The sequence below is a fragment of the Pituophis catenifer genome, unplaced genomic scaffold (assembly GCF_029215685.1).
Source record: "Pituophis catenifer annectens isolate HBS135680 unplaced genomic scaffold, rPitCat1.0.hap2 SCAF_4, whole genome shotgun sequence".
Taxonomy (NCBI): Eukaryota; Metazoa; Chordata; class Lepidosauria; order Squamata; family Colubridae; genus Pituophis; species Pituophis catenifer.
In genome coordinates, this window is record NW_027256884.1 from 1,906,047 (window position 1) to 2,021,778 (window position 115,732).

The 115,732-nt window shown below is 43.1% G+C and overlaps 1 protein-coding gene across 2 annotated transcripts; it reads left to right on the forward strand.

The window, feature by feature from the left end:
- The first annotated feature begins 544 nt into the window (after window positions 1-544).
- On the forward strand, window positions 545-58,371 carry TSC22D1 (TSC22 domain family member 1). Of its 2 annotated transcripts, none has more exons than XM_070942785.1 (3): window positions 545-3,324; window positions 54,443-54,494; window positions 56,799-58,371. In XM_070942785.1, the coding sequence occupies exons 1-3, from the start codon at window positions 737-739 to the stop codon at window positions 57,063-57,065; spliced, it is 2,907 nt and encodes a 968-aa protein (XP_070798886.1). In that variant the 5' UTR covers window positions 545-736; the 3' UTR covers window positions 57,066-58,371. The 2 variants fall into 2 exon arrangements, with proteins under 2 accessions (XP_070798886.1, XP_070798887.1); XM_070942786.1 differs by lacking the exon at window positions 545-3,324 and adding an exon at window positions 54,175-54,302.
- The last annotated feature ends 57,361 nt before the right edge of the window (window positions 58,372-115,732 follow it).

The window sequence follows — 115,732 nt, forward strand, 5'->3', positions numbered from 1 at the left end:
CCGCTCGTCCTGACGGGCCCTCGATGTCTGCGACGGGTGGGGGGGCTGCGACCGCACACCTCCCTCCCCCCTCCCTCCTCCGACTAGCTTCGTCCGTTTCCGCCAGAGTAGCCGAAGCCCTTCGGCCACTTCTCCCTCCCTCCCACCCACCCGTCCCGACGGGCCTTTGATGTCTGCGGCGGGGCGGCGCCTGCGCCATCTTTCGCCCGCCTCCCCCTGCCCTTAAGCCAGCCTCCCCCCGCCCAGCCCAGCCGAAGCGCCGAGCAGGAGGAGGAGCGTCTCTTCAGTCCGGCCGCGCGCGCCTCTCTCTCTCTCTCTCTCCCCCCCCCCCCACTCCCGCCCCCCTCAAGAGCGAGCTCCGGCCTCGCCAAGGCGGCTCCGACGGGGCGGCGGCGGCGTCAGGCTGAGGAGAAGCGGCGCTGGTGCCCCGTGAGGAGGAGCGGCTGGTGCGGCGGCGGCGGCGTCTCTGGATGGGGCCGCGGCCGGCGGGGGCTGCCTCGCGTCCGCGTCGCCAGGGGCGGCTCCTTCCTCCTCCTCCTCTTCCTCCTCCTCCTCCTGAGGGGAACCCGGCCGCTTCGTCTCGCCGCCACCGCTGCTGAGGGAAGCAGGCTCGGGGGCGGCGGCCGCCTCGTCGTCGTCCTCCTCCTCGTCTCCTCCTCCTCCTCCTCCTCAGCCCGGTCGGGGCGGCGCCTGAGGGAGGCAGCGGCGGCGTCGGGCCTTCCTCCCGCCGGCCCCAATGCAGCAGCAGCAGCAGCAGCCTGACTCAGCGGCGGAGGCGCGGGAGAGGAAGAAGATGGCGCAGCCCGCGATGCTGCCTCGGAGGGGCGGCAGCACCAGCAGCAGCGGCGCCGGCTTGGAGGACTTCCCGGCCGGCCTGCTGGTCCAGCCGACGCCGGCGTCCCCTGCCGCATCCTCCGCCTCCGCCGCCGCCTCCTCCGTCTCGGTCTCCGTCTCCCCCTGCCCTCCCGGGGCTCCTCCGCCGCAGAGCCTGGCGCTGCTCTCGCAGGGGGGAGGAGGAGGAGGCGGCGGGCCGGCGGGCGCCCAGTTGAAGAAGAAGAGCGGCTTCCAGATCACCAGCGTGACCCCGGCGCAGATCTCGGCCAGCCTCAGCTCCAACAACAGCATCGCCGAAGACACCGAGAGTTACGACGACCTGGACGAGTCGCACACTGAGGACTTCTCCTCCTCCGAGATCCTGGACGTCTCGCTCTCCCGGGCCACCGACTTGGGGGAGCCCGAGCGCAGCTCCTCCGAGGAGACGCTCAACAACTTCCACGAGGCCGACAGTCCCGGCGCCACTTCCCCCAACCAGCCTCGCCCGGCCCAGCAGCCCCGAGGCCTGACCAACGGCAGCGCCCACCCGCTGCACATGCCCCACTATGCCCAAGGGGGGCACCCCCAGCCTCCCTCCCATGCCGGGGTCCCCCCGCCAATGTCTGGGGGATCTCCATCCAGCCCGTCTTTCCGAAGGCTGCCCGTCGCGGGAAGTTTGGAGAGGCCTGGTCCTGCAGGAGCATCCTCCGTGGCGGCCCTTGCGGGGGCCACCGTAGCTCACTTCCATGCGGGGGCCATTGCTGCCGGGGGAGCCGTGGCCGCTGCAGCAAGTGGCAGGGCCCGCCAGGTGGGCAAGACCCTCACGAACCTTGCCGCTGCGGGCAACGGCATGGCCTTGCCTGGAGGGAGCCACCCTGGGAATGTGGCACTCTCCGGCGGGATTGGCAACGGTACCGGGACCTCCTCAAACACCTCCGGAAGTACTGGTCATACAGCCGCAGGGGCCACGGCAACGGGTCACCTGCAGCCGGCCGGCAGCACCTCCCGTTTCCGTGTGGTGAAATTAGATTCAAGTTCGGAGCCCTTTAAGAAAGGCCGATGGACTTGTACCGAGTTCTACGACAAGGAGAATCCCGGGGCAGTGGCTGAAAGTGCCCCCGTGGCTAAAACCATGGACGCTCTCCTAGACGTGGCCTCCGAAAGAGAAAGCACCAGTGGGAGCTCGGTCAGTAGCACCCTGAGCCACTACACCGAGAGCGTGGGCAGCGGGGAGATGGGGGCGCCTCCTGGGATGCAGCCGCAAGGGTTCCATCCTCAGCAGATGGAGTTCAGCACTGGCTTGCCCTCAGCATCAGCACCGGGGCTCCCCCAGAGTATGTCTCAGTCCCAGCTCTCCCAAGTCCAGTTGCATCCTCAAGAGGTCAGCTACCCTCCGCAGAAGCAAGGGGCGCCCCCTCCTGCCTCAGCCATGCCTCCTCCGTTGACCGTCGTGGGTGGCCATCAACCAACTCTGCCGTTCACCCCACCGCCAACCCAGGCGGTCCCTGCAGTTCCAGTCGCTCCACAGCCCCAGCCGTTATCTTTTGGGCAGGGACAGGCTCAGCACCCCACCGCCTTGCCCCCCATGCCTATGCAGATGGCTCCAGGGCAGCACGTGAAGCCCATCACCCAAACATCATTGCCTGAGTACATCCAGCCCCCGCAGATGCTTCCAGCTCCTTCTTTGCAGCCCGGGACAGCGATCGTTGGAAGCGGTTCAGCCGTGCCCGTCGCTCAGCCTCCAAATATGCAGCTTCCTGTCCAGACACACATCCCAGTGGCACCTTCTCAGTCTGTGGCGCAGGCTCAACCCGCCATCCCAGCCGCGGGGGCTCCCGCTGCCCTGATGAACGTTGGGCAACCAGGAAGTGCCGCTCCCGTAGCCCAGCGGCCCTCCGTCGCAAGTCAGATGGCTCCTTCTGTGTTGGCCCCCAGCGCTGCTGTTCCTGCACCCCCACAAGCAGCCCCAGGATCCCAAAGTGCTCCATCAGGCCTTCCTCAGACTTTGGGCATCCCGCCACCGGGCAACCTGATGCCCATGCAAGCCGCCGATCCTCTGGTTCAAGGAATGGCCCAGTTGCCTCCTGTTAGCCCAGTCCCTTCCGTCAGCGCTGCTGCTCCTGTGCCTGGCCACTCGGCTTCCAGTATGCCCCCTGCGCCTGGGAGCCTGGCGCCTTCCAAGACCCTCGCCCAGCCTTCCAGTATGCAAAATGGGAGCCTGGTCCAAAATGTCTCTCAGCCTGCCTTGCTTTCCACGGGCGTCCATTTGCCGGGAGCCCCCAACTCTTCCCAGTTCTCCTCGCAGTCCCTCGCTCAGTCTATCGCGAGCCGAACTGAAGAGGCCAAGCGCCCTACGACCGAGTCCATCCTGGTTGGCTTAACCCAGCCTTCTGGTGGCGCTGAAAGCAGCAGCATCGGCGCCTCCTTGGCCTTGGCAGATGGGAGCATGGTCTCCTCTCTCTTCCCCCTGAAGGCACTTCCGCTGGCCTCTCTGGATGGTGAGGAAGACAGGTAAGATACTTTCAAAGGGACATGTAAGGTAAGGTGGACTTAGGTGAGGGGCTCAGGCCTGGCCGGAGACCAGCTTTCTAATGAACATCTTGGAAGCTTACAAGAATGAGGTTGGGTCGTAGTAATCAGAGGAATCTCTGCCAAAATCCAGGATGGCCCTTTTTGGGGTGCTTCCAAAAGTGGTCGGTGTCTGGGGGGGGGGTTAGCTGTGGGAAAGATCTGCAAACACGTAAATTTAGGGATGAGACGATCTTTTCTTTGTGCATAAGGTACTTAAGAAGTGCATTGTTGGAAGCACATTGGTCCAAATTAATTCCATATTTATAGAGATTTGGGCTTTTTTCATCAGAGGTGGAAAAGGGAAACAGGAATGAATTTAGAGAGCACCGAGACCTGAACCATCCTTCATTCAGAATTTCCTCCCTCCCCCACCCACTCTATTTAAGGCACCATTGTTAAACCAACCCTAAATATCTGTAAACCGACGTGTATTTCCAGGATCTTGAGATTCTTTTCCAGGGCAAAATTCTGCAGAACTGTAGATTAGAGAAAGAGAGGCTGATTTAATGAAGGGAAGCCTGCACAGTCAGAATCCCCGCCCCACCCCCACAAGGATGAGAGAGCAGATTTGGGGCATGAAGTTGAAGTTGTTGTGTGTTGATTTAAGGTCAGATCCAAAAGAAACCAAGGCAGAAAATGTGGGACCTGGAGGTTATTTCCATCCTTAGGTAAAACATGTATGGGGGGAGGGAGGGAGGGGTTTGGGGGCCAGGGGATCAGCAAGAAGTCGAGAATTAATGGGTGGGCTTGTTCTTTGTGACCTTTGAATTGATTTTATGCAGTCAATTTCCAGTGCTGGTCGATGCTGGGAGTTTTTTGTTCAGTCTATGGAGGCTACAGATATTCTCCTTCTTTTCTCATTGCTTTCTCCCTACCTACCTGCCTACCTACTGTCTCTTTCTCTCTCTATCTAGCCTACTTACTCTCTCATCTGTCTATCTCTCTTGACACACCTCTCTCCGTCCTTTCTTTTCTCTCCCTCCCTCCCTCCCTCTCTCTCCCAAATATATATAGATATATCTATCTCATTTATCTATCATCTCTCTCTATACATACTCACACACACTACCTACCTAATGATCATTTCAGCATTTTTCTTGTGGCAGGTGCATTCAAGATGGGTGGGTCCATTCATTGATGGATCTTCTTGTTCTGTAACATTAGAAAGTTGATTTTTTTTTTTTTTAGTGTTGCTTATTCTCTTCCTTCTGCACAGAAGCCATTGGCCTCGGAGACCTGAAATCTCTTTACTGTATTATTATTATTATTTGTATCACTATTCCACTTTTTCTCTGAGCTCAGATGGAGTTTTTAATCTCCTTTTCATTCTTAAAACAGCCACCCTAATGGTAGGCTGGATCTAGAGACGATGCCTGTTTTTGATACCCTGTGAGAATCTAGGGAACGGTTGGTGTGTAGTAAGTTAGGTATGTGTTGATTTAAGGTTGCACCCAAAAAGAAACCCCTGGCAGAAATGTGGGGCCCCAGTTGCCCCCAAAACCCTGGTCTCCCCACTCCAATTCCAGCATCTTAATGGTGCTGTAACACTAAACCTCTGGTCTTAACCTGATGTCAAACAGGAATGTGCAGCTATTCTGATGGGAAGCAGAAAACGTGCTTGAGAAGGGACATGGGTGTGTTTCCTGCATTGTCCATGTGTCTCAGGCTGAGGATTGTCATCGCAAAGCATCTGGGAAGCCACCAGCTTTGGGTAGGGTTGATTTAAATCTGTACTTTGTGATAGCTGCGCAGATTCATCCAGGCAGAATTCTGGTTCCCAGTGAAGGTACTTCGCAAGATGAAATATCTTTGCAAATTTGCATCGGTGATATCCAAGGCTTTGATTCAGGGTAGGAGCAAAAAGATGAGACAGCATAGCTGGATTGCTACTGCATTATTTTTTCTTTTTCTTTTTTTCTCATCCAGTCAAGTTTTCTTGGCTCGGTGAGATCCTGGAAGTAAAGTGTAGTAAAACAGCTGTTTCACTCTTGGATTTTGTTCATGAAACAGGCAGATTACTCTGTACAGGTAGACCTCGACTTAAATTTGAGCTCCAGATTTCTGTTGCTACATGAGGCAGTTGTTAAGTGAGTTGCACCTCATTTTATGACCTTTTTGCCCAAGTTGTTAAGCGAATCACTGCAGTTGTTAAGGGAAGCCCGTTGTTAAGCGAATCTGATCTCTCTCCCCCCCCCCCAATTGACTTTGCTTGTCAGAAGCCGGCTGGGAAGGATACCAATGGTTGTCACGTGACCCCGGGAAAGTGCAACCATCATAAGTACATGCAAGTTGCCAAGTGTCCAAATTTTGATCACATGACAGTGGAGATGCTCTAACGGTCGTAAGTGTGAAAGTGACTCAGTCGTAAGTGACTATTTTCAGTGTTACTAATAAAGGAGAATATTTGTGGCTCAGGACAAGGACTTCCCTTATTTGCAGTGGCATTGTAACTTTAAATGGTCACTAAATGGTTATAAGTCAAGGACTACCTGTACAAATCTTCAAAACCTCTGTGTTTTTTTGCCCAGGCCTACTAACTGCATCACCTTTTAAAATAGCTTAACCCCAGATTTTAAAACAGCTTGGTAACATTACTTGTGGGGCAGATATTGAGCTCTGATTTCACAGTTCTGTTTCTAATTTCTCTTTCCATCCAAGGAGCTGACCCCCAAATGAATTCAGCCACTTTTCCTCCTGGGTGATATAATATGGTTGAAGTAAGGTTGCACATCTTCTCAATCCCACGTGTATTCTCCCTCTGTATGATTCCAGTTGCAAATGTTCAAGAGAAATGGAAAGTACTGGAGGTTTTCAGAAATACACCGGGCAACCCATATATTTTTTTCGATGACAAAAGAATAGAATTCTTTATTGGCCAAGTATGATTGGACACACAAGGAATTTGTCTTTGGTGCATAAGCTCTCAGTGTACATAAAAAGACAAGATACATTTGTCAGGTACAAATGTACATAAGGTACAACACTTAATGATAGTCAATTTGACCAGGATGGTATAAGATCCATCTGCCTTTAGTAAGGGGGTTGGACTAGAAGACCTCTGAGGTCCCTAGGATTCCATGTTCTACCTTGGAAGAGGCTGGAGTGTCATTTGGACAAATATTTTGACCCCTTTTCAAACTAATCATACTTGAGGGAAGTATGGATTCTAGGTGTTTTGCTGAGCAATCTGGTTCTTTTTCTACTTTCCAATAGAATAATATAATAATACAATCTGTGTTTGACATAGGCAAATAAATACTTAATACTTCTGTAACATCTTTGCAAGAAATTTAGAAGAGTACTGGGCTGTTTAAGCAACTGTAAATTGGAACATATTTTGTGCAAGATAATCTACCATAGCTCTCTGCTGACTTAAACTGGATTTTTCTGACATTCTGAGATTCTCTTATCTCTGGAAGCTTTTAGAAGAAGCTGGATGGTTCACTCTGTTTTCCTTCATGTTGCAAAGGGCCGGATGAGCTTCTATTGAGGTCCTTTCCAATTCTACAATTCTCCCTCCGCCTTAGCTGAGCAGGGTCATGCGGCTTGATTTTAAATTACTTGTGATTTTCTACTTCTGAAGTATTGCAGAGAAACCAGTTTAGTTGGCAATTCCACTTTGGAGAGGAAAAAAAGGAAACTGAATTATTTTTAGGAGTGTTGGTGCATGATTACATTCACCTAAATATGCTTGGAGAATAATTGGACTTAATTAAAAATGCAACCTTTTTGTAGTGGTTTGTATTCGTTGATTAGATTCTTCCCTAAGTAAGATTGAAAAGTATGTAATCTGAAAGTTTTGATTACTTTTTTAGGTCAGTGATACAAAGAATTTGTATCCAGTCTTTGCAAACAATTATCAAGTATCAAACTTTGTAGCCAGGTTTCAGACAAACTGTAAAGAGTTTTGAACAAACTTCTGTAACATAGTTTTCCACACAAATTTTGTAACAAATTCCCTTTTTGATACAACAATGATGGATATGAAAGATTATGGTCCCTTTTCAATTGGCAGAATCCAGAACACTGCTGATCTGTTTTACAAAATTAGAATTTTCAGATACATCTCAAGGTTCTGTTTTCATTTTACTGAGCAAATGAATAGTAGCTGAATCCTTTTTTGGCATACCACTTCATATTTAATGAACATGCTTAAATAAATTGTTGAATAAACTACAATTGATGAGCTTCATGTCACTTTGGTAAATTTGTGCTCACAGAACTGTGAATATCTATCTATCTACCTAATCTATCATCTGTCTGTCTATCAATCTATCTATCTATCTATCTATCTATCTATCTATCTATCTATCTATCTATCTAATCTATCATCTGTCTATCAATCTAGCTATCTATCTGTCCATCCATCCATCCAACCTGCCATCCACATACACACACATGTATGTATATTTATATGTATTATATTTTATTTTCTAGTATATTTTATTTTTGTATATTCAATATTCTATTCTATATTTATATTCTATTACATCATATATATATATATATATGTGTGTGTGTGTTATATATTATATAATATATTTAACTGGGATTTTAAATTTTATGGATTTGGGGTTTTAAATTGGGTAGCCAGTGATTTAATTCTTTTAATTATCTTAACTTTTGCATTTGTATGTTTTTTAATTTTGGCTGTTCACCGCCCTGAGTCCCTTCTGGGAGAAGGGCGGTATACAAATTAAATTAATAAATAAAAATAAATAAATAAAATATTTATTATATTATATTTATTATATTTATTATTACATCCTTTTATATTCTGGGTTGGTCTATATACCACTTAGTATGTTTTTAAAACTAGGTAAAAGTCACCTTGTTTTTTGGTGGTATAATTATTTTTTTTACTTGTTAATTCTCTATCCATAATACAAAACTAGTCACCCCATCAGGTGCCCTAGGTTAAGGAAATAAGGGAAAAACCATATTATTATTTTTTCCCATATACACTGCATTAACTGAGTCCAGTTCACTTTTTGGCCTTGAAACCCTGTTACCTGGCCTGATTCACTGGAGCATAAAGACCGGTGAATGTTTTTATTTCTGTTTCTTTCACTTCCTGCAATACCTTTTCAATATTTATAAGGAGCTGCCTTTAGACATAGTGGCAAAATAGGAAAGGCCATATAGACTCTTTTTCTGTTCAGCCTTCAAGCCAGTCTGAGGCACAGACGTACCGATTTATAGTTCATAGACTTTTTGGTCTTAATTGGTTATTTTCCACGGTGCCCTTGATAGTCAGGTGTTCTGAGCAACTCTCTTTTTTTCTCTCCTGACTCATCCTTTAGAAGCATGTGGGCAGGAGATATTTTATTTCTGTTTTCACTTATCTTTTCAATTGCTTTTAGTTTTCAAAACTGAATCACCACAAGCAGCTTTAAAAACAGCAACAACAACATAAAAAATTGTTCATGCTGGGGAAAAAAAAAACCCTGAAAACAATGAATTGAGGGAGAATAACCAGGCTTCCCAAACTTAAGAATTTTACAAATGTCAACAGCATGTACTTTACTATATACCCTAAGGATTATACGAGCCAGCCAGCTCTTTGGGGTATGAATAATTAAGTTGTGGCTCAAATTCGTGGGACAGAAACCTCTGCAACTGAGGACATGTATCAGCAGTGGGTGTGACCTTGCTTTAAATAGACAAAAGGATATAAAAGTCCTGAAGTGTGAAAATGTTGATTTGGCTTTTGAAACAAATTCATATTTTGTGCCTTAACAGCCAGATGGCAGCTCCCTATCAGAGGTGGTTCTCCTTGTTACCGAGGGCGGTCACAGTATGAGAGATCCCTGATCTATCTGAATTATTCAGAAATGCCTCTCTGGCAATGGAGCCTTTTGTAAAACGTTCTGCAGCATTAAGTCAGCAGGTGCAGAAGGAGGGAAGGTGAGGGTGGGGGGGGGAAAGAATGTTCACACTTTCTGGATTAGTTTCATGTTGAAGGAGGCAGAATAACAAGAGTCGGAAGGGACCTTGGAGGTCTTCTAGTCCAACCCCCTTCTCAGGCAGGAGACCCTATATCATTCATGCCAATCTCTTCTTGAAAACCTCCAGTGATGGAGCACTCACAACTTCTGGAGGCAAGTCATTCCACTGGTTAATTTTGTGAAGAATGAACAGAGTTGGAAGGGAAATTTGTTTAAGTGAGTTTTGCCCCATTTTACGACTTTTCCTGCCCACAGTTGTTAAGCGAATCATTGCACTTGATCAGTTAGTAACCTGGTTGTTAAGTGAATCTGGCTTCCCCATTGATTTGGCTTGTCAGAAGCTCGCAAAAGGGGATCATGTGACCCTGGGATACTGCAACTGTCATAAGTACATGCCAGTTGCCAAGCCTCTGGATTTTGATCACGTGACTATGGGGAATGCCACAACGGTCGTTAAGTGTGAAAAACGGTCACAAGTCCCCTTTTTCAGTGCTGTTGTAACTTCGAATGGTCACTAAACAAACTTTTGTAAATCAAGGACTAGCTGTACTTGGATAATGGATTTTTCCATCCCTTTTTGCTATAAATTCTGAAATGGACTGAATTCACGATGTCGTAAGCTGCAGTCACATTTTTATTAATTCACGACTGCGATGAGACCATTAGTCCCTTTTTAAAGTGCGGTGGTAACTTCGAATGGCCACTAAATGAACTGTTGTAAGTCAAGGACTACCTGGAATTTGTTTTTGGTATTGTTTTTTTCCCCCCTACCCCTTTCCCAGCTCTCTTTTTTGAGATACAGGTAATTCTCTATTTGCAAGCGTTTAGCAACGGTTCAAAATTCCGACAGACCTATCGAAGAGGCAGGGGGTTATTTATGATCTGGATTCAAAGTTTCGATGGTCGGGAGACGCCACCCTCAGTCACATGACCATCCTTCGGTCACTCGGCAGCCAGGCCACCTTTGCAGCACCCTGTAGTCTCACGACTCTTGTTTTATGACGGTTTTGCCAAACTCTGCATTTACGCCCAACTTCCGAGAAAAACCATGCCCCTAGCAAACCATGATTCACTTAATAACTGTGCCTAGTGACCAACCTCTAAAAAGGGTCTTAAAATGGAGTCACTATGTAAGTGACCTCCTTTGCAACAATCTCAAGTTATGTCCGTGATGGGCAGGCTCCATTATAACCGTAACTCGAAGATTTGCCTATAATGATCAAAACTCTCTTTCAAACTTATGCTATGTACTTACTTGGGTAATGCTATTTATTTCCCACATCCCTTTTTGTTATAATTCCTAATACTGAATTCATGATGATGATGATGACATACGCTGCAGTCATGTTTTTATTGGTTCACCAAAGTGTGATGAGTGTCAGGTTTCGAGGTCGTCTCAAATAAATTGCATTTCAAACAAAGTCTTTAAAGGAAAACTCCTATTTATTAAGCACGACATTCTAAATCGGATTCCATCGAAGCCAACACTGACTTCCAGACCCAAAACCCTCCCTTTCCGTTCCCCACTCCCCTGCACTCATTGGTCATCTTCCAAGTCATTCTACCCCTAATCTACTGCTCCAGCTCAAAGGAATTTCCCCCCTCCCATCCCATCTCCTAGGAGATATTATCTCCAGGGAAAATAAGTAGGTGAAAAGTCAAACGTCCCTTTCCAGACGCCTCCGCTTCTCCTTCTTATGTCAGCACTAGAGTAAATGCAGCTTGAAGTGCTGACATCGAGACTATATAAGAATTTAGGATGAGGGAAGCAATAATGCACTTCATTGTTCTGACCAAGCTCCCCAAACACGACAAACCCTCTGAAGTGAACTCAAAGATTCCTTTAATTAGGAGCGCCAGCAGCCCCGGCAAAAAGTTTCTCTCTCACCGCAGGCTAACAAGTCCATCTGTCTGGAAGATGAATAGTTGTCTGCCACACCAATTTGTTTCCGCCCTTTGTCTTTTATCCCCAGAGTTACGGTGGGGCTTTGCTAGCAGCAATGGCTCTTCTGTCCCAAGGACCGGCCCATAGATTTCCACTGCTCTCCTCTCCTCTGCCTTCTGCGCATCTACGCATCAGGCACTGGACCCAGCTGTTCCTCCTCTTCCTCATCAGCCACCTCCAGACCTTTGGGGCTGTTGATTCTCCATCTGAGGACTGACGGACGGCCCAGGCTCCACCTCTGTCTCTGTCTCTCTGACAACTCCATTCCCTCTTCCCCCTCGGAGCTCTCAGGTTGCCTCGATGCTGGCCCTGACTTCCACGCCTGCTCCTCCTCCTCTGATTTGGCTGCTGGAGGGGCCATTGGCCGATAGGCCACAACATTTCTGCTGTGCACAATGAATCTTGCTGATTTAACACACAGCCTGGCCATTTTTGTGCACTACAATTATTATTAGCAATTATTAACTTAAACATCCTTGAAGTAGTGATGGGGCAGTTGGAAACTGGATTTTCCAGTTTCTTATATGCATATTTTGGCTTTTAGCTCCCAAGAGTTATGGTTACTTACTCTTCCATAATCTTAGAAATATACCTCTATGGCTTTGCTCAAAATCACTGTAGGGTTTTCTTGTCCTGCTTCAATTTTTAAAAGGAGCATTGGCTAAATAGTCTTTAATCTGTCTTTTTCTCCAGTCTCGTCTTTCTACTCTTTCTTGTGAAGAAATCATTTGAGGTCCCTGAATATCAAAGAGCAATATTTCTTTTTTCTTGCTTGTGATCAGGTTTAATAATTAATGTGGATTACAGGAGCAAAGTTATCTTAGCACAATTCAAATAATAAAACTATAAAGTTATCTTGTTTCTGAGCAAGTACAGCAGCTGGATCTAATGGAACCGAAGCTAATCATGTGAGCCGTGTGACCATAAATAAAGTTTATAGCATAATTGTTTAATTTTAGGCATTCAACATTTTGAAAGTTCAGCGTTGGAGGTGGACCAATTGCTGAAATTTTCAGTTCTGTCATTGGTTGGAACTAATCAGTTATTTATTCAGATATCCCACTAAACTATAATTAAGCGTTTCATGATGTCCAGTTGAATGCCTTCCTAGGTTTTAAGTGGCTTTATACCATCAATTCTTTTTATTTCCATTTTTATTTTTATTATTCCATGTTCTAGAGCCATATTAGAATTCTGTTACTTTTTAATAGCTAATACAATAGAACATTTCAGTACTTCTACATGGCATAGAGATAGATGGTTTGGTGTAGTGGTTAAGGGACCAGAATAAAAAATGTGAGATCCTGAGTTCTGATCCTACCTTATGCACAAAGCCAGCTGGATGGCTTTGGGCCTGTCACTCACTCTCAACCCTAGGAAGGAGGCAATGGCAAACCAATTTTGAAATCTTGCCAGGAAACGATCTGGAATGAGCTCCCCCCAGAGATACGGAGGATTCCGGATCTGCGCACCTTCCGCCGCGAGTTGAAGACGCTTTTATTTCATCAAGCTGGCCTCGCCTTAATCTTCTCCCTTTTAAGTGTAAATTCTAAATTTTTAATGGATTTTAAAATATGGATATCTTAAATTATGGGTATTAATTCAGCCAAATTTATTTAATTCATTTTATTCGATTTTAAATTTTGTATATCTATGTGTTTTATTTCATGGCTGTGCACCACCCTGAGTCCTTCGGGAGTAGGGCGGTATAGAAATTCAATAATAAATAAATAAATAAATAAATAAATAAATAAATAAATAAATAAATAAATAAATAAATAAAAACAGCAGAGATACAAAAATACTTGGCACAAGTCTGTGGAGATTCTCGGTCCTCCAGGTCCTGGTTGTCCCAAAGGTGCTTTTTCAAGAGGCAACTGGACTTTCTTGTTTTTTTCCTTGAGGACGTTTCGCTTTTCATCCCAGAGGCTTCTTCAGTTCTTCTTCTTCAGAACTGAAGAAGCTGCTTGGATGAGAAGAAAACATTTTCAAAGGAATCTCTATGGAGATTCTTATCCCAAAGGTGCTTTTTTTTCAAGAGGCAACTGGACTTTCTGGGTTTTTCTTTGAAGATATTTCACTTCTCCTCAAGCTTCTTGGATGAGAAGGGAAACATCTTCAAGGAAAAACAAACTCCAGTTTGCCTCTTAAAAAAACACCTTTGGGACATACTTGGCATAAAATAAATAAGGGAGCCTAAATGATAGCTACCAAATGATGATAACTTGTAATTTGAACCTGTTTCCAGCAGTATAGCATAGTTATGGTCTCAGTCAGTCTGAATCAGTTGATGGGCTTAACAGGTAGAGAAGTGGGGAGCAGGGAATGTGATCTGTTGATCTTATTTGATCCCTCGGTTTTCTAATGCCATTGAATATGGTATCCATCTATATTGGTTCAGGAGCTGTCAGAACCCCAGTGCTGTAGCCATTTCACTCTTTTCAGATCTGGAAATTATTATTATTATTTTTTTTTTAGAAAGATGTGTCATTTCATTATGCTCAGAGATGCACTGGTGAGATGGATAACTACCGTATTCTTCAGAGTATAAGAGGCACTTTTCCCCCCTAAAAGGGGGGTGAAAATTTAGGTGTGTCTTATACATTGAATGTAGCCCTGCCCACCCACTGGCCCCCACCCTCTGGCCTCTGCTTCCCAGCAGTTACCTCCTAGCAGCAAACAGCAAGAAAAAACAGCTGCTTTCAGCTTCAGCACAGCCTAATTAGCACAAGTTGATTGGATTGGCCTCCCGACTCTCAGCTGTTTTTGCGCAGGCCTCTCTGCTGCTTGCTGCAAGGAGGTAAATTACTGCAGCAGATTTTTTTTTCCCTTGTGCTAATCAAGCTGTGCTGAAAACGAAAATGAAAGTAAAGGCAAAATTGCTCAGAGGCAGAGGGAGATTTCTTTTTCTTCTTTTCCTCACCAAAAAAGGTAGGTGCATTTTATAATCCGGTGCGTCTTATACTCTGAAAAATACAGTACATAAATTAGTTAAAAATAAACAATAAAATATATCGTGCTATTGAAAGAAAACTCAAACAGAAAGTAGAGAAATTGAGAAACCTGGTTGTCCGAATCAATACTGAGTGGAACCCTTTTGATCTAGAAAGAACTTTCTGAAAATATATCCATGTTTTGGGAACTTGGGTTTAGACTAACTTTATCAGGACTCTTGGTTAAAATTTAACCGACTAAGTGATGATGGGCTAGTATTAACTCTACAGTCGAAATGTAAAGTATTGCATGGGGAATTTTAGTATGTTCTGAATTGTCTTGATTTATCTATCGAATTATCTGTAGAAGAGAATATTTGTAGCTCAATGTTGAACTGGGATCCTTGGCGTGCTCCCTGAGCTGCATTGTTTTTCATGTAGACGTTTCATTACCCAACTAGATAATATCATCAGTGCTGGAAGAGAGTGGGACTTACTCTCTGTTTTTATACTGTAGTTTGCCCTGATCAGTATTGGTGGTGGGAGTGTTGTTTCTCTCCTTGGTAGTTCCTTGATTAGGTGTTTGTTTATTACGTGATTGTTTTCCTGATCTGGCAGTTCCTTGATTAAGGTATTGCTTACTATTATTTGTGGTCTGGTTGATTGCAGTATTAACTTAGGGCATGTCATGAAGAAAGAGAAGAGCAGCTTATGTAGAGGAAAAGATGCCCCAGTTTATTTCTGGGAACCGAAACGAAATTAAGTCATGCAACTGTGTGAAGCTTTAGAACAGGACAATGATGGGCTTGGAGTTGGTGGGCGATATACAGGAGAGGTTGTGGTCCTCCTAAAAATTTTTGTGGATGGTACCCTGGTATCCTCTAGTCTAGAGAGTACTTGCACTGAAGGTATTAAGCCAAATCAGCTGTTTCAAAACTTGAGAAATAGCTGTCTTCTGCTGTTCCTAAAGATATTGCTTGAGTGTTGAATTCTCCATGCTGTTCTTCTACCCTTCTTCTCCCATTATTTATCTCCTCACCCTCATGCCCAAGAGTAGTCCTTGCTTTGAGCTTTGACCAAGTGAATGGCCAAGGTATAGGTTTCATCACCGCTATGAGCAAAGTGTTCCTCCAAAGATACCTCAATCCTGGAGGTGAGGACATCTATTGGAGCATATCTATGGAGGTTCTTCATCATCCAGGTCATGGCTTTTCCTTTGAAGATGTTTTGCTTCTCATCCAAGAAGCTTCTTCAGCTCATTGGAGCAGTGCATCCCAACCTTGACCACTTGGAGATGTATGGACTTCAACTCCCAGAATTCCTAGCCTTCAGGTTGGGTGGGGAATTCTGGGAGCTGAAGCCCCTACATCTTCCAGGTTGACCAAGGTTGCAAAACACCTTATTAAGAGTACAGGTAGTCCTCAACTTACAACAGTATATTTAATGACCAAAGTTACAACAGCCCTGAAAAAAGTGAGTTACTGCAGCATCCCATGGTCACGTGAACAAAAGAGTCTTGGTAGTACAGTGGTCTAAGGCACCTGTTATTAAGCTGGTTATTAAGACCAGCTGCCTGCAATTACTGCAGGGTTCGAATCTCGCCAAGGCTCAAGGTTGACTCAGCCTTCCATCCTTCCGAGGTAGGTGAAATGAGGACCCAGTTTGTGGGGGCAATAAGCTGACTTTGTATAAATATACAAAAGGATGAAGGCTATTGCTGAGCACATTGTAAGCCGCCCTGAGTCTTCGGAGAAGGGCAGCATATAAATCAAATTAAAAAAAAAAAAATCAAACTCTTTTCACAATTGACTCATATTTATGACGGTTGCAGTGTCCCGGGGTCATGGGATCCCTTTTTGCATCCTTCTGACAAGCAAAACCCATGGGGAAAGCCAAGTTCACTTAACATCCATGTTACTAACTTAACATCCGCAGTGATTCACATAACATTAACCACTGCGTCAAAAAAGGTTGTAAAATGGGGATGAAACTCACTTAGCAAACGTGTCGCTTAGCAAAAAGAAATTTTAGGTTCAATTGTGGTCGTAAGCCAAGGACTCCCTGGATTGCAGAAGTTAGCCTGGTTAACAAACAATGCAAAACCGTGATGGCTGGCTTCGTGGATTATGCTAAGCAGGAGACAAATTATGTCCTAGTTCGTATCATCAAACATGAGCCTCTACCCCTTCTATTTCTTGGTTGTAAACATCCATCCCACGTGCGAAGCTGCCTCATGCCACTAGCTATAGTCACATATTCTGCTAAGTCAGGATTTTAATAACCATGGCTGGTTTTATAAGCCACAGCAATCCGGCTTGTTTACAATCCTGTGACATAAAAGATGGGTTTGCGTAGTACCTTAAGCAAAGCATCAACGAGCTGGGCTGTAATTTATTATTATATGAACTACTCCATGGAATCCAGTCTTCCTGTATTATGCTCTCGGGGCTTCCAATTTCAATTCCTATTTGGACTGTGTGAGTTGTCCCTCATGTTAGTTTTCCTAATTTTGTGAAATATATAGAGAAGCAATGGGGGAATTCATGCTGGTTTTCCATGTGAGACTAGACCCTTTTAAGCCTTCTATTTTGGTGTTTTCTTGTCATCATCAAGGGGCAAACCTGCAAATTCGGTTTGTCTTCTCCAGAACCACATTTTGGTTCTCTGAGTAGGGTTAATATTCTAGCGACTTTTGAGATTCCCTTGAAATATAACTTCATTTTTGCTCAACTGAGTGTGTTACAACTTTGCTCAACTGAGGTGTGTTACTTTGAAGGGTGTTGGAAGTAGGAATGGGTTTCCAGAGGGAAAAAAATTGCAGACTACAGGAACCATTTGCACCACTCAGGTGAACCTGAGGACAACAGATAAACCTCCAAGTGGCCGCAACGACTCTCTAAAAGGATGCAAATGACTGTCTGCAAGGAATATAAATCCTTCCCTTCCCTAACATCCTTTCAGAGCTGAAGAAGCTTCTTGGATGAGAAGTGAAACATCTTCACAGGAAAAAACAAGAAAATCCAGTTGCCTCCTGAAAAAGCACCTTTGGGATAGCCATGACCTGAATGACTGAGAATCTCTACAGACTTTTGAGTGTGTTACAATAGTAGTGGAAGAAATAATTGACCAATGTCCCTCAGGAAAGTATTGAGATGCACTTATTTTGGGGGATTCTTCCTTCTTTCACCAAGTAGAGATGGTGGTCTTTGAGGACATCATTATTCCTCCTCCTCCTCCCCTCTTTCTCCTGTTTTGCTTCCTTCCCTCAACTTTAGATAAGGCAGGGAATCTACACAAAAGGGAAGATCTCAACAATTCCTTTAAATCCTCAGAGGTTTTGAATATAATGTCCTTCCCTCTATGAAGCCTACAGGAAGATTAAACAACCCTCTCAAAGGTCTTTTCCCAAGGAAGCAGAACTGGTCAGGAGCTATCTCAGAGGTTATGGATTTTGTAGGGAACCTCCTTACTTTATGCTATATAGAGTTTGCTTTCTCCAATCTCTTCTCAAACACCTCCTGTGATGGGAGCACCCACAACTTCTGGAGTTCGCTTGAAGCCCTAGGATTCCCTGAGAAATGGTGTGGCTTTAAGACTGACAATGAGAAGGAAGAAAAGAAAACTTCTGGCCTCATAAAATATTAAGGTAATTACCATGCGAAAGTGTTTTCAGGACCGAGAATGTATCTGTTGGAATTACTGTTAAATTGCCATCACACCTCTCGGATTTTGGAACACCACGATTGCTTCCTGGAGTATTTTGCACGCAAGGCAGAGGGTATTAGCTTTAAATATGAAGTGGACAGGCAGTCCTTCAAGTATAAGCATTCGTTCAAGTTACGACAACGCTGAAAAAAAGTGGCTTACAGCTGCACTTCACACTTAACGACATTCACAACATTCCCCCATGATCATTTGATCAAAATTTGGGTGCTTGGCCAATGGTTATAGCCAGGGGGCCGTGTGATTGTTGCTTGCTGTGTTCCCAGCCCGGCTACTGACCAGCAAAGTCGCTTGGGGAAGATGGATTTGCTTAATGACCATGTGATTCACTCAACAACCGTGGCAAAAAAAATAAACTCGGGCACAATTCATTTAACAATTTCCTTGCTTAGCAATGGAAATTCTAGTTCGAATTGTGGTTGTAACTCGAGAACTGCAGGTAGTCCTTGATTTACGACCACAATTGAGCCCAAAATTTCTCTGGCTAAGTGAGACATCAAGGTTCAAAGTTGACTCAGCCTTCCATCCGTAAAATGAGGACCCAGATTTTTTGGGGGCAATAATAAGGCTTGACTGTGTAAACAGCTTAGAGCTGTAAAGCACTATGAATAAATCTACAGGTTACTGCTAGTGCTATTTATTAAGTGAATTTTGCCCCATTTTATAACCTACCTTGCCACGGTCTCTGCAAGCAACACGGTTGTTAAGTGAATCTGGCTTCCCCATTGACTTTGCTTGTCAGACGGTCGCAAAAAGGGATCACATGACCCCGGGATACTGCAACCGTCATAAATGTGAGTCAGTTGCCAAGCGTCCAAATTTTGATTATCTGACCATGGAGATACCGCAACGGTTGTAAGCATGTAAAGCAGTCATAAGTCACTTTTTTCAGTGTCGTTGTAACTTAGAATTACAGAGCCTTGATAGTACAGTGGTCTAAGCACCCTGTTATTAACACAGCTGCCTGCAATTACTGCTGGTTCGAATCTCTCCAAGGCTCAAGGTTGACTCAGCCTTCCATCCTTTCTAAGGTAGGTGAAATGAGGACCCAGATTGTGGGGGCAATAAGCTGACTTTGTATAAAAATATACAAAAGAATGAAGGCTATTGCTTAACGCCTTGTAAGCCGCCCTGAGTCTCCGGAGAAGGGCGGCATATAAATCAAATTTAAAAAAAAAAAAGGTCACTAAACAGATCGTTATAAGTCAAAAAGGCCTACCTTTACCTCTAAATAATTTTCAAGGCCTACAAAGATTAATCTTTCAATTTAAGAACAACATTCCTTATCTTGCAGTCTGATAGCTACAATCGTTTTAGCTGAGTGGTTTGGAGGGATTAATAATATCCATGGAGACACCACTTTTAATTGTTTCAGAACGATGTGTCTAGCCATGCCTTCATTTGCTCATGGTACGAAGCCCAGTGCGGATAGTTTGAGAAAATTCTGATGTTCCAATTAAGCCTTTTGCTGCTCGCAAATTATACTGTTGCTGGGGAAGCGTGACATGTTTGAAACAAATTCTTTTATGAAGTGTCACTGTGCCATTTTAAAAATGTAGTCTGCGTTCAGCGCAAGAATCTTATTTGTGCCTTGGCCGCTAAGGTGTTAATTAAGACAATTGTTCTCTTTTACATAGTTGTGTGCCATCTGGTTGAAATTAACGGGGACTTGATAAATATTTGAAGTTGCTTTTTTAAAATTATGGTTAAAGAAAGAAGCAGTTCTCGCTTGAGTCCTCCGTAGAATAGTAACGTCAGAAAGCGAAGTAGAGATAGAAAGAAGGGGCAGAATTCAATTCAAAGAACGCAGATAAAATAATTGGATAGGATTTTGCTTATAATTAGGCCTTCAGTGGAGACAACATCTCATAGAACATAGAATATGGAACATAGGTTGAAGGGGCCTTGGAGGTCTTCTAGTCCAACCCGAGCCGAGGTCCACCTAATGAGCCGAGGTGGCGCAGTGGTTAGAGTGCTGTACTGCAGCTACTTCAGCTGACTGCTAGTTCAGCAGACTGAACTAGCAGAGTGACTGCCCTCTTCTGTATTTGTTTATTTCAAAATAAAAAAAGATTATTTCAAAAAAAAAAAAAGGTTATCTCTTGGAGGACTTGAATTATTGGATGCTAGAAGAGAAAGAATATCAGGCATAACTGAAGAACCAAATAATCTTTTTAAGAACACAAAATAAATGACATGGTTTTTAATCTCTCTCCAAAGGAGTATTTTTGATAGGCAAGCTTGTCATTCCAATCATACCCTATGCTGGCTGCCAATAACGGAGACTATATTTGTTTCTTGAACTATTGATTCCCGTGTTTTTGTGGACGAAAGTCTTTTTATAAACTCTGAGAATATGTTGAAAGTGCTTTGATATATTGTCATCATTGCAAATGTCTATAGGCCTTCAACCAAGTAATTGCAGTGCAGCTGATGAAGCTAAACTAAATATGCCTTTTTGACTGGCTCATGGAACTGTGTAACTTCATTTGCATTTTGCAAATTAACCATGGAAGATAATTAGTTTTCTTTTCAGAGAATGTAATTAAAGACTACTTAAAATACACTTGCCTCACTTTGCTTCAGAAGGGGAAATTCTGCAGTTATTTAACGTAAATGGAAATAGAGGTTTGACATTATTTTAGAGAAATAAAAAAATTGTCAATTTTGGACTGAATCTATATGAAGCATAGTTGGTTTTTTTTTCTGATGTGTCTGTGAAATGATTTAAATAGCATGAGAAACATTTGCTTCTAAGGTGTTAATTCCATTGAATAATTCATCCGCAAATTTAAACCCCATTCGGTCCTTCTAAAAAGGATCATAGACCAGTTCAAGTTTCTTTTCTCCAGACTTTTGAAACTATCTCTGAGATAAAGCATACAGGAAGTCCTTAACTTACAACCAGTAAGTGCTAGTTCTGTTTCACATATAATATCAAAATGTCCTGCAAAACTCTCAGAAACCAAACCACAGAATTACATACATTTCCACCTTAAACCAGAACAGATCTCTTCAATCTTGTAATTCAATCTTCTAATGAGTTGAGTGAGTGAGGACTATATTTTATTTTATCCCCTGGAAAGGAGGATAGCCTATTGCAGAATACTTTGATCATCCTAACTTTGAGTACAGGTAGTCCTCTATTTACAACAGTGACTATTGTGGTCATAAATTGAGGATTGTCTATAGTTACTGGCAGCTGACTTCTATGTTTTTGCTGGAAACGGTCATACTTGAGTAAAATGAAATAGCTCAGTGTTCCAAAATCAGTAATGGAAGAATCTCAGAATCGCTAGTTCTCATTTTCCCCCCACTTCCTACATAAACTGTATGAGTGCATTTGTAATGTGTGTGTATGTGGGTCTATATTAGGATTTGGGTGGGATGCTATGCTTTTATTTCAGCCCATGTCTGTTGAAAAAGTTGTGAATTTGTGGGGGAAGAGAAAGGGAGTAGAGATTTCATTGGTTAACTCTTTTTCAAGGGTTGTCTTCTTGAGATGCCTTTGGATAATGTTGTTGTTGTTTTTATCATAATCTGGTAGAAATTGGCTGACTATCTCATCAGCAGGAGAGAGTGAAGGAAACTTTGGAAATTATCCAAGGCAGGTGACAGAAGAAGCATCGGAGAGGATAGGAAATGACAGCATTGTCAAATTGGGCCTTTTCTAAACAAAGTGACCTTGGATATGGTATTATGCCAGCAATTCAATAAGTCACTCTAGTTTCCAGGTTAGTAACCACAGAAGTAATTACAATATCAGGTTGAATTCTGCTTTCTTGGCACGTAGAACTACGGTAAGTTCAGCCTTCCAGACGTTGGAGCATAATCCTTGACTGTCTTCAATCAACGTGATCTTTAGCTGCTTAAAACTTCGCTTTGACTATTGGACTTGTGGGTTGTATATAAATATAATACCACTGGCATTCAATATAATGAAGGTTGGGCAGTCAAAAGTCCTGGGTTAGGAGTTTTGGCTGCAGCTTGCCAGGGAGATTTGTTAGCGTTGGCATTTTTAACTCACTCTGGTTAGCTTTGCCAAAAATCTGATGCAAGATACAGCAAAATCGCCCTTCTAGCCATCTTGTCTGCTTTCGTTGGCTTGCATTTTTAGCTTGGGGTTTTTAGCCGTTATAACTTGTAAGAGCCTTTTTTTTTGTTATATGTCTGTGGAGATTCTCAGCCATCCAGGTCATGGTTGTCCCAAATATGCTTTTTTTCAGGAATGGACCTTCTTGTTTTTGTTTGAAGATGTTTCGCTTCTCATCCAAGAAGTTTCCTCAGTTCTGAAAAAAAAAATAGAATTCCCAGTCTCCTCCAAATGGCCTCAGCGACTCTTAAAAGGATGCAAATGACTAGCTATCTGCAAGGCGTATAAATCCTTCCATTCCCTACTATCTTGGATGGATTGGAAGCTTCTTGGAAAAAAGCACTTTGGGGACTTTTTTTTGGTTACCTCTCATACAATAAGGAACAACAAAAGATTTCTGTAAATGCTTGACACCTGTTTATCTGACAACAGATAGATGAAGCGACTACATAGTAAGATAGTTGCATGCTTAGGATGGTTCCTTATAGTATTTGAATTGTGCTTTTTTGTTGGAGGAAAATTGTGCTGAAGCAGAGCTAACTTCTAAAACTTATAAAAGTGACTTATGACTCGTTTTCACTCTTACAACTCTTGCAGCATTCCCCAGGGACACGTGATCAAAATCGAGCACTTGGCATCTGACATGAATTTAAGACAGTTGCAGTGTCCCAGATTCATATACATGAAGTCATCAAATGCTACATATAAAATACGTACTTTACATGTTATACATATATAGAAGCAATTAAACAAGTTTATCTACCTAACTTCCATACTAATATTACATAACTTGTTTCATTTTTTTTTCAATATTCTGGCTCAATTTTTAAACAATGAACCTAACCTGGACAATTTTCTTGTTTTCTTCCAATGACTGAGAGTTGAGAAGTTTTCTTAAGTGATCATTTAGATGTTAAAAGCTAAGGAAATGAGGTGTGCCTTGTGTCTGTTAGGGTTGGCATGCATTGTGGTTGATTCCTAATTGTGATGGTCCAGAGCAGCTGGTTTTTTTTTGAGGACAATGACCACAACATCTGGCCCTTGAAATAACTGGTAGTTCTTGCTAGAGCTACCAATAAAATTGTGAAAAAGGATTAAGGGAAGATCTAGGAAAGGAATACATAATTTGCATGGAGAAGTTTCCGTTTTCGGATACTTTCTTAGCATTTCCAAGTTCTAAAAAAAAAAAAAAAACAGAGGGGAAATTGTTAGCTACGGTGATGTAATTTCATATATTGCAACTTCAGCAGGTAAATTTTATCCAAGTTAATTCTTGAATCTGTTCCCATTGACAGCTGTCATCTGTAGTTAGCGTATGTGAGCCCAGATTAATCCTTCCATCTCATTCTTCTATTCATTTTCCTGGATTTTATGTTTTCAGGAGTAGTTTTCCACAAAGCTTGGCAGCATGAAAGTGTGCAGCTGAAGTTGGTAGAAAGTTGCAAACAGAAAATATTCACGTGTTATCACAATATTTATTTAACCAGAAATGTATTTGGTTTTGAATCAATGTTTCCTTGGTTCACAAATAACATACATTTATTTTTCTGTTGGTGACCAACAAAATTTGAAAAAAATATAACATCAAAATGTTATCAAATAGATGAAATAAAATATTAGCATAACAAAGATAAAATAACAAAATGTAACTAGTAAAATGGTGTGATAATTACCTGTGCAAGAGAAAATCTAAAATATTACAATCTATGAAGTAAAATATTACAATCTATGAAGTAAAATCTACATAATCTGAAACAAGATAGCTAGCATGAACAGGTAATCCTTGATTTATGACTATAATTGAGCCCAGAATTCTAAGTCATTGCACTCATTAAGCAGGTCATCACATGATCAGATCAGATCCCATTTCATCAGATTGTTTGTGGCCATCAAACGAATGCTGCAATTGTTAAAAGAATCCATTTTACCCTAAGATAAACCAGAAGTAAATGCTGGAAACTGGCAAAGAACATCAAAAATGTTGTTCATTTATTTATTTATTATTTATTTATTGGTTCGATTTATATGCCGCCCTTCTCCGGAGACTCAGGGCGGCTTACAATGCGTTAAGCAATAGCCTTCATACTTTTGTATATTTATACAAAGTCAGTTTATTGCCCCCACAATCTGGGTCCTCATTTTACCTACCTCGGAAGGATGGAAGGCTGAGTCAATCTTGAGCCTGGTGAGATTTGAACTTGCAGTAATTGCAGGCAGCTGGTGCTACTTAACAGCACTTTAGTCTGCTGCGCCACCAAGGCTCATAGTCATGTGACTATGAATGCATGGAATTGCCAAGCTAAAACTCACTGGGTTCATCTTACTCATTTTTTGATTAGGCGACATCATGAATAGATTGTGTGAATGCTTCAGACATACTATATCTTGACTTCAGACTTCAGCTGCTGATGAGTGCATGTTGAATGGCATGACAAGTCGGTAGAGGATATTGAGATTGGGTTGAAATATTTGGGGAAGGGTTTACAGGGATCATATGAAGATCATGTGAAACTCTACTAGTGGTTTACAAAGCTTTAGTAAGACCACATTTGGAATACTGCATCCAGTTCTGACACCACAATACAAAAAGGAGGTTGAGACTCTGGAAAGAGTGCAGAGAAGAGCAACGAATTATTAGGGGGCTGGAGGCTTAAAAATATGAAGAACGATTGCAGGAACTGGGTATGTCTAGTTTAATGAAGGGAAGGACTAGGGGAGACATGATAGCAGTCTTCCAATATTTGAGGGGCTCCTACAAAGAAGAGGGAGTCGAGCTATTCTCCAAAGCATCTGAGGGCAGGACAAGAAGCAACGGATGAAAACTAAACAAGGAGAGAAGCAAACTAAAACTAAGGAGAAATTCATCAGTGGAACAGCTTGCCACCAGATGTTGTGGCTGCTTCATCACTGGAGGCTTTCAAAAACAGACTGGACAACCATTTATCAGAAATGGTATAGGGTCTCCAGCTTGAGCAGGGATTTAGACTAGAAGACCTCCAAGGTCCCTTCCAACTCTGTTATTCTATATTCTATGCATCAGTCTTAGAACATCTTCTCTTCTGACATTCCATGAGTGATGTAGTAGAAATATAGTAGAGGCATCTCTTATTTCAGAATTAAATCAACCATTCCTTTGTTGGGACACTAGGAGGAGAGCTCTGTTAGTTTATGGTGGCAAACCCCAGAAATCTGGTAGCGCCTTTTCCAATTGATACATGCAGTTTTGTGAGAGGTTGCTTGTTTAGATTTTTTTTTGCACAGAGTCCACTTGAGCTTCAGCTGGCTTATAACATCAAACACTGATTAACTTGATAATACAAACAAGAAAAAAATGAAAGCAAAGCTTGCTTATCAGTGAACCTGATTGACAGGTTTGGGCAGTTCTACTTACTTTGGATGAATGTTGACAGCCCTAGTAAATATCATCGGAGGAGTCTCCTCTCCTTCAAGATCCAGAATTCATCAGATCTCCACGAGGAATACAATAATTGTAAACACATTTAAACCACTCTTGATGGGGGTCCAGTCACTCATTAACCATAGTTGCTGGATCTTCTCCAAGCATTGCAAATATCAGTTTTTGATCTGGGCTATTACACACACAATCTGCCAGGCTAAAACAGATGCAGTTGTAAAATTCAGTACAAGGTCAAGATATCAATGCTTGTCAAGAAACTGCCTGAAGGAATAAAGTCAACAGTCAGATGCCCTCAGTAATCTTGTGGTTGTAGTGGCTTGACCATAACAAAACAACAGAATTGGAAGGGGCCTTGTAAGTCTTCTAGTCCAACTCTGTTCAAGAAGGAGACCCTCTACCATTTTAAACTAATGGTTGTCCAATCTCTTCTTTAAAACTTCCAGTGTTGAAACACCCACAACTTCTGGAGGCAAGTAGTTCCACTGATTAATTGTTCTCACTGTTGGGAAATTTCTCCTTAGTTCTAGGTTGCTTCTCTCCTTGATTAGTTTCCATGCATTGCTTCTTGTTCTGCTTTCAGCTGTTTTGAAGATTAACTTGACCTCCTCTTCTTTATGGCAATAGGTTGATGTTAGGTTGACCCTGCTTGGCAGCCCTGTTCCCTGGTCAACCCCAGGGTCTTTGGGCAGATTACTCCATTTCTTGTTGAACTTTTTTTTTAAAAAAATATGTATAACCATGCTTATCTGTCTTCTGATTTTTGATTTGCAAATGGCAGGATTCTTGAGAACTAAGTGGAGAAGGAAGGCTGCTACTTCCATTCAAATCCTTCTTGATCTTGGCAGAAAAGGTCTGTTTCCTTTTCAACATAGCTGTGGAAGCCCGGAAGTAAAGGGTGTGGTTTTGGGGGTACTGTCTCCCCAATTTTTTTTTTTTAATTTGATTTATATGCCGCCCTTCTCCGAAGACTCAGGGCGGCTTACAATGTGCTCAGCAATAGCCTTCATCCTTTTGTCCTCTCATCCAAGGATGACTCTGGAGATATAACCACGAGATCTTCCCCTTCCTGTTTTCTGTTGGTCTATGTATAGTGTGCACCTCCAGTCAAATTATTATGGTAGACTGAGGCAAACCCTCTTAAAAATGCTTATTCAGAAGCCCGAATTAAGGTCACCCTTTTTATTGTTAATTTATCTGATTGTTAATTCAGCTTGTTAGCATAAACCCAGTCTTTTAAGGCCTGCTCCTGAACTAAACGATATTAAAGCAGGAACTGTACCCATAAATAGAATCCCAAAGTCAATAGATGGTTATAAACAATCTAGAGTCTTGGAGATTTTTTTTTTAAAAAAAATGCTAGCTAACACCTGATGAGCCTCTCCAGGGAGATTAAGTTCCATAATAAAGAAATTTGTCTTCTGCTTAGCAGTCCCTTAGCCTCAAATGACACGAGCAGCAGTTGTGTGAAAATTTGGGTAGAATGATGTGGGGAAAAAAATGCTATTTGAAGCCGATAGAAAGACCAGCAATCTGGCAATTTATACAAATTAGAAATTTCTAGGATTTCATACAACTTGGTTAGCCTTTTGTTTGAATTTGGACAAGAGCTGGTCTTCTCTGAACATGTTATGTTCTCACTGTGGAGGTTGTGATGGCTCAGCGTTTAAAGACACTAGAAATCTGACAGCCCAGGTTGGAGACCCGAGCATTGCGTGATGGGATGAGCTCCCGTTCCTTATCTCGGCTCCTGCCAACCTAGCAGTTCGAAAGCATGCAAATGTGAGTAGATCAATAGGTACCCCTTTGGTGGGAAGGTAATAGCCTTCCAAGCACTTTTGGCATATAGCCATGCCGACCACGCGACCATGGAAATTGTCTTTGGACAATGCTGGCCTTTCCTTGGTCAAGAAACGGCTAAGAAATGAGCCGACCCTCCACTCCCACCCCCGAGTCAGACAAAACTGAACAGGGCTATGGAGATTGTCAGTCAATCCAGATCATGGTTGTCCCGAAGGTGCTTTTTCAAGAGGCAGCTGGGCTTTCTTGTTTTTCTTTGAAGGTGTTTCGCTTCTCATCCAAGGAGCTTCTTCAGTTCTTCTTCGGAATTGAAGAAACTACTTGGATGAGAAGGAAAACGTTTTCAAAGGAATGTCTAAGGGGATTCTCAGTCCTCCAAGACATGGTTGTCCCAAAAGTGCTTTCTCAAGAGGCAACTGGACTTTCTGGTTTTTTCTTTGTAGACCAGTTGGGAATGAACAGAGGAAAGTTTTACCTTTGCCTTTATATTCTAACTGTAGTTTTAGAGGAATCTTGAATGCATCAGAAGATTCCAGACTGGGATTATGGATGGGGAGAAACGGGCTCAGGCTCAACCCATCCAAGACCGAGTGGCTGTGGTTTCCGACGTCCCGATATAGTCAGCTGGTGCCATCGCTGGCTATTGGGGGCGAATCATTGGCCCCCACGGAAAGGGCTCGTAACTTGGGCGTCCTCCTGGACTCACGGCTGTCTTTAGAAGAGCACTTGACGGCCGTGACCGGGAGGATTTTTCATCAGGTTCGCCTGATTCGCCAGTTGCGTCCCTTTCTAGATCGGGACTCGTTACGCACAGTCACTCATGCCCTCGTCACCTCTCGTCTGGACTATTGTAATGCTCTCTACATGGGGCTCCCCTTGAGGTGCACCCGGAGGCTCCAACTGGCGCAGAGTGCGGCCGCGCGAGTGGTTATGGGAGCAACATGGAGCTCCCATGTAACACCTCTCCTGCGCGAGCTGCACTGGCTCCCGGTGGTCTTCCGGGTGCGCTTCAAGGTTCTGGTTACCACCTTTAAAGCGCTCCATGGCTTGGGACCTGGTTACTTACGGGACCGCCTACTACCATCATCAGCCTCCCACCGACCAGTACGCTCCCACAGAGAGGGGCTCCTCCAGGTGCCGTCGGCCAAACAATGTCGGCTGTCGGCCCCTAGGGGGAGAGCCTTCTCTGTGGGGGCACCGACGATCTGGAATGAGCTCCCCCCAGAGATACGGAGGATTCCGGATCTGCGCACCTTCCGCCGCGAGTTGAAGACGCTTTTATTTCATCAAGCTGGCCTCGCCTAAATCTTCTCCCTTTTAAATGTAAATTCTAAATTTTAATGGATTTTAAAATGGGTATTTTTAAATGGGTATTAATTCAGCCAAATTTATTTAATCCGTTTTATTCGATTTTAAATTTTGTATATTTATGTGTTTTACTTCATGGCTGTGCACCGCCCTGAGTCCTTCGGGAGTAGGGCGGTATAGAAATTTAATAAAAATAAAATAAATAAATAAATAAATAAATTGTCCTCTCTGTTAAGAAGTTTCTCCTTAGTTCTAGGTTGTTTCTCTCCTTGGTTAGTTTCCACCCATTGCTTTTTGTCTTGCTTTGGAAAATAGGTTGAGCCTCCTCTTCTTTGTGGCAGCCCCTCAAATACTGACAGCCCCTCCAATAAATACATACTTATAGATTTGACTCTGTCTTTTTTTAGTCCATCCAAAATCAAAATCCCCAAAAGAAGTATTTTAATTAGCTTAAGAGTAGCTTTAGAGACCACAACATAACATGCAGTGACAGAATGTCTCCACTCTAATGCCAAATAGACTGTGAATTTCTTCATGTGCTTTTAAAGTACATAGACTTTCCCAATGCGGCTTTTCCTTGGGAGGAAAGTTGTCATTTATTTCAATAGACATTCTTTGCAGTTGAAATTGCTAGTTGAAATCGGGACCAAAATTCAGGAAACTCTGTTAAACGCCTAACTCTTCTGCAGTCTCGGTCCGAATTGGGTTTAATTTACAGATGGTGTCTTATGCTGTTGTAGTATTGTGTGTGTGTGTGTGTGTGTGTGTGTGTTGTGTATCTGGCGTGCCAAGCCAAGCCATGGAAAAGACAGCCAAGCTTGATTCTAAAGGAATTTTATTTCTTCGTTTTCTAAATGCTTTAAAAAGCTTAGGCCTCTGCCGTCCTTTAATTTACCTTGCTAGTAATTCAGACATTACCAAGAATTAATATTATACAGACCTGCTGTTCTAAATATTAGCAGAAAGAATGTAAATCCAGGAAGAGAAAAAAATGAAGTTAGGATATCAACAAAACCTTTTGATGTGCAGAGTGTTGATAAAGCTGGAGTGATCATAAAATAATCCAGACGTTTACAAATTCCAGAAAACGTTGGAATTTGTATAAAGAAAAATACATCAGCTTGATGTTTTTAAAAATAATATTTATTAAATTTCCAAAGATTAAAATACACAGTACAAAAAGAAACATAATACACAAAAAAGCAAGAAAAAAACCACAAACAAAAAACAAAAAATATAAACAACCAAAAACAAGCATATCAAAATTTCAATAGTAATAACAACTTTTCTGCATCGGTATCTCTAACCTATTTAACCTCTTTACACAAATTCTACTACTAAATATTTAAAATATTTTAATAAATATTCTAAATATCTCCTATCTTAAACTTACGTCTTTAAATTATCTTGATTTCTATTTACAATTCGATGTCATAACTAATTGACAATGGTTTTAGAAGGCCTTACCAACTTCTTGGTGGTTATATTTCTTTGTTTTTTAATCCCATCCATTTTATTTTGGTCCTTATACAGGTACTCTTCAACATATGACAGTTTTTCACATTGATGACCATTGCAGCATCCCTACGGTCACGTGATTAAAATTCAGGTGCTTGGCAACTGTCTCGTATTTATGACGGTTGCACTGTTCTGGGATCGCATGATCCCCTTTTGCAACTTGACAAGCAGAGTCAACGGGGAAGCCAAATTCACTTAACAACCATGTTAGTCATATTTATGACAGTTGCAGTGTCCCAGGGTTGTATGAACCCTTTTGAGACCTTCTGACAAGCAAAGTTACCCCAGTGTACCCGTGTAGAACTAATATAACATAATAATTGATCTAAACAAGAAACAAAAACAACTAACGCTTGAGAAAAGTAAACGGGAGCAGTTCAGAGTGGTTTTATTTGCTCGAGGTTAATATATATGTTTGCAGTCATTATGATTAATACATATATACTTGAAATGGTTGACCTCTGCCTCAAAATGTTTGCCAGGAATCAACACAGCTTTGAAAACAACCCTTTAAATTGTAGAGCGCTGTTATGCCCACAGTAAGTAGTTGGTGGATATAGAAAGATTTTCTCCCTCATTTTGGCAAACAGCAACCCAAACATAGCTTCATTAATGGTTGAACTCGTAGAAATTTGTGGCATCTCTGCAGATGGGGTGCAAATTTGCTTAGCTCACCTTTTTAAAAAATATATTAGCGATGCTCTTGGCTCACACAGGCAAGTTTCGGTGCCATATCACTGCAGCTTTGACAACAGGAAGGGAAAGAATCCATATTAGGCAAGGATAAAATACAATGGCGAGTGGGCGGAGGAGCTCGGTCAGAAAATTTTGAGACTGCAGTTGAGTGTCACTATTAAAAAACAAAAAGTGCTTCTTTTCATTTTAAGAACGCAACAAGCTTCTTGTTGTCTTTCTCTCCAGAGCAGAAATAATGTTGCTCTTTGTCAAAATTAGAGCTGGTTTGGAAAACTAAGGGCACTGTTGCAACAATTACATACACATAAAATACAGTGCCCATCGCTTGAAAAACAAAGTTTAATCTACTTCAAAGAACTGGTGCCTGCCATTAAAAAAAAAATCATCTGTCCATTGTGTGCAGTTTTGTCAATAAGAGTTTAGCTGAGATGCCACATTAACACCAGAACCTTAAAAAATATTTTGTAGAGAGCTGTAGAGATGCAGTAAAATTGTCAGAAATACAAATGCATGAAGTTCTAATACCGTGTAATTAACATTTGGAAGTATTTACAGACATTTTATTCTTAGAGTTGTACACTGCTAGGCATACATTAAAATGAAATTTCGTTGCATACAGTGCTCAAAGGGTCTCCTTTTCTGCTTGCTGTTACCTGTAAAGTTTGAGGAATAATCTTGATATTTAAAACTTCTTGTTGTTTTTACTTTGGCCATATTCATGGAACAAAAATATGCCTTTTTCTAACTTAAGATCACTGCATGACTTACAAAAGTGATGTCAGACCATTTTTCTTACGTAAGTTGAGTATCTACTTTTTGTTTGGTTGGAATGATAGGGGGGAAAAAAAAACCCCATACCATCCTTTCAGGTACTTGATGAGTGTCTCTGTAGATCCAGGTTGTCCCAAAGGTGCATTTTCAAGAGGCAAGTTGGACTTTCTGTTTTTTTCTTTGAAGACGTTTCACTTCTCATCCAAGAAGCTTCTTCAGCTCTTCTTCTTCAGATCTGAAGAAGCTACTTGGATGAGAAGCAAAACATTTTCAAAGGAGGTGTCCATAGAGATTCTCCGTCATCCAGATTGTGGTTGTCCCAAAGGTGATTTTTCAAGAGGCAACTGGACTTCCTTTGTTTTTCCCTTTCTTCGCAATGTTGTAGATGACGGAGTTGATGCTGCTGACAATTGGTCTGAGTGGAGTTCCCCCTTTGTGGATTTTAGGGAGTTCATCTATGCATGGAGTAGCTTGAGTGGTGCAGTGGCCTAGAGGCGGAGCTCTTGTCTCACAATCCGGAGGCTGTGAGTTCGATCCTAGGTAGAGGCAGATATTTCTCTCTCTGGGCACACTGAGAATATATCTGCTGGGGAAAAAAACTCCGCATTGGTGACAGGAAGGGCATCTGGCCAGTAAACAACCAGCTTCATTCAGTTGCCCTGACTCCACCCTGCAAGGGATTATGGGGTCGTTAAAAGAGGACGATGATCTATGCATGGAGTAGCTTCCCTAGTGTAAGGGCAGTACTGTTGTGGCATTGTCCGTCAGTAATTGTTACAGGAAATCAACGGATCTTTTTTTAAAAAAATAACTGCTGGTGGGACCTCTCTTCAGAGTCTCACACACATCAGTGTCCTTCAGAGAAGTGCACACTTCAGTATTGTGTCATTGGCGTTCTGGATAACCATGCATCTTCCTTTTATCAGCTGGTGATGTTCGGATCTCATTCCTAGGGATGTCACTACTCTCCTTTCCTGAATGGTGAGGTTGGAAGGGGGGGGGGGGTTTGGCACCAATGAGGACTGAAAATACTTTCATCTTTAATTGTTCTGCCGATTTATTATTCCTGATAGCTGAAAAACAAAGTCAAAAGCACCTTTGGGATACTTGATGAGTGGTATCAGCTCTATCTATCTACGAAGGCAAAAACCTGTCCATTTCCTTCAATCTCTCTCTCCCCTGGACTTGGATTTAAAGTCTACATCCTTGTTCCTATTTTCTAAACCTTTCCTATTTTGTTTGTTTCCTAGTTTGTTTCAAAATGCGGTAGCCAGGTGTAAATTTTCTTTTTTAAAAAAGTTTTTTATTTTTATTTTTTCTCATAAACATATCTCAAATGTACAATTTCTTATCTAACATACATATTTTTTTAACTTTCATACTAATACAATCTTCATCCTAAACAATTTAGTTATATTGTTTTACAACTATCCTTCTTCTCCCTCTCCTCTCTTTCCTTTTCCTCCCTTCTTCCATCTACTCTTTTACTTTCTTCTTTCCTCCTCTCCTTTTCCTTCTCTACTTTCCTTTCCTTTTCCCCACACCTCCCTTCTTCCTCCCTTCTAACCTTCTCTCCTACTCTTGTTTCCCCTCTTTCTTCCTCTCCTTTTCCCTTTCTTCTTTCCCTCTCTCTCCATCCTTTCTTCTCTCCTCTATCCCTCTCCATTCTCTCTCTATTGTTGTATTCATTTTCAGTTTAGTATTTTCCAAGGTGGTATTCAAGCAATCCTGATTTTTACTTTCTTTTCAATTACTTTTTCATTTTACTAAATTCACACATACTGTATCATCATAAATGTACATTTATATAATAACATTTTCTTTCTCCCTTTCCCCTTTTCCATTTACACAGGTGTCTTCTGGGTTTCTATTCCTTTTTTGTCTTCTCTCTCATTTACTCACACCTTATCTAATTTATTTCTCTATAACCTTTTATTCATATTTCTTTTCTAACCATACATAAAATCGTCCCCATGTCTTGAAATACACCGATTCCTCTTTATCTTTATCTCTTTATCAGGTGTAAATTTTCAAATACCAACCTTGGGCATTTCATGTATGTATCTCAGTTTAAGAGTTTGGCTTTCTTCTCTGTTCAAATATATTCTGTTTTCTTCACCAGTTTCTCTAACCTGCTAAGACTGTTTTTAAGTTCTTTCCTTCGTTCCAGTTGCTGTATTAGCTTTTGCGCCCAAGTTTGTGTCATCTGCAGATTTGATCAATGTTTCCTCCGCCACTTCGTTGAAGTCATTAATTCAAATACTGATGAGTTAGATGGCCCATAACTAAACCTTGGGGCACCCTCTTGATATCTCACTCCACTCCAATAAGGAATGGTTGATAAGCATTCATCATTTTTGAGCCAACTGTGCATTCACTTAATTAAACCGCCTTCCAGGCCACATTTAAATCAGTCCTCTCTCCTTAGAGATTGCAGTGTCCTTGGTGGTGTGGCAGCCATGTTTTTGCCACTTGACAAGGGTATCCAGATGGTGTCTGAGAATGTGATGCATTGCATAGACTTTTAAAAGCAATACAGGTTAAACTTCTATGAAAATAAACACATGGAAATAGCAATAACACTTAGACTTATATGCTGATTCACATTGCTTTACAGCCCTCTCTAAGAGGTTTACAGCATCAGCATCTTGTGCCCCGAACAACCTGGATCTTCATTTTACTAAGGATGGAAGGCTGAGTCAATCTTGGTCAGGATCAAACTGCTGGCAGTGGGAATGCAGTGTTAGCGTGCAATACTGCTTTTTAGCCACTTGGGGTCACCATAGCTCAAACAAACTAAGTGATTTTAGTGCTCCCGGCTGCCTTTTTAGTGATGTCTAGTAAATAGCCACAAAACTTGGCATCCTGTAGCTATTGATTGCGGCTGCCGAACAGATCTGTAGAAGGTACAATTGACCATCAATTTACAGCCATGATTGAGCCCAAAATTTGTGCTGCTAAGTGAGACATTTGTTAAGTGAATTTTGCCCCATTTTATGACCTCTCTTGCCACAGTTATTAAGTGGATCATTGAAGGGGTTAAGTTAGTGACACAGTTGTTAAGCGAATCTGTCTTCCCCATTGACTTGGCTCATCAGAAGATGGCAAAAGGGGAACACGTGACCCCGGGACATTACAACCGTCATAAGTACATGCCAGTTGCCAAGACTCTGAATTTTGATCATGTGACCATTGGGATGCTGCAGTGGTCGTAAGTGTGAAAAACGGTTGTAAGTCACTTTTTTCAGTGCTGTTGTAACTTTGAACGGTCACTAAATGAACTGTCCTAAGTCGAGGGCTACAACAGTTGTATAGAGCTTATCCCAAATTGTATAAAGTCTTGTTAGCTCAAACCAAAATATAAAACTAGCTTTAGAAGTATTTAGGATTTTTTTAAAAAAACCCTGGATAGCTGGCCTTAGCAGCAGTTGGATATAGTACCTAAAGATTTATTTGAATCGAGAATATAATTCTTAACCATATCAGCCTCTTATATTCTGATTTTCTCTATGTTCTTTATTGCATTTTGAGTGCCAAAAGTAATTTAAAAAAAACATTTAAACCAACCATTTAAATCAATGATATTATCTCTGGTATTTATTAAAGAAATCTGTTGTTCTCTTAAGGAGTTCAGTGTGAGCTCAGAGAAGGGATCTGTCTGCTTTGTCTGTCTGTCTGTCCATCCACCCATCCATCCATCCATCCCTCTACCATCTCTCTCTCTCCCTCTTCCCCCCTCCTCTCTCTCTCCTCCCTCTCCCCACTCTCTCCTCCCTGCTCTCTCTCTCTCTCTCTCTCTCTCTCTCTCTCTCTCTCTCTCTCTCTTTCTCTCTCCCTACTCACCCATCCCACTCACCCATCCATCCATTCATCATCTATCTATAGCTATCTGCTATCTATCATCTACCGGCATCTTTCAGCTCTTGTTCTCGTTCTCCCTCTCTCCCCCCCTCTCTCTTTCTCTCTCCTTGTCTCTCTCTCCGCTGTCTCTCTTTCTCTCTTTCTCTCTCTGCCTCTCCTTCTCTCTCTCTGTATCTCTGCCTCTCCTTCTCTCTCTCTCTCTCTCTCTCTCTCTTCTTTCTTTCTCTCTCTCTCTCTCTCTCATTAGCCCAAGCCTCCTTTAAAGACACAATAAATACTGTTTCTTTGCCAAAGAAACAATAAGGATGCTTCTGCTGTCCATACATCCCTCTTACACTAGGTAAATTTATCAAGTAGTGCCACCTAGAGGATGATTTAAATCTTGCTTGTTTTTAAGGGCACATTCCCCCCCCCCCCCAAACGGTTCCTTTCTCGGCTCTTTCAGTGCCTGCAAAAAAAAAAAAATCATAGCCTGCAATATTTTTGCCTAATTTGCAAAAGAAATCTCTAGGAATTGAAATAACCCTCTGCATTTTTTTCAATTTTTCTGGTATGTTCTTGCCCATAACCCAGAAAAGGAAAATTAATTGTGTGCATGTATGTGCACATGTATGCAGGCATGCATGGAAGGATTTGGTGAATCATTTTGGTCAGGAATTTTAAGTTACTGAATGAGGGTTTTTCTATTGCTCTATCATTTCACTTTATATCCCTGTATATATTAAAAACTTTTTATGATACGAAACTGCGTTCTAAAATAATATTGCAAAATTTCTCTATTGGTTTCTCTTCTGTTAGCAAACCCCCCCCCCTTTACTTACAGGAAAACTGTACAGGTAGTCCTTGTCTTACGACCAAAATTGAGCCCAAAATTTATGTTGTTATGTGAGACTTTATTCAGTGGATTTGCCCTATTTTACAACCTTTTTGCCAGAGTTGTTAAGTGAAGCAGTTGTTAAGTTAGTAACCCGGTTGTTAAGTGAACCTGGCTTCCCCGTTGACTTTGCTTGTTAGAAGGTCACAAAAGAGGATCACGTGACCCCAAAACCCTGCAACCGTCATAAGTGTGGATCAGCTGCCAAGTGTCTGAATTTTGATGACGTAACCATGGGGATGCTGCAAAAGTTGTAACTGTGAAAAAAACAGTCTCTTTTTTTCAGTGCCGTTGTAACTTTGGCCACTAAATAATCTGTTGCAAGTCAAGGACTTCCTGTATTAACCTATTAAGAATCCCCTGAATGTTGTGAAATTGTGGACTTAAAGTTTCTGTGTAGAAGGAGAAATATCAGAGGTGTAGCTTGTTTCATTTTTCCCACATGGAGGCAGCATAACCATTCAGCAGTCTGCAACGGTTATACAGATCTAATATTTCCATTTTTTGTTCTGGGAGATTAATTTTGCAGGAGTCTAGCACAGAATGCACCTTCCAATTTTGCTGCTGTGCTTCCCTAGATTCAAAATATTTTGTCAGACGAATGATAGGGTTTTTTTTAAAAAAAATTGCATTTCATAATAATTTCAACAAATGTGGCTTATCTTCCCTTAATCCCTGCTCCTGCCTCTTAACACTAAATACTAAATTAAGTGTTAATTTTTTTATCTTTCTGGAAACTATGTAAATTGGGTTGCCTTATTTCAAAGAAAATATTTGTACAGAACAGGCAGTCCTTGACTTACAACTATTTGTTTAGTGACCGTTTGAAGTTTAAGCACTGTAAAAGTGATTTATGTCTGTTTTTCACACTTATGACGGTTGCAGCATCCCCATTATTCAAAATGCTGGGGGATTCTGGGGATTGAAGTCCAGAGGTCTTATAGCTGCCACGGTTGGACACACCTGAATTTTTAAAAGGTGATTTTCTGCAGCTTCTCTTGATGCAACTGCCTTTCTGGATGATTTTAAAATCCAAAATACATTCATTTAGAATGTACTTTAAATCATGTGACTTGGCTACATTGCACAAACTCTAGAGCAAGGGCGGAGTGACTCAACATGCTTAAGAGTTTCTACAGTCAGATTTCATTTTGCAACACTTGGCGTGTTTTTTTACGAAACTAAACGCGTTGAATGGGAGCCATCATTTCTTCCCCTTTTCTAGCCTGTTGTAATTCGTGAGCTGCTTAGAATCTATTCTCGTGAATCAGTTTCGCTTTCATAAACCAACTTCGCCCCACCAGAAAGCTCAGTTGCCTCTTGAAAATGCACTTTTTGAACTTTCAGATGACCGTTCCAGAGAGTTTTTTTTAGGAGCTTTTTTAATTTTTTTTTTTTTAAATTAGATTATAGAATAAAATACAAAAATATGGAAGCAAATAATAGGACACAGTGGGCAGGAGAAGGGGAAAAGAAAAAGTTTGGCCTAACTCCCCTCTTTTAAATTTTTTAATTCGTGATTTTATAAATTGGGTGTTTTAATCTGTGTTTCGGCCAAAATATTTAATAATTTTAAGAGATTTTTAATATTTGTACTATCTGTATTTTATCTTGGCTGTTCACCGCCCTGAGTCCTTTGGGAGTAGGGCGGTATAGAAATTTGATTAATAAATGATAAATAATAAATAAATAAAAATGAGGAGGGGAAGGAGAAAATAAAATAAAACTCCAGGCATTGACTTCCGACTCTCTCTATTGCAATAGAATAAGGCATTAACATAGAACTTCAGCTTTTTACTTTTCCAAAACAATATAAACCAGCCATTTCTATAACAACAAATCAACCTAATCCGTAAAAACCCAAAATCAAAGTTGTGTTTCTTTATTATTCATCTGAATAGATATATTTTCAAGAGCAACCTTGTAAATAAAGGAAGATTCTGGGATTTGAAGTCCACACATCTTTAAAACTTCCAAAGTTGAGAAACTCTGCAGTTCCTGTTATTACCAATCATTTATTTACATTCTGCCAGAGCTTAAGACAAACATAAATACGAAAGACAAACATTTTGTTCATCTGTTAGTCTTCTGGGTGTGCAGAACGGGTCTAATTTGGGCAGCAAAAGAGACCGAGGTGTTTGAAGGCTGTTGCCCCTCTTATCATGCTGTGTTGTGTTGCTTAAAAAAACCCCTGCCCCTCCTCCCTTTTCATTCCAGTATCTGTGTTTGTCTGGGAAAACTGGGTTTGGCCTGAGTGAAACACAGGAAGATAAAACCAGATTCTCTTGTCCTTATCGGAACATATACCTGTTATTGCCGTAAATTTCTCTTTCTTACAGTCTATCTTTACTTGGGGTGTGTTTGTAGAATGATACCTAGTTTTGTTTTTGGTGATAGGAAGAGCAGAGAGAATGGAGAGGCACTAATAATGAGGCCTAAGCAGGGGGTTGGACTAGAAGACCTCCAAGGTCCCTTACCAACACTGTTATTCTATGCATTCTATGCACTGTTGCGAGTCCACAACAACACACATTTTCTGTTCCTAGAAATCTAAACCTTCACTTTGCTTCAGTGAGATGTTATAAATTGCTGGCTAGTCCTTGGCACAGGTAAGCTTTTCAGCAACTTTTTCATAATTGGTATCCAATTTTTTAATTTAGTTTATCAAAATATAAAGTGCAAAGAAATTTGAAAACAAAGGGAATGTAAAGGAGGAAAAAATGGAAGAGGAAAAAGTGTAGGGTAAAAGGGGAGAAAGGAAGGAAGAAAAGAAAGAAAAAATGGAAGAAAAAAGAAGGAAGAAAAAAAAGTAAAGCAAGGAAAGAAAGATAAGGAAGGAAAGAAAAAGAAGGAAAGAAAGAAAGGCATTGACTTTTGACACTTTTTAGTGCCAAATAACACACAACTCAACTTTTTGTTTTTACATAATAATATATACTAGCCATTTCTATAACAACAAACCTACCTTATCAGCAAAACCCAAATTATTTTTTTTGCCCACCTCAAACACAACACGGTTTCCAAGTGGAAACAAACTAAGTTGTATCAAGGAAAAAAAGGATGGTAGTTTCTTTCATTCTTTAGTGTCTTTCTTTAATTAAATCAGTCAATTTAGCCATCTCTGCTAACTCTATCCATTTTTGCAGCCATTCGTCCATTGTGGGAATTAAAGTATCTTTCCATTTTTGTGCATAAAGCATTCTTGCTGCGGCAGCCTATTCACAATTTCAGTGTCAGAATGACCTGCTTCAATCCAAGTGAATTTTATTTTATTTATTTTTTTAACAAAACCCAGGTCCCTTTGGCCACCGAAACCCACTCTCCCACACCATGACGGTTCTTTCTTGGAAAAAAAATGACAATTCCACCCCCCTCCCCCACCCAAATGACATTATTTGCAAGAATTCAGTACGTCCAATAATATTTTGCTGCAAAGTTTTGTTGCTCCAGTTTGCATGCTTTGCCAGGAAAAAGGAAAAAGACTGCTGAAATTATTAGTGTGACTTTTTTGGCACATTTGTGCCGTAGATGGGAGGCCTTACAAATTTGATTAACAACTAAGTAAGTGTTTTTGGCAGCTATTTGGCAGCAGTTTGGTCTTCCAATTCTTCTTAGGATTTTTTTTGGACTTCCTGGTGTAGTTTGTAGACAGGGAATTCCTGTGTGGTCTCTGTTTCAAGTGGAGGCCAGGCCTGATCCTGCTTAATATATTTTTTTAAATAGCCAGAGTGTCTCCTGCTCTGGTGTGGAAAATCAAAATTATGGGTGTTCCCACAATTCGTAGCTATTTTTGTCCTTGTCATGGCCTTTTGTTTTTGCATTCTGCTGCTTTTATGTTATTTATTGTTCTGAGCTGCCCAGAGTCGGTTAAAGTTGGGTGACCTCCAAACAGAATGAATGAAGGAATAAATTTGTATTTTGCTCTTTCAGGATTATTGTCCTTTACAGATGTTTTCCAACAGTGTATCTCCATGGCAATGATGAGTGAACCATTAAAGCTTGTGTGGTAATAAATGGAGGGGCTTTTAAGATGCTGAAAGAATCTTTGGTGCATTCACAGAAGAGCAAGTTATTAGAATTAGAATAACAGAGTTGGAAGGGACCTTGGAGGTCTTCTAGTCCAACCCCCTGCTTAGGCAGGAAACCCTATACCATTTCAGGCAAAGGGTTGTCCAATCTCTTCTTAAAAACTTCCAGAGTGGGAGCATTCACAACTTCTGGAGGCAAGGTGTTCCACTGGTTAATTATTCTCTCTGTTAGGAAGTTTCTCCTTAATTCCAGGTTCCTTCTCTCCTTGATTAGTTTCCATCCATTGCTTCTTTTTCCTGCCTTCAGGTGCTTTGGAGAATAAATTGACTCCCTCTTCTTTGTGGAAGCCCCTCAGATATTAGAAGACTGCTATCATGTCACCCCTAATCCTTCTTTTCATTAGACCAGACTGTCACAGTAATGATGATTTAATAGCTGACGAGCTGCTGTAATGTTGTAATGCTGTAATACTGAAATGATGATGCAATGAGAATGAGTCAGCAAGATTATTTAACTGTTATCACTTTAAGAGGCTGTATATAAGAGAGGCCTTGTGAAGGTGTCCCTCTCTCTGTGTGTGCTTCTGTGCTGTAGTTGATGATTGACTGCATAGTAGGTGTATGTATATTCTTTGTAGATAAACCACTGTTTGAAAGACAAACCTGTTTACTGCATTTTGCTCCTGGGTTGTCTCAAAATAGACACACTGTGCGCACTCTGACACAATCTAATCCAATTCCTGCAACTGCTCTTCACATGTTTTAGCCTTCAGTCTCCTAATCATCATTGTTGCTCTTCTCTACAGTCTTTCTACAGCAGGGGCATCAAACTCGATTACATTAAGGGCTGCATTAGGTTTGTGTTTGACCTTGGGAGGAGGGGGAGGGCGTGGCCAGCATGATGTCACTTGTGTTGGGGGGCATCTGTGGAGGCCAGAGCGCTCTTCCAGTGAAAATGGGCTCCCAAGCTCCGTTTTCAGCTGGGACGGCCTCCTGCAACCCTCTGCCAGTGAAAATGGAGCTCAGGAAGGCCGTGCGTGGCCCTCGCGACCTCTGTTTTCACTGGCAGAGGCCGGTCCTTCACTATTTCCAGGGCAGCTCCACAGGCCAGATTTAATGGCCAGATCTGGCCCCCGGGCCTTGAGTTCTTGAGAAACTCTAGAACCCCTGTTCTAGAGTTTCAACAACTTTTTTATATTGTGGTGACCAAAACTGGATACAGTATTCCAAGTGTGGTCTTATCAAGGCATTATAAAGTGGTATTAACACTTCTCGTGATCTTGATTCTGTCCCTCTGCATTCTTGTATCAATCATGATCGCGTTGCAACGTTGCATGCATGTCCCAAAGTTTTCAACCCATTTTCTTGCTTTGATGAAACCAGTGAGGTCCTGCAGCTGTCCTCAGTTTAATTAGCGTCAATTCAAAAACCACCAAAGAGCAACGGTGAAACAGAGCAGGCTCAATTCAGGAGCTAGAGGAGGTTTTGCACTCTGTTAAAGTAAAAGGCGATTTGTGATTTCTGTCATGGAGAAGAAGCATGAAGAGATGTGTCCAGTGAAGACCGCAACCAGAAGTCTTGGTTGAGCTGAAATGAGCTTGTGCTGAAATTTGAGAGTTGGGTCACTTTGTGTGGGATGGAAGAACATCTGAGGTTGAGGGCTAGGTTGGGAAGTCAGATAAACGTCCCAAGAGAAAGATTTGCATATTGTCTTAAGGAAACTTCTTGGATGTATCTACAGAAGCCAAGCCTCTTTAAAGGAAACCTCACTTTGGGAGAGTGGAAGGTGAGTAGGTTTGATGTGTGTCCTTCAAGCATCTCTTGAGCATCTTCTAAATTGAGTAGGACACATTGGAGCAATGCTGTACAAGGGATGGAGAGCACATACTCGGATGACAGTAAGTCTCTTCTAACCTTCGCTAATGACTGCAAACCCAATCCTGCATTATCAGAAAGAGCTTTCTCTGTATCCACAACGTCCCAGAATTATTCAAAGGATATTCTGTTAAGTGTCTTGATCAACCTGATGAAAAATAGTCCTTAACTTACGACCACTAGGGATCATAAAATTCATCATTAAGCGGTGTGGTCCTTAAGCGAGGCACTGATTTTTATGGCCCTTTTGCCACAATTGTTAAGTGAATCAACCATGGTCATTAAGCAAAACGAGATTGCAACCTTTCCTGCCAGTTTCCCCAAACGGCTTTGCTACTCAGAAGCCATCTAGTCTGCTCGTAAATGCTGACGTTGTGACATCAGGAGTAAACTCATGACGGTTGCCAATCAACCAAATTATAATCATGTGCCTGCAGGGACGTTGTGACAGTTTTAAGCATGATGCGCCTTTTCCTCAGTACCGTCGTAACTTGGAACGCTTGCTAAACAAATAGTCATAAGTCAAGGACTACCCTGTATTTGCTTCCGTGTAAAACCTTCCTTTAACTTCAAATACGATGCCGTCATTTTCAGCATGCTTTCCATTTGCAAGAGACGGCAGGATAGTAATAAAGGGGGCTATTTGTTTTATTCATTATATTTATATTTATTTATTTATTTGTAACCCACCCTACAGGACTCTCAGCAGCAGAGGAGAATATCTGTAGCTCAGGGCTGAAATGTGGGGTCCTGGGTGCTTGGTTGTTTGCTTGAAGACGTTTCATGACCAGAGTAGATAATGCCATCAGTACTAGAAGGCAGTGGGGTTTGCTCTCTATTTATATGCTAGCGTTTTTTGCACTGTCAATCTTGGTGGGAATGTCCTTTGATTGCTTCCTTGAGTAGGGAGTTGTGTGTTTTTGATTGTTTGTCTGGGTTGTTAGTTCCTTGAATGGGGTATTGTTGGTACTTGATTGACATCTACTAACGAGCATATAACACAACACCTATTTGCAATACAAAGGAAGGCTGGAATTCATGCAGAGCTGCTCAAGGTGAAGAAAACTGCACCTTGTGGGATTTTTGACAGCGACATGACGAAAGCAGCTGCTCCAGAGCTTCCCTTTCCCACAGTCATGTTGGCTAACTCCAGACATATGACACACAAAACATTGTTTTGTTTTGTGAATTTCCCCCTCTTTGCATCACCGTCTTCTGCTCGCAATATTCTGCTCTGATCTCGTACAGTCTATTTTAGGAAGTGGAAGGAAAAATAAAAATAAAAAAAGAAGAGCAATTGGGGAAGACTTGCAGCTTCCAAAAATACCTCTGAAAATGGTTTTCTTCACCGTTGACCGTAATCTATGGAGATTGAGGGTTCGCTTGCAGAAAACCTCTAAGCCCCACGAAAAGTGGGAGCTCTCCTCTTGTCGGTTTATTAATTGAGCTGCTCCTGTCTTCCCAGCACATGAGGAAATGCATATGACCTTTTAATTATTGTTTAAGCTGCTTAACCCTCTACTCGCATTTTCCGAGCGCAGCCGCTGAGAGAGATTTAAGGCGTTGTGTGGCCTGATCTCTTACAGAAAACCATTTCGCAAAGGCTCTTTATTGGCCTTTGAGTTAAGCCTGTCATTTAATTAATTAGAACCTTTTTTTTGTTTGTTTCCTGAGCTGGCATAAAATTCAGGTTAGGAACGAATCTTTTCGTTTCTTGAAGAACTACAGCAAAGCCACAAAGATTTCGGCAGTTTAGTTCACAGGTAGCCCTCAACGTAGGCCAAATTTTGGTTGCTAAGCAAAACAGTTGTTAAGTGAGTTTCGCTCCACCTTTCTTGCCAGCGTTGTTAAGCGAATCACTGCAGCTGTTAGGTTGTTAAGTGAATCTGGCTTTGCTGGTCAGAAGGTCACAAAAGGGGGGATCATGTGACACTGCAACTGTCATAAGTACATGCCAGTTTCCAAGCATCTGGATTTTGATCATGTGACCTGGGGAAGGGGGGGTTTGCTGCACTGATTATTAAACATGAAAAACCGCCATAAATCACTTTTTCTAGTAGCGTTGTAACTTTGAACAGTCACTAAGTGAGCTTTGTAAGCCAAGGACTACCTGTAATGCAGAAATGAGTATTTCCCCCTTTTCTGTCATTGCACCTGGCAGACTTTTGCTAATCTTGAAAGAGTTAAGGACGGTTGGGACCTGTGACTGAATAACTGAGCACCAGAAGATCTGAGGTTCTTGCACTCACCCTAAGCCAGTGATGGCTAAACCTTTTTGCCATCGTGTGCTGAAAGCGGGGGGACTGCGTGTGCCCACAGTCATAATTCAATGTGCCCCATCCCCCCGAACTGCCCCCACTTTTGGCACGCGATGGCACGGTGGGCCTAGTAGGCCCATTTTTTGCCCTCCCTAGGCTCCAGAGCCTTTCTAGGAGCCTGGGGAGGGCAAAAACAGCCTTCCCCACGCCCCCTGGAGGCCAGAAACAGCCTGTTTCCCGACTTCCAGTGGGCCCGGAAGGCCCGAAAATCAGCTGGCCAGTGCATGCATGCGTGGAGGACCTGAGCTAGGGGAACGCTCGCATGCCCACCGATATGGCTCTGCATGCCACAGGTTTGCCATCACGGTCCTAAGCAGTTGGAAAAACATTTGACAAGAAGGCAGTAAAAAAACCAGACCCCTCTTATCCCAATCCTACCCCATCCCCCCCCCCCAAATCCAACAATCATTGCATGGGTCTGAACAGTCATCCAGGAATCAAACTTCACTTGAAGGAAAATTCACCTCTACTTTTAAGTTTTCCTCTCTGCCTCTTCCAAACTGAATAACAGAACACTTGGAAGGGACCTTTGAGGTCTTCTAGTCCACCCCATGCTCAAGCAGGAGACCCTGTGCCATTTCAGACAAATGGTTGTCCAGTCTCTTCTTAGAAACCTCCAGTGATGGAGCCCCCACAACTTCTGGAGGGAAGTTGTTCCACTCATTAATTGTTCTCGCTGTCAGGAAGTTTCTCCTGACAGCGAGAACAATTAACAGCGGGAACAATCCAAGTTGCTTCTCTCCTTGGTTAGTTTCCATCCTTTGCTTCTTCTCCTGCCTTTCAGGTGCTTTGGAGAATAGGTTGGTCCCCTCTTCTTTGTGGCAAACCCTTCAGATCGGGGTGGATAAAAATCAATGATTTAAAAAAAAAAAATTAAAAAAAATCAGATTTTTGATTTAAATCGGATTTTTTTGATTTTTATTGAATTTATTTTAATAAAAAACTTTTGGGGTAAAAATCTATCCTAAGATAGTTTTCTATTTAAGATACATAAATAATTTAGTTTATTCAGCATGAAATGGAGCTTAGTTATGTAGCACGAGGCTGTATATTCTGCAACACTGGGACTCTCGGTGAGTCAACAGTGGGTCAAAGGAGTAGCAGAGATGACAGTTGCTCTTTAACAATTATGATTTAAATCGAGTTGATTTAAATCAAGCCTTTTTACTAGTGATTTAAATCATGATTTAAATAGGGATTTAAATCAACTCGATTTAAATCAAATCCACCCTGCTTCAGATATTAGGAAAACTGCTCTCTGGATTGTGGATTGGACATCTGGATCGTTGCGAGATTCAACAAGAAAAAACTTGTCTTCCCATCCAGGGACTTACGGAGACATTTGCCCACTGAAAAGCTTTCTTTGAAATAAAAAGAAGGAAAATCAAAATGGTTTAGCAGGCACCTTGCTCCAATCTGTGCCAGCCAGCTTTTGTGTATAGGTAGTCCTCAATTTATGGGCTCAGCTTTTGCCCAGGTGGGATTACAACGTCCTCCTGGTTGAGGTTTTAGAGGAAGCTGAGGAAAGCAGAGACGGACTCCCTGGTTAAGCTTCAGAGAAACAAGTGAGTAATTCAGAAAGATACTCAGAAATCCTGGCCAGGGAGATTATAATCTCTTTTTAGTGCTTTACATAACAGGACAACATGTGATCTCAGCCACTCTGACGTCGCCTGCTTGCAGTTTTTTTTTTTTAAAAATTTATTCCTCTGTTGAGCATAACCAGCCCCTGTTACGCTGCAGGATCTATTCCTCTGTCTAAGATCCCTGGAAATGCTGACTTATACTTAGCAAAAGCAAGTTAGTAGCATCCCTGCTATTCCTTGTGCTTCTGCCTTGTGTCAGAATAGACATGGCATTTAAATGCGACCAGAAGGCCTCTGGAAACAAGCTTTTTGCAAAACAAACATGAAAATGTTTTGGGATCTGGAGCAACACCTTAAGAGGTAATTAATGGCTTGAATATTGTGTTTTTGCAGTTGCTTTTAGAGGTTAGAGTTGCTTTCTCGGTGCCCTGTTGGAAGGATGGCTTTCTGGATGTGAGCTGAATAAAACGCAATAAAATAAAATGCAATATATACCTAAAGGGTGCCCTCTTAAAACTTGCCTATCCAATTTGTTTTCAAGATAAACCTGGACAGATCAAGCATCCAGAGGCAAGTTTTCTCTCATATATGATTTGCAAATAGAATTTTTATGGCCGTGGTGAGAATTAAAATCAGCTTATTTCTCCTTATTGTCTAGCCCTTGTATATGCATTTTCTTTCTTTGTCTCTTTTGCTGGAACAAACTGTTGTCAAATTGACGTAGTAGCCCTAGGGGTTTTGAGAATATCTGGAATGCCAATTATGTGAGATTGAAAGATATTTTCAATGAAGTGAAGTCTTTTATCATTTTAGATTCGGGAGCATCCACTTGACTTGCCTGTACAGGTAGTCCTCGACTTACGACCGCAATTCAGCCCAAAATTTCCATTGCTGAGCAAAGTGAGTCTTGCCCCATTTTAAGACCTTCCTTGCCACCGTTGTTGTTAAGCGAACCACTGCAATTGTTAAGTTAGCAACACGGTTGTTAAGTGAGTCTGGCTTCCCCGTTGACTTTGCCTGTCAGATGGTCACAAAAGGGGATCATGTGACTTCGGGACTCTGCAAACTGTCATAAGTACATGCCAGTTGCCAAGCCTCTGAATTTTAATCACGTGACCATACAACTGCAACAGTCATAAGTGTGAAAAACTGTTATAAGTCCCTTTTTTCAGTGTGATTGTAACTTCAAACGGTCACTAAATGAATGGTTTAGTAAGTCAAAGACTACCTCTAGGTGATTCCTTCAATTCATGTCTCTATTTTTCTCTTTTTTCCCTCCTTTAAACCCTGGAAAAGGCAGTGGATCTCGATCAATTAACCATGATTAATGCTGTACTGTGTAATTGGCTGGATTGGCTCTCCTGCTCTGGTTGATACGGAAGTCCAGCCAAAGCAGTAGTAGAAGTTTGTTTTTGTGGAGAAAGTAGGATAAGGAATTGCCTCCGTCCTTGTAAAATAATCCTGCAGCAGAGAGAGTAGATTCATTTAGGAAACTTCACTGCCCTGTATTTGAAAAGCTGAGATCAGTAATGCAGTAGACAATTATATGTACAGTAGTGGCCAAAATTGTGGAAACCTTTTGGGAAAAGTGTATTTTCTAAAACTAGCTAATAACACCACTTTTTTTTTTGGAGTAGTACCATAGATAGAAAAGGTAAATAAATCACTGTCTGTAGATTTGTATATATGTGTTTTATATAATCATATGTACTTAGTTTGTTAGTGTAATTATGGATTGAAAATGTAAATTTTAAGAGAGAGAAAATTTGTATATTCTCTTTTCGTTTTTGTTTGTTAATATTTTTAAATTCAATAAAGAATATATATATATATGATCATTTAATGATGAATGTAATGCAATAACTTTTATGAAGGATTTGCTATTAGAATAGCAGTTACAGTATAAAGAAGAAAAGTGAAACACGTAGAAAAAAAACGAGATATACAAAAATGATCACCATATCAGTTAATACTTAGCTGGGTAACCTTTAGCATGAATTGCGGCCTTACAACGTCTTCCCATGGAGTGAACCAAGTCTTTTAGTTCTGCAGCTGTTATCATGTGGAACCAAGATTGAAGGATGTCTTCTATTAACTGGGTTTTATTGGTGGGTCGCTTCTGACTAACAAGTTTCTTCAGTCTGCTCCATAGATTTTCAATTGGGTGAAGGTCTGGGCTATTCCCAGGCCATTCCAGCAGTGGAATAGGATTATCCTGAAACTCCAAAAAAAAAAAAAAAAAGTGGTGTTATTAGCCATCAAACCTCAAAAATACACTTTTCCCAAAAGGTTTCCACAATTTTGGCCACTATGTATATGTATATAGTCCCTTTGTTATAAAAGTTACTGTCCATGGTAGTAGAAGCTTGCTGCGAGATGTAGCTTCTGTTCAGTCCATGCATGCAACTAACTCTTGTTTTGCAAGGAATCTGTGGCTGTTGCCCAGGAAGAGGAGGGCTATGAGTAGGGACCAAATTGTTTTACCGTTACGCCAGTTTTTCAGAAAATATATACCGTGGTTTGCTTCATATTTGACAAATGTAGCTGTGAGAGGTCCTTGGTGCTCTCTGATCTTTGTGGTTTTCTTGCAGACGTTTCATTACCCAACGAGGTAACATCATCAGTGCTAGAAGTGAGTGGAGTTTGAGGAGGATGAGAAGGGGAGGAGGAAGATTGTGGGTCCTTGGTGCTCTCTGATCTTGGCTGTTTTCTTGCAGACGTTTCATTGTCCAACTATATCATCAGTGCTGTTGATATAGCTGATTTTGCTACATGCACTGTGTTGTTGAGCATAATATGTGGGATGTCCATAGAGAGAAAAACACAAGTGGGAATGAAGAGCATATAATTGTTTGAGAAGTGTTGATGCAAGCACGTTGGATTGCAGTGGTCTTCAAGAAAGAGGAGGGATGGGATTGCTACCAAAAATCACTCTGGAAGAATGAAAAAACTTGACAGGAAGTGTAGAATGTCAGAACAGACTAAAGAAATGAAGGAACTGATGGAGTTTGTAATCCATTGAAAGATATACACACTCTGCAAAATGCAAAATAGTGCTAAGCCAAAGGAACTGTGGCATGAAGTAAGAAATTGGTCTTTGAGATATTAATTTTCAAATCTATATCTCTCGTTGATTGCATTGTACAGTGTATATACATCATTCGTTCCAAAATGTTTACATTCTCAACCTATGTAAGAGCACGGACTTCGTAGAAATATTCAGTAACACACCCTCTAATGCCTCTTCAATAATAATAATAATAATAATAATAATAATAATAATAATAATAATAATAATAATAATAATTATTTTATTTCTATACCGCCCTTCTCCCGAAGGACTCAGGGCGGTGTACAGCCTAATTAAAAACAGAATAAACATCAATTTAAAATAATTTAAAAATATTAAATAAATTTGGCTTAATTTAAAACCCCAAAAATTTAAAACATCCAATTTAAAATTATATTGCTAACCCAGCCTGGCGGAACAATAGGGTCTTGAGTGCGCAGCGAAATACCCGAAATACCCATTATACATTTAAATTCTGTATTCATTTATCCATAAGTGCATTCCACAAATCAAGAAGACTTATTAAGTCTGCCCAGTATTGGGCCATTTGCTAAATGTTATTTTATTTCCGTCATCATCCATCCATTCATTCATTCCTTCTTACTATATTTATCCTTCCAAGTCAATAGTCGTGAAAAGCAGCCCCATCATTCAACCCTATTCACTTTGCCATGCTAAATCAACAAAATATGCACGCAACTTTCTTCCTTGTGTTCATATATTTGTCCAAAAATAAATAAATAAATAAAATCCCTTAGGTTTAAAGAGTTCTGTTTCAGATTACTTAAGTATATTAAAACCCTAATACTAAATGAAATTTATTTAACATTGGGGTTTTTTAAAAATCTGTTTTGTTAAACCTAGGTTGTCTTGAGGGGAAAACACAATTGGGGGGTACTTAGGTGCTTGCCTGCACAATGCCTTCACAACAGCAAAGCTGGCCAATTGTTGCTCTAGTACAGGGCTTTCCAAACTTGGCAACTTTAAGACTTCTGGACTTCAACTCCCACAATTCCCTAGCCAGCTATGAGGAATTCTGGGAATTGAAGTCTACAAGTCTTAAAGTTGCCAAGTTTGGAGATTTTTGGTCTACTGCCTCTGAAAGATTATTTCTGTAAATTCCCCCCCCCCCCCCCGCCCCTGGTGTCCATGGGATATGGCTGTAACTGGAGTTTTATGATTTTATGACCGTGGGGATACTGCCATGGTCATATGTGTGAGGACTGGTTTCAAGTCACTTTTTTCTGTGCCGTTGTAACTTCAAACAGTCACTGAAGGAATGATTGTAAATTGAGGGCTACCTGTAGCTTTAGAAGAATTATTTTGGAAGCCATGGTTTTCAGTTACTCCTTTAGTAACACAGGAGTAGAAATCAGTAAAATAAGTTCACCATAAAGGATAATGATTGGGCAAAAATGAAATGTAAACCATTTATTAACTTGCTCTAGATGGCAGCTCCTGGCTAACCTCACCAATCTTCAAATGCTAACCCTGGTAAGAGGGGGTTAAAAGGCCACTAGGAAATTTACTAGGTTAGACTAGAAAGTGTAAAAAAAAAGTGATATTGGGAAGAGATTTGTACCTAAAATTGAGTGAGAGACTAGAAGATAGTTGATATCATAATCCATGTTTTAACATGAGATGGGCGGCAAATAAATTTGGTAGGTAGGTAGGTAGGTAGATAGATAGATGAAAGAAAGAAAGAAAGAAAGAAAGAAAGAAAGAAAGAAAGAAAGAAAGAAAGAAAGATAGATACCGTATTTTTTGGCGTATAAGACACACCAAAGTATAAGATGCACCTACCTTTTTTGGTGAGGAAAAGAAGAAACCTCCCTCTGCCTCTGATCAATTTTGCCTCATTGCAAACAGTAAACAGCCTGCTTTACTTTCATTGTCGTTTTCAGCATAGCTTGATTAGCACAAGGGGACAAAAATCTGCTCCAGCAATTTACCTCCTTGCAGCAAGCAGCAGAGCCCTGCGCAAAACAGCTGAGAGCAAATCAGCTGAGAGTTGGGAGGCCGGCCCAATCAACTTGTGCTAATTAGGCTGTGCTGAAGCTGAAAGGAGCTGTTTTTTCTTGCTGTTTGCTTGCAAGGAGGTAACTGCTGTGAGGCAGAGGCCAAAGGGTGGGGGCCAGTGGGTGGGCGGGGCTATATTCAGTGTATAAGATGCACCTAAATTTTCACCCCTTTTTGGGGGGGGAAAGGTGCGTTTTATACTCCAAAAAATACGGTAGATAGATGATATAGAGAGATATGATAGATAATGATGGGTGGATAGATAGATCAGCCGACAGACAGACAGACAGACAGAGATAGAGAGATAGATAGAGATAGATATATAAAGAGAGATAGAGATAGGGAGATATGATAGAGATATGATAGATAATGGATGGATGGATAGATAGAGTAGATGGATAGATAAGATGGATGTGTAGGTAGCTAGGTAGAGAGAGAGGGGGGTGGGAGGGAGAGAGAGAGGGATGGGTGAGTGAGTAGGTAGGTAGATAGGTAGATGGATGGACAGACAGACAGAGAAAATGTTTTTCGGATAGCCACTTGTGAACAGACCCCTTCCACCGGGTTCCACATATTTCACTGCCATTCTCTTGTGAATGAGGTTGAAGCTGATGACCTTATACCTGAAATACTTTTTTAAAAAACTGAATCCATGTTCAAGCCCGTGGCAATTACATTTTTCGCTGTTTCCTCTAAGACGGGCATCAGCCAGATGTGCGGTGGGTTGACATTCACGCCACATAATTTTTAATCTCTTGCAAATGCGACATAATTTAATCTCTTCTCAAAGGATAAGATTCCCCCTTGGGCAGGGCATTAGACCCAGCTATGCGCTTTTAAGTTCTGGAGTCGAAATAACAAGCAGAAGAATTGTGCGTTCAGATGGTTGAACATTTACGGCAATAAATACTGAAGAAGCAGCCTTGGGAAAAAAATTTTGCTGCTTCCTCTTTTTTTTCCTTTCTGAATTCTTCAAGACATGAAACGTGGGAAAACTGCAGAAGGCTGTTGAAAGAACTTGGTGACCTTTTGCAGTAAATGTGGCAAGGAACACAAACAATCCATTTCTATTGTGAAGGGGAAAAATATGAAAAGGTTGAGTCAGTTTCTGTAGGGAAAAGGGGAAGTGACAGCAGAGTTGTTTTCCTGTGCGTTTCTCTTAACATTGAACTGTGTCATAGCTACTCGGCTAAAAACAAAAACAAAATATGTGAAAAGCCACTCACGGCAAAAATAGACGTGAGTTTTGAGGCTTGGAGTTCCACTTTAGAATTTTGTGTCTTTACAATTCCATGCTGGAATTCTTCACCCTCCAAAAAAAAAAAAAAAAAAAAGGAGAGATTTTCCTGCCTGGGAACCTTATTCTTAAGTTGTTTTGAATGATCCTGGCATTAAACCAAGGCGTGAATAAAAAGAGTTTGAAACTGTAACACTGCATTTCTGAACTATCAACATTTGAAATGCCCTTGTTATTTATTTTCTTACGGGAAGGTGCTTTTTTTCCCCGTTTACAGTGCAAGCTGGCCTGACCTAAGGAAATACTTGATGACGAGATAAGAGGGGCATTTTCATTTCGAAGGGAGGGGAAAAAAATGTTTTTGGAGCAAGGAAAGAGAAATGAAATCAGCACAGACAGTCCTGACTTACAGCTGCATAATTCAGCCCAGAATTTCCATTGCTAAGGAAACGGTTGTAGAGTGAGTTTTGTTCCAATTTTACAACCTTTTTGGCCACAGTTGTTAAGTGAATCATTGCAGCTGTTAAAATTAGTCACACGTTTGTTAAGTGAATCTGGCTTCCCTGTTGACTTTGCTTGTCAGAAGGTCATGTGATGACCTTGGGACGCTGCAACAGTCACAAGTACCTGCCAGTTGCCAAGCCTCTGAATTTTTCATCACAGGACCACGGGGGTGCTGCAGCGGCCGTAAGGGTGAAAAACGGCCCTGGAAAAACCGATTTATGACCGTTTCCACACTTACAACTTTTTTGCAGCATCCCTGCGGTCACGAGATCGAAATTTGGTTGCTTGGCAACTGGCATGTAATTTAATGTGATCCTGCTTTGTGAACTTCTGATTAGCAAAGACAGTGGGGGAAACCAGAGTCACTTAAACATGTTTCCACCTCCACCGTTTGCAGTGACTCACTCAACGGCTGTGGCAAGAACGGTTGCAAAGTGGGAGCAAACTCCCTTAGCAAACTGCCTCTCTTAGCCGTGGGAAATTTGAGGCTCCGTTGTGGTCGCAAGTCGAGGAGGTAGTGGGAAGCCCCATTTCTAAGCATCTCTCTGTGCCCCAAAGAGCCCCCCAGCCTTTCCAGCAGAACCCCTCCAGGACAGACCCCCCCCCAAACGTCTTCCCTGGGGGTGGGGGGAGGCGCTGCGAGGCTGCTGCTGCTGCTTTCCCTCCAGAGGCCATTAGGGGGCGCCCTTGGAGCGGCTTAAGCAACCAGCGGTTAGTGCAATGCAGCCTGCCAGGGGGAGTAAAAACTCTCCCCCCGCCCCATTTTGTTCGCCCCGCCGAGCTCCTGCGCGTCCTTTCGCTTTCCTTTGCGCGCGTGAAGACTCCGCCGTCGCTCATGGCTCCGGAGCGGGATTGAAAGGGGGGGAAGAGGCTACTTTGGAAGATGCTGCCCCTTCCTTCCGGGCTCCCTTGAAGGTTTGAGCTGTTTTGGGGGGGGGGGAGGAGGAAGGGAGAAGAGGCGCCGCCTGCCTTACTCTCCATCCCTTTCGCGCAGCGCTCGCCCGCCACCGCCTTGGGCTGCTTTCAGGCCGGGCGGGGGTGGGGGTGGGGGGCGCGGCGAGGGCGTGTCCGGAGGGCCGGGCCAGCCAATGAGCGCCGCGCCTCCCTTGCCTGCATTGGGCGAGCGGGCAAGCCAGAGCCCCCGCCAAGCGCCGGGCAGCCAGCCGGGGAAGCGCCGGGCGCGGAGGGGGGCAGGCAGGCAGGCAAGCAGCCGAGCGAGCGGCCGCTTTGGCGCAGCACCGGCGCGCTCCTTCCCCCGCGGGGCTCCGCATCCCGGCCCCTGCCGTAGCCGGCCGGGGGCGATGGATCTCGGCGTCTACCAGCTGCGGCACTTCTCCATTTCCTTCCTCTCCTCCTTGCTGGGCACCGAGAGCGCCGCGCTCAGCCTCGACAGTAGGTAAAGCCCTGCCCGACCCGGCTCCTCGCCATTGTCCCCTTGACAGCTCCGGCCCAAGGCGGAGGAGGGGGCTGCCACATCCTTAGCGGCCGCTGCTAACCCGCGCTTCTTCTCCACCCCTCCCCGTTTGTGTCTTGCAGCTCCTCCGGGGCCAGCGTGGTCGCCATCGACAACAAAATCGAGCAAGCCATGGTACGTACTGGGCAGCCGGAGGAGGAGGAGGAGGATGGGGTCGGGGGGGGGGCCGCCTCTCCCTGCCCTCCGCGCTGCAGAGCCGGCGGTGCGCGCTCCCTCCACCCTTTTGGCCATGGGCCGGGGTCGCTTCGTGGGGTTGGACGGGGGGGGGTGGACACGACACCGCGCGGCCTCTTGCATCACCCCCAAAACAGGTGGGGGGGGTCAGCGGGGAGAGGGGAGAAAGCTTTTAATTCTGGGGTGGGGGGGAGGAAGAAGAAGAGGAGGAGGAGGGCGCCCCTTTGGTCTATTGATTGGTTGATTGGTCTCCCCATTTATTATTATTATTATTATTATTATTATTATTATTATTATTATTATTATTATTATTATCATCATCATCATCATCCTCCTCCTCCTCCGTTTGGTTTCCCCCCCTCCCTCCAATTTCCACTGGGCGCTTTTGTTGCTGGAATGCTGCAAGGAGCCCCATCTCCCGGGAACCCCCTCCTCCTCCTCCTCCTCTCGCCTCTGTTGCTAGGCAAACTTGAAGTATAACCCCAGGCTATAAATAGGGCGGCCCCGCTGATTGGCTGAAGGATCAGCTAGGGAGGCGGTCTTCCTCGCCCAGGCTGACGTCAGAGGGGATGGTGGGGAGGGAAATGCGGCAAGCAACCTTATTCCCCCCCCCTCGCTCCTTCCTTCCACCAGACAGAATGAGCTGCAGCCCAGGAGGCGGGCATAAGAGGGGGCGCGGGGTACCCCGATCCCGGAGAGGAGGAGCAGGCAAGGTGATCTGGGCCCAGAGCCCCCCCCCCAAGGCTAGGGAAGGCTTCCCCCCCCCCTTTCTCAAGCCAGCTGCAGCCACCACCATTATAAAACCTGAGTAGCATCCGTGATGCTTTCAGCCGGAGGATAAAATGATGATGCAACAATGGAGAATTTCAGGCTCGGTCCGTTGCATCCCTTGTCTGATCCAAAATAAGGCTGCATCTTCCCAGGGAGCCGGATTGCTTTGCTCCAGAAGAACAGGCCAAAAAAGGCACTCAAGCCAGGCATTGTTCTGGCTGGACAATTTTGCCTTGTAGCCAAAAACAGGACTCCTGTTCTGGGCATTAATGTAATTCCCAAGAAACGGGGCTGGCATGGAACACCACTTCCGTTCCTTCTATCCCACCAATTCTGCCTGGGGAAAAAAAAAATCACTTGCCACCAAATCCAGGATCCCTTCTGCTTCATAATTGGGACAAGAAGAGTATGATGATGTTACCTAGTTAGGGGAATGAAACATCTACAAGAAAACAAGCAAGCTCAGAGAGCACCAAGGACCCCACAAAAAGAGAAAAGGGGAGCCCTCCATAGCAGAGTGCCCACGTCAGGACAGCTTTGCATTAACCTGCAGCGGAAGGGAAATTGAGAATTTAGAACCAAACCCAAAAGGCCTTGAAGATCTGTGTTGTGTTGCAAGCCAAAACCTCCATTCAACACTTGGGGTCATTTAAATGGGTAACAGATTTGGGGTGTCACTTATTAAATTGGATACGCTAAGAACATTCCCAGTGTCCATCGTCTTCCCCGTAAGGGCTGCCCTTGATTTTGCAAATGAAAAGGTTTTAAAATAAGAATTTGAGTGGAAAGGTTTTAAAATAAAGAGTTTGAGGGGAAAGATTTTAAAATGAGAATAAGGTTTTGGGCTAAAGTTAAAGGGATGATGATGATGAATCTTTATTCCTATCTGTTATATTTTTCTGTGTATTTCAATTTCTTGCAAGCCACTTCAAGCTGCTTTTCTGTAGACACCAATAAAGAAGAATATTTGCAGCTCAGGGTTGAAACGAGGGGTCCTTACTGTTCTCTGAGCTTGGTGGTTTCCTTGCAGAAGTTTTATTACCCAATTAGGTAACATCATTAGTGCTAGGAGGGAGTGGGGTTTGGGGAGGAGAGGAGGAGGAGGACTGTGAGGTCCTTGGTGCTCTCTGAGCTTGGTGATTTCCTTGCAGATGCTTCATGACCCAAAGTAGGGAACATCACCGGTGCCTAACTTAACCCATCCTCAATGCACTGATGATGTTCCTTAGATGGGTCATGAAATGTCTACAAGAAAACTGCCAAGCTCAGAGAGCACCGAGAGAGCACTCTCCTTTGCACAAACAGAAGTGTGGGATGGGTAAACCACAAGGAGAGTGGGATTCAGCAGAGGGGTTCTTTGGGGGGGAGACCCTCCCCAGTTTTGACAGGCCTTCCGACAGGCCATTGCAGAAGTCTCTGCTGTTGGTGCAACTTTTTTGAGGGGGGCGGGTGTCTCCTGCTTCTGTTTTCCAGGATCTGGTGAAGAGCCACTTGATGTACGCGGTGCGAGAGGAAGTCGAAGTCCTGAAAGAGCAGATCAAAGAACTCATTGAGAAAAACAACCAGCTGGAACAAGAGAACAACCTGTTGAAAACCTTGGCTAGTCCAGAGCAGCTGGCTCAGTTCCAGGTGCAATTGCAGACGAGCAATTCTCCAGCCGGGAATTCTTCGCAAACGCAGGGGACGAACCTGCAACCTTCCCAAGCTGCAGCACCGCAAAACTCCGGACCTTCGGCCTAGTCAGTCTTAAGCACCTCTTGAGATTTCGGCACTCTGGATTCTGCTGAGAGAGGCTGGACTGCGGGAATCCAGCAGTCTCTGCATGCTGTCTCCTACCCCCCTCCCCAATTATGAAGACACTTCTGCGCCCTCCCTCCCTCCCCAACTCCTAGTCGCAAAACATTGGTTTCCTTTCCAGTATTAAAGCTGTTCAAGGGGGGAGCAGGAGAGGGTTGAAATTTTTCTTTTGAGATTTATTTTTTAAAGTTGGGAGTGGGAGGGAGGGTCTCGCCACCATTCAGGGAATTAGCACAAATGCACTGGGCGACTTGAGCAGCTTTTGCAGCGGCTGCTAAAAGAAAAAAAAAAAAACCAACCGTATGAGTTTTTGTGTGCCTGAAGCTTAATTTTTCCTTAACGATCTTCCTTCCGTGTTAATGCCGTGATGAATGCAAGCGCTGTTGGGCCTGGCAATGTGAAGAACTTGGCTAGGGTGGCGGGGATGAAGCCCCCTTCTCTAGCTTTCCACCAGGAAGCCAAAGGAATAAGACAGGGAAAGAAAGAACTTGGGGGAAACTGAGGGACAGTAAAAAAAGGAGGGAAGGGGCTTTTGGTGCCTGCAGTCTTAAAAAAAAAAAAAGCAGATGTGCACTCATTTTCTATAGCCAAGGAAGGTGCGAAAAAATAAAAATAAATTAAAAAATCACCTATTTTCTAGGAGAGGAACCGGTAGATAAAAATACTGTGACATAGGATGGGTCTGATGAAGGTTTCTTTGCTTAATGTATATTTGTGTATTTAGTGTACAATTACTTTGTAAAATAGAAACTGTAACTACTCCATTCAGTTGTACAGAGTGAATTTAAAAAGAATGAACTGAATCAGTTTGGATAGCGATTTTATTTTTCCTTTGGTTTTGGTTGTTGTTGTTGTTTTTTTAAGTTTATTTTTATTTTATTTTATTTTTTTGACGCTACATGGATTCAATTTTGCACCTATACAGCTCTTTTTGGGATTCGGCTGGTGCTGCTTCTGTCAGTTGCCTTGGAAAATGAATATATATATTGAAGTCAAACTCTGTCCTTTGCAGTTCCGGTTGATGCGGGCTGCGGGTGGGGGAGGGGCAGGGATGAATTCACCAAAGCAAAAATCTTAAAAAAAATTAATTCCTCACATTTTGGAGGTGGGCATACGATCTGTGTAATAAAATGCATATGTTCTTGTGCATGTTCTGGGCGATGAATTGGGAGGAAAATGGTAAAAATACCAGTATATTTAACGATTGCACATGTCAACTTCCAATAAAGCATACCATGTTGATATAGAAGCTGTGAGTTCGATCTTAGGTTAGAGGCAGGTATTTTCTCTCTCTGGGCACAATATTATCTGCTGAACAAAACTCCGCATTGGTGACAGGAAGGGCATCCGGCCAGTAAAACACTCGGCTCCATTCAGTTGCCCAGATTCCACCCTCCCCGCAAGGGATTATGGGGTCATTAAAAGAAGATGATGTGGTCAGTCAAAAGCCAGATTCAACCAGGGCTCTATTGGTTTTGCAAAACCTATTTTTTTTAAAAAAAGGTGTAGAGAGCATTTCAACAGCAAAATATTAAAATTGTAATCCTACCGCAAAAGGACTTCTGCCAAAGAAATGCAAACTTGAGGTTTCAGCCAGAGGGGGAAAAGATGGAAATCTTGCTTTGACTAACCTCTGCTTTTACAAGGGGTAGAAAAGGCAGTTCGGTCCTTCGAAAGAGGTGATGCAAAACCGAAGCGGCGATAATTGTTATAATAACTAGCCTTTTTAAAAACTGAATCTGGCTAATGTAACAGTGTCTATGCTTCAAAGGGGAAAGTAGAGTTCTAGCGTTCTGAAGCATCGTTCGAGCTGCATTAAACGGATTGGACTTCAGGTAAATGCTGAGCGTTATTCGAAATGCTTTTGTGTGTGTGTGTGTGTTTGTTTGATTTATCCTTCATTGATCCCTGCAAGATGGGGGTGCCAGTAACTACATTGCATCCTAAAGAAATTATGAGAAACTTTGTTAGTAGAGGAGACAATATGGCTTAGCTTGTGGTCTGTCCCTAGTTAGTCACAGTTAGAGATGGGAATTTGACGGGAATAAAAAACCACGAATGCCTTTTTTAAAAAGTTCAGTTGGCTTGGTGGCTTCCTTCCATACTCTTCCCGGCAGACAAAGGGACATGAAGCTTAGCTAACTAAATTAGGGATGATTCAGAAACTTTACCGGTCAGGTCCAGCCTTACAGATAGATGCTCATTGTTTTGCTTGTCACTAAACAAACTTGTGGCTCCGTGTGATTTGCAGCTTCAACCTGTTTACCAGACGTTACAGGATCTCTTCTCAGAAATGCAGCTGGCCTCTGTTTGCTTAATTCTGTTCGCCGTTTCCCACCCACCCCACTGAAAATATGAGCCATTTCATCTTACCCATCTTTTTGTGCAATAGGAAATAGTCAGCATGTAGTGTGGGAGAAATGGTGACAGGATCTCGCAAATCACAAATGTGTTTAGGATCGCCAAGAATTACAGGATTCTATAGTCGGGGCATAGAACAACAGAGTTGGAAGGGACCTTGGAGGTCTTCTAGTCCAACCCCGTCCTATTTCTGACAAATGGCTGTCCAATCTCTTAAAAACCTCCAGGGACTGAGCACCCATAACTTCTGGAGGCAGGTCGTTCCGCTGATAAATTATTCTTGATTTTCAGGAAATTTCTCCTTAGTTCTCCTTGTGTCTTCATGAGACTTCATGAAAGTTGTGTCTCCATGAGATGACTGTCCAGTAATTTGTGGGTGTGTATGTGTGTTCCTTCAACTTCCATCTTGACTCCTGGAAACAATTTTTCAGAAAATGGAAACTAGATTTCTGAAGTGGTTTGCCATTGCCTCCTTCCTAGGGCTGAGGCAGAGCGACTGGCCCAAGGTCACCCAGATGTCTTCCTGCCTAAAACAGAAGGTCCTCCATTTTTTTTGGCCAGTGTTTTAATCACTACCTCATCTGGCTTTTAGTCCAGTGAAAAAGCCAGTTACCTCTCTGAAACTTTGGTTCAACTATATCATTAATCCTACCGTTTAGAAATACAGTTTAACAAAACCCAGCCTTGGTCTTCCTGTATGCTAAACCAGTTGCTGAAAATAATTACTGCAGTCTTGATTATCTTCCATGGAGCTTCCTTTGAGGCGTCTGAACCGTCCCCTAAATTGTTTTTTTTCTTCTTCTTTTTGCTAAATTTATCCTGCTGCTTCAACAATTCTTCATATAAGACTTAGTTGCTGTTACCAAACCACACACTTTGAAAGAGAGAAAAAAAAGTGGCAATTTGCAGGGATACAGGACAGAAACAGCTGAAATTAAAATATTTCCTGTGTAAATCTTAACTCTGATTTTGGTAATTACAGTAATTTTGGTAATTCCCCCCCCCCACACACACACACTTTTCCAATTGTATTTCAGATACATAGTTTCCTAATCGGTTTTGCTCGGGTGGGACTGCAGCCAAGACGAATATGCATTTATTCTGCATCTTCCAACTGTGACGTTAAATTTTATATTTGCACATTTTTTTTAGCCAATCGATAGTTGTTCTTCCTGTAGAAAATTACAGAAGACCAGATATTTTTCCTTGGGACAGGGTAGGGTGGAATAAAGATAAATTATGCTAATTCTGTGCATCAATCATATTCAATATATTTATTGACCTAAATCTAGAAAATAATACTTGTACCCTGGAAGCAGGCCACTTGTGTTTTGATGGTGTTAGTGTTAGTATTTATGCTGTCAGGATGGCTGTGTGATTCCTGATTCCTGGGAAAAATAAATGATCCGATTGCAGTTTGTCATTGAATCAGGAACCTGGATAAAGTCCTTGCTATCATCTCTGGTAGCCAGCAAAAAAATATTATTTATCCTGCTACTCTTAATGGCATTGGCTTCTGCAGTCAGAGGTCAATTTATGATTGATTTTTATGAGATGGACACAAATAAATGCTGGACTGGAATTCTTCAAACTGAAGAGATGTGAGACTAGCGTGGGGTTGCAATTGTTTTTGTGGGAAATACTGCTAACTTTGATTTTCTGGTAAAAAGGCATGGAGTGTAAAAAAACGAAACAAATCAGCTTCCAGTGCTATCAAAAGCTCTGTAGAATTATTTCATCATTTACTCCTTAACAGATTTTTGAGAGGAGAAGAAGAAGGAAAGAAAAGGGAAGATGGTGACAAATATCGTGTAAGGTCTTGTTACATTTTTAGGGTTAAAACGTCGAACTCTTAAAAAATGAGAATATGTACTTGAGGTATTTTGCTGAGAAGAAATATAACACCGGTCTGAATTGCCTTTTATCATTGGATGTTGTGAAGGATTAATGGGCTGTAGAACAATTTGGTTGAGGTTAAGGTGCTGGCCTTAGAAACCAGGAGACTCTGAATTCTAGTCCTGCCTTGAAAAAAATGTACTTATGGTATTTTGCTGAGAAGTAATATAACACCAGTCTGAATTGCCTATCATGACTGATGTGTGAAGGATTAGTGGACCGTAGAACGATTTGGTTGTGGTTAAGGTACTGGCCTAGAAACCAGGAGACTGTGAATTCTAGTCCCACTTCAAACAAGAAAGCTGGCTCCTCTCAGCCAAACCTCCCTCACAGTGTTCTTGTGTGGAAAATAGGAGGAGGAAGAAATATTAGGTATGTTCACTGCCTTGAATTATAAAAATAACAAAAGTGGTATATAAATAAATAACACAAACTATTACATCAGTTGTTTTTAATTGTATTCCGCCTTTATTATTTTTACCAAAAAAAAATCAAGACGGTGAACACATCCAATTCATCTTCTTCCTATTTTCCTCACAACGACCCTGTGAGGTGGGTCAGGCTGAAAAGAGAGTGATTGGTCCAAAGCCACCCACCCATCTTTCATGCCTAAAGTGGGACTAGAACTTCTAGTCTCCTGCTGATTGGTCCAAAGCCACCCAGCCAGCTTTCCTGCCTAAGGTGGGACTAGAACTCATTTGCCTCACGATTGGCCCAAAGTTACGGCAGGACTTGAACTCACAGTCTCCTGCTTTCTAACTTGGTGCCTTAATCTCTAAACCAAATGGACTCTTCAAACTATTACAGCAACTGCTGTTTCTTATAGAGAAGATCAGCACTAAAAATTATGTTTAAAACCCCCAAAATATAATTAGAGAAAGCATCGCTGTTTTTACATTTGTCTGGCAAAAGAGTCAACAACTTCTACCTGAAAATTAATCGGCCTTCAGGGTAGAGAAATGTTTGATAACTCTCGCTTGTTTTTGCCATTCTCTGCTCTTGGCAGCAGTTTGCATACACCTCAGGATGTTGCTGAAAAGATGCAAATTTTCTCCTGGGGTTTTCCTTCCAGGCAAAATACTAGTACTACTATAGGTAGTAGTAAGGGTGAGGTGGAGGACAACATCTTGAGGTGTTCTCGAAGGAGCTATAGGACAATGAGTTCAGAGCACTTTGAAAAAGGATCAACAAATTTACGAGGAACGTATCAGTCACTTCATATTTTTTTAACAGCTACGGGGAATCGGTACAGCATTACCCCTTTCAATATCTTTGAATATTGAATATTGAAGAATATTGAATAATATTGAATATCTTTGAAGAATAAGTTCTTCAAACTCTTTCTGGCTGTCCTAAGAACAGGTGGTATTATTAGATGGATCACGGCTTAATTCAAACAAGACCCCTAAGTTGAATGTGTAGCTGGCCAGTAATTTATAGAAAAAGGTTCCCCGATATCTTTAATTGCACTGAAAGATTTCAGGAATAACGCACTTAGAAATGAAACTTTTGTTCTCTAATTCCATTGTGAGAATAAAGATTCTTGAGTTGTGTCTTTTTCTTTCAACATAACAGAAATATATGACAGAAGAGTCAAATCTGAGGGGGTGTAGGTTTGTTTTTGTGTGTGTGTGATTTTGGGGACATATGTTTTAAAACACTAGAAGTTCAACTCCACCCCCACAAATATTGTTTATTCCCTGCGACAAGAAATTTAAAAAGTAAAGAAATTAGAAGTGGACAAAAGCTTGAGTGAGATGGTTGCAAGCAAAATATTCTAGGACACAAATTGTGGAAATTATTTGCAATACCTGGGTTTAAAGGACAGGCAATCTTGTGCTTGCCAGTATTTTGACAATTCCCGTTTCCTTTGACTAATTCTGCAAATAAGGAGGCAGTTGTAACCCAAACCACTTATGTGCGGTTTACACATTGGCACTTTGGTTAGTTAAAAAGTGCAACTATAGAAAATTCGTTGCTGTCAGCATTGATTTCAGAAGAGTGTTTATGTGAGAAGCGAATTCAAAACCCAAGAGTTTTTATTTAGTAAATTACTATTCAGTAAGTTACTGCAGCATCCACAACTTAAGTCCAGTCAAAGAAAACGAGGCAGGGTGGTCTCCAAACCAACATTTTTTAAAAAATGACCTACATTGCTGAAAATGAGAGACAATGTCTTCATATCTTCTTCAGCTTTCTAGGTCGTTCTGACCTGTGAGATTATCATTATCATTATGACCTATGAGTTTAGAAGCTGAGGTTTTAGAAAAAAAAATTAAAAAATGGCACGTTCTCTTCTGCTTTGATATTTTAAATTTTCTTGAGCTTAACTGCCTACTTTCACCTCTATAGCTATTCAAAAGTGGGCTCTGGTGAAAAAGGATGCTAAGGATTTAACCGAAGCTCTTAGCCTCCTAAGAGACGGAGGTAAGAACGCTCCGCAAACATGGGAATTGGCAGCGAGAACAAAGAATCCTCTTAAGAGAGTAAACATTTCTAGGCTGCATGTAGTAGAAACCTCGGAGCTCATGGAAACACAACTGCCAAGATGCTAATGATGTCTTTTCTCCTAATTTCGCCCAACTCACTTCCCCCAACTTTTGGAGCCCAGCCTAGTTAAGAACTGATCATGGTTTTGTAGAAAGTTAGCACCCACCCCTCTCCAGAAGAATGAAATATTTTGAGAAATATTAAAAAGCAGAATATTATATTTCCCTGGATGAGAAATATGATTTTTTAGAGGGAGAAAGCAACCCCCCACCTTTCTTAATAGCCCCAGCAGATGTCAGCACTTAAGAGATAAAGAGAAAGAAGCCAAGTATTCATAGGCAAAAATCTCCTGCAGCAAGGTCTGAACAAACAAACTAAGATTAGCCCTCAGTCACAATAGGAATTGCTCAATGCCCCTTCATTGCATCAGCAGTCCAAACTTCAACCAAACGTGGCTCAGAAAAACACCTAGGATTTGTACTTTGCCTATAGAGTCAGCGACGAGCCCTACATGGCCCCGTGGGAATCTGAAAACAGCCAATAGAATACACATTCTTGCACAGGAACAGGAAGCTCAAGTGCAAAGCCCAAGAGAAGGTATAAAAACCCCGTTTTGGTCAGCTGCCCAGAATCACCCATGTGCTTCTACTTCATCATTAAACCATCTTTCTAATCGGCTTCCAGTGTCTTTCTCCCAGCTTGGAACTGAACCAGATGGATATTCCTTCCAACAGTTTCAAAACCTCAGAATTAAGATGCGTATAAAGCTCACGGGTGGCTCCTGCCAAGGACTTCCGAAGATAACTTTCTCCAGCTTCTCAGCATCAGTTCTGGTTTCTAAAGGGTATTGTGATACTTCCTTGCAGGCTAAACCTTTCCGGCTGTGGTGACCCCACTGGAGTTAGTTCTCCAATCTTACCATGTGTGGTGTCCTCAAAAGAAGTTACAAAGGAAATCAAGAAAAAGTGAGGACTATGGAAGGATAAAAGTTTTAGCAACACATGTGTGAGCTGATATATACAGGCAGTCGTTGACTGACAATTGTTCATTTAGTGACGGTTGAAAGTTAACAACAGCAGTGAAAAAAAGGTGACCTTTTTTGCGTACCCATCATCAGGTGATCAAAATTTGGACGCTTGGCAACTGACTCGTATTTATGACTGTTGCTGGGTCCTGAGGTTAACTGATTCCCTTTTGCGACCTTCTGATAAGCAAAGTCAATGGGGAAGCTAGAGTCACTTAACAGCTGTTAATAAAGGTAGTGAAGTCACTTAACAACGTTGGCAAGGAAGGCTGTAAAATGGGGCAAAACTCACTGAACTATCTTGCTTAGCAGTGGAAATTTTGGGCTCGTTTGTGGTTATAAGTCGAGGACTTACTGAACTCTTGCAAGGCCTGCGGCAGTGAGACGAGACTCCCATCTCCAAATTGGGACTTGGGGAAGAGTAAAGATTTAGTAGCTAATGTATTGCCTCAGCGGGTGACAGATGCTGATTTTGCAAGCTAAGCAGGGTTGGGCCTGGCTTGTACTTGGAAGGGGTGCAAAACTAAAGGCTAGATTTGGATAATATAATTTTATTTTTATAAAAAAAAAAACAACCATCATCTTGGGACATTGAAGACAAAATAGCCTAAAAAAGGCAAACGCAATCCAATTTTGTAATCCTGCCAGAAAAACTGCATGGAAGTGGTCACCAGGGGGTCAATCTTAACTCCAGGACATTTTGACTTTTAATAAATTTATGAAGCCAGGAGAAGTCATGGACTCCAGGCTGCAACGTCAATGTGCCAAGTATATAAACAATTGAGACTGGAGGATACACCAATCGTCTTGTTACTGGGGGCCATTAATAAAACCCATCAGGCTTGGGGGGAAGCGACAGGCAAGAACGGCAGAAAAAAACGGAGAAGTGGAGAAGGATTCCTGGCTTAGAGAAAAAAATTAGTCCTTTTTTGCTTCTTTCAATATCCTGAAGATTGTATCTCTAACTATTCTTGCTTTTATATTCGTGAGGTGCTAATAGCATGATGTCTATGCCTATTGCTGAGCACATTGTAAGCCGCCCTGAGTCTTCGGAGAAGGGCGGCATATAAATCAAATTAAAAAAAAAAAATTCATCCATTATTTGCAACCACACATTTCTGTAAACTCATTCCAAGCTATTCACGAAGATAACAAATGAGGGGTGCTTGGTGGTCTCTGAGCTTGGTTGTCTTCTTTCAGATGTTTCATTACCAAACTAGGTAATGTCATCAATGCTAGAAGGGAATGGGGTTTGCAGAGAAGAGAAGGAGGAGGAGGAAAACTGTGGGGTCCTTGATGTGCTCTGAGCTTGCTTGTTTTCTTGCAGACGTTTAATTACCCAGCTGGGTAACACCATCAGTGCTAGAAGGGAGCTAGGTTTGATGAGGAGAGGGGGAGGAGGAGGAGGAGAAGGACTGTGGGATCCTTGGTGCTCTCTGAACTTGGCTGTTTTCTTGCAGGCATTTCGTTCCCAAACTAGGTAACATCATCAGTGCTAGTAAGGAATGGGGTTTGCTCAAGGACCTCTCATTTCAACCCTGAGCTACAAATATTCTCCTTTATCAAACACACGAAAGATCTGTAGGTAAGAACAGCAAGCTGTAGGTATGTCTGGTCATTGCCGTGTGGGTAAATTCATTGCCTATTGTGATATCATCCGTGCCTCCACCTGAATCTTACCTGGAACCAATGCCTTTCTTCACTTTACATTCTTTAAGCATTTTCAACCTACATTTATCGCACTTTTTCTACAGTGGTTGGCCACTGACATGGGGAACGCATTGCTACAGTCTGGTTTTCTGCCCAAGAGGCACCAGGCGTGCCTTTATGGCAGAGAATATTTACACGAAAAATTAAAGAAAAAGACTACACCAAATAACCTAAAAAGCACCAAAAAGTCTAAAATAAAGTACAAAAACAGCTGCTGTCAATCTTTAAAAGCCTGTAAAAAGTTTGCCTGCAGATTGTGGCGAGAGCTTCTTGCATAAACAGATTCCTGGCATCTCAGAAACAAATGTTAAGTTTTGGAAAAAGAAGGATTAGAAACACGGAGCCAGGTGGTTTGTAAGTCCATCGGTTGAATATCTTCGCAGAATTTTCTCAACAATTGTGTCTTAATTTAGGAAAAGTACAGCAGGGAACAAGCTGTCCATCCATCTCTTCTGCGTGGTCTCCCGTGTGCAGAAAATCGCAAGGGTTTTCCTTCAGCTAACTCTGAAACTTCTTTGGGTCTCGGTTTCGCCCCATCGGGAAGGAGAACTGAATTCAAGTCCTGCTTGAATCAAAAGATCTCATCCCAACATTGTTCCTTTCTGCTGGTTCCCCATTGTTCAATTGAAAACACGGAATGGTGATAAACACTCAAAACACCACTAATAAACTAACAAGAAATTATAATAAATAATAAGCAATGAACGTAATAAGTAAATAATGATTTAACACCATCAAACAACAGAGTCACCTCGGCGAGACAGGTGGCATAGAAGTTTAATAAATAAAATTAAAATAAATAAATAGAGATTTACTGGGCCTAAGCCCTTGGGAAGGACTTCATAAGCGGATAAAAATGCCAAACCCAGTCTCAGCATCTTTAACAGATTAACAGAGTTGGAAGGGACCTTGTAGGTCATCCAGTCCACCCCCAGCCTTTCCAAAGCAGGAGACCCTCCACCATTTCTGACAAATGGCAGTCCAGTCTCTTCTTGAAAGCTTTCAGGGATGAAGCTCCCACCACTTCTGAAGGCAAGCTTCTCCACTGGTGGTGCAGCAAGCCATAATAATTATCATAATGACAATAACCACAACAACATCGGCATTGACAAAAATCCCCATCCGTCAATGGCAAAAGGCAGCTTTACTTGGAACTGCTGACTTCCTACGATGGTGCTTTTAACACTATCAAATAACTGTGTGATAGGTGGACAAACCTGCCAGACCCAGTTTAAACATCTGGCCGACTGTGCAGCCAGCCATAATAATAATAATAGCACCATCGGCATTGACAAAATCCCCATCCGTCAATTGCAAAAGGCAGCTTTAGTTACAACAGCTGACATCCTACGACGGGACCTTTAACCCCATCAAACAACATCTGTCTATACCAGAGGTCTTCAAACTTGGCAGCTTTAAGACTTGTGGACTTCAACTCTCAGAATTCTCCAGCCAGCTATGCTGGCTGGAGAATTCTGGGAGTTGAAATCCACAAGTCTTAAAGCTGCCAAGTTTGAAGACCTCTGGGTCTATACCATCGGTGGACAAACATGGCAAACAAGTTTGTACACCTGATTGACTGGGCAGCCAATCCATTTTATAATAAATAAACACCACCAAGGTATTATAAGACGGTTAGAACGAGAGGGAACATCCGTCTTTCTGCATATCCAAAAGTCATTCTTTCACACGTAGTCGAGATTCATTTGACCGTTTATTAAAAGTGAGTCATGAAATCAATAACTTCCAGCTGAAATAATCACCGTTCAGCAGAAAGGATATGCAGAGCGATTCCGTATTTATATATGGCCAGAAAGATACACATTTCACCCACTGGCCTTCTCTGCTGCAGGGCTAGCCTTCCAAAAGAGCACACCCTATGGATCCTATAATGACCTCATGACATCATGAGGTGGCCCTAATCCTCCAGGATTAGATGACGAGTTATCTGGATTTCTGTTTTGTTTTGTTGCAAACATCTATCATTCCACTTTATTACACGGTTTCCGTACGATCCTTCTTGATGTAAAACATCCGGAGTCATCTTCAGCTATCAATTTGATATAAAATTATTTGAAATAAATGTGTTGGCTAAGAGGAACACCCTTGCTGAATACAGATAGTGACTTTTTTTTTTAAATTTGATTTATATGCCGCCCTTCTCCGGAGACTCAGGGCGGCTTACAATGCGTTAAGCAATAGCCTTCATCCTTTTGTATATTTATACAAAGTCAGCTTATTGCCCCCACAAACTGGGTCCTCATTTCACCTACCTTAGAAAGGATGGAAGGCTGAGTCAACCTTGAGCCTTGGAGAGATTCGAACCAGCAGAAATTGCAGGCAGCTGTGTTAATAACAGGGTGCGTAGACCACTGTACTATCAAGGCTCCTTAAGGTTCCTTAAGGTTTGTTAAAGGAATTTCAACAGCTAGATTAAATCTCATCCACTACTGATAGAATAACAGAGTTGGAAGGGACCTTGGAGGTCTTCTAGTCCAACCCCCTGATTAAGCAAGAGACCATATGCCCGTGATGGCGAACCTATGGCATGTGTGCCCGAAGTGGCACATGGAGCCATTTCACCTGCCATGCGTGGCATCGCCTGTTCCTCTTCTGGGTTTCTGGCGTGTATTCGCACATGACAATCAGCTGGCCTTTGTGTGTGAGGAAGTGCCAGAACCCGAAAGAGCTGGTCTTCCATTTTCCGGTGTGAGCATGTGCACCACCCAGCTGATCGGCACATGTGCATGCGTGGCATTAACCGGAAAACTTGCTGGCCGGCGCACATGCATGCACTGGAAACCGGAAGTTCATTTTCCGGCGCACGCATGCCCCCTGGGCAGCTCCTCTTCTTGGTCGTGACCCAGTGGCACTCGGTGCCAAAAAGTTTTGCCATCACTGCCCTATGGCATTTCAAACAAATGGTTGTCCAGTTTTTTCTTTAAAATTTCCAGTGTTGGAGAATTCACAGCTTCTGGAGGCAAGTTGTTCCACTGACTGATTGTTCTGACTGTCAGGAAATTTCTCCTTATTTCTAAGTTGCTTCTCTCCTTGATTAGTTTCCATCCGTTGCTTCTTGTCCTGCCGTCATGCTCTGTTCATGAGATCTGGCCTTGCATGTGTAGGAAGTTAGCCCCCACCCCTTTCCTAGAAGAATGAAATATTTTAGGAAATATTAAAAAGGCAGAATATTATGTTTCCCTGTATGAGAAATGGAGAAGCATGTTTTAAAGACAAAGCAGCTCCCACCTTCTTGTCCTCCCCCCCGCCTTTGTCAGAGGCAGAAACTCAATCTTTGTCAATGGACCATCATCTGCAACACAATAGGACCCATCTAGCAACAGAAACTCACCACATGGCACCTGGGAAGATTACATCAGCCAGCAAGGCTAGCTAAGACCCCCACCCCCTGGGAGTCTGACAACCAATCAGGATTCTCCTTCTGGGCCCCAGGAAGTTCAAAGCCAGAGAGGGCATAAAACCCGGGAACTCGCTGCATCTCCCCCCTTTTCTGTTCAGGAACTCAAACCATGTGATTCTGTCCACCATTAAACCATCTTTCCAAGCAGTCTCCATGTTTCCAGTGTCTTTTTCCCCACTTGGAGCTGAACCCAGAAGGATGTTTCTTCTAACACATGCTTGCTAGTTCATGGCAACGTGGATGAAGGCAGAATATGATCGCAGTTGGGGAATGCTAGCCTTTTGCGTTCTAATTTCCATTCTAAGCAGATATCCAAAATTAGAGTTTGGTTATCATCTCAAAGGTGTTTTTTCAAAAGGCGACTGGACTTTGTTTTTCCTTGAAGACATTTTGCTTCTCATCTAAGGAGCTTCTTCAGTTCTGAAGAAGAACTGAAGGAGAACTGAAGAAGCTTCTTGGATGAGAAGCGAAACATCTTCAAGGAAAAAGAAAGTCCAGTCGCCTTTTGAAAAAGCACCTTTGAAATTATAACTATACCAGTGGTGGGATTCTACCCAATTTGGGCAAACCGGTAGCAGTGGTGGGAGGCTCCGCCTACCCACCCGGACGTCATCACGGACGCTCTGCGCATGTGCAGAGGTCGCGTGCGCACTCACAGTTCTGAACCGGTAGCAAAGGTAAGTGACGACCACTACTGAGCCAAACTCTAATTTTGCATGTCTGCTTAAAATGGAAATTAGTATGAAAGAGGTTTTGGGACAACCACGATTGGATGACTGAGGATCTCCATAGACAGTTGGTAATCATATCAAGAACAAGAAAGACTGGTCCAATTCCTCACCGAAGTCAAAAAATTTCTAAATTCATCAATCAAGCCAGAAAGTAGGCAGAGAGATACAATTCATCACTCATCTTCTCAGATAACAGCCTGGTGTAAAAGCGATCAATAAGCAGATAGTTAATGGAGGAGGAATGAGTCATTTGTCCAATAAACTAGAGGTTTGTTTGTAGCTTTGAAGCTTTCTCAGCGTGAAGGACAAAATTGGTGCCACCTTCGATGAGGATGTGTCCTGAAAAGGAATTACCTTAGCTTTTATTGTATAAGAAGGGCAACTCCAATAAATGTTGGGGACATACTGTATAATTAGTTCCCTGAAAGTAGAGGAAATTTAGTTGCCTGCAAAGGAAAGGATGCAATACCCAATTCTGAGAAGTTTTGAGAAAATGGGTCCTTCGGGGATGGCTCTGGGAGAGGCTCAGAGCAGATTGCCTGTTGGGTATAAATATGTTTTAAGATGAGTCACTGGCTGCAATCTAGTTGTGCAGCAAGATGTTTATCACAATCTCAAGGCAACGATCCCAGATCACGGTGACACTGAACAGTTTTATAGAATCAGAGCAATCAAATCCCTACAAGGAAGGAACACATACCGACTTCCTAAAAGCTCATTTAGAGGGGTATGGAAATCATAGCCATTGCTCGGATCGAAGGGTGGGTCATGAATTAACTACATTTAACATCCGTGCATTTTGCAATCCGTCTAAAAAGCTGTAGGATGCCTGATTTGGACAAATGCTCCCTCCCTCTCTCCCATCTTCCTTCCTTCCTTCCTTCCTTCCTTCCTTCCTTCCTTCCTTCCTTCCTTCCTTCCTTCCTTCCTTCCTTCCTTCCTTCCTTCTTTCCTTCCTTCCTTCCTTCCTTCCTTCCTTCCTCCCCCTCCTCCCTCCCTCTTTCCTTCCTTCCCTTCCCTTCCCTCTCTCCCTACTTCCTTCCTTCCCTCCCTCCCTCCCTCCCTCCCTCCTTCCTTCCTTCCTTCCTTCCTTCCTCCTCCATCCTCCCTCTTTCCATCCTTCCCTTCCCTCCCTCCCTCCTTCCTCCTCTCCCTCCATCTGTCCCTCCCTCCCTTTTGTAATCTGATACAGTTTAGGCAACAAAATAGAACTATAAACTCTGGAGCATTTTTTTTTTTTTTTTGGAAAAAGAGTGATTTATAAAAAAAATTGCTGCAGCAAATGTATATCCAAAGCAAAATGCTACATAAAACAATGCCTCCATGGTGTGTCTCAAAATTTCAGTAGCACTTGGCGGAGGTCTCGGGCATGTTCCAAGGGGTTGTAGGGTTTGGTTCAGGATGCTCCATTGTCCATCTTGCCAATTTTCACCACCGCTGTTACGGATGTCTTGTAGAATTAACCCTTCATTATTGTGAGGACATAACCATAATGGTGATGATGATGATGATTGATGATGATGGTGGATGGTGTCTGGCCACCATGTTCTTTGGAGGCCTGGTTTTCTTTACAGATGATGATAGATAGATAGATAGATAGATAGATAGATAGATAGATAGATAGATAGATAGATAGATAGAGACAGACAGACAGATAGACAGAGACAGACAGACAGACAGACAGCAGGTTCTGACAGGTTCTGGAGAACCGGTAGCGGAAATTTTGAGTAGTTCGGAGAACCGGCAAATACTACCTCTTGCTGGCTCTAGAGTGGGGAGGGAATGGGGATTTTTCAGTATCCTTCCCCTGCCACGCCCACCAAGCCACATCCACCGAACTGTTAGTAAAAAAAATTGGATTTCACCATTGAGACAGATGATAGATGGATGGATGGATGGATGGATGATAGATGGATAGATATAGATATAGATGATAGAGATAGTGATATAGAGATAGAGATAGATAGATAGATAAATAGATAAATAGATAGATAGATAGATAGATAGATAGATAGGTAGGTAGGTAGGTAGGTAGGTAGGTAGATAGATAGATAGATAGATGATAGATAGATAGATAGATATAGATATAGATGATAGAGATAGTGATATAGAGATAGAGATAGATAGATAGATAAATAGATAAATAGATAGATAGATAGATAGATAGATAGATAGATAGATAGATAGATAGGTAGGTAGGTAGGTAGGTAGGTAGGTAGATAGATAGATAGATAGATAGATAGATAGATAGATAGATAGATAGATAGATAGATGATAGATAGATAGATAGATAGATAGATGATAGATAGATAGATAGATAGATAGATAGATAGATAGATAGATAGAAAGAAAGAAAGAAAATCATGATGAGGATGAGGATTGATGATGGTGGTGATATCCATTCAGTCATGTCCAACCTTGGTGATCCTATGAGCCAGGTCTCTTCACATCTTCTGATCTTGCACTGGCTTCTTGTGAGTTTTTCTGCTCTGTGGCTGGGGTCAGCTTGGATGATGTCCAGCCACCGTCATCTTTGGAGCCCTGGTTCCCTTTTATGGCTACTTCTTCCAAACATAATTTGGAGACCATCATGAAAATAAGTTTTATATCACTTCAGCCATGACTGGCTGATGCTAGAACCCCCCATGTGGGTCTTCTTCTCCAGACTGGACCTTCTTCCTTCTAGAATTGTCCAGACAATACCAGCTTCTATCCGAAATACCTTGCCAACTCTCTTTTCTTGGCTGCCTTTTTGGCATTGTCGCATTTCAACGCTGATGTATTTGCGCTGTTGGTGCCAATGTTTTCAGTCGACGTCTACGGCTTATAATTCTTTCCATATGATGTAGAGGGAAATGGGGAAAAGTCTTGTTTTCATTTCAGTAATGGCTCCCTACGGAATGGCTTGGAAGCCCCATTTTTCACGAGGCTGTGCTGGAAGGAAGGAAGGAAGCCCTATATTTCTTCAGTTGCAGAATTGCCTCGTTGGCTCCTCGGTCGTTATTCAAGAAAGATTAAAATGACCTTCAAAAGACTGTAGGGTGAATAATCCAGTTCCCCTTTTAAACACCGATACTAATTTAAAGAAATAATTATGGAGCTGTCTGACCTTGTCTGGACTCAGAACTAGACACCTGGGTCTGGTTAGCACCTGAATCGGAATCAGATTCTCAAGTTAAAAAAAAAAAAAATCCAGAAGATCACAGTGGCGGCTGTCAATGAAATCACCTACGTTTAAGGTAAGGCCACACCTAGAATACTGCATTCAGTTTGGTCGCCACGATATAAAAAAGATGTGGAGACTCTAGAAAGAGTGCGGAGAAGAGCAACAAGGATGATTAGGGGACTGGAGGCTAAATCATATGAAGAACGGTTGCAGTAATTGGGTGTGTCTGGTTTAATGAAAAGAAGGACTTGGGGGGACATGATAGCAGCGTTCCAATATCTCAGGGGCTGCCCCAAAGAAGAGGGAGTCAAGCTATTCTCCAAAGCCCCTGAAGGCAGGACAAGAAGCAATGGGTGGAAACTCATCAAGGAGAGAAGCAACTTAGAACTAAGGAGAAACTTCCTGACAGTGAGAACAATTAACCAGTGGAAGTACTTGCCTCCAGAAGTTGTGAGTGGTCCAGCACTGGACGTTTTTAAGAAAAGATTGGACAATCTTTTGTCTGAAATGATATGGGGTTTCCTGCCTAAGCAGGGGGTTGGACTAGAAGACCTCCAACGTCCCTTCCAACTCTGTTTATTCTCTTCTCTTCTCTTCTCTTCTCTTCTCTTCTCTTCTCTTCTCTTCTCTTCTCTTCTCTTCTCTTCTCTTCTCTTCTCTTCTCTTCTCTTCTCTTCTCTTCTCTTCTCTTCTCTTCTCTTCTCTTCTCTTCTCTTCTCCTTCCCTTCCCTTCCCTTCCCTTCCCTTCCCTTCCCTTCCCTTCCCTTCCCTTCCCCTATTCTATTCTATTCTATTCTATTCTATTCTATTCTATTCTATTCTATTCTATTCTATTCTATTCTATTCTATTCTATTCTATTCTATTCTATTCTATTCTATTCCATTCCATTCCATTCCATATTTTCTATTCTATTCTATTCTATTCTATTCTATTCTATTCTATTCTATTCTATTCTATTCTATTCTATTCTATTCTATTCTATTCTATTCCATTCCACTCCTACCCTACCCTACCTTACTCTATTCATCTTCAACTTGAGAGGGTTTCTTATGCTTTCCTTTTTAATGTTGAACATTTGTTGCATCCAACACAAAAAATATTTCCATATTATTTGTAAAAGAAAAGGCAACATTTTATTTTCCTTGGGGAGATACTAAACAGACAGGATCACTGACATAGCACTGGATCACAGATTTGATGCCGGTAGTCCTTGACTTACGATTGTAACTAAGCCTAGCAATTATGGTCATAAGTTATGGCAATCGTAATGTGGGTAAATACCGACAGGGCAAGCTGCTAGAATATAAAATGAGAGCAAACCCCACTCCCTACCAGCACTGATAATGTCACCTGGTTAGGTAATGAAACGTCTACAAGGAAACCACCCAGCTCAGAGACCACCAAGGACCCCTCATGTCAACCCTGAGTAGCAAATATTCTCCTTTATTGGCTGTTGTTTACTTTTGGTTGTTTGTCTGAGTCGATAGTGGCTCGATTGGGGTATTGTTTATTGCCCGATTGTTGGTTCAGGCATTTATCCCGATGTTAATCTCTGCTTATCTGGGTGTTGATTGCTTGGTGAGGAGGTGTTTGTGTTTCCTTTTTAGCTTTTTAATTGTCTCTTTGTAAGTAGATCTTGTTTATCTGGCTGATTTGTCTGAGGGCCAGGTCAGGCTTCCAGGAATTCTCCGGCATTTTGACTTCCTCTAGGTTGCTCATCCTTTCCCAGTTAAAAGTAGGGTGAAGTCTGTGTTGTGTAATTTAGGAGCTCTCATCATGTCTTCTGACTGCTAGTTGGTGAAATAAAATTAGGTACGAAGATGGCTCAGAGGGGCTCTTGATGGAGGGATAGAATCACGTAGAAGACACATAGAGGACTAGTCACATAGAAGACTAGAAGAATTCAACCTCTTGAATTCAACCTCATGTTCAATATAAAAATTAAACTACCGGTAGTTTTTGACTTATTTAGTGACCATTCAAACTTACAATGTCACTGAAAAAAAAGGAGACTTATGACTGTTTTTCACACTTACGACCATTGCAGCATCCCGTCATGTGATGCTTGGCAACTGACTCACATTTATGATGGTTGAGTCCCGGGGTTCATGTGATCCTCTTTTGTGACCTTCTGACAAAGTCAACAGGGAAGTCAGATTCCCTTAACGACCGTGTTATTAATTTTAACCACTGCAGTGATTCACTTAACAACGGTGGCAAGAAAGATAAAAAAAAGTGGGGCAAAGCTCACTTCACAAACGTCTCACTTAGCAACAGAAATGTTGGGCTCAGTTGTGGTCGTAAATCGAGGACTGCCTGTATCCCTAACAGCTTTTGTGGGGGCGGTGGATTCACTGTTGAATTTCTGCTTGAGTAGGGGGTTGGACTAGAAGACCTCCAAGGTCCCTTCCAACTCTATTATTCTGTAAGTCTTCTGAAGCTTTTTCTACTCTTCAGTTGGAAACTTTCTGGTAGATTAAAAATTTCAGTAGGTTAAATCATTCCTGGATTTTGGAATGACAGAAAAGAGAGTCCTGACCCACCTCCATCAATCTTCTTTTCCAAGCAATTCCAGTTTCCTCCCTAAAGTCCTTTGACCTTCCTTTGATCTTTTGCAACATTGATTTATTCAACATTACCCTGAAATATTTCCATTCAACAATAATGCCCCTGATAATTGGTTATCAAGGCCTATCGATTCCTAAGTAAAAATTACATATTGTGCCTGTAAGACAATCCCTTTCAAAGTTGTTCACTCCATGGGTGAAGAGTTGGAAATTATAACTCTGGTCTTCTGTCTCCCAACTGCAAATATTTATTGAATGTGTTCCGTGGGAGATTAGCTTGGGGCTAGATGTCAAATTTATAGTAAACATCTGCTTGGGAGCGAGCCCTATTAGGAGAGAGAAAAAAAGTGTTTCTTAAGCCTTGGAAAAATGAGACAGAGAAGAAGAAGAAGAAGAAGAAGAAGAAGAAGAAAAAGAAGAAGAAGAAGAAGAAGAAGAAGAAGAAGAAGAAGAAGAAGAAGAAGAAGAAGAAGAAGAAGAAGAAGAAGAAGAAGAATAGCAGGAGGAGGAGGAGGAGGAGAAGAAGAAGAAGAAGAAGAAGAAGAAGAAGAAGAAGAAGAAGAAGAAGAAGAAGAAGAAGGAGGAGGAGGAGGAGGAGGAGGAGGAGGAGGAGGAGGAGGAAAAGGAGGAGGAGGAAGAGACGAGGAGGAATAGAAAGGAGGGGGAAGAAGGAAGAAGAAGAGAGAAGGAAGAAGAAGGAGGAGGAAGAGGAAGAAGAGGAAGAAGAGGAAGAGGAAGGAGGAGGAGAAGGAAGAGGGAGGAAGAAAATGAGAAGAGAGAAGGAGGAAGAAGAAGAGGAGGAGGAGGAGAGCTGGAGGAGGAGGAGAACAGGAGGAGGAGGAGGAAGAGGGAGGAAGAAGAAGGAGAAGAGAGAAGGAGGAAGGAGAAAAAGAGGAGGAGGAGGAGGAGAAGGTGATTTAAATTGCTGACAGTCACAGGGCAGGAATGAACAATGGTGTCTTTTATTTGTCCTCTTCCAGCCTGCCAGGAAGGTGACATCCTCCCAATTTTTCCTGCTCTTTGTCAAATTTAGTATTTTTGGTCCTCCACCAAGCTCAAATGACGCTATTTAGTTCACCTGCTGGTTTCATTTCATCATAGGTCAAAGCCTCCATCTTAGTTGGCTCCTGCACATGGTAGCAGAAATCTCTCTCCCATTTCTCTTCCCATATTTGGAACAATTCATCAGTGGAATTGCTTGCCTCCGGAAGTTGTGAATTCTCTAACGCTGGAGATTTTAAAGAAGATGTTGGATAACCATTTGTCTGAAATGGTACAGGGTTTCCTGCCTGAGCAGGGGGTTGGACTAGAAGACCTCCAAGGTCCCTTCCAACTCTGTCATTCTGTTCTGTTATTCTCTTATACAAAATGTCTATTGATGGAAACCACATGTCCACAAGGACCCACAGAAAAAGAGACGCATCACTTGGGGGTCTGAACTGCAGGCTGTTACATGACCAAAGTGGAGAGAAGCAACTTAAAATCCAGAATAAAAGAGTTCCTGCAACCGTTCTTTGTATGGTTCTTTGTATGGTTTAGTCTCCAGTCCCCTCATCATCTTGGTTGATTCAGAGAAGGGCTTCTGAAGCTAGTTCCCTCCCAGCTGGTTTATTCATTGGAACGAAGCAACAGATAGCTGCAATTCGGAAAAACCACTAAGAATGATTTACACTCAGAACATAGGAGCACCTAAAAGTAAATATTTACATTGCTTTCGATTGTTTTTTCAGACTTTTCGTTGGCATCCTTTCTCTTTCAGCTCCGGAAAGTCCTTTGTGAGAACTTCTACAAACTTGGTGATCCTAAAACACCAAACAATCCTTCTTCTGCTTTTTTAGCTCTTCGACTCATCATAGTATTTGAACTCTGTTTGTACCTTAAAGCCAAACCGGAAATTTTCTATCAAACATTAACTCAGTTTATTGACAATGGCAATAATATAAAGACGAGTTTCGGTTTTGCCTCCTAACTGCCTCCCTTGCTCAGTTTGATGCCAAGTGTGTTCTCCTTATAAGGGAGCGTTTCCTTCGGTTTCTTTGACATCGTTTAGGATTATGTTTTGGGAGACACGCCACGCATTTCCCAACCAGAAATTAATTAAATAGCAGAACAGGTTTTACAGCTAAATATGCATGTAACAGGCTCAACTTTGGCCCTCTTCAGAATTTTGGAGCTGATCCCATTTCCTTCTCTGCCATCACTTTTAAATACAGCATGTTAATCTGAATTAAAAGTTGGTTATTGGGAGATGGGCTAAGGTGGAAGACAGCTGAAGACACCAAACCTGAATGAATGAGGCTTAAGAAGTCTTCGTTGTATTTCTTTTTCTCAGAATATATATTTTTTTGAGTTCAAAAACGTTATTAGGATTATCGTAATATAAAATTAATCTGAATTAAAAGTTGGTTGTTGGGAGACGGGCTAAGGAGGAAGACAGTGGGGTCACCAAACCTGAATGAATGGGCCTGAAGAAGTATTCGTTGCATTTTTATTACCCAGCTCAAAATTTTTATTAGGATTATCATAATGTAAAATAAGAATGAAAATAAAGGGAGGAGGGAAATGGGAAAGCGAAAGAGAGGGGAAGGAGAAGGGTAGCGTAAAGGAGGAAAGAAAAAAAATGGGCTTGCAACTTTTCTCAGGACAATAATATACAAAATACATTTATAAAATGTTTATAAATTATTTGATTATAAATAAATAAACTAGCCATCTCTATAATGGCAAACTAGCTGAATCAGCCCAAAGTCAAGATTTCATTTTTCCCCCCCTGCTTCAAGCTCAAAGTCATGAAGCGATTTCCAGATAGAACTGTGATGAGTGGCACATGGAGCCCTCTCTGTTGGCATGCGCCCCATCGCCTCAGGTCAGATCTTCGTGGCGTTTCTTTCGTGAGCTTCTGTTTCCCTGCAAAGAGCTGAAAGAGAAGCTCACGAAAGAAAAAGATCTTACCTCTTGCCGCGCTGCCGGTGTTGGGATGCCCTGCCTCCTGCCAGCCAGCTGGCATTTGGGTCTCTGCTGCACATGCGTGCATGTGTGCGCATAACCGTGCATGTATGTGCATGTCTGTGCATTTGCACGTTTGTGCATGTTCATGCTTGCACACATACCTTTCAGGTTGGGTATGTGCGTGCACATGCAGTTTGGGCACTCGGTGTCTAAAAGGTTCGCCATCCACTGAGATAGAAGTAAAGCGGGATATGTTTTTTTTCTCTAGTCCAAAAAGATGTCCAAATTCCCTTTTTTTGGGTCCTGTCTTCAGGTGGCCACCAACCTGTCATCCTGCAGGTTGAGTGACAGCCTTGATTTTCTCAAAAACAGTGCTGAGATGAGAGAAAAGGACATGGGCACGAGGTCCTATAATATATCAAGAGAGAGCAAGCAGAACGTTTTGATAAATGGGACATCTTGCAAATCTCTCCATATATGATTTGCAATAGATACACTACTATACTCTGGCTAAGTTCTCACATCCCCAAAATAGCAAATCCCGCTTATTGTGGTTGTTTTTTTAATCTTGGTGTGTGTGTGTGGGGGGATAGAAGTACCTCCTTTCTTAAGTGATAAAGAGGGAGACAAACTCTGTGCAGGGAATGGCACAAACCGTCTCTGCTGTTTTCCCTTGTCTAAAATGAATCACCGATTTCTCAGATAAGGCCTGTTATTTGTGCCTCGGTTGCTGAGGAGATGGCCACTGAAACTGGCTTTGACTAATGCAGATAACAATGAATGGGCAGGGAAAGTGACATTATACATGTACTTAATTGAATGGAGATAGATATATAATAATAGTTAATATATATTAACTGCACACACACACATATATACACACACACACAAAGAGAGAGAGAGAGAAAGAGAGAGAGAGAGACAGAAAGAGAGAGAGAGAGAAAGAGAAAAAGAGAGAAAGAGAGACAGACAGAGAGAAAGGCAGAGAAACAGAGAGAGAGAAAGAGAAAAAGAGAGACAGACAGAAAGAGACAGATAGACAGATAAAGAGACAGAGAAACAGAGAGAGAGAAAAAAAGAGAAAAAGAGACAGAGAAAGAGACAGAGAGAAAGACAGAGAGGGAGAAACAGAGAGAGAGAAAAAAAGAAAAAGAGAGAGAGAAAAAGAGAGACAGACACAGAGAAAGAGACAAAGAAACAAAGAGAGAGAGAGAGAGAAAGAGAGAGAGAGAGAGAGAGAGAAAGGAACAGAGAAACAGAGAAAGAGAGAAAGAGAGACACAGAGAGAAAGAAACAAAGAAAGAGAGAGACAGAGAGAAAGAGACAGAGAATATATACAGGTAATTCACAATTTACAATTCATTTAGTGACTGAATGGAACTGAAAAAAAGTGACTTATGACCATTTCCCACAAACCGTTGTGGCCTCCCTAGGGTCACGCAGAGGGGGGCGGCACATGAATGAACAACCGGTTCGCCCATCACCAAAAATGTGAGTGCGTGCTTTGCTCGCGCGGCTTGCACCCATGCGTGCGGCTTAAAAAAACTGGTTTGCCCGAACCGGTCCAAACCGGCAGCAGCCCACCACTGGGGTCACGTGATCAAAATCCTGAGTCAGCCTGGCAACTGTATTTATGACGGTCGCAGTGTCCTTCTGAGGTTACGTGATCCCCTTTTGCGACCTTTGGACTGGCCAAGTGGACGGGGAAGCCAGATTCGCTCCAACAATCGTGTTTGTATTAACTTAACAATTGCAGAGGTTTTGCTTAACCACAGTGGCAAGGAAGATCGCAAAACGGGACAGAACTGATTTAACAAATGTCTCGCTTCACAACGGAAACATTGGGCTCCCTTGTGGTCGCAACTCGAGGACTCCCTGGCATTGTATACCAGTGGTAGGTTTCAAATTTTTTTTACTACCAGTTCTGTGGGTGTGGCTTGGTGGGCATGGCATGGTTTTGTGGGCGTGGCATGGTTTTGTGGGCATGGCATGGTGGGTGTGGCAGGGGAAGGATACTGTAAAATCTCCACTCCCTCCACAATCCAGGGGAAGGATACTGCAAAATCCCCATTTCCTCCCTTATCAGCTGGGACTTGGGAGGCAGAGAATAGATGGGGGCGGGGCCGGTCAGAATTTTTACTACCGGTTCTGTGGGCGTGGCTTGGTGGACGTGGCTTGGTGGGCGTGGCAGGGGAAGGATACTGCAAAATCTCCATTCCCACCCCACTCCAAGCGAAGGATACTGTAAAATCCCCATTTCCTCCCTATCAGCTGGGACTCGGGAGGCAGAGAATAGATGGGGGCGGGGCCAGTCAGAATTTTTACTACCGGTTCTCCGAACTACTCAAAATTTCCGCTACCGGTTCTCCAGAACTGGTCAGAACCTGCTGAAACCCACTTCTGGTGTATACCTATGTATCTGTGTATGTATTTAATACAAACGGACTGTTTCCAAAGCAACTTTCTTGGTGACTCAACCTTTCTACTCGAAGTCATCGTTGCCGTGAGTAATCTTGAGCAGGTTGAGCAATTGTAGTAGAAGAATTGTGCTTTCTTCATGCCAGACAGCAGAGGCTGGGACAGGGTTGATGAAACTTCCAAGAAAGGACTCTTATATACAGACAAGGGTGGCATTCATAGCCATGAACTTATTCCCCACGATGACATTAAGGGAGTTACTGAGAACCGTCTTGCTCAACATCAACTCAGACGTCTTGCTAAACTCAACTGTACGATGTTATGAAGTCATGGAGGGGACGCATTCGGTGCGAAAGGACTCCGTACGAGTCAGCCTTCTTCCAAGATTGCATATTTTAGTCGTAGAGTCTAAAATAACAGCGGGCTATGCAGTTCCTCTTTTATTTAGGTCTCTCGGGCAAAACTACAACTGTCGGCCTCTTTCCGATCCAAACTGTGGGGAAATATGTCATTGCACTGGTGTTTTGTAGAAGCAGAGATGATGTCACGCATCTTCCAGCATGGATGACGTTACCTAGTTGGGTAATGAAATGTCTGCAAGGAAACCACCAAACTCAGCAAGGACCCCACAGTCATCATACTCCTCCTCCTCCTCCCCTCCTCCTCCTCCTCCTCCTCCTCCTCCTCCTCCTCCTCCTCCTCCTCCTCCTCCTCCCTCTTCCCATTCTCCTCTTCCTCCTCCTCTCCACAGTACCTTCTCCCTTCTAACCCTGATGATGTAACCTAGTTAGGTAATGAAACCTACCCAGCTCAGAGAGCACCAAGGACCCCAATTGCAGGCTTATTCTATAAACCAACCCCAGCAGGGCTTAACGCAGGACCCTTCGTGACTGAGGATGTTAAAAAAAAATTGATCCTAGCATGATGCAAAAATAGAATTAACAAATATTTCTTTCTCTTTGAAACCCATGTTTTGAGACTCCCCTGCAGAGGCCCGGAGGTCACGGAGCTACAGTTTGCAAACTCAAGTCCCATTTTGCTTATCAAACTCAGCTCTGGTTCCCATAGATTAAACAATATTTGTTTAGGCAGGACAAGAATCAACGGATGGAAACTGACCAAGGAGAGAAGCAAATTAGAGCTAAGGAGAAATTTCCTGACAGTTGGAACAATTCATCAGTGGAACCACTTGCAAGGGTGAAATGCTCCCGGTTTGGACCGGATCTGGCAATCCGGTAGCGATTGTGGCAGGTGGTTCGGAGAACCGGTAGCGATGGCGGTGCGAGGCGCCCGAATGTCTTTACTTCTTGCTTTTAAAAGGTAATAAAAAGGCTCTGACGATCGTGCGCCACAGCTGTGATTGTCAGAGCCTTTTTTTACCTTTTAAAAGCATTTTTTAACAACCTATTCGCCCGAATAGGTTGTAAAAAAAATGCTTTAAAAAAGTAAAAAAAAAAAAAAGTTGGCCACGCCCATCCAGTCACATTACCCACCCACCCACCCCACAAACCACGCCCACAGAACCGGTAGTAACAAATTTTACATTTCACCACATTTCATCACTGGTCTAGGGTCTCCTGCTTCAACGGGGGGGTTGGACTAGAAGACCTCCAAGGTCCCTTCCAAATATTATTCTGTCATTCTTTTAATTGGTGGAACGGCTTGCCTTCAGAAGTTGTGGGCGCTCCATCACTGGAGGTTTTCAAGAAGAACTTGGAGAGCCATTGGCCTGAGATGATATAGGGCAGTGATGGAGAACCTTTTTGCTGTCGCGTGCCAAAAGCAGGGGGAGCAGGGGTAGTGGTGGGTTTATTTATTTATTTATTTATTTGTTTGTTTAAATTTCTATACCGCCCTTCTCCAAATAGGACTCAGGGCGGTGCACAGCCTAAGTAAAAACAAAGCATACAAAATTTAAAAAACAGTATTAAAATAATTAGATATTCTGGCCGTAAATTAAAACAACCCAATTTAAAACCAATTTAAAATTTAGCTCAAGCCAGCCCAGCTAGTTGAAATAAATAAGTTTTCAGGGCCCGCCGAAAAATCCGGAGGTCTGTTATTATACGTAACTCCGGGGGAAGGTTATTCCAGAGGGTGGGCGCCGTCACAGAGAAGGCTCTCCCCCTGGGGGTCGCCAGCCGACATTGTCTGGCGGACGGCACCCTGAGGAGGCCCACTCTGTGCGAGCGTACTGGCCGGTGGGAGGCTATTGGTGGCAGTAGGCGGTCTCGTAAGTACCCCGGCCCTAAGCCATGGAGCGCTTTAAAGGTGGTCACCAACACCTTGAAGCGCACCCGGAAGACCACCGGGAGCCAGTGCAGCTCGCGCAGGAGAGGTGTCACATGGGAGCGCCTCGTCGCCCCCATAATCCCCCGCGCGGCCGCATTCTGGACCAGCTGGAGCCTCCGGGTGCACCCCAGGGGGAGCCCCATGTAGAGAGCGTTGCAGTAGTCCAGGCGGGAAGTGACTAGTGCCTGAGTGACTGTGCGTAGAGAGTCCCGATCTAGAAAGGGGCGCAACTGGCGTATCAGGCGAACCTGATAAAAAGCCCCCCTGGCCACGGCCGTCAAATGGTCTTCTAAAGACAGCCGTGCGTCCAGGAGGACGCCCAAGTTGCAAGCCCTCTCCGTGGGGGCGAGTGATTCGCCCCCAATAGCCAGCGATGGCATCAGCTGGCTATATCGGGACGCTGGAAGCCACAGCCACTCGGTCTTGGAGGGGTTGAGTCGGAGCCTGTTTCTCCCCATCCAGGCCCGCACGGCCTCCAGGCACTGGGACATCACTTCAAGGGCATCGTTGGGGTGGCCTGGGGTGGAGATGTACAGCTGGATGTCATCAGCGTACTGATGGAACTTCACCCCGAAGCCACGGATGATCTCACCCAGCGGCTTTACATAAATGTTGAACAGAAGGGGCGAGAGGACCGACCCTTGTGGCACCCCACAAGCAAGGTGCCTCGGGGTCGACCGCTGCCCCCCCCGTCAACACAGATTGCGACCGGTCAGAGAGGTAGGAGGAGAACCACCGCAGAACGGTGCCCCCCCACCCCCAACCCCGCCAACCGGTGCAACATGATACCATGGTCGATGGTATCAAAAGCCGCTGAGAGGTCTAACAGGACCAGGATAGAGGAGCAACCCCTATCCCGAGCCCTCCAGAGATCATCCACCAACGCGACCAATGCCGTTTCCGTGCTGTGCCCAGGTCGGAAGCCGGACTGGAGCGGGTCTAGATAGACAGTTTCATCCAGGTACCGGGGAAGCTGTTGTGCTACCACACTCTCAACAACCTTCGCAACAAAGCGAAGGTTGGAGACTGGACGATAGTTAGCCAAAACAGCCGGATCCAGAGAGGGCTTCTTGAGGAGGGGCCTCACAACCGCTTCTTTCAAAGCGGCCGGCAGGACCCCCTCACTCAAAGAAGCGTTAACAATCTTCTGGAGCCAGCCTCGTGTCACCTCCCGGGAAGCCAGTACCAACCAGGAGGGACACGGGTCCAATAAACATGTGGTCGCGTTCAGCCGTCCCAGGACCCTGTCCATGTCCTCGGGAGCCACAGGATCGAACCCCCCCCCAGATAACACTCTCAAGACCTGCCTCAGTCATCCCGTCCGGACATACCCAGTCAGAGGCCAGCCCTTCCTGAATCTGAGCGATTTTATCATACAGATACTGCACAAAGTCCTCAGCTCGGCCCTGCAAGGGGTCATCCCGCGCTTCCAGATGGAGGAGGGAGCGGGTCACCCTAAACAGGGCGGCCGGGCGATTATCTGATGACGCGATAAGAGCGGCAAAATAGCTAGATTTTGCCGCTTTTATTGCCACTAGGTAGGTCTTAATATGAGACCTCACCAGTGTTCGGTCGGATTCGGAGCGGCTGGTCCTCCAACTACTCTCCAGGCGTCTTTTCCGGCGCTTCATCTCCCTAAGCTCCTCGGAGAACCAAGGAGCTAGGTGAGTTCGGTGCCGGGTCAGAGGCCGCAAAGGCACGACACGGTCCAAGGCCCCGGCAGCCGCACTATCCCAGGCGGCCACCAGGTCCTCAGCCGAGTCGTGAGCCAGAGTCTCAGGAAATGGCCCAAGCTCCATCTGGAACCTATCAGGGTCCATCAGGCGCCTGGGGCGGAACCACCTGGTCGGTCCCGCCTCCCTGCGGCGGGGTGCAGCGGTTAGAAAGTCCAGTCGAAGGAGCGAGTGGTCAGACCATGACAAGGGTTCGATGACTATATCCCCTGTATCAAGGCCACTCGACCACTGACCAGAGACAAAAACTAAGTCCAGAGTGTGTCCACCCATGTGAGTGGGGTCATGAATTAACTGAGTAAGGTCCATGGCCGTCATGGAAGCCATGAACTCCCGAGCCACCTCAGACGTTTCGCCGACAGATGGCAGGTTGAAATCCCCCATGACTAGAAGTTCCTCCCAGTTCTACCCGGTTCCGCCGAGCTGGTAGCGGTGACGATATGTCGTCACTGAACTGGTTCTGCCCCTGCCCCCCCCCGCATTATTCTTACCTTTTATTTGGCCCCACCCCCAATCTATTGCTGCCTCCTGAGTCCTAGCTGATGGCTAGAGGGGAAAAAAAACTGTTTAAACTCTTGCCGGGGCTTCAAAGGGCCGCCCTACAGCTGATCAGTGTTAAAAGAAAACAAATGGGTAGACCAGTGCCTGCAAAAATACATGAGTAGATCAGTGCCTGCAAAAATACATGAGTAGACCAGTGCCTGCAAAAATACATGAGTAGATCAGTGCCTGCAAAAATACATGAGTAGACCAGTGCCTGCAAAAAATAAATGGGTAGACCAGTGCCTGCAAAAATACATGAGTAGACCAGTGCCTGCAAAAATACATGAGTAGATCAGTGCCTGCAAAAATACATGAGTAGACCAGTGCCTGCAAAAATACATGAGTAGACCAGTGCCTGCAAAAATACATGAGTAGACCAGTGCCTGCAAAAAATAAATGGATAGATCGGTACAGCTCTGCAAGCAGTTAAAAGCCTGGTAGACCAGTACCTCTGCTAAATCCCAAAGAATTGTCACATGACCATCAAGCCACGCCCACAAAATAAGCCACACCCACAGAACCGGTAGTAAAAAAATTTAGAACCCACCCCTGAGCGGGGGGGGGGAGTCATGCACGCATGTGCCCACACCCATAATTCTATGCGCCCAGCTTCCCCGCACATGCGTACGTAACTCCCCCCACGCTCGCCCCGCTTTTAGCACATGATGGCACGGTGGGCACAGTAAGCCCATTTTTTGCCCTCCGCAGGCTCCAGAGGCTTCCTAGGAGCCTGGGGAGGGTGAAAATGGCCTTCCCCACCCCCTGGAGGCCAGAAACAGCCAGTTTCCCGACTTCCAGTGGGCCCAGAAGGCCCAAAAATCAGCTGGCCTGCGTGCATATGTGCGCTGGAGATGAGCTAGGGCAATGCTCGCGTGCCCACTAATATGGCTTCGCGTGCCACCTGTGGCACGCGTGCCATAGGTTTGCCATCATGGATATAGGGTCTCCTGCTTGAACGGGGTTGGACTAGAGGACCTCCAAGGTCCCTTCCAATCCCTGTTATTCTGTTATTTAAAGTTCTACCTGAAGCTCAGCATGGCTCTGGAAACAAAGCTGAAACTCTGAACATCCCACACAGACGTTTCCAGTCCTGCTAAATGATGTTGGATAAATTCTTCCTCCTCCTGTTCTGCATACCTTAAACACACACAGACACACACAAACACAGTACAGTAGATTCGGTGTCCCTGCTGTCGGCTTTCAGACATCATGCCAGGAAGTAATCAACTGTGAAGAGCTACAGAGCTGGATTTCCAAAGCTGCAGCTGGCAAGAGATCAGCGGTGGGAACGCTTGAACTCGCTGGAGGCTCCCTCTTTGGAGAAGCCCCTTCCCGACTGGTGGCATTTGTGATCGCCCTTTTGGAGAGGCTGCCAAAAACTGTTTCTGTTATTTGCACGGCGAAATTTCTTGGCAGCCTGGCGGGCAGAGACAGCCTCCCCATCCAGAAGAAGAGCAGCTGGGATTTGGAGTGAGTGGTGTGGAAAACATCCGCAGAAATCAAGAGCGATGGTGGGCCTTATCTAACCACATGACATGTAACGAGGAGAAGAGCAAGGTTTTACACCTGGGCATGGGAAAAAAACCAAAGATGTAAGTACAGATTAGGTGAGACCTGGCTCAAAAGCAGTAACTGGGAGAGGGACCTTGGAGTCTTAGTGGATGGACCCTTAAATGTGAGCCAACTGTGTGCGGCAGCAGCCAAAAAAGCCAATACAATCCTTGGTTGTATAAACCGAGAGATACAATCAAGATCAAGGGAGGTGCTAATATCACTCTATAAAGCCTTAGTAAGGCCACACCTAGAGTACTGCATTCAGTTTTGGTCACCACACTATAAAAAAGATGTGGAGACTCTAGAAAGAGTGCAGAGAAGAGCAACCAGGATGATTAGGGGATTGGAAGCTAAAACATACGATGAACGGTTGCAGGAGCTGGGCATGGCTAGTCTAGTGAAGAGAAGGATCAGGGGAGACAGGATAGCAGCCTTACAATATTTGAGGGGCTGCCACAGAGAGGAGGGGGTCAACCTGTTTTCCAAAGCATCTGAAGGCCAGACAAGGAATAATGAATGGAAACTGATCAAGGAGAGATTCAACCTAGAAATGAGGAGGAATTTTCTGACAGTAAGAACAATCAACCAATGTAACGGAAGTTGCCTTCGGAAGTTGTGGGAGCTTCATCACTGGAGGCTTTCAAGAAGAGACTGGGCTGCCATCTGTCAGAAATGGTGTAGGGTCTCCTGCTTGGGCGGGGGGTTGGACTAGATGACCTACAAGGACCCTTCCAACTCTGTTAATCTGTTAAATCCTGAAGAATCTTTTTAATTTGGGAAAAACGGTGCCGCTTGTCTCCATCCTCACATGATCTAGCAATAAAAAGGCAATAAAACGAAGTTACCCCTTCCAGATGGAGTTGCGAAAATGCTTTTCAGATGCCAGCAGAGAAAGGAGAAGCAGAGGGTTGTTTTCTCCTAAGGAGAGGAAAGGGAGTCTTACGCTAACAATTGGGGTTTGCAACTCCAAAGGAATAATTATACATTTTCTATAGAGACCCAGCAGGAATAAGTACTTTTCCTAATGGCTTACGTGGCAGATCCAAGCACAAAGCATTCCTAAATAAATTTATTTCCTTGTTACAGGTAGTCCTTGACTTACAACGGTTTGTTTAGTGACCGTTCAAACAGAACTTAAAAAAGGGATTTATGACCGTTTTTCAGAGTTACAACCAGATGAGGGACTTCTTAATCTAAAATGTTTGATTTGTATTGTTACACCTCTCTTTAACTGACTTGAATGCAACAGATTGGCAGGTCATAAACCAAATTTCCACTGTGATTTTACACAATTGGTGCAAAGATTTTTGTCTTGAAATCATGAAAGTCACTTGGATGTCATACTTTCTTATTTAACAGATGGTGAACAATCTTATTTAACAGACATTTCTGAATAACGGACGTCCCTCCCCCCCAATTATCCCAGTAAAGCAAGCATTTGTTTACCTGTTCACATTTACTCAGAAATTAATCAGTTAATGAACTGATTAATTAATCAACTAATTCTTAGTCTGAGAAAAGCACTGCAAACTTAAAATATACTTTCTTCTAGTTCGGGTTATAACATTTGGATCTGGATACTTGAAAAAAAATATCAAAAAGTTTACAGGATTTAAAAACAGTGAAAATCACCATTCCCCCCATCCACCCCTTCCATCTGGTTCATATAAACTTCAGACTCACCATAAAATATTACTACTGTGGCTTTAGGGCATTAAAAAGTCTGCAATTCTGCAAGTATTATAACAGACAGCCTGAGACATTCAGAAGATTAAAAGTTCACCAGAAAAGTGATGACTAGCAGTTGGGTATCCAACCCTGCTTGAAATATTCTAAACATACTGTACATTTATATAATAAAGACCCTATCCCTGTACGTTCTCCAAAGCAGGACAAAACTTCCAAATGTAGAATATCTATTCCTGAAATAGTAGAATTTAGGGATTGTTTGTAACAACGCTCTGACTTCCAAAAGCAGTTTTTCATTGGAATACATTGGGGGCCTGGAGCAGGGGCAGGTTCCAAATCCCGTCGCTACCAGTTCGCTCGTGCTGCTTCTGTGCACGGGCAGGTGGGCGGAGTCTCCCACCGCCGCTACCAGTTTGCCCGATCCGGTGCGAACTGAACTGGTAGCAACCTACCACTGGCCTGGAGTTATCTTATTGCAAGCAGTAAGGGCCAAAGCTAAGCATAAATTGAGAATCCTTGCTTGATGAAACAGCTTTTTTTTTTCCAGGTTTCTTGATCCTACTGAAATTATGCATACGGAGAAAACTGGATTTTGCCCCATGTCTCATAATTCAAGTACTTCGGCTTGTCCAATGGTACCTAATGCTAGGACAGAGCCAGAAGATCCGTTCCATGGACCCACTAACTACCTTAATTGTTTTAATTGTATTTTAATATTTGTATTGTGTGTTTTAATTTTGGCTGTTCACCGCCCCGAGTCCTTCGGGAGAGGGGGTGGTATAAAAATTTAATAAATAAATAAATAAATAAATAAATAAATAAATAAATAAATAAATAAACAGAATAATCACAAAGGTTGCTTTTTCAAGAGGCAACTGGACTTTCTGGTTTTCCTTTGAAGACGTTTCGCTTCTCATCCAAGAAGCTTCTTCAGCTCTGGAAGCTTCTCGTGCAAGGACTTCAAAGAAAAACCAGAAAGTCCAGCTGCCTTTTGAAAAAGCACCTTTGGGACAACCGTGACCTGGAGGACTGAAAATCGTCATAAACATTAACAGAGTAACAGAATAAGAGTTGAAAAGAACCTTGGAAGTCTTCTAGTCCAAGCTCAAGCAGGAGACCTTATACCATTTCAGACAAGTCCAATATCTTTTTAAAAACTTCCAGTGATGGAGCACCCACAGCTTCTGGTGGCAAGCTGTTCCACTGGTTAATTGACCTCACTGTTAGGAAGTTTCTCCTTAGTTCTAGGTTGCTTCTCTCCTTGATGAGTTTCCATCTGTTGCTTCTTGTCCTGTTTTCAGGTGCTTTGGAGAATAGATTGACTCCCCTCTTCTTTGTGGCAGCCCCTCAAATACTGGAATACTGCTGTCATATCACCCTTAGTCCTTCTTTTCATATTTTTTTGATTTGATTTATATGCCGCCCTTCTCCGGAGACTCAGGGCGGCTTACAATGCCATAAGCAATAGCCTTCATCCTTTTGTATATTTATACAAAGTCAGCTTATTGCCCCCACAAACTGGGTCCTCATTTCACCTACCTTAGAAAGGATGGAAGGCTGAGTCAACCTTGAGCCTGGCGAGATTCGAACCTGCAGCAGGCAGCTGGTCTTAATAATAGGGTGCTTTAGACCACTGTACTACCAAGGCTCATTAAAGTAGATCTACCCAATTTCAGCAATTGTTCTGTATGTTTTAGCCTCCAATCCCCTAATCATCTTTATTGCTTTATTGCTCTTTTCTTTATTGCTTCTTTCTAGAGTTTCAACATCTTTTTTATATTGTGGCAAACAAAAACCGGATGTAATCTTCCACGTTTCCAACATCTTTGTCCCTCATGTCGTATAACCCTGGCTCTTGTGTTCCCAGGTCAGTCAGGCCTCTATGTGACTCCAGAAACTTCAGTTCAATGAACTGTGGTTGAGTAGACTTCGGGAATGTTTGTTGTGCTAAACAACCATTGTCAAGGCAAGGAATATGTCTTCCAACCTCTAGAACTTCCAAAGAAAATTCAGCTCATTGATGTAAGACTGTATGACAGTCAATATGACTGCTAATCATGGTATCCATAATAGATCCAATAACAGAGACAGAAGATTTCTTAATACCACTTGTAGATAGCAAATGACTACTAAATTTCTATTTAATCTCCTCTCATGCCCTCAGATTACAGATTAACAGAGTTAGAAGGGACCTTGTAGGTCATCTAGTCCAACCCCCCCACCCAAGCAGGAGCCCCTACACCATTTCTGACCAATGGCAGTCCAGTCTCTTCTTGAAAGCCTCCAGTGATGAAGCTCCCACAACTTTTGAAGGCAACTTTTGTTCCATCAGTTGGTTGTTCTCACTGTCAGGAAATTTCTCTTTATTTCCACGTTGAATCTCTCCTTGATCAGTTTCCATCCATTATTCCTTGTCTGGCCTTCAGGTGCTTTGGAAAACAGGTGGACCCCCTCCTCTCTGTAACAGCCCCTCAAATATTGGAAGACTGCTATCATGTCTCCCCTGGTCCTTCTCTTCACTATGAAACAGGCCCCCTATAAAATAAAATAAAACGCAATACGTAAAAATTAAGCAAGATGGATTTAGGATTCTGGAAGCGAACATGTTTTCTCTGGAAAGTTTATTTGGCCCAAAGACATTTTTGGCACGAAGGAAATAGATTGGAAGAATAAAAACCCTGTTGTTGGCTGATTTAAGAGGATTGTAAAGAAAAGCATAAAATGCAGAATTGTCCCCGTGACTTATGTTTTCTGTTTGCAGCTTCAAAGAGGGTTTTTGCTGAACGAAGACATAGTTCTTGATGAATGGAAGTTGTATGTATACTGTGGAACAATAATCCATCTATGTACTGATTATTTGGGAAAATATCGCTTGCGTTATATGGTACAAACCTCTTCAGCTCCTGAGTTAAGTACCTCTTTCATCTGTGAAGAATCAACTCAGGAACTTGGACATTTTAATCTGTTGAGATGGCAGTGGCCCAAAATGAACCATGGGTATCCCAGTAGGAAGGGTTGAATAGTTTAAACCAGTAAGAAGCTGTGGATTCCATTAAGGAATGGAATGGACTTTTATATTGTTTTGCTTTTGAACTTGGAGATCAAAGGACGAGCAAATTACATCCCTCTTCTCCATTTCTGAGTAGGTCCATCTGGGAGTGGAGTTGAAGGTTGTCCACGAATTCAAGAAGTTAGCTGGGACTACACAATCAAAGCCTCACTCTGCTCTGACATGCACTACGTAGGAGCTACTACATGCTGGGATGAGATGGGATAATTGCACATCGGAAGGTTGACTTGGCATTTTCGATGTTTTAAACTGTGCGATTGTGTGGTTTGAATAGGATGTTATCTCTTGCTTTAATTCTTGATTGGAAGCTGCCCAGACTTGGTTAGAAGATGGGCGTCCTATATCCAGGTAGCCCTCAACTTACAACATTTTGTTTAGTAACCATTCAAAGTTTCAATGGCACTGAAAAAAGTGCACTTACGTCTGTTTTTCACACTTTGTGAAAAAGTGTCGCAGGGTTAGCTGATCCCCTTTTGTGACCAATATTTGTTCCAATATTTGAGCAGCTGCCACAAAGAAGAGGGGGTCAACCTGTTCTCCAAAGCCCCTGAAGGCAGGAGAAGAAGCAATGGATGGAAACTCATCAAGGAGAGAAGCAACTTGGAATTAAGGAGAAACTTCCTAACAATGAGAACAATTAACCAGTGGGACACCTTGCCTCCAGAAGTTGAGGGGTGCTCCATCACTGGAGGTTTTTAAGGTGAGTGGACAGCCATTTGTCCAGAATGGTAGAGAGTCTTCTGCTTGAGCTGGGGGTTGGACTAGAAGACCTCCAAGGTCCCTTCCAAGTCTGTTCTTCTGTTATACATTCATTAAAATAAAAAAAGAAGGCACAGAGAAAGTTTAGGAGCTGTCAGATGGAAGGAGTCCTTGGTGCTCTCTGAGCTCACTTGTTTTCTTGCAGATGTTTCATGACCCAACTAGGTAACATCATCAGTGCTAGTGGGGAGAAGGTATTGTGGAGAGGATCCTCCTCCTCCTCCTCCTCTTCCTCCTCCTCCTCCCTGTAAACCTCATTCCCTTCTAGCACTGATGATGTTATCTAGTTGGGTCATGAAACATCTGCAAGAAAACAGCTAAGCTGAAAGAGCACTAAGCACCCCACAGTCCTCCCCTCCTCCTCCTCCTCCTCCTCCTCCTCCTCCTCCTCCTCCTCCTCCTCCTCTCCACAATACCTTCTCCTTTCTAGCACTGATGACGTCACCTAGTTTGGGTCACCTGGGAAACCTGAGCTACAAACATTCTCCTTCATTGGTCCTATCAGATGTGGGTATCAAAAAGTCCAAGAGATCCGAAGAGCTCTTTTGCTGCTCTTTCAGGGGGCACAGGCATTTTTACAGCCGAGGTCTCCTTTCCCCAAACCTTGATTTTGAACTCACCTTCTATGCAAACCTGGAAAACCCAAAACTGACATCCGAGGAAATCTTGGAAAACCAAAAACTGACATCCGAGGAGCTCTTTCCAGAATCAAAATGATGACGAGGACTTTGGTCTCTCTCTTCATCCAAAATCTTGGAGAACTGGCCCAAAGGAAGCCCAACGAGAGCACAACCCCATTTGCCTGCGCTGTTTCCTGTTTCCTGTACATGCACCCCCTGCCCCCGAGTGGGCACATTCACGCCTGGCGTGTGCACACGCATGCACACACGTAGGGGGATATTCAGTTTGGGTCAATCCAGGTCAAAACCCCGAATGAATAGCGCTGAGGAACAGCTGAATTGCGGCATTCTTCGGCGGCACAAAAGAGACCCTGCCACAGATGAATGGCCAAACTCTTTTTACGTTTGCTTCGATGGAGCTGCACCTGGATAAGCAAGAGGACAATTTAGTCCTCACATTTCATTAGCAGTAGGGACGTCAGGTTATTTCCCTCCCCCCCACCCCACCCAAGGGTTTAAAAGAAAATGCAAGAAAAGGAAAACCTTAGCGTTGCAACTGGAAGTCTTAGCAGCCGCTTCATGTCCTCAAAACCTCATCTTTGCATAGAAATGGTGTGTTCTTCGGTGAATAAATAAAATTATGAAATGTGCCGCTATGATAACATGATTCAGAGGGTTTTTTTTTTTGTCAGTTTTCAATCCTGGATCTCTGCCACATAGTTGATCCAGGCGTTGGATCCCACCGAAAACAATACAGTTCAGCATTGTGTGTTTATATTTAGAAAAAAGCCGTAATGAAGCTTGGGATGTCCAACTGTTTAAAAGGTTTAACCTTTGAAGGATTGTTTGCATCTGTGGGTGCCGAGAGACTTTACCTTCTTACTCTCTTTTATGAGTTGGAATCGCCCACTCTTCTTCTTCTTCTTCTTCTTCTTCTTCTTCTTCTTCTTCTTCTTCTTCTTCTTCTTCTTCTTCTTCTTCTTCTTCTTCTTCTTCTTCTTCTTCTTCTTCTTCTTCTTCTTCTTCTTCTTCTCCTTCTCCTTCTCCTTCTCCTTCTCCTTCTCCTCCTTCTCCTTCTCCTTCTACTCCTGCTACTCTTCTTCTTCTTCTTCTTCTTCTTCTTCTTCTTCTTCTTCTTCTTCTTCTTCTTCTTCTTCTTCTTCTTCTTCTTCTTCTTCTTCTTCTTCTTCTTCTTCTTCTTCTTCTTCTCCTCCTCCTCCTCCTCCTCCTCCTCCTCCTCCTCCTCCTCCTGCTACTCTTCTTCTTCTTTTTCTTCTCCTCCTCCTCCTGCTACTCTCCTACTCCTCCTCCTCCTCCTCCTCCTCCTCCTCCTCCTCCTCCTCCTCCTCCTCCTCCTCCTCCTCTAATAATATATTAATTACAGCCAGCTATGAAAAATTTGCAGTTATGCCTCTCACAAGTTATCTGAAGTAGCAATCTGAGTTTTCCTAATAGTTGAAATAGCCTTCAGTGTCAGATTCTAAACAGAGAAGATAATTAAATAGGCAACACAAATTCATCTAATGTTCTTGGTGGTCTTTGACATCAAATTATTGATTTATAAAAAGGGGAGGTGAGTTTAGTGGAAATGGTGAGCCTTCCCTTCAACATAATGCGGCCAACAATCTTGGCTCCCCTTCTCAGGATGGATGGACTGTGAAAGGGCTTAAATATAGCTTATTGTGCTAATTTCCACCACAAATTTGGCGAAGTCTGGACAATTTCATCATTCGCCAGGGTCTTGCCAGAAAACTGTCAGCAATTTAAGGATTTCAGTGCAGACTAATTTGCAAATTAGCCCGTCTGGCTTCCCAGATGTCTGCAAGTTATTAAATTCAAGCTGATTTCTCATGGATATTGTTTTGGTTTGTTTCCAGTTGAACTTGGTTGTAACCAATTGTGTTTGTGACTTCAGACCTACTCAAAAAGGCACCCGCAAGGGAAACGCACATCAAATGGCTCTGTTGGTTCTTCTATCAAAGCTTTTAGCTTTATAGTTACTTCCAATATTCTAAAAACCTAATTAAACTGTACACATCCTCATGATGAATTCTTTTACTCTTCTGTACTAGCCAAAGCAATTAAAAAAATGGGGTAGCTTATATATTTATACAAAACATGGCTAAAGTAAAGCCTGTTTGTATTGCAGATTGTTTTAGATGACTATACTACTTCTATAATGCAATGCAATGCAATGCAATGCAATGCAATGCAATGCAATGCAATGCAATGCAATGCAATGCAATGCAATGCAATGCAATGCAATACAATACAATACAATACAATACAATACAATACAATACAATACAATACAATACAGTTAGAGAATAAGATCCAAGATTAAATACGGTACAGGCAGCTGCATCTAACCAGTTAAAGCAATTATATAATTTCTTCCAGCAATATAGTATTATCAGCATTTTTACACAAATAATTTGACTAAAACCACGGTTCTATTAGCTATGTTTCATTGAATTAACCACATTGCACAACAAGGTTATCTTTAAACGGTCCTTAGCCATAGTCACTTTTGATAGCTGTAATGTGAGAATCTAATCCAAACATCCACTCCGAATTTGTAGAAGCCTACCAATTCTTTTTATTTTAAAGAAAATTATGAAACACTGGTAGCCAAGGAGAAATACACCGATGCAGCGGTAACCCCAGAATAAATGCACTGATTGTAATCCTGCGCTTAAAAGGAACAAATTGTAATCACAAACTCAAGATTAGCTTTTTTGGATCCCTTATTGGCTTTTTTTCTGGAAAAAAAAGGGAGGATTAAACTTTTGATTTAAGGGTTTGAAGATTAGAAAGGGTAGCCTATGAAGGAATTTATGATGTACTGTACTTTTAGAGAGAGGCAAAATACAGTATAATTGTATCTGTAATGGAAGAGGAGGGAGAGGAGGAGGAGGAAGAAGAGGAGGAGAAGGAGGAAGAAAAAGAAAGAAGAAGAAGAAGAGGAGGAAGAGGAAGAAGAGGAAGAGGAGAAGGAGAAGAAGAAGAAGAAAAAGAAAAGACGAAGAAAAGAAGCTTTATATTTCTTTTCTTGTTATTTCCCGATTTTCTTAATTTCAGCAGCTTAATATAGATATAAAGTCCTTTTGCTCCTTCTATTGTTAGGAAAGTAAGCATCCGAAAGCTCTGTGAAGCCCTTGGAGATCTACCAGAAAAATCCAAATTTCCTTCTGCTCACTGTTCCTTTTAAAGCTGTGGGCCAAGCAAATGGAAGATGTCCACCCGTACTTCAGCAAGGCCTTTCTCCGTAAACATGTTGCCTTCAATACATTTCTCTTCAATGTCTGTCATAAACGGTTAGAAAAATTATCCCAAATCAAATAAAACCTTGGAACGGTGCCTCTGAAACGAGCACACCAGAATCAGAATGTAAGACAGTTCATCTGGAAAATTTTGACCGAAAACTTTGACGTTGACTGCGAAAGTTGTGTTGGGCTGGAATGTAATCAAATAATATAGTGTCTTATGGTTATTTTTGGCAGTAAGGAATCACCAAAACCAGAGCAAATGTGTGAGATTTAGCAATCTCAATTTAGCAATTTAGAAGCAAGGATGGTTGAGTTTATTGCCAAACAATGGAGAAGCTAAAATCTAGAACTTTTTGGCAGCCCAGATTCTTAATTATTCATTAATAAATAACGGATGTCTTGGACACTATTTGCTTTTACTTGGGCTGTTACGTTAACGGTTCCTCGTCTCTTCCATATAATATCCCCCCTTATTAAATACATTTTTTTCCAAGATATATTTTTAATTCCCTGATAGCACTTTTCTTCTACCTGTCACAGTAATGTTTTGGTATGCAGGTTTTGTTTTTTTAAAAATAACTTTTATTCAACATTTTTTAACCTTTATTACAGCTTTCCGTTATTGGAATTGTTTTCTTAATTTCAACTTATCCATAGGCCTATTGTTTTATACATATACATTCTTATTTCATAGTTACTTATTTGTATAATATATATAATATATACAATATTTACATGTCTACGGCACCCTTTCTCTTTAATTTATATATCAGTGACTGGAGAAAGGCATTTTCGGATCACATGGTCTACATCCATGCCCCTAGATTAGCTGATTATAGATGTCCGCTCCTGCTCTACACTGACAATGCTGCAATACTTTCATTTTCCCGGGTGGGCCTACGTAGAGCCTTAACAATCCTTTCTGCTAACCAACTGCATATAAACCACTCTAAGTCTAAAATCATGGTTTTTGCAAGAAGCAGGAAAATTTATCATTGGAACCTTGATGGCATCCCAGTGGAACAGGTCCACAGATTTCAATACCTAGGTATCCTCTTTCAATCCAATACCAAGTGGCCTGCGCAGGTTAAGTCTCTCTGTAATAAGGCTAAGATTTCCACCCATGCCCTCCTGCACTTTTTTCATACTGAGGGAGCTCATCACATCCCCTCAGCAATAAACATCTACAGGGCAAAGGTGATAGCTGCTATCACCTATGGTGCCCCCCTCTGGGTCCAATCCAACATCTCCTCTTTTGAGTCTGTCCACAGCCAGTTCCTACGCCGTTTGATGGGAGTCCCTCCCTGCGTAAGTAATGCTGCAATCCGTTTGGAACTGGGCATATCCTCACTTGCTACAATCTTGTGGAAACGTGCAATTGGCTATCGGTTGTCCCTGTGGACTAGACTCCCAGGCTATTACCTAGGCCAATGCCTATGGCGGGACCCTTTTCATAGTCCCTGGGCCCATAATATCCATACAAAACTTTTGTAGATTGGGATTTCCCCCATTGAAGCTTTAATTTTAGGCCCTGATGCTGCCAAATCGTTGATTTTTCAATGGCTGGACGACATTGATAGACAATTAAATTTGGCAAATGGATCGGGAACATGCTCACCGTTTTCCCTTGGTATTGTTCCCTCGCCTCACCCTCCGCCTTATCTCTCCGCGTGACACTCTATCAAACATAGGCTCGCATTTATGAAGGCACGATTTAACGTGATCCCCTCGAGTGTCCTCGACAATAGGCTCTCGGGGGGAGCAAAATCCATCTATTGTACATGTGATGGCCGATCCCTGGAATCTCTGTTCCACATTACATTCGTATGTCCCCACTACCGAGACATAAGATCAAGATTCATTTCTCCTATTTCGCAGAGATTCCCTGGTTCACCTGATCTGTTCAGCCTTTATTTCCTACTCCAGGACACAGACCCCAATATAACTCCAAAGGTGGCAAAAATTTTTGCTGCAGTCGTGGCTGAAAAAAAACGGGGGAAGAGACGGGTAACCCCTACGGCAGAGGATCACTAGTATTATTAGTACAGAGTGTATCTAAGGCAGTAGATGGTGTAGTGTCACATGATCTATCTATATTTGTAAAATATACTTCCGTTCTATGTGTATTTTAATTTGGTCTTTGACCGCAATAAAAGCTTACTTACTTACTTACATGTCTACTACACTCTAAATATATATTTTTTTCATTTTGTTATCTTACCTTTACATTTTTTTGTTTTTTGGTGTTTTTTTTTTTTTTTGCATGAGTTAATTGCCTCAATTTATAGTGGTTAGCAACTTTTTTTTCAGGAACATCCTCCGATGAGAATCTTGCTAAAACGAAAAGCACTTTTATCTCGCTGTACTTTTATGAGCAGTTGTAGGAATTCAAACAGATGGTCCATTTATTTAATTTACCAAGAGCTGATTGTTCCTTTTGTTTAATAAAAAAAACCCCGTGAATACTGAAGCAGTTGTACAGAGTCCAAAATGAACACAGAAGAATTGAATGAAAAACCAGGCCTCCGGGGTTCTAAAAACTCCCGCAGATGATAATGCTGACACTGGAAGATCTGACATGTTGCTTAGTGTCTATTTTTCCATCCTGTTTGGGACGTGAGAAACAGTTGTGCTGCTCTCCTTTGTGAAATGGAAGGCTACAACTCATACAGGCAGTCCTCAGACTTACAACCCTCCGCTTAGTGACCGTTCGAAGTTACAATAGCACTGGAAAAAGTCACTTACGACCGTTTTTCACGCTTAACGACCGTTAAGTGGTCACGTGATCATAATTCAGAGGCTCGGCAACTGGCATGTACTTACGACGGTTGCAGTGTCCCAGGGTCACAGGATCCCCCTTTGGTGACTTTCTGACAAGCCAAGTCAACGGGGAGAAGCCAGATTCTCTTAACAACCGTGTGACTCATTTAAGGACGGCAGTGATTCAGTTAAGTTAATTAGTTTTTGGCGATACAGATGATCTTATTCACACGAATATCTTTGAAGCTGCCACCTCTATCCCTGTATTTAATCTTAAAGTTAATTTGCGTGCGTGCCTCCCGCTGGCCAGCTGGTCTTTGGGTCTCTGCGCGTATGTGCGGGGGGAGAGGTGCACATGGGGGATGCGCACATACATGTGTAGGGGGCCAGGGTGCATGCGCGTGGGCGCTCGCATTGCATTTTGGGGTTCGCATGCATGTGTGGCCCCCCACACCCCGTTTTAGACCCGGAAGGCCTGCACCAACCTTAAAGCCAAAAATGAGTGGAGTGGGTGGGAGTGGGGCACCTGCACGGGGACGCATGTGTGTGGGGGTGGGGTGCATGTGCGGGGGGCACATGCATTGCATTTTGGGGGTACGCGCGCACTTTGGGCACTCGACATCAAAAACGTCTGCCGTCACTGAACTAGACCCGTGATGGTGAAGCTATGGCACGCGTGCCACCTGTGGCACACGGAGCCATATTGGTGGGAACATGAGCTCAGCACCGGCACCCATGTGCGTGCTGGCCAGCTGATTTTTGGGCCTTCTGGGACTACCGGAAGTAGGGAAACAGGCTGTTTCCTGCCCCGGAGGGCCTGGGAGGGTGGGGAAGACTGTTTTCACCCTCCCCAGACTCCTAGAAAGGCTCCGGAGCCTGGGGAGAGCAAAAAACGGGCCTACTGGGCTCACTGTGCCATCATGTGCCAAAAGCGGGGGGGAACATGGGGGGGGTGGTTGCACGGGCATGCACAGGGGGCGGAGCGCATGAAATTATAGGTGTAGGCACGTGCAACACCCCCCCCCTGCATGACCCTTGCTTTTGGCACGCGATGGCAAAAAGGTTAGCCATTGCTGAACTAGACTATAGCCCAGGACTTCTTGTCAATAAATACAAAACAAATAAGATTTCCCTCAGCCAAGGACAGCTAAATCCTTCCACCTTAGCCCAAAAGAGAATGCAGGCATATTGGAGGAAATAAACAAACCAATAATTTATCTAAAAAACATTGATGAGATTTTTCTAGCAGCTGTGCACATCCTCCCATTTCTTGATGCGATTTGAGAAATTTTACCTCAAAGCCTCAAAAAATGTCTGTGGAGTTTGTCAGTTGTCCAAGTCATGGATGTCTCAAAGCTCCTTTTTTTCAAGAGGCAACTGGATTTTCTTGGGTTTCTTCCTCGAAGAGGTTTTGCTTCTTCAGTTCAAGCACCTTCGGCTCCTTGTTTTGGAGTCCATGGATTCAGCTGCAATTTGAGGAATTTTACCTGAAAAAAAATGTCCTTGTTTTATAGACCAGGTTTTCACTTCCACGCCTTTCACGGCTGCAAATACCTGCAGTGGAATTTGGTGAGCCAACGAAAGGATAATGAAGATATTTTGGCTGCATTACAACCTCTGGGAAAGGGTAAAAGGATGAATTATCGACTGTGGTACCTACCATGAACATCAAATGTGAGATAATAACGATCTAATCTAGACAAAATATCTAGTTGGGCTCTAAAAGATAGCTTGTGTCTTGAGCAGCTGCAAAGCAGGCTACTAAAAAGCAAATAAGGCTCTAAACACCGTATGCCTCTCTGATCATCATTTTAAGCTGATTAAGGATTATCCACCGAGGAAGCTGCAGGAGAAAATTACAAGCTTCCCAGAGGAAAATAACTTACAAAAGAATTCGAATTAGAACGAGAGGGCTATCATTTCCTTTCCCTTCGCTGCAAAATCACTGGGTAACTTTGCTTTCTTGTGTCTTAAGTCTAAAAATAGTTGGATGGTACCAGCCCAGATCTTCAACAGAAACCAAGGTTTACATCAGAGATGGACCTTCAAATTAACGTAAAAGGGAAAGAGTAATCCGTTTTAGATTTCACATTTTTTAAAAAATAAATTTCTTAAACTAGTTAGAACCTCCTGCTGCCTCCCTTTGCAGTGTTTAGCTTCCCACGAACCAAGAATATAGGATGGTGTATTTTCAATACTTCTTTAACTAGAAGGGGTCTCCATCTCTGGAGGTTGGACATCCATTTATTCTTCCATGATTATGTGAAATGAGTACAAGGAGTCCTTTCTCAGCCCAGCTGCATCCAGTTTCGGTCACCACACTATAAAAATGATGTTGAGACTCTGGAAAGAGTGCAGAGAAGAGCAACCAGGATGATGAGGGGACTGGAGGCTAAAACATACGATGAACGGTTGCAGGAACTGGGCATGGCTAGTCTAGTGAAGAGAAGGACCAGGGGAGACAGGAGAGCCTCTTCCAATATCTGAGGGGCTGCCCCAGAGAGGAGGAAGGGGGTCAAGCTATTGTCCAAAGCCCCTCTAGGCCAGACAAGGAATAATGGATGGAAACTGATCAAGGAGAGATTCAACCTGGAAACAAGGAGAAATTTTCTGACGAGGAGAACCATCAACCAATGGAACAGAAGTTGCCTTCAGAATTTGTGGGAACTTCATCACTGGAGGCTTTCAGGAAGAGATTGGACTGCCCTCTGTCAGAAATGGTGTAAGGTCTCCTGCTTGGGCAGAGGGTTGGACTAGATGACCTACAAGGTCCCTTCCAACTCTGTTAATCTAATCTAATCTAATCTAATCTAATCTAATCTAATCTAATCTAATCTAATCTAATCTAATCTAATCTAATCTAATCTAATCTAATCCAGTGGTGGGATTCAAGTAATTTAACAACCGGTTCTCTGCCCTAATGATTTCTTCCAACAACCAGTTCGCCAAACTGCTCAGAAAGTTAACGAATGGTTCTCCCGAAGTGGTGCGAACTGGCTGAATCCCACCACTGATCTGATCTAATCTAATCTAATCTAATCTAATCTAATCTAATCTAATCTAATCTAATCTAATCTAAACAGGTGGATTGCTGTTGTTGTAAGTAAGTTAGGAGGTGTTGTGTTGCGTTCACCACCTTGAGTTGTTTTTTTAAAAAGATATTAAAGATGAGATACAAATAAAGAAAATAGAAATAAATAATAAATAAATAATAAATAATATTTATAAATATTAATAATAAATATTTAAATAATAAATAATAAATAGATAAATCTGTCTCGTTTCAAGCTGGGATGAAACAGCCCCACTCAAAATGTTCCAGTGAAAGCTGCTGAAATAGTTAGAGAAGTCTCCCACCCCTCCCTTCCCACCCCCGTCAATTAAATGAAAAGGCTTCCATTGTTTGTTTCCATTCTTGCAACGAACCTCTAAGAACATTGTGGTTTTAGAAACTGCACGTTTCAAGGTCTGGATGGCAGGTTTCAGGCTGGCTGTACGGACACAGCTGTGCAAAAGGCCAACGTTTTGTGCCAGATCCAGCCTTTGAACTGAGGACATGTTGAGCAAAAAAGAGACCAAACCTCCTGTCTTCTCAAAGGCAGCTCTGGAGATTGTCTCCTTGTAGAGTACAGGGTCTCTGGGTGGAAAGGACAATCGGAGGAAGGGAGGGGAAGAAAAACCAACATCTTCGTCCCCTTAATTTCCTCCCCATTCTCCCCCTCCTCCCATGGTCCCTGGGGTTGAAGAAGCCAAGGATGACTTCTGTCCAAGGTCACAAGAAAGGGGCCAGACAGCCTCAAAGGTATCTAAGCATTTCTTTTTGGTAACAAAAATAAAATTAAGATCTTCACCACATCACCAAAAAAATAAAAAAAGATGTTGAGACTTTGGAAGAAGAGCCACTAAGATCACCAAAGGCCTGGAGACTAAAACATACAAAGAACGGTTGCAGGATTTGGGTCTGGCTAGTCTAGAGAATTGCAGTTCAGCGGTTCGAATCCCAAGCGCCCCATAACGGGGTGAGCTCCTGTGACTTGTTCCAGCTTCTGCCAACCTAGCAGTTCGAAAGGAGGTAAAAAAATGCAAGTAGAAAAATAGGGACCACCTTTGGTGGGAAGGGAACAGCATTCCGTGCGTCTTCAGCGTTGAGTCATGCCGGCCATATGACCACGGAGACGTCTTCGGACAGCACTGGCTCTTCGGCTTTGGAACGGAGATGAGTACCGCCCCCTAGAGTCAGGAACGACTAGCACATATGTGCGAGGGGGAACTTTTACCTTTACCTTTAGTCTAGACTCTAGAGAAAAGAAGGAAAAGATGGACTACCAGTAACGCAGGCAGTCCTCGACTTACAACAACCATGGAGACCAAAATTTTTGTTGCTAAGTGAGCCAGCTGTTAAGTGAATTTCGTCTGATTTTAACAACCTTCCTTGTCCCAGTTTTTTAAGTGAATCGCTGCCATTGTTAAGTTAGTCACACGGTTGTTAAGTGAATCTGGCTTCCCCATCGACCATCATAAATATGAGTCAGTGGCCAAACGTCTGGATTTTGATCGCGTCACCACGGGGCTGGGACTGCCGTGGCTGTGAGAAAAACAGTTGCAAATCATAAATGTTAGTTGCTTTGAATGGTAACTTTGAATGGTCATTCAATGAATGGCTGTAAGTCCAGGACTCCCTACAGCAGTGTTTCTCAACCTTGGTAGCTTGAAGATGGGTGGACTTCAACTCCCAGAATCCCCCAGCCAGCGCTGCTGGCTGGGGGATTCTGGGAGTTGAAGTCCACCCATCTTCAAGCTTCCAAGGTTGAGAAACACTGCCCTACAGTCTTGCCTTGAGTGAGTTCCAGCTTCTCTGAAGGCTGGATGTCCCACGTCAGAGTTGTCACGCCCTCTGCCCCATTCTCCTCAATAATCCATCTAATCAGGATGTCAGTGGGAGCGCATTGTGGAAAGGATGCTTCCCGCCATCCAAGGAAATTACTCGATCTGCAAATGAGATTTTTAGTCTGCCAAGATTTGTTCTCGACAAACCCATGTTGGCTTCTGGGAAGCTACTGCTCGTTGTTGCCTTCACAGCCTCACCTTGTGGCCCCTTTATGACTTGTGTGGACTTCAACTCCCAGAATTCCTGAGCCGGCCAGGCTTCAATTCTGGCAGTTCGTTGATCAAGTCTCCTTGATCGGTTTCCATCCATTTTTCCTTGTCTGGCCTTCAGGTGCTTTGGGAAATAGCTTGACTCCCTCCTCTCTGCGGCAGCCTCTCAAATATTGGAAGATGCTCTCCTGTCTCCCCTGGTCCTTCTCTTCACTAGACCAGCCATGCCCAGTTCCTGCAACCGTTCATCGTATTTTTTAGCCTCCAGTCCCCTCATCATCCTGGTTGCTCTTCTCTGCACTCTTTCCAGAGTCTCCACATCCTTTTTTATACTGTGGTGACCAAAACTGGATGCAGGACTCTAGGTGTGGCCTTACTAAGGCTTTATAGAGTGGTAGTAGTACCTCCCTTGATCTTGATTGCATCCCTCTGTTCATGCAATTTAGGATCGCATTGGCTCTTTTGGCTGCTGCCACACACTGTTGGCTACCTTCTGACCAGCAAAGTCGATTTGGGAAGCCTGATTCGCTTAATAACCATGTTACTAACTGAACAACTGCCGCGGTTCCTTTAACGAATGTGGCAGGAAGAGTCATAAAACGAGGCAAAACTCACTTAACAAACATCTCCCTAAGCAATATAAATTTTAGGCTCAATTGTGGAGTGCCTGTATTTTGAAAACGTGCTGTGTTTCCCAGAAAATAATAATGATCCGAAAGAAATACTCTTTTTCATACGTGAAAAAAACGGTGAAGGACCCTGGAAACTTGTAGTGTAGGGTTTCCTGCCTAACCAGGGGGTTGGACTAGAAGACCTCCAAGGTCCCTTCCAACTCTGTTATTCTATTCTATTCTTGCAGAAGGCGAAGCTCCTCAGCCTTCCTTGATTTGAGATGGCGAGTGAGAAGAATAATATGTGATAGCTCTGAACTGGAACAAACGCTGGGAAATATTTCTCGGGGGGGGGGCACGGGGGAAGAAACCCAGTGAATCCGACCTCTGCCAAGGACTGACAATGATTCTGCGAAACAGATCAAAGCTTTCAGCCCAGCAAGCCTGGTTCAGAACAAATCCATGGTGACAGAAGCCAGCTTGAGTTTTTCCAGGCTCTGGCCGGTTCACACGCGGCATCTGAAAGATGGAATTGGCGCGTGAGATTTTAACTTGTCTTTTCTTTAATCTGTGTGTAACGCGGCGTAAAGTTTGCGTCTGGAGAAACGGGCGTCCAGCTTCTTTCCTTCTCCGTGAGATTTACATGGAAGCACGGCATGTAACAATATGCAGGAATGCTTTTCTTTATTATCTTATTGAAAGATCTGAAAGAAAACCGTCAAGATCAGCTATCTGGTACAGAATAGAATAGAATAGAATAGAATAGAATAGAATAGAATAGAATAGAATAGAATAGAATAGAATAGAATAGAATAGAATAGAATAGAATAGAATTAAGAATAGAGAATTCAGGGATAGGATAGGATAGGATAGGATAGGATAGGATAGGATAGAATAGAATAGAATAGAATAGAATAGAATAGAATAGAATAGAATAGAATAGAATAGAATAGAATAGAATAGAATTAAGAATAGAGAATTCAGGGATAGGATAGGATAGGATAGGATAGGATAGGATAGAATAGAATAGAATAGAATAGAATAGAATAGAATAGAATTCAGGAATAGAATAGAATAGAATAGAATAGAATAGAATAGAATAGAATAGAATAGAATAGAATAGAATAGAATAGAATAGAATAGAATAGAAGAGTTGGAAGGGACCTTAGAGGTCTTCTGGTCCAACCCCCTGCTTAGGCAGGAAACCCTTTGCCATTTCATACAAATGGTTATCCAACCTCTTCTTAAAAATATTAAAAAAGGGATTACGGGGTCATTAAACAACGGGGGAAAAATGAAGTTATGTGACGATGTTAAGAAGGAGACCCCTTTTGTGCTAAAGGGCAGAAATATCTTTTCGGGGACCATTCTGTCCGTAAAAACTGGCGACCTTGTTTATTGTGTCATTTCAGCTCTCCTCAGGGCTAAAAATACACCGATATCCAAATTACGCACACTTGGTGTGCTTTTTTGGGGAAAACAGAACCTGCCAAAGAACTTTTGAAAAACATCTCCAGCCGTTCTAATTCTCACTTCAGCAAGCTCACGGATGTCCAAAGGAAATAATCTAATCTTATGAAAAGCCTGTTGAAAATAATAATTTAGTACAGGGCCAAGAGTGTGGTGTGTTAAGATGGCGGTGACGATAGCACGATCCAAGCTCTTCCGATTTTGTGTGTGCGAGACACACATGGAAGCCAAAGCTCCTTTCAATTATTTCTTTATCTCGTTCCTTAGTGGAGATATAAACACCGCAAAATGTTTTGCATCAAGGATAACTAGCACGGAGGTCCATTTCTCCCTAAATGTCACCACTGGACTTGTCCCAAAGGTGCTTTTTCCAAAAAGCAGCTGGACTTTCTTGTGGTTTTTTTTCCCTTCTTGAAGTGGTTTCGCTTCTCATCCAAGAAGCTTCTTTGGTTCTGACTAAAGGGTGGAGGATGGAAGGATTTATATACTTTGCAGTCATCTGGTCGTTAGGACTCTCTCTGAGATAAACAGATAAACTTGGAGGTTTATTTGTTTTTCTGTCCAAGTAGCCTCGATGACTCTCAGAGGGAGTCCTAATGACCAGATGACTGCAAAGAATATAAACCCTTCCGTCCTCCATCATTCAGATAGAACTGAAGAAGCTTCTTGGATGACAAGTGAAATGTCTTCAAGGAAAAACAAAGGAAGTCCAGTGGCCTCTTGAAAAAGCACCTTTGAGACAACCATGACCTGGAGGACTGAGAACCTCCATAGAAATCACTGGACTTCATTGCCAATTTCTCTATTAAACCAGAACATGATTCTCCAGGTTCTGAAATGAGTTAAATTCATTTATGAAAGAAACATGTCTCCCGAAAGAAACCTTTTGCGTCCTTTTCTTCCTTGTCTACTTATAAAAGCAATCCTGTTCTCTTCAATTGTGTTTTTTTTCCCATTTATTTATTTGTATTCCAGATTCTTTGTTTTTAGAAATGACTCTGGGAGGCATTCCTTCCTCCTCCTATTTTCCCCACAAAAACAACTCTGTGAAGTGGGTAGGGATGAAAAAGAGGGACTGGCCCGAGTCACCCAGTTGCTTTCATACCTAAGGTGGGACTAGAACTTCCAGCCTCCTGGTGAATGGTCCAAGCTGGCTTTCATACCTAAGGTGGGACTAGAACTCCCAGTCTCCTGATGATTGGCTCAAAGTCATCCAGCCGGCTTTCCTGGCTAAGGTAGGACTAGAACTCCCAGTCTCCTGGTGATTGGCCCCAAGTCATCCAGCCAGCTTTCATGGCTAAGGTGGGACTAGAACTCCCAGTCTCCTGGTGATTGGCCCAAAGTCACCCAGATGGCTTTCATGGCTAAGGCGGAACTAGAACTCCTGGGTTTCCTGAAGTTTGGCCCCAAATCATCTAGCCAGTTTTTATGGCTAAGGCAGAACTAGAACTTCCAGCCTCCTGGTGATTGGCTCCAAATCACCCAGCTGGCTTTCATGCCTAAGGCAGGACTAGAACTCACTATCTCCTGGTTTCTAGCCTAGCGCCTTAACCACTGTGCCAAACTACGGTAGCTTCCTATCCTTCTTCTTCATTTTCTGCCTCCTGAACCCCTTCCTTTTAATTGCTTTCTTTATTTTTTGGCTAACAAAGTCCATTCGGTACTTCCCTTCTTCCTTCCTTTCGTTCTTCTCTTTCTGCTCTTCTCTGGGAGCTTTTGAGAATTTTTTTGTTTTGTTTTCAATGGAGAAAGAAGAACGTGGCAGCCAGGAAGAATTTTGCCATTTCGGATTTGCAGGATTGATGGCCTCAGAAGAATTTCAGGGCGTAACCTACCGCTCCTTATATACAGTACATATATATATATCCATCACTAAGAAACTCATGTTTCCCTGTTAGAATGAATCAGCCGAGTTGAAAGAGACGTTTTCTCATTTCTGCAGAAAGGAGGGCTGGAGATCAAACTGGGGAGGGTTATTCAGGATGCTGCTTATAAGCGCTGTGTGCTTAGAGCGCAAAGCATTGTTAGAGATTCCCCGCCCCCTTTTCATGGTCTGTTTCTGTCACTCCCCTCTGGGAAGAGGTTTCGAGAGTTCAAAGCATTTCTAGCAGGACTTCCAGATTTGGTATTATCTTTGTTCCCAATGCCATCTGTCTGGACCCGCCTATTTGAGAAGAGAAGAGAATATAGATTGGAATACAATAGATTGGAATGGAATGGAATGGAATGGAATGGAATGGAAGAGAAGAGAAGAGAAGAGAAGAGAAGAGAAGAGAGAAGAGAAGAGAAGAGAAGAGAAGAGAAGAGAAGAGAAGAGAAGAGAAGAGAAGAGAAGAGAAGAGCTGAGGTGGCGCAGTGGTTAGAGTGCAGTACTGCAGCTACTTCAGCTGACTGCTAGTTCAACAGATCAGCGGATCAAATCTCACCGGCTCAAGGTTGACTCAGCCTTCCATCCTTCCGAGGTATTGTTGGGGGCAATATGCTATTTAGTATACTGTCTTTGGTGTAAGCCGCCCAGAGTCCTCAAAGAGTGGGCAGCATAGAAATATGACTAATAAAAAAAAAATAAGAGAAGAGAAGAGAATTACAGAAGAGAAGAGAAAAGAATTACAGAAGAGAAGAGAAGAGGAAGAGAGAGAGATTGGAATAGAATAGAATAGAATAGAAGAGAAGAGAAGAGAAGAGAAGAGAAGAGAAGAGAAGAGAAGAGAAGAGAATTACAGAAGAGAAGAGAATTACAGAAGAGAAGAGAATTACAGAATAGAAGAGAAGAGAAAAGAATTACAGAATAGAGTAGAGTAGAGTAGAAGAGAAAAGAAGAGAAGAGAAGACAAGACAAGAGAATTACAGAATAGAAGAGAAAAGAATTACAGAAGAGAATAGAATAGAATTCTTTATTGGCCAAGTGTGATTGGACACACAAGCTCTCAGTGTACGTAGAAGCGATAAGTGATAAATCCTGATCGTAGACATCATAAAAATCCATTCATCCTAAAGCATAAGATTCAACACTTAGTGCCACTATGACTTAGTGATAGTCATAGGATACTAAATAAGCAATCAACATAAATTATACTAGGAGACTAAACAAAACAATATCCATCGTAAAGACATTTCAACAGGCCTGGCTTTTGTTTGCTTTCGTTGCCTGCTGTTGTGGCTGAAATATGAGTGCTGGTGGGAATTCCCATCCGAAGGAGAAAGAAAAGATTTTCTTTGCGAAAGCGAAACTTCTTTGGTGCTTTTCCAAGGAATAAAATGCTGCCGTTGATGTCGAGGAAAGTCCTCCCCCCGGACCCCTTTTGATAAACGCCAGCGAGCGAAAACTATTTTGAAAACACCGAAGATTAATATCGTACAACTTGAAGGGGAGAAAAAACCAACGTTGCTTGATCTACAAGTCTTCTGGGTCAACTTCCTTTCACACTTATTTTCCAATCGTTATTATCTCAGTACGAACAATCGGCTTGGATGGAAAAAGGTCCTGGAGACAGCAGTGGCGCCTTTGTGTTGGTGGAAGAAAAAATTGTGATAATCTAACACAGCGGACACCAACTGGTGGTCTCTGGACCACTGGTGGTCCACGAGAAAATTTTGGTGGTCCATAGAACAATTATTGGCATTTTTGAAATATTGCACTAAATCAGGACTCCTCAAATTAAGGCCCCTGGGACAGAAACCACCCCAACGATGCCCTTGAAGTGATGTCCCGATGTCTGGAGGCCGTACGGATCTAGATGGGGAGAAACAGGCTCAGGCTCAACCCATCCAAGACCGAGTGGCTGTGGTTTCCGACGTCCCGATATAGTCAGATGATGCCATCGCTGACTATTGGAGGCGAATCGCTGGCCCCCACGGAGAGGGCTCGCAACTTGGGTGTCCTCCTGGATTCACGGCTGTCTTTAGAAGAGCACTTGACGGCCGTGACCAGGAGAATTTTTCATCAGGTTCACCTGATTCGCCAGTTGCGTCCCTTTCTGGATCGGGACTCCCTACACACAGTCACTCATGCCCTCGTCACTTCCTGCCTGGACTACTGCAATGCTCTCTACATGGGGCTCCCCTTGAAGAGCACCCGGAGGCTCCAACTGGCGCAGAGTGCGGCCGCGTGGGTGGTTATGGGAGCAACATGGCGCTCCCCGTGTGACACCTCTCCTGCGCGAGCTGCACTGGCTCCCGGTGGTCTTCTGGGTGCGCTTCAAGGTTATGGTTACCATCTTTAGAGCGCTCCATGGCTTAGGACCTGGTTATTTACGGGACCGCCTACTACCACAAGCAGCCTCCCACCGGCTGGTACGCTCTCATAGAGAGGGGCTCCTCTGGGTGCCGTCAGCTAAACAATGTCAACTGGCGGTCCTCAGGGGGAGGGCCTTCTCTGTGGGGGCACCCACTATCTGGAACGAGCTCCCCCCAGAGATACGTAGGATCCCGGATCTACCCACTTTCCGCCGTGCTCTTAAGATTCTCCTATTCCAGCAAGCCGGCCTGGCCTAATTTTCTCCCCTGTTTTAAAATTCTTTTAAATCGAAATTTTAATCTGTTTTAAATTATTGGGATTTTTTAATTGTCTTGGACTAAATTATTTAATCTGGTTTTAATTATGTCTTTTAACTTTTGTATCTATGTATTTTATTTTGTGCCTGTTCACCGCCCTGAGTCCTTTGGGAGTAGGGCGGTATATAAATCTAATAAAACAAACAAACAAAACAAAACAAACAGAAACGTGCAATGAATGTTTGTGTTGCTGCAGAGAGTCTCCCCCTTCGGGGTCTTTTTGTGTGGGTCAGAGGGGGGCAGAAATTCCGCCTTGGGGTCTGCTTCAGCCTCCTGGTGTGGGGCTTTGGGCGAAGGCTGGAGGGAAGTGCCGCTGGTGGCAAAGAGCCAGAGGGCCTCGTTCCAGTGGGACTGCCTCATTGCCTGGAACTGGCTGACCATCTCAGCTCACTGAGCCTCCAGGCGCCGATACCTGGCCTTGCACTCCCGCAGGTCTTCCCTCTGCTTGGAAAGCCTATGCTCCTAGTCCTCAGTGAGGTGCTTCTGCTGAGCCTCCTTCTCAGTCAGATCCAATTTGAACTGAGCTGTTTTGCCAACTCTTTCTCATTGGTGGCTGCTTAGCTCCAACAACTGCTTCCTGTTGGGGCTCTCAGGAGCCCGGGCGGGCAGGCAAGGAGTGGCGAGTAGAGGCTGGCAAGGCGCCCCTCGACGTGAGTGACATCGAGTTGGCCACGTCCACCCAGTCACATGACCACCTAGCCACGCCCACCCAGCCATTCATTAGGCAGATCGTATTAGTGGTCCGCGGGATTTAAAATTATGAGTTTAGTGGTCCCTGAGGTCTGAAAAGTTGGTGACCCCTGATCTAACAAACTTTTGGTTTTGCTGACAGATGCTGTCTTTGGCGTTAGATGGAAAACTTCCCTTTCGGCGTTTTAAACATCTTCCCAATACAAGGAACAGCTGTTTAAGCGGAATGATATGTAGCCCTCGACTTAGAACAGTTCATCTAGTGACCAAAGTTACAACAATACTGAAAAAAGTGACTTATGTCCGTTTTTCACACTTAACAACGGTTGCAGTATTCCCCATAGTGACATAATCAAAATTCAGAGACTTGGCAACAGGCATGTACTTATGACGGTTGGAGTGTCCCGGGGGTCACGTCAATGGGGAATCCGGATTCACTTAATAACGGTGTCCCTAATTTAACAACCACCGTGATTTTCCTTGGCGTTACGACTTCACGCAAGTCCTTCCTCAATACTTTCTGCCCTATAACAACAGTGAGGTTGTATTTGGGTCTTTCTGGAGAGGGAGAGGGCAGAAGAGGCTTTCCTGGAAGATGATTCCTTGGTTCTTGTTGATCTACACCAGAGGTCTTCAAACTTGGCAGCTTTAAGGCTGGTGGACTTCAACTCCCAGAATTCTCCAGCCAGCTATGCTATGCTATGCTATGCTGGCTGGAGAATTCTGGGAGTTGAAGTCCACAAGTCTTAAAGCTGCCAAGTTTGAAGACCTCTGGTCTACACGTTGAAACTTCTCCATGTCTACCGTCCGTTTCTTAATTTGGCTTCCCCAAGTTTTGGTTCAATTTCCCATGGACACATCACAGTTCGTAGAAGTCACTGGTGTGTTATGGGACAGACGAAGGCCAACCATCTTAAATCTAAGATTTACAAGACAACCATCTGCCCTGTTACACTGTGTGGCACTGAATGCTGGGCAGCAACAACAGGGACCGAAAGCTCTCTCCATGCCATGGAAATGCAAATGCTCCGTTGGATATCGGGCATCTCCCTTCTTGACCACATCACAAATGATGCCATTCGACAACATTTTGGTGTGGCACCGATTCTAGAGAAGATGAGAGAAGGCCGACTTGGCTGGTATGGACATGTCCAGAGAGCAGCACCTTCCACTGTAGCTAAGACTTGCCTACCAAGTACCATGTTTCCCCAAAAATAAGACCTGGTTTTATTTTCTTTTGGGCTCCAAAATAAGCACTAGGGCTTATTTTCAGGGGATGTCTTATTTTTTTCCCCATGTAGTTTAAGAGTACATGGGAGGCCCACTTTTTCTGATGCCCTCCATGCCCCACACCAGCTTACCTCAGGCCCCCACAGCCAGGCCACCCATGCCCCGATACCTGCCTCGCTTCCCTGAGGTAAGCCGGTGCAGGGGGTATGGGGCGACTCCACCTCCCGCCTCACCTCATGGGCATGGCACTATATACAACCAGATGGAATGGGCAGCCAGCTGGCTGCGCAGGCGCTTAAGTAGGGCTTATTTGGGGGATAGGGCTTATATTAGGCGCACGAGCAAAATAAATGTGGTAGGGCTTATTTTCGGGATAGGTCTTATTTTCAGGGAAACACAGTAGAAGTCCATGGTGGGTGACTTTGTGGGCATCCAAAACAGAGATGGCAACACACCATTAACAAAGATATGGAAGCCATGGGCCTGTGCCCTGGAGACACAGCTGACCATGTGATCACGCGAACTCAGCTCTCCTAGAGGCCCTCTGGAGGCTGGAAATGGCCCATTTCCCGACTTCCAGTGAGACCGGAAGGCCCGTTTTTCGCTCTCTCCAGGTTCCAGAGGCTTTCTAGGAGCCTGGGGAAGGCGAAACGGCCTTCCCCACCCCCCGGAGGCTCTCCGGAGGCCAGAAACAACCCATTCGCCAACTTCTGGTCTCACTGGTGGGACCAGAAGGCCGTTTTCGCCCTCCCCAGGCTCCTAGAAAGGCTCTGGAGCCTGGGGGAGAGCGAAAAACGGGCCTACTGGGAGAGCGTGGGAGGGTCACACGTGCATGCATGGGGGGGCAGGGCGCATAGAATTATGGGTGTGGACATGTGCACGTGCGAGCCCCTTGCACTCCCCCTGCTTTTGGCACATGATTAAGGTTAGCCATCACTGCGCTAGGAAGAAAAAGAAGAAGTCACAGTTCGTAGAATGTGGAGGAAGGAAGTTGCTGGCAGATCATTTCTTTTTGGAGAAGGGCATGCAGAAAAGATTTTTGCATCCAGGTAGAAGCTGGGATGGGCTTCCCAGGACGATCATAAATGACCAAACCTGAAGACTACGAGGATAAATACGGGAGTTGAGATCCACACATCTTAAAATCGCCAAGGTTGGGAAAGTCTTAAGTTATTAATTCTTGAGCAACCTGCTTCAAGCAACAAGATTTTGATCCTTATCTCCTGCAGAGCAGGGATTAAAATTTATTAAACAATTAAGTTAATTATGATGTCCATCACTTTGCCTTCCACTGTGGAAAAACCAAGCCTTTTCACTAACCATAGACTATATAGTGGCAGAATATTGCTGGAGAACAAAGAGAGGAAGTGGAAAAAGATTTCCTGTTTAAGGAGCCTTTGCTCATGATCAATCCACATAATCACCCCCCCCAATTATATTGGATTTACGTAGTTAATAGGACATACCGAGGCAGACGACAACGAGTCTGCCTTCCCCTTAATCTAGCACAGACGTCTTCAAATTTGGCAAATTTAAGACTTGTGGACTTCAACTCCCAGAATTCCTCAGCTAGTCATGCTGGCTGCGGAATTTTGGGAATTGAAGTCCCCAAGTCTTAAAGTTGCCAAGTTTGGAGACCCCTGATAGCACAAAGGAATGAAATTCATGATTATATTTACATAGCTTAGCAGTATGGATCCACTGAGCTGATAAGATTCCAAATCGCATATAAATAAGAGCTGCATTTTTCCCCCCTCTCCAGCTGATAAAAACATCTCTCTGGAGCAAAGCTACAGAATTACCCAGACCCCAAAATTTAGCAGCCTTTAAAATGCTGCTAAATAGAGTTGCAAGGGGGTTTAAATGGCATTTTTAACTACACAGTGCCACCCAGTGAATGGGGTCTGCAACTGAATAGTCAGGAAAAAAAAAACA

Coding starts and splice junctions, on each gene's coding strand:
- TSC22D1 (XM_070942785.1), top strand. CDS start 737: ATGCAGCAGCAGCAGCAGCAGCCTGACTCAGCGGCGGAGGCGCGGGAG. Junction 3,325..54,442: donor CTGGATGGTGAGGAAGACAG/GTAAGATACTTT, acceptor TGTGTCTTGCAG/CTCCTCCGGGGCCAGCGTGG. Junction 54,495..56,798: donor ACAAAATCGAGCAAGCCATG/GTACGTACTGGG, acceptor TCTGTTTTCCAG/GATCTGGTGAAGAGCCACTT.